The sequence below is a fragment of the Colletes latitarsis genome, chromosome 12 (genome assembly GCF_051014445.1).
Source record: "Colletes latitarsis isolate SP2378_abdomen chromosome 12, iyColLati1, whole genome shotgun sequence".
NCBI lineage: Eukaryota > Metazoa > Arthropoda > Insecta > Hymenoptera > Colletidae > Colletes > Colletes latitarsis.
This window is the reverse complement of record NC_135145.1, coordinates 20,658,546-20,764,170: the sequence shown is the minus strand read 5'-3', so window position 1 is coordinate 20,764,170 and position 105,625 is coordinate 20,658,546. Positions and strand designations below refer to the sequence as shown.

The window sequence follows — 105,625 nt, the reverse complement described above, 5'->3', positions numbered from 1 at the left end:
AACTTGGCAAAATAGTTACAAAACAATCGACGACACTAGAGGAAACCAAAGAGTATAATATTTCTACAGCCATTGCAGAACCGATGCACGAAGAATTGAAAGAAGACGATTACAAAGCTGATAATAAATACTGAATTAAAACTGTAATTGGAATCGATACGTATAATCCTCTTATACGTCTTTGTAAAGTTATTTCTAATATCGATTCTTCGTAATTGTTTGAGGAACCAGAATCAACGTTATGATCGTTATCAGTCTCTTCCTCCACGTTACGCGTACGCTCGAGTGTGATCGAAGGTCTTGGAAATAGATCGGACCCACATGGCTGGCTCGACGTAAACAACAAACAAAGGAGAAAAAAGAAACTCTGCGACGGAATAATCCTCCGGTTGTGGATGAAGAACGGCACTCCTCCTGGTCCTGGATCCCTAAAATAAAAATGTACCGTTGAAATATGCGCGAAAGCAATATTCTCGAGATGTAATTTATCGCTGGCAAGATCTATCTCTCGCGTACACAGAGAAACCAGGGAGAAAAGAATGAGTCAAACGGGAACGATAGCGATTCTGTTTGCTCGATTCCCGGGGTCAAAGTGCACGAACGCTAGCTGCACCGCTAATTCTTTGCAAACGGGGCGAAGACGGACTTTGCGTGGCCTTGGCTTCCCCGCGGGAGACGCGGAGGATTTTCGTGGCGTCACAAAAGGTCGATTGTCGCACGAAACGTCAAGCTCTTTGAGAAGAATCTCCTCCCACCCGTTGCACGGTAAACGTTTGCTCGAGGATAGACGTCTAATCTTGACACGATAACGTCGATTTTTCTACCACGATTTCGTCCGAGCATGAAACAGTAGTATGTCGTTAACCACCGCGACGACCGCCTCGGCACCGAGGTCCACGTACCAATATCTTGCCCCTGACTTTCGTCTTTCTCTATCCTCGTCCTCCTCTCGACCCCTCTTCGCCCATTAGCCGCAGAAATTCTCGCGTAATCACCTCCCCTATCAGATCCACCCCTAAGAACTCGTCCATCCAATCCGGTAATTAACTCAAATCCGCTTCCGTCTGTTTCTTCGACGACCGTACGAACTCCGCGCGACGGCGCCTTCGATTAGGAAAATTGTTATTTGTGTTGTACAGTGAAACGCTCGGGAAGAGAAGCCGAAGAAAAGCAACAATCATGTGCTCGGCGCTGTTACTATTGAGATCCACTAAGCTCGGACGCTTTTCAGCAAGATTGGCTTCGTCCACCTCGGGACTAAGGATTCCCGAGCAACCAGTACGTCCAATTTTCTCTTATTTTCGCTATTTCGTTTCGCGAATGACCTGGAGATCGATCGACCGCGTCGGGACGAGTTCAGGAGTCGATTTTTAACGCGTTCTTAATCGAACGTTCTCAATGGGGGAAGCTCCCGCATCGCGCGGCCGGCGTAATTAATTAAACCTTCGAGAAGAAGCTGTTTGAGCAAATTGATTCTTACTGCTCCACGATTCTACGACTCGACGATATACAGGGTGTTCGATGGCATAGGTAAAACATTTAGTAGGAGAATCTGGGGACCAAAATAAGACGAAAATCGAGAATAACAATTTGATGATCGAGGCTTCGTTTAAAAGTTATTAACAGTTGCGCCTGTACATAGGCAACTTGCGTACGGTGGTTCTCACTCACAACACTGTAATACATCACTGAGTGAGAACCACTGTCAGATGCACGTAGGTTGTCTATCTACAGGCGCAACTGCTAATAACTTTTCAACGAAGCCTCGATCAATAAATTACTACTCTTGATTTTCGTCCTGTTTTGGCCTCCAGAATCTCCCATTAAATTTTTGCCCCACGCTGTACAATTTTTCAAAATCGCAGGACAATGCAGGATGTTCAGCTAGCCTGGGAAAAATTTTAATGGGAGATTCTACAGGCAAAAATAAGACGAAAATCAAGAATACTAATTTGTCGATGGAGGCTTCGTTAAAAAATTATTAACGTTTAAAATTCCACCCATACTGAATTTTTTTTCTCGAAAGTGGATAGGATTTCGGGGGTATGTCTGTTCACCAAAAATGATTGTAATCGACCTGTTCAACCGAAAATAATTTTTTTAAAACGATTTGAAAAATTTTTTTTCGTCTAAAAATTTCAGTACCTACTCGAATTTTTTTCTCGAAACTGAGTAGGATTTCGAGGGTATGCGTATTAACCAAAAATGATTATAATTGATCCCTGAAACTAAAAATAATTTTTTTAGGACGATTTGAAATTTTTTTTTTTCTCCGAAAAATTTAGGCACCTTCTCGAATTTTTTTCTCGAAAATGGTTAGAATTTCGGGGGTATGTTTATTGACCAAAAATGCTTGTACTTGAACCCTCCAACTAAAAATAATTTTTTCAAAATGATTTGAAACTTTTTAATTTTGTCGAAAAATTTGGCCCCCACTCGAATTTTTTTCTCGGAACTGGGTAAGATTTTGGGGGTATGTCTATTAACCAAAAATGATTATAATTGATTCCCTTAACTAAAAATAATTTTTTTAGGACGATTTGAAACTTTTCAATTTCGCCGAAAAATTTAGGCACCTACCCCCTGTCGATTTTTCTTAAAAATTACTTTTTCATTTTTAGTAATTTTATTTGACGCCCTACAGAGAAGTTGTCTAATACTTTTTTGTATTTACCCATGAGCTCTACTTCAGAAAAAAGTTTCATTCAAATACATTCACTATTGTAAGAGTTATGGCTGTTTGAAAATTGGACCATTTTTATGGGGTTTTTCTTATTTTATGGGGTTAAGGAACAACTTTTCGAATATTTTTAGAATTTCTACTTATTCTACACTAAAATACGCGTCGTTTGCTTTTTTAAACATTAAAATTATCCAATCCGTTCAGAAGTTATGGCGTTTTAAAGATTCGCATGAAAATTCGGGCAGACATTTCTGGCCAGAAATTATATTTTCGGTAAACAATTTTTTTCTCGAAAGTGAGTAGGATTTCGAGTATATGTCTAATGACCAAAACTTATTGTAATTGACCCCCGCAACCAAAAATAATTTTTCCAAAACGATTTGAAATATTTTAATTTTGTCGAAAAATTTTTCGACCTACTGGAATTTTTTTCTCGAAAATGCGTAGGATTTCGGAGGTATGTCTATTGACCAAAAATGCTTATAATTGACCCCTGCAACTAAATATAATTTTTTCAGAATGATTTAAAATTTTTAAATTTAATTTTGTAATAACTTTTTAACGGAGCCTCAGTCAAGAAATTGATATTCTTATTTTAGTCTCTAAAATCCCCTATTAAAATTTTTCCCAGGGGTGGCCGAACACCCTGTATAGCTTCACACGCAAGAAGCTGTTCGGGCAAATTGATTCTTACTGCTCTACGATTCTCCAGCAATTCGATATACAGGATGTTCGTCATAACAGGGCAAAAATGTAATGAAAGATTCTGGAGGCCAAAATACAACGAAAATCAAGAATATCAATTTGTTGCGCCTGTAGATAGGCAACCTGCGTACAGCTGCTGGTGGCTCTCACTAGAGTTTCTCATGCTGAGTGAGAACCACTGTCGAATGCACAGAGAAGAACTTTAAACGTTAATAACTTAACAACAAAACCTCAAACAAATTACTTTTCTTGATTTTCGTCCTACTTTGACCTCCAGTGTCCCCCATGAAATCGTTGCCCCACGCTGTACGATTTTTCAAAATCGCAAGGCAACGTTAGTTTCACACGCAAAACGCGACATTTGTTTTCGCGGATCGCCGGTTTAATTAGCTGGCCAGCAATGAATGTAACGCGACGTTATCACGAATACATAACACAACTGATATCGCCGGAGCATGTATACGCAAACGAAATAAATATGGTTCGGTTGCACGCTATTTCCCGCCGCGTGTCGCGGTATTCCGCGCATACAATTACGCCGAAACATTTTCCAGGGTCCCGGTCGTGGAATATTTCGCTCCCCGGGACGAAATTTGCGGGGATCGCGAGGCCCAATCGCCGTACAGGCGTAATCGATGCGCCGAGAATGCTCCGTTTATCTCTGCGTTCGAACCGCGACGACGGAAAAATGACAAACAAGCCCCGAAAACGATTACGAAGACGAAGACGGAGAAGCAAGATCAAACATTACTAAATTCCATCTTTCACGGAAAGCGTACACGAACGGGACACGTGCTCGTCAACGCCTCCAACGCTAGATAAAGATTACGTTTTATCGATATCGTCGTCGCATTTGTTGAACGCAGACAATCGTTCTCGATTATTGCAGGACAGTCGCATCGAAAGGTACAATTAGATTGTTAAAACGATACGAACTAGAGCCGCTTCTTGGGAAACAGATAACGGCCGCGCGATACGATTTATAACGCGCAATTGGTAATTTCCGCCTTTATGAAACCGCTGGGATCCGCGTCGAAGCGGATTCGATACGGCGAACGTTACGAAAAAGATTTATCGATAGAAAAATTCGAGTAACCTCGCGTGTTCTTTCGGATCGCGATAATAGTACGCCTGGTATATCGCGTTCGAACGATCGCGCGACAAATCGTGTTACGAAATGAAACGAATGTCGTTCATTCATACGTGAAAACTCGAATGGAAACAGCCGCCGAGCGGAAAGCGAAAATTTTCTCCCGCTTTAATTCCCTTTGTCTTTGACGCTCGCATTAATTTCCCTCGTGTCTCTTTAACCGATATTTTTATGTAACCGTTAGATTACCGGAAAGAAATCGCACGTGTAACGCGTGAAACTGTGTCGAGTGGCAATCGAACGTAAATTCGCCCCCCGGAAATTTTTCATTCTTAATTGAAGTGTTGCACAAAGATAACGCTTCGAGACTCGAACGATCGTAGATACGCGTGGCTGTGATTATGGAAAGCTTACAGAGAAGGTCGCTGGACTGTTAAAACTGTCGAACACTCGTGAAACGAGAGTTTCTCTCGGTTTCGTTTCATTACACTTCGAGATACAAGCATTCTACGTGCTCGTCGACGCAAAGTGCAGTTCGAAACGATTGATACGATCGATTGCATTAAATACAGAAGGGCGCAGAGAAACAGTAACGGCGTTTTAGAAACTTAATTGCTCCGACGCGCTTGGAGCTTCGTCTACTTCAGGTTTTAACGACTGTCCTACCGTTCTCTGTTTGAGAAACGTCATTCGCCATTTCGATCACGAGTCACAGATATGCTAATACCAAAGTGTCACGCTAGGCGTGAATGAGAAAGCAAGAATTAATTCACTGGGTAACAAAGAAATATAATCAAAAAGAATTGTGACTATTCTCAAACAGAGTAGACGATAACAGATAATTACATGTGTCAAGATATTTATAATTGCGATATCAAATTGTAGATTAAGCTACTACAATTGTTCGAATGACCTCAGCCACTCGAGTCGTTATACAATGAAAAACGTTATTAAAAATAGGAGAATCTTCGTGAAACGATAATTGAATTTTAAGGGAAATCGAGTGGACTTACGAAGAGAGCTCCAATCGGCGGAGAACTCTTCGAGAGGCACGACCTTCAGCGATCGCAGCCAGCTGAAGTACGCGCGTCGTTTGGTGGTGAAATTAGGCAGTGCTGTTATCACCAGAGAAGATGAACACGGACTGGCGTTGGGTCGCCTGGCGTCCATCGTCGAGCAGGTAGCAGAATGCCAAAACGAAGGCCGCGAATGTATCATGGTGACCAGCGGGGCGGTCGCGTTCGGTAAACAGAAGCTCACGCAAGAACTGTTGATGTCTCTCTCGATGAGGGAGACCCTGAGCCCTGCTGACCACACCAGAGAACACGCAGGTACAAAAACAATTACGGTACAAAGACATTCACCTTGCTAAAACGCAAGTAATTATATCTGAACTCTTACATTACAATCATAATCATCGCGACGCAAGAGGAGTCCCTTTGCAGCGCGCATCAAAGAACGTTCTCCGCGTTTCCGTTTTATTGCTACTCGCGTGCATTGATAGGGAACTGTTCTCTTTTTCCCGCAAGTGAAAGAAATCGATACACAAATGGTCATAAATTTAAGTGCGACCACATTCTCTTTGAAGGCTCGAATGTACAGGAGGGAAGCATCGGAACGTCCCCGAGGTACTCTGCGAGCTCCTCGGCAACTTGACAATGTCCGGCCCTTCCATGTAGGTTAAACCAACAACCGCGAGCCGCCCAATTCTTTTACCAGCAATTCCCTCGAGATTCTATTTGCCCGGGAAAACATTCGCGGTAATTCTCCTTTCGGGAGGCAAGAATCGAACGACGATAGACAGAAATTGTTGTGAAAATACTGCAGTACTGTTTCTTATTACTCCCTGGGAAACGTTTGCAATCGTTATCGACGTTTCCACGCGTGTCCCCGTCGCCACGGAACGAACAAGAGAAAATTGAAATGAAATCTTAACGACGGGCCTCGATAAAGCTCTGCATATTTCATGAATCTGCTTGATCGCGGTTGCTTTAACCCTTTCGAACGTTCCATCGGAGCAATGGTAGACGAATTTCCACCGGTACCGTTGGAAAGGGTTAGATAACCGAGCAAAAATCGTTCGCTTAATAACGCAATACGCACCACATGATCTACTGACCACATATCCAGCCTCACGTTACAGTGGAGGAGGGTGGTACGGTAACTTTGGTCTCGTCTACACGCAGGCACTCTTTTGGAACCTAGAGCAGCAGCTGCGGTGGGTCAGTCGGGCCTGATGTCCTTGTACGACGCGATGTTCGCTCAGTACGGTGTCAAGTTGGCGCAAGTCCTGGTGACCAAGCCCGATTTCTACAACGAGGAGACTAAGAAAAATCTCTTTAGCACTCTGAGCGAGCTGATCAGCTTGAACATCGTGCCCATCATCAACACGAACGACGCCGTCTCTCCGCCGCCGCACGTGGACGAGGAGGTCGCCGGGGGCGGAGGAAGACGAGGCATTTCGCTCAAGGACAACGACTCGTTGGCGGCCATGTTGGCGGCGGAGGTCCAAGCCGATCTGTTGATTCTGATGAGCGACGTGGACGGGATCTACAACCTACCGCCTTGGCTAGACGGGGCGAAGATGCTGCACACTTTCAGCTCCGATCTGAGGGGCACCATACAGTTCGGGCAGAAGTCTAAAGTGGGCACCGGTGGCATGGACGCGAAGGTGAACGCCGCGCTCTGGGCCCTCGATCGGGGTGTCTCGGTCGTGATCTGCAACGGAACCCAAGAAAAAGCTATAAAGAGCATCCTATCCGGAAGGAAGATCGGCACATTATTCACCGAAACGACTGGGTTTACCACGCCCATCGAGGTCGTTGCAGAAAACGGTAATTCGAAAGTACCTTTTACTAGCTGACCCGTGTTCCCTTGGACTTCGTTTCTGCCGCCATTTAATTATGGAAATCCGTATCCTCCTCTATTCCCGACATCTGCAACGGAATATAAGTTTTTGTTAGTAAAGAATCGTCGGCACAAAGACTATTATCGGGTCAAACGCAATATTTTTTTCGTGGAGGGGTCACTCGCGTCATTTTGTTCTACCGACCATAGCAATATAGGTTATCGATTATCGAAGGTAGAAACGAAACGGCTTGCGGTTGCTGTATCGCGGTCATTGTACAATTATCCGCGACACGTACCGCTCCCCAAGATATAGAACGTGTCGCATTATTCGGGAACCGTATTTAATTCAAACAAGTTCGCTACAACGACTATTGAGAACCTGAGACTCCGTCGAAACTTACGTCAAAGCTTATTGAGAATTTCTCAAACGCGACTATAACTATAGGAGATCCCTTCGAGTAAAAAGATAATGCGACTTCCAGCTCGCGTCGGCAGCAGAGCTCTTCAGGCTCTCCGGCCGGAGGAGCGTGCAAGTTGCATAAACGCGTTGGCCGATCTTCTCGAGACCCGGCAAACGGGGATCCTGGAGGCGAACGCGAAAGATCTGGAAGCCGCGCAGAAACACGGCCTGGCGAAGCCGCTTTTGTCCCGTCTATCGCTGACGCCCGCGAAACTGAAATCCCTGAGCTCGGGGTTGAGGCAGATCGCGGACGATTCGCTGACGAACGTGGGTCGCGTGATCAGGAGGACCAAGCTGGCTGACGGTTTGGAATTGAAACAAATTACCGTCCCGATCGGAGTGTTGCTAGTAATTTTCGAATCGAGACCCGACAGTCTGCCTCAGGTGGCAGCCCTCGCGATGTCCAGCGCCAACGGGCTTCTGTTAAAGGGCGGCAAAGAAGCCGCCAATAGCAATCGGTATTTAATGGATCTCGTGAAGGAAGCGCTGAACACCGTGGGAGCCTCCAACGCGATATCCCTGGTCTCGACGAGGGAGGACGTCGGTGATCTATTGTCGATGGAGAAACACATAGATCTCATCATTCCGCGGGGCAGTTCCGATCTAGTTCGTTCTATACAGGAGCAATCGAAGCACATCCCAGTGCTAGGTCACGCGGAGGGCATCTGCCACGTCTACGTGGACAAAGAGGCGGACATAGCCAAGGCTTTGAAGATCATCAGGGACTCGAAATGCGATTATCCTGCCGCCTGCAACGCTATGGAGACTCTCCTAATCCACGAGTGCCACATGAAGAACAATTTCTTCACCGACGTGTGCAATATGCTGCAAAAGGAAGGAGTGAGTTCTTTGTATAGTAGTGGTACTAACAGTAACAGTACATTCGATGACGGAGCACAAAATGGGCACGAGTTTGTACTCCTTATGGGGCATTACATTTTAGGTGAAGATCCATTCCGGGCCAAAACTGAGGCAATTGTTGACGTTCGGTCCACCGGCGGCGAAGAGCATGAGGACGGAGTACGGTGCCCTGGAATGTACCATCGAGGTTGTGACGGACCTCGACGATGCCATAAATCATATTCATAAATACGGTAGCGGACACACCGACGTCATCGTTACAGAGAACGACAGCAGAGCCAGTCATTTTCAGAGGGAGGTCGACAGTGCGTGCGTGTTTCACAATGCTAGTACGCGATTCGCTGATGGATACAGATTTGGTCTTGGCGCGGAGGTAAGTCGTTATACATTCTCTACAAGATATACAGATATTTATGGAGTTGCATTGTTTCGTAAGGTCGGAATTTCCACGGCAAGGATACACGCGCGAGGACCAGTGGGAGTGGATGGTCTGCTTACCACAAAATGGGTATTGCATGGCGACGGGCACGCAGCTGCAGACTTCGCCGAGGGTGGCAGTAGAGTTTGGCTCCATCAATCCTTGCCGCTGAACGAGTCAGCATGAATCGATCTCGTCGAGTCGGGTAACAATGAGGATGTCGGTATCTTTGGCGCCGCGACACGGAGGATTTTGTACCGAGGAGCACCGACGGAGAGAAATCGCCGCGATCTTTTCCTCAGCCTTCGATCGTTCGTCGTTAAATGCTCGCGGATCGTTAAGAATCTTATCAAGTAGATACACGCTCGCGGAAACACTCGTACAAGACGAGAGAACCATTATTAACGCTTTGACGGCCGCTGTCACGTATACGTGACTCTGCGAGCCAGCAGACGTCGGCCACTGTCACGTGCGCGTGATCTACTGTATCAGCCACCATTTCATCATACATTCAACTTATTACATTTGTGGAAGTTACATTCATAATTCTTTATAATAATATTCCTAGTATCTTCGTGTATCTCACTTTGGTCTACAATATCAGTGATGGCGGATAACGGTCTTCGCGTAATACGTGCGGCCATTAAAGTGTTAACAAAATGGTACTCGTTGTCAGGCTCGTTTAACTTATTTTTATATAAAAATTCGACGAGGATATTGCACTTTCAACTCTCTCGTACTAATGTCTACTTTCTGTTATGATCGTGAACGAATCAAAAAATAATTCTACCTTCAGGTAAATGAAAATCACGTAAACTTGCGGAATCAATTTTCTTGCTCTATGTTTTTCTTCCTCCTTAAAGAGAAATTAAGGAATTTGGTTTATTATTGATTGTATTTTAAATACGAAACATGGAGAGACGCCTACCTGATTGCCGGGAGAACTTCCTGGGAAGTTTGTTAATAAAGTAGGAGCACAGGATAACCTATTCTGTTCGAAGTTAGTCGTTCAATCTTCTGTTTATTTCTTCGGGTTCTTTTAATCGCGAATAACTTGTCCATTGCAAAAATTTTAAATGCTTCGTTAACGATAATGCAAAGAATCGTTTAATGCAAGTGAACGTTTCGTTTGTCTCTTGGAATGAATTCTGTGTTGATTACTAACGCGTAATAATAGTTTTCGCATTTTTACGATCGTCCTAAAGCTTTACAACGCGATTAAGTAAACGCAAGTATTTATCTCAAACCGTATATCGTGCATGCAATTATTTGCAATTAGATTTCTCAGAAATGAAGCTACAGTCGGATGGTGTAGCTGTAAGTACAAAGTCCAATTTTAACCATTGTACGAACACGTGACACAATTCCCACAAATAATAACATTCGGCAAACTACGGATCTCCGTCTACGTTATCAGTACCGAATATTTCTCTAGAATACTATCGCACCTCTTATCGAAGGCACGATACAGTATTCTAGACATTCAGAAATTAAAACTAATAAATCAAACTTATAACAATCTCTATCAATTGATGTATTAAAACTTATAAAGGGACAGGTAATAAAGTATATATCTTCGTTCATTCTTTCTATATTACAAAGGGCGAAATTTCCTGCACGAACAATCACGAAAATAGCGTTGCGTAGATATACTCCTCGAACCGTACCTCCACGTTTTATTCGATAAAGTCTTTTTACATATTTTCGGGAGCCCACAGTTTAAAAGTTCTGTCGTAAGAACTAGTTCCGATGAATTTATGATCCGGGGAAATATCGACGGACATCACTTTACCATCGTGACCCGGTAACGTTTTTAAAGGTTGCCAGGTTTTGTTTGACCATATTTTGGCAGTGCTGTCGTACGACGCAGTGACCAAATACTGTCCCTCGACCCTTTGATACTTCACGTCCGACAGTAAATTCGTGTGTGCAGGTATCGTGTACACGCAAGATCTCTTTCGTAAGTCCCATATCTTACACGTGTTATCTTCGCTAGCTGTGGCTATGTGAAACCCGTTAGGGGAGAAATCGATACCGAAAATAGACTTTAAATGACCCTCCATAAACATAATGCACCTCCCTGTACGAAGATCCCACACTCTGCCAAAGGAGTCGTGGCCGCCTGTGGCGCTCACGCTACCGTCGCACTGAAAGCTGAAAATTCACGCCGGTTTACACATTTCTCTATTTGTAATTCTTTCGTTGAGCTAGGTATCGTACGTACCTAATGCAATGCACAGCTCTCGCGTGACCCTCTTGATGAAGAACCTCTGCTTGCTGTTCCAAGTCCCAAAGTCTCCAAGAAGCATCGTAACAACATGTCCCGAGAAATCGACCGGACGGATGAAAAGCTAACCTCGAAACTCTATGCGGCTCGTGACCCTCAACTTCCGCTAGCGGCTCTTCGCCCGATCCGCCGCTCCACAATTTCACCGTTCCTGTATATACAGCGAGGGGCAATAATTTATGTACTTTATTTATTATTTTATTCTAATTCCCTGTTATAAATATGGAAAAGGACATTCGTGTACCATCTGCAGCACAAGATGCCAATATACAAGTCTGTCCCGCTTTGTCCCCTATCACCTCTTCGGTAATAGTAGCTTTTGGATGAAAAACAATGCAGCCAACATTACAAGTATGTCCTTTAAGCGTTCGCAACAAAGTACAGTCAGGTACAGACCATATTTTGCACAAGCCTGACCATGAAGCTGTAGCAAACATCTTGGAGTTCGGACTAAACTGACAAAAGGAAATTGGTCGGGTATCGCCGATTTGAGAACAATAAATCGTAAGTGCTTGCAATTTCTTCAGGAGTTCTTGACGACGTGCCGTACGAGTGGCTGTTGGTAACTCCAAGTCCTGTCTCGCTTTTTCCAATCTAGCCTTTGCTCTAGGTAACGAGTACGCTGTAAAACAAATTAATTCAAAATATAATGTACAAAATGTACTAATAAAATTAGAATAAAGGAAGTTAATATGTTCATTGCTTACTTGCAATCCAAGAACGGGCTATTTGAAGGGATTCTGGTCCTTCGTGATACCATGTTGCTTCTGTATCTCTCTCGATAGCATGAGAAGGTTTCTCATCTTCATCGTGCTTCTTTTTTATCGCATCTTCCCCCAGACTAGCCAACAACTCTCTCAATCTTGTTCTTCTGTCCGCGGGTCCTTCGCCGAATAAACAAATAGGTTCTCCTAATTGTCTCAAATTCTTTTTTACTTCAGAATCATCGGTTGACACGTTAATTTGACGAGCTTTCTTTCTGCGTTCGAATTCTTCCAAGAGAGCTTGTCTGTCTTTGGACATCTCATCTTCGAGTTCCATGTACTCGTTTGATATGTGTACATTCCCCAGAGTAGCAGCAACATTGACATTATCTCCCAAATTTGTAGAGTCTTTCTCCTCCTCCGAAGACTCTGCAGCTGCTGCCAGCCTTGCACGTTCTGCTTCCTCCAGCGATCCATAATGCACAGTTTTCTGCTTTTTGACGTAAACCAAGTCCTCGTCGTCCGACATATCGAAGAATTACTTGTAACAGAAACAGTCTTTAATGTAATAAAATATACACGACTCGTTTTCGTCTTAAAAGAATACGGAAAAAATTTGTTCGTATTGTTTTAAAATCTACGAACTATAAGATTTATTATAAATGTATACGACAATAACATATCGAGCAACATAACCATAACCAGTAATGCTAAAGCAAACGTTTGCCACTGTGACTTTCGATTGGAATTTCTTACCTGATTTATGAAAACTGGTGGACGAAGTAAATGGGGCGTCTGTCTGAGTTTATTTAATTAACGTCATTCGTAAAAGTTTTCCATTAGAATTACGTTTCACGATCAATGCACCTCAAACACCGAAATTACCGGGGCAACCATCTTGCTGCTTGTTGGCCATCTTGGATTAGCAAACAATGGCGTACCTACCTACGTAGTCAAAATTACAGACATCGAGGTTCAATAAAATAATGCATATCTAATTGATTTCCTTCTTTTGAGCATGCTAATAATATTGTATTATTTATATATACATAAGATTTTCAACAGTTTCCCTTACTCACTTCTGTATTCATTTCCCAAACAATTTTAATCTCTCACTTGACTTTAGTAGTATTCGGAGACGACTTCCTCCAAATGCACATGGCTGAAAAGGCGGCAAAGTTGCTGATATTACACTCACATGCAACGATGAATAATGTTACGTACATTAGGCAATATTAACGTACTTCTTCTAGCTAGGGGAATTTCCAAAATATGTATATTCCACCAGAAAGCAGGAAATTCCAGACTTCCATTGCAAGAATTTCATGCTTTCAGCAACAAAGCGTCGGTTTCTTTGTCGTCACCCCAAAACTATAACCTAAACCTTGACATGTTTATGGTTCCGGCTCCTGGCCATAAAAACTACAATCTACGCCGCCAAATACGTTGGACTCGACAAATGCGTCTCTTTTTCGAAGGGCACTAACGCTACATGTATTACAGTTTTATTGATGTATTTGCAAATATTTAGTACGAAGTTTTTATTAAGCTCTTGAAAAATGTTCAGAATTACGTAAAGTTTTCATAAATCGTAGAAGTTAAACTAGAAATTTTGCACCACGCCCAATAACTTGGGCCCTGAAAAGGGCCGATTTTTGTGAAAAAGATTTAAGCTCTTTCTCCACGAATACGACGAGCCAGCTGAATGTCCTTAGGCATGATGGTCACACGTTTGGCGTGAATTGCGCAGAGGTTGGTATCTTCAAACAAACCAACGAGGTAAGCTTCGCTGGCTTCTTGCAAAGCCATGACAGCGGAGCTTTGGAATCGAAGATCAGTCTTGAAGTCTTGAGCAATTTCACGAACCAGACGTTGGAACGGCAATTTACGGATCAGAAGTTCCGTGCTCTTCTGGTATCTTCGAATTTCACGAAGAGCCACAGTTCCAGGCCTGTAACGATGAGGTTTCTTCACGCCACCAGTGGCTGGTGCACTTTTACGAGCAGCCTTGGTCGCCAACTGTTTTCGTGGAGCCTTTCCACCGGTAGATTTTCGAGCAGTTTGCTTGGTACGAGCCATTACGACAACGATCAGAACGAGTTACAGATCAAACACAAAATGCGTTCTACACTAGAAAACATCTGGCTTTTATGTTCTTAGGGTCAGCGTGCGAGCTTCTGATTGGCTGAAAGGGGAGAGAGTGGGGGACTGCATCGGAGGTGGTATAAAAGGAGACCGTTTCCCCCCCTAACTTACATTCGCTCCGTGCATTCTGAGCATTCATAACCTAACAGTTGTCTCGCATATTACAATATGACTGGTCGTGGAAAAGGTGGAAAAGGATTGGGAAAAGGAGGTGCAAAGCGTCATAGGAAGGTTCTTCGTGATAACATCCAGGGTATCACCAAGCCAGCTATTCGTCGTTTGGCTCGTCGTGGCGGTGTCAAGCGTATTTCTGGCTTGATTTACGAAGAAACCCGTGGTGTCTTGAAGGTATTCCTCGAGAACGTTATTCGTGATGCTGTAACGTACACCGAGCACGCTAAGAGGAAGACTGTGACTGCTATGGATGTCGTGTACGCTTTGAAACGACAAGGAAGAACCCTTTATGGTTTCGGCGGTTAAACGTTTTAAACGTTTGGCAACACAATCGGCCCTTTTCAGGGCCAACAAATTTTTTAACGAATGAACTCTCTGTTCTAATTGTGTTCTTATAATGAATTATAGTATTATAGTATCATTCACTCTTAAACTCTTAAACCATTGTACTACAATTCATAGACGTCTGTGATATTCTAACTTCATATCGATTAACTAATTTCGATTCAAGTCTCGTGTGCGAGACGAGACGAGGCAGCAGAACATGAAAGTTAGGTTATGTAATCTGTATTTCGACTGAATTTCATTTTAGTTTTAGGCATTTTTTCTGTAAAAAGGAAAGTTTTAAAGAGATCCCGTATACGCAAATTAAGAACTACCGACAATTATGGTGTGTTTGTACGAAAGAAATTAAAACGGTATTAAATTAAAAATGTATAATGTACTGGAAAGAAATGTTTATTCAACTCTTGTAAAAAACTACGGTAAATTTTCAAAAATCCAGTCAAGTTTTGTTGGAATTTGTATTGAAAATACAATATTTAACAAATGTTATGAATATAATTGGAAATATGAATGAGTCAATTTGACTACTTTGGTAGTTTAGCATCTTTTATACGATGTACAATATGAATCAAATATGTGTATATATTTGTCAATAGGAAAATAAAATTAAATTCAGAAAATCAGTATTGTTTTCCCTTAAACTCTACATCTTCAGTTCACTTACTTTAATAACCGAATTAGCTAAAATTGAGAATCATATTGGGTAAAATAAGTCTCTTATTTATAAGTTTGTTAACTGTAGAACTAGAGATTCCTTGTTGAAAAATTTGGTGGCCCTGAAAAGGGCCGTTTGATTCTTTGTGAGAAGTCTGGTGGCCCTGAAAAAGGCCTGTTTTTGTATGTATGCTATTGATACATTTAACCGCCAAAACCATAAAGGGTTCTTCCTTGACGTTTCAATGCGTACACGACATCCATAGCAGTCACAGTCTTCCTCTTGGCGTGCTCGGTGTACGTTACAGCATCACGAATAACGTTCTCGAGGAATACCTTCAAGACACCACGGGTTTCTTCGTAAATCAAGCCAGAAATACGCTTGACACCGCCACGACGAGCCAAACGACGAATAGCTGGCTTGGTGATACCCTGGATGTTATCACGAAGAACCTTCCTATGACGCTTTGCTCCTCCTTTTCCCAATCCCTTTCCTCCCTTTCCACGACCAGTCATGTTGCAATAGGTAAGTAAAACTTTTAGGTTATGAACGCTGAGAATGCACGAAGCGAATGATGGCTAGCACGGAAAACGGCCCGTTTTTATACCACCGCCGTGTAGTTCCCCCTCTCTTCTCCTTCAGCCAACCAGAAGCCTCGTAATGCTTCCTGCTGAGCGCTGTTGCAGCCTGCGCCTTGCCTCATTGTTCGGCGATATTTATGGTAGGGCAAAAAATTTTTCGACCGCGTGCACGGTCGAAAACTCCACAGCTGCGTGCCAGCACAAAGCCCTATTGTAAACCACCAAATTGAAAACTAGAAAAACTTGACCTGAACGCCGGTCAAAAACGGTAAAGGGTATCGTTCTAAGGGTTCTTGGAAGGAAGCAGACGGCATTGTAGTTTTTGTTAACAAAAGACAACCAAGAAACGAACACGTCGTAGAGTATATTAATAACACACACTCCAATACACAAAAGGAAATATAAAAATGGCTATTTTAAATAAATTGTACAGAAATTAAGAGAAATAAAACTGTATATAATAATTTTGCTTGAAAGATAGTTATGTTTTGGAGAAGAGAAAAATTGTAATGATTCTTAGAATAGTCTTAGTTTCGTATACAGAAAGCTTCATTTTAATAATGTTAACGAGACTTTGCAAAATGTTCTCGAACAACAATCTAACGTGTCGAGTGAAAACTGTAAATATTCGATACTTTCAATGGTATATTTATTATTTTACAGTATTTCTAATGTCACCAAGTATTAGAATTTTTGTTATTTATAATAAGCGTTTTAGGAAAGTGTAACGTATTAAATCATGCAATACAGTGGCGAAAACCGTCAACAACTATTTGTACAGTGACCAGCAGATCATCGATAATCGTTAAGACCTGTAGAATATGGTATGCGATGTTCAAAAATGGCAGTCAAACCATAAAAAAGAAAGTTGTCAGAACGCCTGCGTGTTAAAATTAAATATCATATATAACTCTATAGGATCTAACAGAAGCTGACGTGTAACTTTCATACTTTCCAAATAATAGTGGTTGAACTCAAAAGTTCAACGAAAATTTACTAGGAAAGGGATCGATACGAGCCGAATTTCCTTCCACTAGGGCAACGCCAGACCGCACACTGCGCAACAGACGTTGGCAAAAATCAATTAACCGTCTTCAATTGCTCTAACGATCACTTATTTCGGTCGATAGATCCTTTCTTCCAGAATAGACGTTATATTCATGCCTAAACTTATTTATATATCAAAGAAATTTATTTAATACAGGAAAAGTAGGAAGAGGTCACACAGGAAAATCGCAATAACTTTCATCTATTAGGTTTCGTAAAATTCGATTTCTAAACTAAAAAGGAACAGAACTGCTACCCAATAATTTCACATTTGTCTTTCAAAGCAGTCTTTTTGCTTTGCAATGTTGCAGTACCAGAATGTAAGCCACGTTTTTAGAAAATTGTTGGCCCTAAAAAGGGCCGATTATTGTGATAACGCTAAAGCGTTTACTTAGAGCTGGTGTACTTGGTGACTGCCTTGGTGCCTTCGGAAACAGCGTGCTTGGCCAACTCTCCGGGTAGTAAAAGTCGGACAGCGGTCTGGATCTCCCGAGATGTGATCGTAGATCTCTTGTTGTAATGTGCCAAGCGAGAAGCTTCCGCAGCAATGCGCTCAAAGACATCATTAACGAAACTGTTCATGATGCTCATAGCTTTGCTGGAGATTCCAGTGTCAGGATGTACTTGCTTCAACACTTTGTAAATGTAGATAGCGTAGCTCTCCTTCCTCTTCCTTCGCTTCTTCTTGTCGGTCTTGCTGATATTTTTCTGCGCCTTACCGGCCTTCTTCACAGCTTTTCCGCTTGCTTTGGGTGGCATGGCTTCGAAAACTTTTTCAAACACTCGTAAGAACTCTGAACTGCTCGACTGATGCAGGTAGAATGAATTTTGCACCGGACCGTGCCCACTTATATGGCAGGAGAGGGCGACAGTGGCGCACCAATCACGTTCGACCGTGCGTTTTCAGCCATCTGGCCGCATTCGGCCGTAAAGCTGGCGTCGTCCGTTGCAGTGCAAATTAAGCATTCAAAGCCACAAAACCTTGCACCTAGGAAATAGCTTTATTGCCACTAACTTGTAATATCGACATTTTAGACAGCCATACGACAGATACACATACTCTGATCAATAAAGCGTTTTTAGAAAGATATATGCAAGCAATAATTTTTTCCCTACTAAAAGTACATCTGTCCGATGGTAATGTTTGCATTATATATCAATACGTGTAACATTTATCTCTTAAATGTTAAGAAAAGCTAATAACGGGTAAAAGATATCATTTTATGGGCAAAATCATACTCCACAGGAGGATACAATTTTTTCATATCTATGTAGTTTAAGATTTGTACATTCCTTTATTTTAAATTGTTGAATTTCCAAACCGTTTCGTGATGATACAAAAATCATATCCAGTAGCGGTATATATATCTAGAGTTTCCGTTTTAGTCATGGGTTATACGAACTCATGGTGTTTATTGTACAAAAGATAAGATTACAGTTTAGAAACCGTTCTCATACTGAACGGATCTCTGATGTATTTTCAAGCTCATAATAAAGACTTATACATTGAAGTATTTTAATTATATAACCCATAACCTTAAAATTCCAGTATAAATACCAGCACTATATAGTTTTATCCTTAATCTAGTAAATTGCATTCAACAAATCGAATAAATCGGTTGCATTTTTACTTAAAATCGATCAAGTTACGAGGGGATCGTAGACGGTGAAATAAGTACAGTCCAGATCTACCCTCAAAGATATATTTTATTGTAGGTTAAGTTCCACGCGTACGAAAATGAAAGAGAACAGATGGAAAATTGAAAATGGAAACGTTTACACGAGAGAAAGTCGGTGCGAACGGAAGTAGGTAATAAAGTGAAGAGCCCCGCTGGGCCCAGCTAGAAATGGTTCGAGGCCTTAAAAGAAAACAAAGAAGCCCTGTACGGCTTCTGGTCGCCAAGTGTTTAACAGAACTACCAGCACGAGAGCCTGGGAAAACGGAAAAACAGATGCATAAAGTTACCCTTGCACGCATTCCATTTACACAAAGTTAAATTTTCATGAAACGTCTAAAAATTTGTCGTCGCATAACCTAAAAAATACATATTAAAATCTTTTCCATAGAAAGGAGCGTTTTTCTCGCGTGGAATAATTTTGTGGGAGGAAACAGTAGTTGTTCAACGTATTGAAAATGTGGTGGCCCTGAAAAGGGCCATTTTGTTTGAGTTTGATATTTTTTCATCGAAGAAAAGCAATTATTTCTTCGCTGGAGATTTGACGGACTTCGATGCAGCGGCCTTCTTCGGTTTGGGCGTTCTGGTCTTCGCAGCTGGAGCTTTGGCAGTCTTTCTAGATTTCGACATACTCTTTGCCTCGGTCGCGGCTTTAGCTTTCGTAGCTGCAGCCTTCGCTGCAGTCTTCTTCACAGCGGCAGCCTTCTTTTCAGCGGGTTTCTTGGCCGGGGCTTTCTTCACCGATGCAGCAGTTTTCTTCGCTACGGTTTTCTTCTCGACCGACTGCGCCTTTTTCGGTTCGACTTTTTTCGGCGAACGCATCTCCTTCTTCGTCTTGGCGGCCTCTGGTTTTCCGGTGGAGAGCTTGAACGAGCCCGAAGCTCCTTTGCCCTTCGTCTGCACAACAGTGCCGGCAGTTACAGCAGCTTTCAAGTATTTCTTGATGAACGGAGCGAATTTCTCTCCGTCGACTTTGTACGTCGAGGAGATGTACTTCTTGATGGCTTGAAGAGACGAACCCTTACGGTCCTTTAATTCCTTGATAGCGGCAGTTACCATCTCCGATGTTGGTGGATGAGATGACTTTACACGCTGCGATCTCGTCTTAGTTTTCGGTGGCTTCTTTACTAGCATCGGCGTGTTGCTCTCGCCACTCTCGACCGCAGCATTTCCGGAACCAGCTTTGTCTTCCATCTTTTATTCGAACAAATAGCAAACAATCTCAAAAAGTTGACAATGAAAAATAGCGTAAAAGCAGCTCGATCGACACGGACGAGGTTGCTGGAATGGATATATTTTTGTTTAACGGTTAGGTTCTTTCTCGAGCACGGACCATGGAGAGAGGCTCACCCAATATGTTGGACGTGGCGATTCTTCGACCCCAACCAAGCAGTAAACGAATCTTTACTTTCGAAGAACGTTTCTTCTTACTGGATAAGTATTAACGAATATGCAATGCATGAAAATAAAGCTACGTGTGTGCAGTTTTAATTATCTATCGATTTTATCTGGTATACTGCCTCGGAAATGATATATCGCGGCAGACAGTAGCGTCCGTATTTTCGAGACGATAGTACATCGCGTAGAAAAAGTTAAAAATCTATATATTTCATTCGAAATTTGTAGGTTAATTGTATAAAAAATTGCGTAAAAGGAACCGGTTCTGATTTACAATGCATCGTTCGCTCGATCTTTATGCCAGATGAGTGAGAAACACGGTTTACATTTCATCGACTAGTGATGTGCAATTTAAACTACCTAACGTTCTGTCGTTGGATTATAATCAATTATCGTCAATGCGTTACACTCTTAAAATGTAATTTTTATGAATTTCTCACAGTTACAGCAGATTTTTATGCATAGTGCAATATTTTCTTTCATAAAATCGTTGTTATTTCGCTGCAAAACTCTGCGATAGCAAGGGCGACGATGTATAAGACAAATCTACGATACGGAAAAAGAAAAATTAATAATAATTATTTCTCTCATATCAATTAAATTAGTTTATGCCTCATTGTACTTAAATTAAAACTGTTTTGAAATCTTTAATCGTAGTTTCGTACCAAAATGACCAATCAACTCGTACGAGAACAAATTTTTTCCTGGATTTGACTATAGTGTGACAACCATAGTATCGTCACTACGCCCTTGACATTGGAATGCGTGTAAGGGTAACTTTAAGCTTCTGTTCTTCCGTTCTCACAAGAGTTTCGTGCGAGCCAGGTTATCGTGGAAAAACCCTCGACGACCGGGAGTCGTAAAAGGCTTCTTTGTTTTCTTTCAAAGCCTCGCCCGGGCCTCAGATCATTTCTACCTAGGCCCAGGGGGCCTCTTCAATTTATTACTTACATACTTCTAGTGGCACTAGCTTCCTGTCGTGTAAATATATTCCATTTTCAATTTTGCCTCTTTCTTCTTTTTCTTAGATTATGTTAGTTAAAACGGTAGTCTACAAAACTATTCTATATAGAAAATTGGCCACTGAATTTTTAGTGAACATTAAGTTTCTAATTTTATAAATAGTTTACTCCCATATCTTTAATTTTTAATGTCTTTAAAACTTCCTATAAATTATCCTTGTGTTGGCCAATCGCATTTGGTATGTTAGATCTGGTTATTCTATTACATACTGTGGGGTTATAATCGCTTAGGTTGGCAATTAAGGAGTCAGTATGTTCGGGTTGGTAGGTGCTCTGATAATATTTAGTATTCCTGAGCGGAAGTCAGCCTGTTTGTTATGAATAATATTTCTATTAAGCAAAAAAACACGTGGTTTTTTCAAAAATCTTGCATAGAAGCCTGAGGAGACTAATATTTCTATAGTTCTTTAGATCCTAGAAGCTATGTAAGGAGTGGCGTAGGCTATAACTTGCCGGATGTGAGCCTTTGGAAATAGTGGGTGTATTCAAACTTTGTTAATAGTCTTTAGTGTTGTTTTCCTGCACATTTAACGCAAGGTTTTTAGTACAGTTTTATACTTTGAGCCACAGAAACGAAACAAGAAGAATTATTGAAACTAGAATAAGGAATTTGCCTCGACTCACGATTGACTCGCGATCAATCTCGATCTCGATCTCGAAAATTGTCTATTATAACTTTGTTTCAATTATATGACACCGATAAACTCCCTTCCGTGGCATGAAACATGTGTGCACCAGCGCACCAATCACGTTCATCCTGCAACGCCATTGGGCGCTTGTTGCAACGCTCCACGACTATATAAGCGAAGCATGTTCCTGCTAGCACAGTACTTTACTGAAACATTTGTGGTAGCTCGGTCAAAGTAGATTGCTTAATTTATTAAACATGTCTGGACGTGGAAAAGGTGGAAAAGCGAAGGGAAAGTCAAAGTCTCGCTCTAATAGAGCTGGTCTTCAGTTTCCCGTTGGTCGTATTCACAGACTTCTGAGAAAAGGAAATTACGCTGAACGTGTCGGTGCAGGAGCACCAGTCTATCTTGCCGCCGTTATGGAGTATTTGGCAGCTGAAGTATTAGAGTTGGCTGGAAATGCTGCCCGTGATAACAAGAAAACCAGGATCATTCCCCGACATCTTCAACTTGCCATCCGTAATGACGAGGAGTTGAACAAACTACTCTCTGGCGTAACCATTGCTCAAGGTGGTGTCTTACCGAACATTCAAGCAGTTTTATTGCCGAAGAAAACCGAGAAGAAAGCTTAATTATAAAGCAAATCATACAAATGGCCCTTTTCAGGGCCACAAAATATTTTAAACAAAGGAACTACCTATTTCAACCTCCTCAATTCTGAATTTTTATTTTCTTTAATAAAATCCTTTCCATACCTTAAACTATTTTCAATTCAAAATGATGAATTTTAATACAATGATTTTTATTGATAATGTAGCATTAGATCTTTGTAATCTTTGTATTTGTACGTATACTTTGTATATCAAGTAGTGAAATAACTGTTCTATTCAATTTTATGGTTATGTGTTCGATGATTTTTACTCCTGAAAAGTAATAATAGGAGTTGTGTTTCTTAATTCGTGTATTGGAGAGTTTTAATACGAGAAAGTAGTGTCGTGTGTCATTAAACTTTCCCTCGTCGTCCTCTTGTCGTTTTCTTCTCTCCTTTTGATGCGTGAGAGAGAATTCATAACCTCCAATTTATATTTTTCATCGTGAGCTATAAAATAAAATTTTTGCTTTGAAATGCGCAGATGGGGGGAACAAACTCGACCCATATAACAATACTGTTCTATCTACTTACTGAAATTTATGGGCCCAGCTGGTCTAGCAGATGTTGCGGGTCTATTGTTCGTGTGAACGCTTAGGGTCCCCCCAACAACTGCAGACAATTTCCCCTACTATATTTCTGTTACTAAAGTAAGGATACTGGCATTATTATGCACATTCCAGAAATATAAATTGGTATTCAGAGAGGTACAAAATCATATATGGTAATAAAAATTGCTTTGTATCTATTGCAATTGTCATGTAAGAAGCAAATTTTAACAGTGAGATACCAACCGATGTCAATTAGAAATAAATACATTTACATGCAATAACATTCGACTTTGGTTACGACATAAATCTAATGTTACGTGAACTACGAGATCGTTCCTTGTTTTAAAAAATTGGTTGGCCCTGAAAAGGGCCATTTTAAATCAGTTGTTTCAATTAAGAAATTACTTCTTCGCGACAATTTTCTTTGCCTTGATGGTTGTCACTTTCTTTGGTTTTGGTGTCTTAGTTTTTGCAGGGAGCACTTTAACAGTTTTTGTAGCTTTGGAGATTTGTTTAACTTTAGTCTTCATTTTAATAGCTGAAACGGGCTTAACATCTTTCTTCAACGCTGATGGTTTCTTTCTATTTGCAGGAATTTTCTTCAAATTGGTTACCTTTTTCGGTTTTCGAACGACAGACTTTGCAATCACGGCTTGATTTTTAGCTTTAACCTTAGATGCCTTGATGGGAAGTTTGAACGATCCAGATGCACCTTTGCCTTTCGACTGCAGAACAGCACCAGATATCAATGCAGATTTTAAATAACGTTTGATGAACGGAGATACCTTTTCACCATCGATTTTGTACGTAGCGGTCACATACTTCTTAATGGCTTGAAGGGACGATCCTTTGTGATCCTTCAATTCTTTAATAGCAGTTTTTACCATTTCCGCTGTTGATGGATGGGACGCTTTCACGCGTTGCATCTTTGCTTTGCTGTTTTCTGTACTTTTCGTTAAAACGGCACTTTTTTTAACTGCTTCCACTGCAGTGCTTCTGCTAGCTACCCTGCCTTCCATCTTACTGCAGAATGATTAACACAACACAGAAAAATCTGCGTAAAAATCCACAAACACGAGACAATGCAAAATAGCTGTTTCTCAATCGAATTACAATGATATGACTCGATGGCTCAACCGCCAAATTAAGATGGCTGCCGTCGAGCCACATTAAACGTCTTACTAAAGCACGGACCATGAAGAGGGACCAATGCATTTTGTCCATCTTGATCGTTTTATGCAAGCAAGAAAGTGGTAAACGAATATGTATCTTTATACACGTTTACGTTTAAATAATAACATTGAAAATGGTTATAAGTTTGTCAATAAGTAGCAATGTGTATGTAATTTTCAATATAAAACCTGTTTAGCCTGTACTTACTCCATGTTACAAACTATTAAAGTATTTGTGCTGGTCTTTCTTCTTACTAACAGAGGACATTCCATAGAAAAAGAAGAATATTTCTAACTTTTACATATAATTTTCAATTTCTATGACCAAAGTTGCAATCACGAATAATTGGCGCAAAGTAATAATCAATTATTTGCAGTGAATACGTAAGAATTACTGGAAAAATGATCTTTATCTGTCTCGGTTTAACGGTTACCGGTTGAATCGAGTTTTCTATCTGCAAAATTAATAACGGTGCTACAAAATTCTTGCTCATACTAAAACGAATATATACTGGACATTGTATTTACTTTTTATTTATTCTTAAAAATTTCGTCAGACTTACTGAGGCAGTCAAACTGATTGAAAAACAGAATTACTATTGCTGCTGTGTACGTATACCATTTTAGCAACAACAGAGTTTTAGACCTCAAAAGCAGATGCTGTTTTAAATGTGTGGATAACTATTAGAAAGTTTATTATATTGTAAAATGTAGAGAGCTTGTCAGGTACTTTGTGTAAAAGTTATTTCAGAAAAACATGATGCAGTTGAAGAGTATTCTAGTTAAACAAAATGGGGCCCTGAAAAGGGCCGATTGAATTATAACTAAAAAGCCATAAACAAGAGTTTTGTAGAGATGTTTCTTAAGCTCTTTCTCCACGAATACGACGAGCCAGCTGGATGTCTTTGGGCATGATGGTTACACGTTTGGCGTGAATTGCGCAGAGGTTGGTATCTTCAAACAAACCAACGAGGTAAGCTTCGCTGGCTTCTTGCAAAGCCATGACGGCGGAGCTTTGGAATCGAAGATCCGTCTTGAAGTCTTGAGCAATTTCACGAACCAGACGTTGGAACGGCAATTTACGGATCAGAAGTTCCGTGCTCTTCTGGTATCTTCGAATTTCACGAAGAGCCACAGTTCCAGGCCTGTAACGATGAGGTTTTTTCACGCCACCAGTGGCTGGTGCACTTTTGCGAGCAGCCTTGGTCGCCAACTGTTTTCGTGGAGCCTTTCCACCGGTAGATTTTCGAGCAGTTTGCTTGGTACGTGCCATGATGCTTCTTCGAACAACGTGAGCTCTCGTCTCTCAATGCTAACTTGAATTTCCGGCCAGCATGGCAGTCAGTATATATATACTGGCGTACCTACTTTCAACGCTCTCATTGGTTACTTTACTAGTGGTGGGGGAAGTGCTCTGCATTTTTTGACTGGGTGGAGCATCAGTAGTGGGGGTACCAACAGTATATAAGTACCCCATTTTTCAGATTTGAGAGTTCTTTAGGAAAGGTAGTCGAGATTGGCGTTGATTATAATTAGTTGGGTGTTGTTCTTTGTTAGTTGGGAATTTGGTGGTTTTTGGTAGCTTCAAAAATCTCGCTATCATGCATTACACGACGAGTACGGTGAAGAGGTAGGTTAGTTTGTCATTTTGGGTGTTTTCATGCGAGTTTTTAATTTTTTCTTATGAGAATGTTTGGGATTGTAATTCCCTAGGTTGGTTGCTAGGGAGTTTGGGTGGCGGGAATTGTAGTTCTGCGTAGTGGCTAATTTCAAGATATACTTACGTAAGTATTCTACATTGGCTTCTTCGTGAAGTGAGGCGGTGGAATGATGTGGCTTGTTTAGAATTGTTCGAATGTACTTCTCTTAAATTCTCTGGACAGTGGTGATGTACGTGCACCAGATTTGTGCCTCGTAGGTTATGATTGTTCTTATGCAGATTTTAAGTTTGATCGGGAGTGGATTGTTTTTTCGTCAGAAGAGTTTATGTTCTGAATAGTTGTAGCATCTGCCCAGGGTGATTCGGTTGGCGGCACATTTCACTCAAGCGTGGTTTTTTGTAGTTTGTCGAAGAGTGACCATAGGCTTGACACACGTGGCAGTAAATATAAGGACTGGAGCTATTGTACTTCTGAATTTGTTTCGTGGGATTTGAGTCCCTGGGTTTGGGAATTGTTTTCGATACCTAGGTTGTGCTAGGTGTGAGGGGGAGGGTATATTTTCGTGGTTATGAGTTCTTTTTCGCAGAAATGATAGCACATTTCACGCAGGATGGGTTTCTCGTATACTTGGAAGATTATTGTCCAAAGGCTTGGTAGTTTAGAGTTGTTAAATTTGTTGTAGGGTTCCCTTTGTAAAAATGATTTTATAGGCGGTCAGGTAGCTGGTTTATTGCGATGGCGTTGTTAATTTCCACGTCGAAGATATCATTCTTTTAATTGACTACCTGGACTTTTTCTGGAAGCTTCGGGTTTTTCCGAATTGTCTTTTCTACCTGCTATGGTCTAGACCGTTCGGTGTCTGAATGTCGAATGCTATCAACGTCAATTTTCAAGCACAAACGATATCATTAAATACGTGCTGGCTAGTAACTTTCAACGCTTTCATTAGCCACCTAACACAAGATTAAAATTTTAGTTTTACGCCATTGTAAGCTACATAACCTAAAATTTGTTGCAGTATTTATTTTCGTAGTCTTGTTAAAATTCATAAATTCCATCCAAATTTATTTTCCTCGACGTCGTAACTTTTGATAATTTATTTTTCTAGTCGTAGTAGTGACGTGGCAGTCAAAGTGTTAATATAAATAAATTTGTCGTTAGTAGTTTGCTGTATAGAGTATATCAAAAGCTGCACTTATACGAAATTAGAAATAATTGTGACAAGGTAGGTGTATTCTTTTTCCTTTCTGCATGTGATTTGTTTATCTGAGTTATTAACTAATCCAGTAAATATCTCTTATTTTGCAGCCACTCAAAGGGAAGTAACACGAAAGAAAAATGCACATTTTATGTTTAATATAAACAAGAATGACTGCAGTGGCTGTATCAAGCATATTTCTGGCTTGATTTATGAAGAAACACAAGGTGTCTTGAAGATTTTCCTGGAAAATGTCCATTTCTGTGCTGCAACATACACTGAACATGCTGAGAAAATGAATATGCAACAAAATGGCCCTTTTCAGGGCCACGAAAACTTTGAAATCAGGAACCAATAGTTTCAACTCAATTTTAGATAACTAAGTGCACATTAAATATGCATAGTGTAAATAGTATATGAGAATCAAGTTATTTTTTCGTATTTTATACAATGTTTTGAGTAATGAATTTTTCTATTCTTCTATTTTATTCTGAATTTATTCTACGTGCAGTATATTGTTTTTTGTTCTACATTTGATTTATATAAATCATATAAATATAGAATTTATTATATATCATTAATTTATAGAATTATATAGTTTAATAATATAGAATTTCGCGGATAACTTTGAAATACCCGTGATCATACCTTGTGCATATAAATAGAAGATTGAAATTATTGCTAGACGAATGTTCGTATAAAATAAATGTGTATGTATAGTTTGATGCTATTCTAAACTATTAGTAATTTACATTTACGTGATTTATGCATATCTGTTAGTAGAAACTTTCATTTAAAACAACATCCAACATTGGTACATGATAGTGTAATGGTGGCCAAATTGTCACTATGACCCCCCATACAACTTACACAACAGAAGTATCGTTTATAATTAATAAATTAATACTATAAAACTTACTATCGATACACGTTCCAAATATGAGTCGAATTTTAAACGATTCTAGCTGTGTAACCCAGTTGGAAATGTAGAATGGATACTGATTGTGAGTGAATCATAGAGAAACTAAGGCACGGAACGTTCGCGATATTTCTACGACATTTCAGCTCGACGTCTCGTAAAGGACTGATGCAGAGAAGCGAGTTCTTCCTTGGCACGGGCCATTGTCCCACGATTTTGTGTTTATACGGCGACAAACACTTGAGAAGCCTTCCTCTCCTACGCCTTTTCGCAACACAGGCTACATGTACTCCATCGCCCTAACGTGTATGTATGCGTTGTAGCAGTCTGACGCCTCCTCTCATTGTTTGGCGAGGTTTATGGTAGGGCAAAAACTTCTTCGACCCCGTGCATGGTCGAAAACTCTACATCTGCGTGCCAGCACACAGCCCTACCATTAACCTCCGAATTGCAAACTAGAGAAAGTTGACCTGAACGCCGGTTAAAGACGGTAAAGGTCACCAACGCTCTTTGGCGATGTTTTCATTCCTACGCGACGCACACCCCCTTCCAAGGGCATCGTTTTAAGGATGCTTGGAAGGGAAAAGACGTCGGAGATTTCCTACAGACAAGATAACCAAGAAACGGTCACTTGTTTGTAGTACACCATAGACCATACATCGTACGAACGTATCGTCGCGTTAGAACTTGGTCAAACACCATTGATCAAAATACAACGTAGTATATTTTTATTTGTTACGTGTGAAATAAACGTCCAAATCAAAATCGATATTTAATTATGAAAATTATTAAATTTGTTTAAATTAACTCGATCTGATAGAGTACTGTAGATAGGTCATGCACCACTGTAACAGAGATATAGGAAAGAAAACTATTTACCACAATTTTCTAATACTGATATGAAATTGCGTTACAAAAAAATAAGTATCGACAATAGATTTTCACTCAAGATTAGATTGGATAGCAGCACCTGGCCGTGCTCCGATATGGTGTCTATTTTCATATAAAATTATATGTATACTGATGTACACGATAAGAGCGTTGTATATTAATAATAAATACGTTTTTCACAATTGTACCCTTCCTTAAAACACCAATGCATTTACTGTGTTACATTTTATTTTTCATACCTATAAATATTATTTTCATTTCCCTTCATCAGGTCTTCTATTGTTATTTTTTGTTGATGTTGATTTTGGTTAAATCATGCATGATACAAGTGTATTATTTTTCTTCTGCAAACAAAGGTAACCAAATCATTCAGTTCATATTTCGTAAGTATCTTTCCTATCATTTTATTTATTTGATATGAGATTCATAATCCTTTAATTTGAATTTTTTAATACGCTAAAATATATAGTTCAAAAACATCTGTAGACTTACCAAGCAGAATAACTAATGTAGTTTAAATAACGTTATATAGTTACATTTCGTATTTTATTCCGTTATTCGGGCCACTAAATAATGACAATATTTTTTCGTATAATATTTAAATTGTGCAATATACAGTCGTGCATAAATTATTTTTTGTAGGGCGAAGCGTCGTTTCACCGAACAACGTACTTCACGAGTATTTCCTTCAAATACGCGACATTTTCAATTTCGAAATATAAAATTTATCGAGTGAAAGGTTTTGAAAAGTTTCATTTGCGTTTCGGTCGTCGAGATAATTTCATCGAATTCATTAAATATTTTGTACGACTGAATATCACATCGACCATTCCATGCTACGTCTTTGCAGCTTTGTATTTACCTTCGCGTAGAACGCTTCAAATTCGTGACAATATTCGAGTCGTATCGACGATCCGCAAATATATATTATTAATTCTAACATTGGGGGACCTAATTCGACTAAAAAAACAACGATCGATCGACTATTTCCTTATTTTTTACTTAATTAATCCCGTTAGTCTATCCCTGACTAAGGTCGATCATGAATCTATGTCAATTTGGACGAATATAATGACTAAAAATAAGATAAACTGTATTGTTCAACGATGATACCAGACGCTGCCAACAATAGGTGAATATTTACGAGTGCGTTATTCGCTTTGAATCCGTCGAATCATTGTTTAAATTGCAAACATTTACTCGAGGGTCTCTGATTCTCGGCAACGTGGATTGGAAACATAGGAGAGGCCACTCTCCATGGTCCGTGCTCTCACTACTAATATGCACTGTTTGTATGCATGCAGCTAATACTCAATGCACGCAGCGTCATCTGTGAACGAATAATTGAAAAAGCTCTGATTTTGTATTTTTACACTTTCAACGACTTCTGTTTACGATGGAGGACAAGAACAGTTCTGGAACCGTGGCAGTAGCAGAGAGTGCAGCGATGAACACTGCCTTGAAAAAGGTCACGAAGTCCAAGCCGAAGGCATCGCGTGTAAAGTCGTCTCATCCACCGACGTCGGAGATGGTAAATTCCGCCATAAAGGAGCTCAAGGACCGCAAAGGATCGTCGCTACAAGCTATTAAGAAGTATATCGCTAGCACTTACAAAGTCGACGGCGAGAAACTGGCACCGTTCATTAAGAGGTACTTGAAGACTGCCGTGACTTCTGGAGCTGTCGTCCAAACGAAAGGCAAAGGCGCCTCAGGCTCGTTCAAGCTCTCTTTGTCCCCGAAGGGTTCGGATTCCAAGGGTAAACCAAAACGCGAACTGAGGAAGACCGAGTCGTCTGTGCCGGACAAGAAGGTCGCCGAGAAGAAGCCGGCAAGTCAAAAGCGAGTGGCCGCTGCGAAAAAACCTGCTGCGATCAAGAAACCAGTGGCAGTTAAGAAACCAGCAGCAGCTGCGCCGAAGAAAATGAAGACCGCTGCCGCGAAGAAAGCGCAAGCATCAGCGAAACAGAAGGCAGTCCAGACGAAGAACTTGTCGAAAACTAAGAAGGCTACGAAAGCTCCAGCGGCAAAGACGAGAACGCCGAAGCCAAAAACTGCCAAATCGTCGAAGGCTGCAAAATCCCCGAAGGCTACCAAGGCAACGCCGAAGAAGTAAATTGTTCAACGCTAAACAATACCATTGGCCCTTTTCAGGGCCACAAAATCTTTTGCAAAAGAACAATTTCGATTCTGACTACTTTTCATCCTTTCCATTCCTTCTATTTCCAATAAAGTATAATTTTTATGATGTATGATAAATAACTTCCCTTTGTGGTATTCGTACTTTTTATTAGTCTGTTTTTTTTTTAAAGGTTCATTTTACGTTTTACTATATTTTAGCATGTTTTATAAGAGTTTTCAAAAATGTATATCGGATAAATTTCGCGTATGAAAATCGAATTGTTTTACTTATCTTAGAGAGGTTATGTTTACTCTGGTCTAGGAATCGATGCTTCTAGTAAAAACGATCGCGTGATAGTTTGTACTTTTCGATACGTAATCGTCATCTGTTCATTGTAATAAACTCGCATAACGTTTTGAATGCTTTTCAACATATTCTTGAATTTGTTTAGAGAATTTTTGTGCAATGCTTGTTACTCGATACATTGTTAGCAGGATTTTACGTATGCAGGTACAATATAACCGTCGACTTCGCCTTCCTTTTTATCAAACTTTTTTAGATTACTCATTTTTTAAATAGTTTTTTTATTGTCTACTAGTAACATTCTCACTGACAATGATTTCCATTGCATAATATTGTTTACACAGTTTGATTCTAAAAACTGGAACATGCTGTGCCTCTATACACGTAGAACCATATATTTCTTTTACATAGATTATTTCTTCTTGTTATTCTGCATATAAAAGTATCAAAGCATGATCATAAACGTAATGCTGTATTTCGTATATTACATTAGAAAATTACTTTATTTTAGTAGGTATTAAAACATTGCTGGCATTGCAGTTTAAGCATGTTTTTAAATGTCTCAGTTGAATTCTACTGACAATTCTTGCATTTTAAGCAACTTTTTGTAGATATAATGTAATAATTTATGTAATATATACATCAGTAATGCATAGATCGTCTAAGGTAGCACAAATCTATTTGATAGAAGATAGAACAGTTCTTTACTTTTTCTAAGTAGGTCCTAAACGAGACAATCTTATGTTTTCATTTATTCTCTACAGAACTACCATCTGGGAACCACGTGAAAAACAAAAGCACGTGGAATTCTATATAAAGCCATAAAAATATCGTCCCACGTTTAACATTACCATTCTATTCTATATCTTGATTGAAAACTTTTGTCGTGACTGCATTTTATCTTGCAAAGTGTTTAAATTTAGTGTTTAATCGTCTAGATCGATTTACATTAATTCGAGGTGTACAATATGTGTGAAATAGCTTCTCCTGGTTACTAAAATCAAGAGTAGATGGCAGTATTGCCTAGCGTGCTTTATGCCTTGTCTGCTGATCTGATAGCGTGTAAGATTACTCAAATATAAATAGTAAATAAAAAAGACCCATAATCGAATTTTAAAGTATATTTTGATTCTTACTATGGACATGTAATCACAGTATTATTACTTTCATAATTCGAATGTGAAGAAAGTTGTATATCATTGTTGCGAGACGTGTTGGAATATTGTAGATTTTTAAGTTTTAAACTAAGGACGTGATATTACATTGTATTAAATGTTTTTTGTAAGTTCAAAGTACTAATATACCTGGCCTTTTTTCGTTTAGGTTCAAACGAAATATCTTTCTGTACACAATAGACTTTACAAGGGTCGCACACGGTGCAGATGTCGAGCATATGGAGTAGCAGCGCACCAATCGCGTTTCGCCAACCGCTATTCGTGATCTGATTGGTGGAACCTTTTTCCCCTCAACTGCTATAAACGCGGGGCTCTGAGGCTCCAAGCATCACTTTTCGTACGCTCTCGTAGGTAACGGACGTGTAGTTTTTGTTTTGTATAACCATATCTTATTTGAAAAGATGTCTGGACGCGGCAAAGGTGGTAAAATAAAGGGAAAGGCAAAGTCCCGCTCCAACAGAGCTGGTCTTCAGTTCCCTGTTGGACGTATTCATAGACTGCTTCGCAAAGGAAATTATGCAGAACGTGTCGGTGCTGGAGCTCCCGTTTATTTGGCAGCTGTCATGGAATATCTAGCTGCTGAGGTGTTAGAATTGGCCGGTAACGCAGCTCGTGACAACAAAAAGACCAGAATTATTCCACGACACTTGCAGTTGGCTATCAGGAATGACGAGGAGCTGAACAAACTGTTGTCAGGAGTTACTATAGCTCAAGGAGGCGTTTTACCTAATATTCAAGCAGTTTTACTACCAAAAAAGACTGAAAAGAAGGCATAATTTGCTTTATTCAGTCACACCAAACGGCCCTTTTTAGGGCCAACAAATATTAACGAAGGAACATTTTTGATTTCAATTTACTGTTCTTTAGATCCTGCATATTCGTCACGTTATTCTTACTATTATAAAAAAACAAAATCTAGAAAACTATTCTTAAATTTAATATAGGTAAAGCTGTGTAAAAGCATTATGTATATATGTTCGTTACAAATATTATTTTATTTAAAATATTCATCTGTCGATGATTGTCCATATTTTCTACTATTGTTTCCAACAATTTATAATTTACATCAAATAATAATTATAATAATTCTTAATAATACGTAACACGTAAATGTTAGTTGCATTATTTTGTCTAATACATGTATCAATAGATCAAATAAATAACTGAATTACTTAACCTCCTTTTCGATCTTTTTCAATAAGTTATAAATATATCATCTGTAAAAAAGTTTCATTTCATAGTTTTATTTTATACAAACATAACCTAACGTACTATAAATGTGCATAAGTTCGTGTCTAACGTAATAAATACCATAGATAATATAGCGTCGATAATGTACATTATGAACTAGATAATTAATGGGAGTTTGTATTTGTTGGATTGAAAAAACCAGCCTTGTAAGAATTTATTAGTTTCGTAGCGTACTCTGTGTTTAAGGATTCTTTCGAAAATAATTTGAAACGCATAAAAATATGCTTGCAACGATTAAAATCTTAGACATGACATTTTCTATTCAAAGGGTTATTTCGTATTTACTACGTATGATATTTCATTGCGCGAAACAAATATTCACAGTCGTTGGGTACGTTTCTGTGTTGTGTTATTTATTGAAAATACAAGATAAGTGACGGTCGTAATTACGGGAAAAAATTTCATAGTGAATTAACCTAGACTTGACGAAACTCGTGGAATCTTGTCGAAGCTGGTCATCTCCCCCGCCGGCCACCTACTTCGCGGTGTCGCTGCTAATGGGTCAGTGTCGTCATTCGTAACGAAAAAATTGGCGCGATCGGACGTGTTAGCAGTTTCTCGAATAAAGTACGTTACACATACGATTTATCTATCGACACTTAATCGCTTCTCATCTAATTATTACTTCTCTCTTCCACTCTCTAACGGTGCCTTCGTTTAGTACTAATTCATTTTTCTCACGAATAGAATCGGAATCGAGAAGAAAGTCAATCAGCCTCGTGCATTTTTTCCGACATCTAACCGGCATTCATCGTCATTATATTTCGGTAAATATAATCGTACACCACCTCCTACGATATATTTCAAGTTCAATCATTGTTTAATTGTGATATGGGCACATTCGCGTTAACGCATCTAATCAAAATTTATGTTTTATTTCTGTTACAGTTTCCGATTCGAAGGACGCCATCGGCCATTGATGCCATGCCGCTGGACAATCCAATCGGAGAAATCATTTCAAACGGATTATTGGTGAGATCAGATGTATTATAGTAAGTAAGGTATTCATAGTTGGTCATATATTTTCGTTTTTTATTGAATTTTGTTTCGTAATTGCGTTCAGTGTTCAGATTGAACTAGAATAAATGTAATGCATATTTCTAACGGTCATTTTCGTAACGGTCACTTTCGTAACGGTCACGTGATTTTAATGGCGTCGTTAATACTGGTAGAAATTTGAAATTATCCATTACTGCATCTCGATCGTGATTGATATATTCGGATATGAATATTTGATCTGTCGTTATTAAATATCGCGATTGCATATTTTCAAATTAAATAATTAATTTGGATTAATAAAGAAACAGTATTTCCTATGATAAATGTAATAAAGAGAATAATAGGAAAGCACATGGTGCTTGTATAACATGTCATATTTCTTTTCCCATTTAACAGTTTTTCTTTCAGGAATTTTAGTGACCGAGCGCAATGCGGTCAATAGAGTCAGTGATTTCGCTTAGATAGTTTGTTATTTTTCGAAGCACAGTGGCTTCGTTTAGTGTATCGTCTATAGGTTAGGCACACGCGAAGATCGAGCCAGTGTCTCTTTCGTAGTAAATGTTTTCCAGAGCACCGTGGCTCTTTGCTTCATAATTCGCGACAGTAAATTCTCTTGCTCGTCGATTTTAATTTTCGGTCGCGTTAGTTTGCTATTCTTTTAAATATTTTTCTCAATTATTCTTTGGAAATTAGAATATCTCGATACCGCGATTAGAATCACAGCATCGTTGAAATGGACTTTTGAACGATGCTTTGCAAGCGTAAAATGTAAGTATATTTTATGTAAATTTTTAAAAAATTTTACAAATTATAAGAAATCTGTGATTAGTTTTGAACATTGTATTAAATTAAGAATTTTAACGACAGTTTCTAATTGTTTCTGCTTTTTTACAGCTTATTTAGATGCTATCATTGGATATCCAAATTCAGCAGGACTTCTCTGATGATTTCTACTGAGCAGCATCCTCATCATAGACTCATCCCAAAGGTACATCTCATTAAATTCATCATTGGTGAGTTGCATGTATTTTTGTCCCTCTGGTCCCCTAATCATGTCATAGGACGAAAGGTCCAAATTGACACGGGTGACCAGTTGTATACTTAATTTATTTGACGAGTTTAGTGACCACGGGTATTTTCAATACCCGTGAATAGTAATCTACATGTTTTTATTAGTTGAGGTTAGGGTCCTTTTGTACATCGCGTTTTTAATATCACAAATGCTCATATTAAATAAATATGAGCCTATAATTCAATAATGTTAAAATATAAATATTAATTATAATAAATTTACACAATAATATTTATAATATGTATGATTTTACATTTGATTACGTTCATCATATTGAATATTGATCTTTTCTGATTTTATGTTGAAATATAAACTGATGATTGTTGAAAATATTATAGATCTTCGTTACTCGTTCAAAAATATTGATTTCATGTACAAAAAGGCATTTCGCGACTGGTCGATTTTTGACTCAAAGCAACATGTATTGCATACTAGTTTCATCTTTTTAAAAGTTTACTTTGACGACAGAATCGACCATGGATCGTTGAATTTTTTAAATTTATTTCAATTTTCAAATAAATTAATTCAATTTAAAAGTAAATTATCATAAAACCTTAAATACAGTCTTTCCTTTCACATGATTAAATTTCAATTAATAGTTTTAATAGTTTAATAGTTTTCTTGAATAATATTTTTCAATATTAATGTATTTTGTTATTGATATATATCATTATAACAAGTCGAGTCTTTTTAACTAAAAATTAAATAAAAATACCGTTTAGCTATATTTAATTAACTTTTTCTAGTTAGGATTTTCAGATTAATCATTCCGTGTTCGTTGCCCAAGTTCATGCACACGCCCAGGTGCTATTTGCATGAGCGAAGGCAACGGGCACGATGACTTAGTTTATAACAATTTCTAATAATGTATTAGCGACTGACATTGGCTAGTGTATCGTGCACGGTGTACTTTCCACATATGTGTGTGTGGTTAGGATGTGGGAAGTGCGTCGTTTAAAAAATAATTGTAATTATAATATACAGAATTTGCTAATAGATTTTTATCAGTTGCAATGATAATTGTCAGTATTGCATTCACAAAAGTAATATCATCGAATGCTTAATAGATTTACAATCTTAATACTTTTAAACGTTAAATGAATTAAATAAATAAATTAAAACGTTCCATATAAATGTTTTTATATTTAATAAAAATACGCAATGGTCACTAGTCTTTGTCAGTCGATTTCAGGAAATGGTACGTACATTTAGAGTGTGAATGTTGCAATGTTCGGGTGTCGGGGGAACCCCGGGGAGTCCCCTCTAGTTTAGGTCGCGCCCGGACATCTAGAATGAGAACCGTGGAGTGTTTGTTTGAGAGAATGAGTTTTGCAATTTTTTAAATATAGGGTCAGGTAGGTAGGTAACTTCTCTAGTGTGTGAGCTAAATCTAAGTAGGTAGGGTCAGGGCAGGACTGTCCACATTAGCAATTCGGGTAGGCGCGTTTTCGCGTGGCAGTCCTGTGTCTGTAGTTACGATTTTTAGAGTCGAAAAGTTAGCCGATTCAAACGGTTGCTACCGTTTGTTTTGGTGTTACTTTCCATTCTCGAAATCGCTGCGACTTCAATGTCGCTCTTCGCGTTCGCGGTCGTGGTTAGCTACCCTCGAAACGCTCGTCCCAGCTCGGGTTACTTCAGTCGCATTCCGATAACAATTCCTAGAATTGTTGGAGGTCTGTGTATTGCACGGAGTGCCCGAGCCTAGTATTAAGTTTCAGGCTTTGGCAGAACCGCCGAAGAAAGAAAAGACTCGATGAGTCGAAGAGGCCCTGACTAACTGTCTCAAGAGTGGGCTGCAACAAATGGCTATTCATCTTCATCCTCGGATGAGGATGGAAAGTCATTCCTGTTACTATTATGTCACTTAACTCGTCAGTAGTTTTGTAGTTTGTTTTTTTGGCTGGCTCATGTATGCATGTACTTTGTACATGATTGCACCATACATGCCAGCCATCCACCCCCTCTATTTTCTTGGCTGGCTCACGTATGCATGTACATGATTGCACCAGCCAAGGAGCAACTCGCGATTTCAATATGAATATTAACACATTTACTGCCATCTCAAACTTGCATTTATTTTTTTATAATACTTTGAACAAACTCTGATATTTGTAATAGAATAATAAAATAACATATGCATCATTGAATATATTCAATTTATATTTTTCATGATATAATTTCTTTAAACATGGCAGTCAATGTGTTAATAGTTTTTCTTATTCAATATACATAGAGTTGCGTACATACAATAATCGCGTTTGTCTGTAGAGTTGCGAATTACTATTTTTCGCGTTTCCTTTTCAGGGTAGTGTTGCGAATTCTACACGCGATTGCTTTTATTGTTATTTAAAAATAGCGTTGCGATTGCCACTGATCGGTTTGGTCTTAGCGTTGCGAATTACTATTTTTCGCGTTTGCTTTTCAGGGTAGCGTTGCGAACAATCCCGATTCGCGTTGTTTTTTTACTCTTTTCTACATAGAATGGATATCAACCGCGTTTGCAATTTTTCTATTATAAATTAGCGTTGCGATTTCTATTTATCGTGCGATTTTTTTAGCGTTGCGATACTTTGAATGCCCAAATTCTTCCCCAAATGTAGTACTAGAAGTAGTTAGATTATTTTGTGGCCAGTACATGTATATTTACATGTACAATTAACCCATCATTCAAGTTAGAGTTGCGAATAATAAAATGTTCGCGTTTGCACGTAGAGTTGCGAATATTTATCGCGTTGATATGTTAGTGTTGTGAATAAACACGATTCGCGATTGTTTTTATGCAAACCTAGGACCCGGGAGTTTGCTTTAAAAATAGCGTTGCGAATTATTGATAAACGCGATTGCTACTAGAGTTGCGAATTACTATTTTTCGCGTTTGCTTTTCAGGGTAGTGTTGCGAATAATCAACATTCGCGATTGCTTTTATTCTTATAAATCGCGTTTGGAATTTTTCTATTATAAATTAGCGTTGCGATTGTTGATTTATCGCGTTGTTTGCCCCTTAGTGTTGCGTTATTTTAAATATCTAGCTTCATCCCAACAAGTGCCACTGTACTGTAGTTAGTAGTAGTTCGATGTAGTTAGTTTATTTCATACATGTATATACCACGGAAGACACCTGCGCCAGATCCAGCAATTTTGGGCAAAACGCGATTTTTATTAGCGTTGCGAAACATAAATATAATATTTCTATTAAAAATAGAGTTGCGAAAAATTTACAATAATCGCGTTTGTCTGTAGAGTTGCGAATTTCTATTTTTCGCGTTTCCTTTTCAGGGTAGTTTTGCGAATACGCGATTGTTTTTCATTGTTATTTAAAAATAGTGTCGCGAATGATCGGTTTGCACTTAGCGTTGCGAATTACTATTTTTCGCGTTTGCTTTTCAGGGTAGTGTTGCGAATAATCAGCGTTCGCGGTTGTTTTTATTCTTATAAATCGCGTTTGGAATTTTTCTATTATAAATTAGAGTTGCGATCATGATTTATCGCGTTTTTATTAATTAGCGTTGCGATTCAATGCCTAAACTTTGATGCTGGCCACTACTGCACCAGGATCAAGATGCAGCTGATTCAACAAAGCCTGAAAAGGCTCAACGAAATTATTAAAATTAGTGTTGCGTATGATTGAATATAGGTGCACGCGATATAATTAATAAAACAACCCTTTGTGGTTTATTTTGCGAATAATAAGCACCACTCGCGTATACTTTTGTATTTTATTAATTAGTGTTGCGAAAGAAAGCCACTCACGGGTTGTTTTTTGAATTTACGAGTGGATATTTTATTCTAATTATTTAATATATATATTTATCAATGGAAATACTGTTTGAAACTACTGTTTTTCAAATAAAATTGTTACTTCTTAATAAAAAAATGTTCTTTTTACAAAATATTTATATAGACTACATATAATTTTCATAAATTTTTATAAATCATATGTAGTCTATGTACGTATTTCATAAAAACAACATTTTTTAATTGTTGAATTCTGCCATCATGAATTTCATTTGAAAAACTGATAATGAATCAATAAAATTTTCAATCAAATCATCGTTTATCTTAACACTGAAACGAATGTAACTTCTTAATATCTAATATGTATGTTATTTTTTTCTGTGTGCACTAATAAATTTTCATTTCAGCTGCTAATCGTTTGAACAATTTCTTTTTACAGAATATAGAAGCATAGAAGTATGAAATTGGAAGTCGTATATACATGGATTCGAACTTCATCGTTTTTAGAAAAATATCCATTTCATACAATTTTATTTATTGTCTCAATTTATGTTTCAGGAAGTCATCGATCAATGAAGACTTCAAGAAAGAAGTATCTCCTTATTTCTTTGTTTTGTATGAATTATATTTATTGTATGCCAGTGTATCTTTCAGGAAAACATCATTAGATTAATAAGAACTTCATGAAGACAATATTTCCCGGTATTTCATTATTTTGAGCATCGTGGGAATGACAAATACATCATCAGGAAGATTATTATGTGCAGATTGTGTTAGACTATAAGTGTAGATTATAATTACGTGATTACAAATACTTAGATTGTAAGATCCGCGACCGTACGTTTATTGTAATTTATTGTAACACGCGGGGTTCTATTGCGATTAATATTAAGGTGCATATTAGTATCCTAATATGCAAGGTTCATACGTGCAGTTGCACATCTCTTCTTGGTTCTCCAGTGTCTTCATAGGCACGTATTCTATAAGTGCAGTTGCACTTTACTATTTTGTTTAACATATGGAGGATTGTCACACGTGTGCCAACATTTTGTTAGATTTTTTGTCTCTTTATCAGACAGAGTTTCTATGTGCAGTTGCACTTTCCTATTTCGTTTTTAGAAAACATGTGGTGGATTGCCACGCATGTCCATTTTGTTAGACTTTTTGTCTATTTATTTATCTTCAGTTGGGGAGTTTCTCTGAGAGCTCTCCCTTCGACGTTTGTTTCTAACAACGATCGAATTTTTATAGTTTTTCTCTTTTCCTTTTTCTCTAGACAAAGATAGTTAGGATTCTCGCCAAAGGAAGGGTGGTTGGGGCGAGGCTAGGGTGGGTCTCCATTCGCAGCAACCTCCACGTGGTGAGACCTGGGTCATTATTATCTAGTATGTAATTAATTTTATCGCTTGTTACTGTATAATATAATTATTAATTACATAGCAAATAATATGAGCTAATGGCTGCGATCTCCCTCGTACAGTTTAGTATAAATACAGTACTTGTAATTAGTAATTAGTAATGGCTGCTAATTTCAAATAATTTCTTTCATAAAAGTCACTGTTTTCAAGTCGGTACTTCAGTTCATGTACATCAACCATGTTTGCACAGAATAGTTCGTGCTGTACCCGCTGTGTGGCACCAGGATTAAAATATTAAGTTTTACCCAAAGATTTAAAACTTAATATTTAGGATATCGAGGATTTAAATATTAAGTCAACCCAGATATAATCCAGACCTGATTGAAAGTTTCTCAAAGATCGAATAAACGTTGAAAATTTACTATGCCTTTTGCTTTTCAATTATTAAGTCATTAATACGATTGGAATAATAAAGTCAACGATTTGTTTTTTTGGTGAAAAAATGGCTGCCACGAGATTTTAAGGGACGCGTTTATAAATCGATTTATCGCTTAAAATCGATCAAGTCTAAAGCCGGTTTCGCATATATATTCCTATTTTTTGCTACGGTTTCACTATTGGCATTCTTTATTTACTGACCCGACGCAATATTCTCGTTTAAACGAAAAACGAACAGAATGTTCACGGACTGTAGGAGGTCCAAGTCAGAAACCCGTCAATGTCATCGGGATTCGCACACAGACGTTTTCGCGTTCGTGAAACAGGAGAGGATTCCACGAGCGTCGTTTATCGGGTGACTCAACTGTTGTGACTGGTGTTCCAAAGTGCCGAAAGAAAGGGAAAGTACATCTGGGACATCGAAGCATGGGAGCCCAAGCGCTCAGTCCACGGAACGACTCGCGAGAAACGCGTTATCGACGCCGGTTTATCGAACGTTTAAACAAATAAACTAAAAAAGATTCGTACAATCGAAGTGTGTGGGGTCTCCTAACGCCGTGACACAGGATATTGCCGCGTCGAAAGTTTTCTGAGATATGTGCAAAGGTAGGGACTATCGAAACGAAGTTGGAATGCTTTGTTTCCAAAATGGATGTTTATCAACACAGTTAAATTCTGTGCTATTTACTTGGAAAATCCGATGGTTTGCGGATGTTTGAAAAGTCACGTAGAATGCTTTTTCTCTCCATTAAAAAGTACAATTTATCATCTTTTGTGGCGCAAGGACATTTGAAAGTTACTTCCACGGTGTTCAGTGTTCGAGGAAATTTTGCAAGAGTGAACGCTTTATCAGAATTAAAATCAAAATTTTTAAATTTTATCACAGAAAAGCAATTTGTAGTTTAATTCTCTGGTCAACAATTTTATTTCAACACCAAGCTGAATAATCATTTGTTTTTAGGAAAACTCAAAACAAAATTAAAAGATTCGATGACAGAAAATACATTTGTAGTTTGGTCCTTTGTTAAGCAATTTTATTTCAATATCGTGGGTCACCGGCGACCCACGTGGACGTGTTAACGTTCGTAACTGCGTAACCACGATCAACGTTGAATAATATAGTATTATGTTGTAGTTACGCAACCGTGAAAATTTCACTTTCTGCGGTGCGATCGCGGCCGCCGCGCGAGTGCGTGCTTCGTGACACAGTGGCCACGCGCGAACCACATTAAAATATCCACGACTTTTGTCCAAAAGCGTTTCAACTCTGTCGCGTGTTCGCCGGTCGCCAGTTTTTTTTCACCACGTTTTTTCGTTTGGGCCAGCCTGCTCGACCGGTCTGCCTCTGTCACGAGACGAACGTATTTTATCCCGTACAAGGACGACCATAAACGCGCGCAATGCTTTCCTTGAACGCTGAATTTTTAAACCTCGAGCACACGGTGCCCGCAGTGTTTTGCAACTAAGTAAAAGGAAAGCATTCCATCCTTCAATTCGCTATTAATCATAACAAATGCGTTTTCGAAGTTTCTAGGACCGCCAGTGACTCGGACAGAGACATCCATTATTTCGAAGATACGCTCGAGGCTCAAGATCTCGTCGAAAACGCGTTAAATTGTTAGTGTTGCTATAGACAATGGTGAATTGCACAATAGCTAGAAACAAACCGGAGGCTCCGTCGTTGTGCAACTAGCGTAAGTAGCTCAATCGCGTGCAGACCCGCGACATGTGCGCGTGCGTCTCCTATTATTTCATTTCTCTGTTTCTCGCACACCTAACATAAGCACATGTGTTCTTGGCGTGAGTGTACGCCAACGTCGAGGCTCTCAAAGGAAACAGTCCATTGTGAACATTCGACCACAGGAAAAATTAATAAAATTACTAGAATTAAATTCTTATTCCCCCCCACCACAATAGCTTTTATCAAAAGACATATACTATTTTTTATAGGATCTGTTTCTTTCATTCCTGTGTCAAGATTTGAACACGCGTGCCTTTGTTTGCTTTCGTTCTTAATAAAAGCGTGTCCGGGTGTTGAACATCAGATTTATCTACGCTGCGCAATACAACGATCGTTATTCCGTATATTGTATGGACGACTGGTTTGCCTTTCGATGTTGGCGCTATGTTGCAACGGATAGGTATCCTTGAAAACCGACAGCACGCGTGAAACGTTGCTACGGGAGGCGCCATCTTAAAAATCTCTGAATTTTTAAGTCCATTTAGTTTCAAACCCAACGTTAATAATTCCCCGTTTTTCAGGTTTTCTGCAACGAGGGAACATGATCGCGATTATGGATCTTTTTTACGAAACTATAAGCCTCCTGCGTGCCTGATTCACGATGCTGGATCCTATTCTAGGAATATCTTCGGTATGGTGGCTGGTGATCTACGCCAACATCCTGCTGCTCTTGTCGCCCCTCGTGCTGCTTTTCATCATTTTCCTGCCGAATTTTCCGATATTACTGTTTAGAAGAATGTGTTATATCCCTATCGAGTCTATATGACACTCGTTTGCCACATAATTAAATTATGTCAGATTGTGAAACGCTAGGCTTCTCGTAGATCGAGTAATTTCAATTATATTCTTGATTGTTATGCGACGATGTTGAAATGTACGGTTTTAAAGCATCGATTTACACTTTGCAAGGGTATAGGTAAGAAAAGTATAGGCATAGGTATTATTATTTCAGTAATTGTACGTCGCAAACTTATATTGTTATTGTTGAATGTGGGAACTACAGTTCTGAAGCATTTAATGTAACTTCAGAAAGTATTATTATAAGTATTTTCAGTATTTGCGCTGTTGGAATGCCCTGTGATATCTTATATCTTCTATCATACATACATTTTACGTTTAAAACTCTTTTTTAAATATTGCACGGCTATGTATATTGGCAAACGAAAGCAGCAGCAAATGTTGATGTTCCTCTTACGCGAATTGCGAATAACAAGAACGAAATTGTAAATATTTGGCAATAGTAATCTGTATAATATTGCGGTTAAATGGTTAGATCTAGCGTTTAGAGTACTCGTCGTATTTCGTTTGAAGGAAGCACAATCAAAAATACTTGTTAAGTCCATGCATATAGGGTATCCCACTCAAAGCAAACCATCTATTTGTCTCTTTAATTTTCTCTATCTATGCTTCTAACGACGGCATCGAGTTCCCCTGCCTTTCTCCTACAGGATAGCGTGCCGAAATTTTGTCCTACGACGATTTTTGCCGCCGGAGCGATCGTTCGCAACCGCTTTTCGTTGATAACTCGAAAACGAGCACATTGACGCTTATTTTCGCTTATATAATACTTGTGCAGTTTAACGTTCTCTACCTGATAGGCTAGTCGCTTTTAGTCTATCTCGAATTTTGACACATTTTTTCGTTAATAACTCGAAAACGAGCACTTTAACGCGAATTTTTGTAGTGTTAAAAAGCTTCGTATATAATTCAATTGCATAAGTATATTGTAGAACTTGAGAATTTTAAATTGCTCAATAATATTACATCTAAGACGCTCAATAATGGATCGTGATATTTCAATGAGTTTCAATATTAAAATACATTCGTTTACAATACTCTGATTAAAGAAGACTGAAAGATGGCTCCTTTCGAGCGGGATACCCTCAAGTACCAATCTTTGCTTTAGAAAATAAGTTTGTCCCGAGTAACTAGTATTTAAATCAAGTAATTAGTAATATCAATTTCAATAGAATACAATGTATTCTTCGATTATAGGACGCGATGTGGAATTGTCACGAATATAATTTAGTAAAAATCGGTCGCTCTCGGTATTTTCCTGCGCAGAAATCGTGGTTTCCGGTCGCGATTCGACCCTTTGACCGGTCGTTCGCGGTATCGTACGCGATTTCTTCGCTGTCGTTGCCAAGACTTCGCCACTCCTGTCGCACGTCTGTCGCAGCGGTCGCGAAAAGCCGAATAAACTGAATATAACGGGAACGATGTTTCGCAAAAGATGCCCGCGAACCGTTGACCGAAATCTCGACGAGCGAATCGCTCGTTCTCCACGAGCGTCGTCCTCAGAAATCGTTGGCGTCAATTCCTCGTCGCGTTCTCGTTCGTGTCGTGCGCACTGGCGATTTGTACATAAACATCTTGTCAAAATAAAATAGCACGGATCGCATTATTCTTCGTCCGTTCATTTCTCTTTCTTAACACCGTTATATAAATTGCCGTGCGTCATTGAACGTTCACCATTGATCTTGCTGACTCTGGTCTTTCGTGGAACCTAACTGGACCGTTCTATGAATAATTGTTTAATTGCAAGGTCGACGAACGACACTCAAACCTATCTGATGAGAAGATTAACGCGTGTCAACTCTCGGCGATGCAGCTGGCGTGCCACTGCCTGACAGATGTCCGTTTCAACTATCAATTTCCAGTCGAAACGTGGAAACAGTTTTTTCGTCTCGATCCATGCACGCAATTTATGACTGAAGCATTTAGCTTTTTTCTATTCGAGTTGTTCAATTTTACAAATAAATTTTACACTATCGTGGACATTGTAAACATTGTATTTTACTTTTGGAGACGTTGGAAAAGACTTAGAGGCACTTGAGTCGTAGCGATCTTATAACGAGATACTTAAAAAATTTGAAAATAGATGAAAATAACGAACATTGTATGAACTATAAACTACAAGAAATTGTATACTGTAAGTATTGTATAAATTTATTTTGCACTTGAGCATGTAACGTCTTGTAACGAGATATTTGGATAAGTAGAAAGCAAACGAATGTTGTGCAGGCGTTGAACTAATTTCATTTATCGTGTGCATGGATTCTTCTGTTTGTTTATCGCGATCCTGTGCACGGTAAACGTCTGTCCTTCTGCAGTTCACCGGTGTGATATGGGCGGACCTGAAGTCGAACATTATAGTACGGAGAGTACTTTCGCCAAGTGGCGATCGTGGTGGGGGGAGTTGGGACTTGAACCCCGAGACCCTATGGGCCATATATACTACGGTCCCATGCAGTTCTCTTGCTACTTGGTGTCAGCTTCTCGACGATTCTGCGCAAAGATCCATCGAGAGGGAGGCTAATCAAATACAAGGTAAGCGTTATATTTTTAAATCATCGGAGTTGCAAACCCGAAAATAGGGGAGGAACCACCATCACAGACAATTTAACAGTTGAAAATTAGAATCTGTAGGATGATCGTGAATAGGAGCACTTTCGAAAATCAACCTTGCGATCGTTCTATATTTATATCCGGTCTGCGTAGTCGTTGCGTGCGTTCAGACAATTTAACAATGATCGATCCACGTTTCTACGGTTAGATCGCCTTTGTTGGAACCAACTGTTGGTCTCGACCAGTTGAACTTGACGCACCGGAAAAATTTCGCTAGGCGCGACAGCTCGATCGCGTGTGTACACCCACGGGGCAAACGCGAAACACATTCTGTGCACGCTTCAGGCTCGCCTCTTTCGTATGCTATCCCTCGATTCTCATCCACGCGGTCGTCTTTTCAGAAACACACTTTTATCGACACGTGGCATGTTGCTTGATTGTTTCTGCATAGCTTTGCCTAACTGTGTTGCATGTTTCAGGTTTGCAACGCTGGAATAAACGACCTTGACCCTCTCCCAATTACAGTTAAATCAATTAATTGAAATTAAATTAAAAAATTGAATCTTTTCCGACTCCAAGTAACCACGAAGCTTCTTTTAGATGAAGCTGTACGTCTTTATGGGGCTGCTTGGGCTGGCGATGGGACACCCTGGACTCCTCAGGGTCCCCAAGGTGTACAACGCGGTGGTCACGAGCAACCAGAACCTGTCTCCGTCCAGGGCAGTCCCAGTGATACAGCCAGTGCTTCATCGAACGGCGATCGGTTACGTCCCGCCATTTTATTACACGCAAGTAGCGTCTCAGAGTGCTTTGAAAAGCAGCGAGGCGAGCGGCGAACCAGACTCCTCGAAATCAGCAGATAAAAAAGAAGACAACGCGGGCTCAGGATTAAAAAACAAGCAAGAAGAGGAGCCTCTGAGCTTCTATCCAAATTATCAATCGCTCTATTACGATCCTTATTTTTACTACAATGGAGTAAACCCTCTAATCCCGGGAACCTATTACGCTGATTATCACCCCTATGGAATTCTCGAGCCCATTCCTGCGTCCACGCCAAAGGATGGAGCCTCTGGGCATCTGCTTCCGGGTTACCACGAAGAAAAAAAGGACACCACCGAGCTAGAGAAGGATAAAGTGCCTGATGTGCCACCCCCGCCTCTTCCAACCGCGGTACCCAAGAGCTCTTGAAGCGAAAATTGTGAATAAGACTAGCATTATTTAAGAAGAAATCGAGCGTTGGTTTTAACCAGGGCTGCGGGAAAAATAGAAAATAGAATGTAAATATGGAAACAGTATTGTGAAACGAGTATTTCATTAAAATATAAGGAGATAATGTTCCATCGAATAGCAATATTTCACAGTATTCAGACTAATTAATAGCATTGCAAATAAAAGGTTTTTGCTCAAATTTTCCCCAAGCCCCGGTTTTAATCTCAAAACACTGTAAAGACTATCGCGCAAGAACATTTAGTACATAAGGGTTTTTTTTAATATTGTAAGTCGATACAATTTTTTTATTATGTAAATTGTCGTATCGTGTGCTGGTTTTCATTATAAAATTTATCAAGACTGTTCAACAACCGCTCTTGCAATGATTGCTATTCTTTCTAGCGACCCAAACTTTTATGGAGAACGTCAGCTCCTCGTCTTGGGGCCCGTTTACTATGATTTTAACATTTTCAATTACGTCGTTTTTCCCGCGAGCGACCTCGAACGTCGCCATTACTTTGCTTTCGCCGGGAGGAATTACTTTTACACAGGTGACGTTATAGAAATCGTCTACCGATATTCCAACGTTTGTTTCGGTTGTTGCGCCCCTCTTTATGGATAGGACCACATTGTGCTGGTACAATAATCTACCTATATCACGGTCACACTTACCCCATTGGGTAACGTCCAGTTTCGTGAGGATCTGGAAGTAATCGTAATTTCTCAATTTTTTATTTGTACGATAAAACCTCCATGCTTTACTAATCGTACTCAATTGTTACACTGCTCTGAATCTCCATAAAGCCAGCAATTTTTAAAAAGTAACACATCATTTACCAAAAATACATCAGAAGTGGCTTCATGGAAATTTTAAACAGTGCAATTTTATTTATAGAGCCTCTGTTGTGTTACTATTTATACAATCCCTTGTTTGCATGCTTCACTAATCCGTACTCAATTGTTACACTGCTCTAAATCCCCATAAAGCTAGCAATTTTTAAAAAGTAACACATCATTTATAAAAAATACATCAATAGTGGCTTCATGGAAATTTTGAGCAGTGCACTTTTATTTATAGAGCCTCTGTTGTATTACTATTTATACAATCCCTTGTTTGCATGCTTTATTAGTTATACTCCATTGTTACATTGCTCTAAATCTCCATAAAGCCAGCAATTTTTAAAAAGTAACGCATCATTTACCAAAAATACATCAGAAGTGGCTTCATGGAAATTTTGAACAGTGCAATTTTATTTATAGAGTCTCTATTGTATTATTATTTATACAATTCCTTGTTTGCATGCTTCACTAATCCGTACTCAATTGTTACACTGCTCTAAATCTCCATAAAGCCAACAATTTTTAAAAAGTAACACATCATTTATCAAAAATACATCAATAGTGGCTTTACGAAATTATTTATAGAATTCTATTTATAAAATTGAAAGTTTACTTACTGGTGTCGACGCGACAATGGCTTCCGTAGTCTGAACAGTGTCTTCTTCAACGCTCTCGTAATCTTCGTAATATTCATCATTTTCCCCATTCTTCTCTGTCGACGTCTGATTATTAGTAGCAATTGTTATCGTTCCGTAAACAATTTTGTTTTCGCGTTTGACGTTCGAAGATTTGTTATGTTTTATTCGATTGTTCAGAGCGTGGTCACTGTACTTAGGCGTCGTAGATTTCTCTTTTTCATACTGCTCAAATATCATACGTTGTCGAGCGCGAAGCTGGTCTATTAGTATTTGTCTCCGCGCTAGATCGTTCGCGTATTGTTTACGATTTGTCATAAATTCTTTATGGTAAACTGACGTCTCTCTATCGTCGGAGTAATTCGCGTTACGTCGTTCGATTACTCTTTTAGGCAACTCCATAACTTCCACGAGGTTCCGGTCGCTCGAACGTCCTTTGTTCGTTGGATTGTTATAACCGGTTTGAATCTGGGCCAATTTCAACTTCTTGTAGTTTTTCTTCGTGACTTTGAATCCGTTTCTCGAAATATCTCGAGACACATTTACCTTCTCCATTGTATTATCCACGAAACGTTCTTCGATTCGCAATGTTCCCTTTTTGTCCACTGAATCATCTGGTACACGTTTCGTAGGTTTGTATCTCTTCACAGTTTCTTCGACAGGATCGATTGCGTTCGACTTTTTGAAATTTTCATTATCCAATTCCACATCACTCGAGGTCGTTTCTATTATTAGAAATAACGTTAACGTCGCGAAAACACCGAACCAAAGATTTCCTCCCATTACAATTACGTCTCTTCCCATCGATCGACGCGAACGATTTGCGATCGAGTGAACGACCGAGTTAATTCATCTTTGACCTCCGGTTTATCTATTGTTTCTGCAGTGACCTCTTCATTACTATTCTTTTCGAAAAGATAATAGCGTTTTCTAATCACTATGACAACGAAAAGTTGAAATTCAACGAAATCTAATCACGCGGGGGGAATAATAAGTACGCGATTATATTTCGTATTTTATTAAATAAAAAATCTCTCCATCGTACAAGTAAATATCCTCGAGTTTAATTTTATTTCACACTTTTTGGAAGGTGGGGGTAAGCAACAGGGAAACAGTCGTTATTTAATTCAAATTAATTCACTTAAAATGTAGTTTTTACTGTTTTTTTATATCGACTCGACGGTGATGCTGTCATCGTCGTTGCTGTCCTTGGTGTCGCTCGGTTTCTTCATTTTCTTTTCAGATTCGATTTTCGTGTCCAACTTTTCCACACCGTCGTCCTTTACTTCGGTTGTTTCCGTGGTGGTTGTGGTTAATTTGGGATCTGGACACGGTTGGGACGGTTTCACCGCCGGATAAAGCTGCAGGAATAACAGTTATTAAAAATTAAATTACAATTACTAAAAGTGCCAGTAGGTGGTTGTTTAGACTGAGATTGGGGCCAGGGAACATTTTTAATTAGAAGATTTATATGCTCGTTTGATGGATCAATATTGTATACAATGGGAGATCAAAGTTCAATCTGACTGCAATACTAACTTATCTATTATAGATATGGACTACTTGCAGTTTTGTGCAACAATGTAACAATGATTGTAAAATAACGTTCTCAATTTTGAATTGATTAATTTCGATTCGGCTGTAGTTCATTTTTTTTTTTTAAATTAGCTTAGAAAAGAGGAACAAATATTTAGGAAGGGGGAAGTACTAGAATTCTGTCGCAGAAGGTTTATTTGTGAATGAGTTGGACGATATTACCGGGCCCAATGGAACTCGAAAATCGTAAACGGGAGTGCCATAATAGAAACTGTAGGTAGGCAGATGTGGGACTGTTGGCTTATTATTGGCGACGACAGTCGATGGAATCGCGTTTACGTCCTGAGTCTGCACCTGTAACGAGTGTAAAAAGGTGATGTAGATCAGGAAATAAAAAGTGAAACGTTTCATTAATTGTTTTATTACATTGTAGACGTAATATGGAGAGTAGGTGTCCTGGTAGTGGAGAAGCTGAGGATGCACGTTTATGGCTGTCGAGGGGTATTGGTAATTGCTGAGGTACAAATCGTGCCACGCTGGCTTCGACTCCGTCGACGCGACCAGGATCACAGCGATTGCAAGCAGCGTACAAACCTTCAATAGTATAATCAATAAGAAAAAGAAACAGGTACTGGTTAGGATAAATCAAAGTTTAATTCTGATTTATTAGGATTATGTATGATCAATTATACATATACAGTAGAATTCCTATTATCTGGAAGTGTAGTAAGTTTATTTTTTATTAATAAATAAAACTACAGTACCCATGGTTGGATTTATTAAAAATCGAAAATGAAATTTTCTAAATTTTTCGAGGAAAATAAAAAATTTTAAAGCGTTCTAAAAAAATTATTTTTAGCTAAGGGGGTTAATTACAATCATTTTTGGTGAATAGACATACCCCCGAAATCCTACCCACTTTCGAGAAAAAAATTCGTGAAGGTGGATAAATTTTTCGACAAAATTGTAAAATTCCAAATCGTTCTAAAAAAATTATTTTTGGTTGCAGGGGTCAATTATAATCATTTTTGGTGAGTAGACATACCCGTGGAATCCTACGCACTTTCGAGAAAAAAATATAAAATAACAAACAGGTACTGGTTATGAGCAATAAATCAAAGTTTAATTCTGACTTATCAATATTATATATGATGAGTGGTATCATACATCTACGTATCAGTTATTATACTATATTTTTCCAACTTCCATTTTAAAATATCTTTCATTAACCTCGTTCGAAATTTTACAGCGATCCATGCAGGATGCCAGCTCCCACCCACGCAAAGAATTTGATCGAACAATCGAATTGCAGCTCCGAAGATTTCAAGAGCCACAATATAGCGTCCTAATAACAGGATCGACGATACATGATTCTGATATTCGTGATCGCAATACAAACGAGCGTGGTCCGTTAGTTATTTTAATAAAAAGGAATCTTCCCTGAGAATCTAAAACGCTTTCTTCGAATCCGAGTACACTGTTTTACTCGAGATGACACGAGAAACAATGCGGTTGTTAGAAATTTACCGTTCCCTGCGTGGAATAGGGAATCACAGTTTTGATACGTTCGCGGCGTCTCTGTGATCCGCATACGAACGATCGTGAATCGCAAGCAACACGGAAACAGTTGTTCGTGTCCCGAGAATTATTTATAAAAACCACAGTGCGTATTTCTGAAGGAACTGCGACGTATTTGGACCGATATTTTTCTTCACGAACGTATATTAATTTTCGAAACTCGTTTGAAATAATAGTTTCATTCGAAATTGCTTGCGTTGTGCTTACCTGCATGGTGTGCGATCGCAGCTTCGCGGTAGGCTCAGAAAACTATCTGCACTAACCTGAATTTCAGCCCTACTCGCGATTTATATATTCCTCTTGGACAGTAAATCCCCCACCTCGCCAAATATCATACGCGATCGTTATTTTTTTTTTTCCTTTTCTCCCACGCTTAGCTTCTCTGTCGCTTACATCCGATCATCCTGCACGATCAACGGGATACCTGCTCCGTGATTCTTTTTTCTTACACGATACATGGCGAGACGTTTACCTCTACCAGCTTCGGCGATTCGAATTCGGAACGATCAACATCGAATATCGCGTTATAGATTCTCAGGAACCAGATCTCGAGATGATTCGACACAAATCCCGGTCCAATTTAGCATCGTGAAAATTCTGACGCGCCATTCAGCAGGAAATTATTACCATAAATCGTGCTCTCGTCGAGTTTCGTGAATTTATAGATCGAGCGTGAGGCGTTATTTAAATAAACAATCATTCCGAGGATTATACGAGTTTCTTTTTCAAAGCATTGCTTTTTAAAATTTGTCTGGATTTTCTAAATATATTAATGTAATTAAATGTATTGTATTCTGTTTATTGAGATCTAAGATACACGAACCGGTTTGTGATAGATCATTTGGAATATCAATGAAGGGTGTGGTCAGCCATTTGACATCCGAATCTTTATTCCTCGAGGCTTGGCGCCTCTTTTGATGGATCTAGGTGCGCTCTAAATCTCGCGCCATTATGGTCTCGTCGATGTCTTTCAGTGATTAACGCTAGAACTAAGAAATTAAAACGATATAATCGGAAATAAATATATCCATTCTCTTATAATAAACTGAATTTTCAAAAATCCGGGTCGAGTAAATTTTTTGATCACTTTGATTCTAGCGTTGAAAACACTGTGCTCGAAAGAACCCTTTAAAATCTATTTGGTTATCTGTCAAAGGGAACATTGGACTCGAGGTTGACTTCAAGAGGATTTCTGACGTTTCCTAGAAAGTTTGTAACCTTCGTTTCGTGGATAAAAAAAATCCTTGGGAAAATTGTGGAGTTGGTAAGGGTCTATCTATTTAATTAGTATTTTACACAATTGGTAAAATGAGCCTTTGCAGTGACTTCGCCATGGCCTCCGAAATATGGTTTACAAGGTTGCACGGATGAAAATGCAAAAGGCAACTTCCGACGGTACAACCAGAAGGCACGAAGCGGCGTTGACAGTCAAAGAAAGATGAATGATTGGAACGGATGTCCTCTTGACGTTTCAGGGTACGTATCATCCCCATAAAAATCCTTTCACGATCGAATTAAATTACTTAAAAACTCTACTAGCGGTATCCGATGCTCTAAATTGTCTCCATTTATTTTCTCATCGAGACGTTATTGTTCCAGCCTCGAGGCAGACGTTTAGTAAACGGAACTGGTAACTTTCTTTTAGAAAAGAACTCATTCCACTCGTTCTACTATATCTGGACCACGGCTAAGCAGAGTTCTTTATTTTTTTCTCTGAGACTTTCAGTGGCGTTTCAAATCATTGCTAGAGAAATAAAAAGAATGTGTGTAGAAGGATAATAAATACTTTCAAAATTTGACTCTTTATTTATTTTTATTTTTTTAGAGATTTTCAGTAGTTTCAAATCTATTGCAATTGGTGGTTGCTGGAGGAATAAAAAGAGTTAGTATGGAAGCATTTTCGACTGGTTAAAGTATGGATGAGAGTGTTGCAGATAAATAATCCTTCCAAAGTTTAACTCTTTATTTATTTATTTTTATTTTCAGAGATTTTCAATGGTGTTTCAAATCTTTGCAATTGGTGGTTGCTACAGGAATAAAAAGAGTTAGTATGGAAGGATTTTCGACTGGTTAAAGTATGGATGAAAGTGTTGCAGATAAATAATCCTTCCAAAGTTTGACTCTTTATTTATTTATTTTTATTTTCAGAGATTTTCAATGGTGTTTCAAATCTTTGCAATTGGTGGTTGCTAGAGGAATAAACAAAGTTTGTATGGAAGGATTTTCAGACTCATTAAAGCATAAATACGCATAAGAGCCTTGCAGATAAATAATTCTTGCAAAGTTTGACTCTTTATTTATTTATTTTTTTTATGCAGCTTTTAGAATGCGTTTCAAATCTGTAATCTAATAAACAAAGTTTGTATGGAAGGATTTTCAGACTCATTAAAGCATAAATACGAATAAGAGCTTTGCAGATAAATAATACTTGCAAAGTTTGACACTTTATTTATTTTTATTTTCAGAGATTTTCAATGGTGTTTCAAATATTTGCAATTGGTGGTTGCTAGAGGAATAAAAAGAGTTAGTATGGAAGCATTTTCGGCTGCTTAAAGTATGGATGAAAGTGTTGCAGATAAATAATCCTTCCAAAGTTTGACTCTTTATTTATTTATTTTTATTTTCAGAGATTTTCAATACTGTTTCAAATGTTTGCAATTGGTGGTTGCTACAGGAATAAACAAAGTTTGTATGGAAGGATTTTCAGACTCATTAAAGCATAAATACGAATAGAAACCTTGCAGATAAATAATTCTTGCAAAGTTTGACTCTTTATTTATTTATTTTTTTTATACAGCTTTTAGAATGCGTTTCAAATCTGTTGCAATTGGAGGTTGTTAGAGAAATAAAAAGAGTTAGTATGGAAGAATTTTCGACTGGTCAAAGTATGGATGAGAGTGTTGCAGATAAATAATCCTTCCAAAGTTTGACTCTTTATTTATTTATTTTTATTTTCAGAGATTTTCAATGGTGTTTCAAATCTGTTGCAATTGGTGGTTGCTAGAGGAATAAACAAAGTTTGTATGGAAGGATTTTCAGACTCATTAAAGCATAAATACGAATAGAAACCTTGCAGATAAATAATTCTTGCAAAGTTTGACTCTTTATTTATTTATTTTTTTTATACAGCTTTTAGAATGCGTTTCAAATCTGTTGCAATTGGAGGTTGTTAGAGAAATAAAAAGAGTTAGTATGGAAGGATTTTCGACTGGTTAAAGTATGGATGAGAGTGTTGCAGATAAATAATCCTTCCAAAGTTTGACTCTTTATTTATTTATTTTTATTTTCAGAGATTTTCAATGCTGTTTCAAATGTTTGCAATTGGTGGTTGCTAGAGGAATAAAGAGTTGGCATGGAAGGATTTTTGGGCACGCTAGAGTTTGAAATGGAGCGCCATTTGAAGAATCGATAGTCTTTGGAGCTCGTGAGGCGTCGACTGTTCTCGTGTAAATTCGCACGGCTACTAATCAATCCGCGGGAGGTTTCGTGTTTATCAACAAGTGCCGCATACACCTGATACGCGACACCCTTCCGTGACGGTTGTTGTTTCGTCGGAAGTGCTGGTGCATCTGTGCATCGCGGTTGCAACGAGGTTGAGACTCGTCCTTGCTCGATCATCGTGTCGCGTTAAACGAGTGTGTTTTCATCGACTTTCTCACCCTTCATCCGTTTCTCCTCTTCCTCGTTTCGATTACGCCTCGCTGTCGTTGCACGTCGATTTCAATCACGATTCGGTGGTTTTAAGAGCCTCCTAAAAGTCTGGAGAAAATCGAAGAATCGAGGCTGCGAGTTTCATCCCTTTTAAACGAACTCCACGTTTTCAAAAACGATTATTTTGGTTTTATACTTTGGATGGAACGTTGGATGTATTTTTAGTCGGTCGTGGTTTTTGGAATTCCCTGGTTGCAGATATTTTACACGTCGAGTCCGAGTCGCGTGTTGTTGACAAGATTTTGGGAAACTAACGAGCGTTTTGGTGGTGATCTTTTGGCAACCAGTCGTCGATTCCATCATCTCCCGTCTTATTTAGCGAACTTTCAGCACGAATCGAGACCCCGTCCGTTTTTAAATAGATCCACGGATCCCACGATCCACGATCGTTCCAATCAGAAACCAAGTCCCTCCCTTTTACTTTTTTTCAACGGGTCCGGTACAGAACATAAATCGAATATGAGAGTACGGGACAATTGACGCGATCCGTGCGTTCGTCGATGTTCGAATTAATTTTCGGGGGTTACGATCGAGGGTGGGGGTGTTCCGGTATAAAAAAATATGAGAAAAGGGGCGCGGTTTTCGGAAAGCGGCCGTCACTATAAATAGAGGCGCCTCGTGCGTGCGTGCTATGCTTTTAAACATAGTTTTGGCAGCGCGAAACGTCAAACCGCCTCGGAGTGGCAAAGTGCGTGGATCGTTCTGCGAATTTCACGGAAAAGTTTCCACGAGTATCCTCGCTTTTCTCATCGGTGATCCCGTGTCTCGAATCGCGCCAGATAATCCCAGAAAATGGGACGTACGCGATCTATCGCGTGATCGATCGTGGATCGTTTCGACGTAATAATCGCAGAGAAGGTCAGCGAGAAAATAATCGAATCCTTTTTTTCTTCCTTCCTCTGATCGCGATGGAAACTCGTGCTCCTTTCGGATCCTACCGATCTCCGTGAGTTCGTCATTTGTTTTTGCCGTGGAAAGAACAGAGTTAAATGGATATGATTAGTGTGTCGGAGAAGCACGACAAAGAGAACCAACGACCGATGGAGGGTCAGTTTACGGACGACGAAAACGCGCTGGACACCCAGGACGAAGAGTAAAAAATCGCGCCAATTGCATAAAGAATCGTCCCCGCGTTTCATGCGTGTACTCGTCGCTCTGCATCAGGTTTCCAGTCCCCGTTCAGAACGCACATTTTGGAGCCGTTTGCACGCTTCTTTTATTCGCACATTTTCCAACATACACGATTTTCATTCGTCAGAAAAATTATCGAAAGCCTATCGAAAGTACCAAAGCATTTGGGTGAGTTTCTCACAGCATTTACAAGCATATTCTACACTGTGAAATTAATTAAAATCCCCTAATCATTGTTATCGTTCAGTTTTGCTGAAAATTGAACCACTCGATAATATTTAATCCACGATAAAATAACTGAGGATTAAATTTAAATATTTACATCATATTTCAATTTAATTTTGTTTGATTCGTAGAAATATATTAATTAAAATCTCCTAGTTATCGTTCAGTTTTGCTGAAAATTAAACCACTTGATATAATATTTAATCTACGATAAAATAACTAAGGATTAAATTAAAATTTAATTTTGTTTGATTCGTAGAAATATCTTAATTAAAATCTCTTAGTTATCGTTCAGTTTTGCTGAAAATTAAATCACTTGATACAATATTTAATCTACGATAAAATAACTAAGGATTAAATTTAAATATTGACATCATATATAAATTAATTTTTTTTGAAACAATTACTAATTAAATTTAAACACTTACCATCATATTAAAATTTTTTTTATTCATAGAAACAGAGAATTAAATTCTGGTAGTTGCAAAGTGTAGAATACGTTTGAATAAATCCTGTGATTTTGAACTATAATAATTAAGGTACTCGAAAAACAATGTTTTAAAGATAATGTTTCGTTTGGCCTGGTCGTAAAGATAATTGCAAAATCCACGTTGGCACAAACGCGACACGACACCAGCCAAAATGTGCAGTTATTAGAAACCGTAATTTTATTATCGCTTATAGTAATTCATAGCCAATAAATCTCGCGTGTTTTGCTCTACAATGTGGTTCCTCGAACGTGGACGCGAATCGCAATTTTTTTAAATGCGGGTAATCGTTTGTAAAATTTGATTCAACGTGAGTAGTGTACTATTGTTACCTGCATTTTTAAAAAATAAGATTCGCAGGTTCCACGATGTCTTTAATAATATTCGATTAAAAAGGAGATATCGTGGAGCCTCGTCGAAGATAATCGTACGCTGATTAATAATAATATCGAACGCTGTCGGCTGCTTGCTCGCTGCATTTTTCGCGATCATTCTCTTTCGTTTATTTCTGAGCTTGTTCGACGTTAATTAACCTTGATGGGTGACGCGTTCTCCAACGTTTGGTATTCATTTCCCTGACATTGGCAAACCGTGTCCAAATCGACCGCGAAAAGTGATTAACGCGTATTAACGTTCGAATTGGCGCGCCGCCAAAGGATAGTCGATTAAATTTCTTTGGTCAGTGCACGAGAATTCGTAATGATTGTCTTCTCTATCGCAGATAGGAAGGATTTCGTAGGCGAGAAAGTATCAGCGAGCTGCGCTTTGGTTAAGTACAAACACGACGATGGATTTCTGTTTATTTAATCGTATTTTTCTGGTCCTCTTAATATCTCAAAATCTCTGTGTATCAACTATTGTAAACAGTCTCGATAGCATTTACGTGGTTTAGAACGATCGAAAGGGATTTTTCAGTTGTAAAAATTAAGTATCGTTTTGAGCCTTTTGCCTAGCTTTTTGGTAGTCGAATCTTGCATGGCTTCAACCACTGTGTGCTGTTTGTCGTGCAATGCTTAACAGTCATGTTCTTGACCAGTTTACCGTGACCGATAATTGAGCTTTCATTGTTCGGTTTGCGGTTTAGTGCGATGCCACCAAGCAATAAAACCGCGGACGAGGCTATAAACGATGCGTTGTTGGAGAAGCTCAGAAGTTGCGCGTCCAAGCCGCAGGAGGCCGGAGATACGTTTAGAAACATTGCTGCCAAGATTCATGCGCGTGTCACATCCTCAGGTAATCGCTTTTACACCTCTTTCTTTTCTACTCCCAATCCACAAAAAGTATTACATCGCATGCTGAAGCAAATCTTTCTGTTCGTAGCCATAAGCCAGTCGGATCTCGAACGTGGAAGTTTCACGTCGAAACAGATTAGACACTTTGAGACGAGCTCGTGCCGTTAAATTGCTATTTTTATCGCGAACGTTGGCTTCCATTTCATCGGTCTAATCACCAGCAACTTGCACAATTTAATACTCGACGTATTTCCGTTCCGCGAATACCGACTGCAATTCTTTTTCGCGTCGCAGTGGCGACCAATTTGCGTCTGCACGAACTCTCCGCGAAGCAGGTTCGCGAATCATGGGAAAGACTGAGTCTCGGTATTTTCGACTGCACGGAAAGTAGAGAAATTTAAATTCGGATCACTTTCCAACATAACTCGTTCTGGATGGCCTTGCGAAATTCATTTCACTCGCTTTTGTTCAGGAAAAAAAGAAAACGATACGTGTCTAGATTCCTCGGGAGGCGTTTATGGTAAACGAACCGTTATTTTGCAAGCAACGAGAGTATCGAGATGCAATATACAATCAAAACTGCATTTTAGTAGGACCGTAAATTTAGGCGAGGATTTATTTATGCCAGTCTCGATCGACGACCGTTTATCATAGGAGTGCTTAAGAGTGACGAACAGGTGTGCGAATTGTGGAGTCCGCTAGGCGTCATTCGTTATTTTCGAAAAGCCGGCTATCCCGGTTACATAAGGACTTTTGGTAATGCTGATAGATCGTTTGGGCATCGTCCAAGCCATTGCAAACGCGAACAATACCGGCGTTCGATCGTCTCGTTGAATTGCGGTCGTGCCAAATTGATAAGGACTTTCTATCCTCTTGGTCGATCCTTCTGCATACCCGAAAGTCCCTGTGGACAGAGTGTCTTTGCTCTGAGTCATCGTTTCTAACCAAATCCATAGGCCACTCGAGCTCTCCTGCACGCCGCCACCTTGGTTCATCCTAGAAAAGGTCTCATTTCTCACTAATAGATCCTCAAAATAATAGATTTTCTTCTAAATAATGTGTGTTCTTTGTCCTATCATGATGGAGGATATCGAATCTTGAGAAATTAACGCCATTTTTATAACATGGAGTATTTTGAGAAGCGTCAAAAGTGGCAGTTGATTTGTTTGGCTACTCGAGCTCTGCACGTCGCCATCTTGGTTCTTCCTTTCTATCATTTCTCATTAATAAGTCCTTAAAATAGTAGATTTTCTTCTAAATAATCTATGATCTCTGTTGTATCATGATCGAGGATATTGAATCTTGAAAAAGCAACGCGATTTTTACAAAATGGAGTGTTTTAAGAAGCGTCAAAAGTGGCAATTGATTTGTTTGCACGCCGCCATCTTGGTTCATCTTAGAAAACATTTCATTTCTCATTACTAGGCCCTTTGTGAACCTTCTTTGAAATAATCTATGTTGTTTCTCGTATCATGATCGAGTATACCGAATCTTGAAAAAGTAACACAACTTTTAAAAGTATTTTGAGGCGATAGCTTTGCTTTGGCGACTCTTTTGGCATGACATATCAATGTCCAGTGTTTTCGCGGATAGTGTTCATGGCATTGAGCACGATTGGCCTTGTGACAAATCTGAAACGGGAGCCGTGCATTTCGCCAATCCACGGTACGCTTGGTATCGCATGGAAGGCATTGTTACTCGCACCTGTTCGTCCCATTATTTATCGCGACAGAGACGGCGAAGACGGATTTGGCAACGCTTTGCTTCGTCGAACATTTACATCTTGTTTCACCGCATTGAATAAATAGCAATCTCTGCATTTCGTCCCTACAAATTCTCTCCTCTGCTTAGATCTCTCTTTTACAGTTATAGAATATATTTACAATGATTGCTTTTCAGATAGACGAATACGCGAGCGCACGTTGGAGAAACTATGGCGCAAGAATTCCGGGGCCATGGAAATCTTCATCGCTACGCTGGAGGTATCAGAGGATTTTCGAGTAGCTTTTTAAATTCTAGACTTGATCGACACTCCTGCGAACCTAATTAGGCGCGGTTAACCGCGTCACGAAATTGTTTGCACGAAATGGCGTGGTTAGGTCGCATCAATGAGGACCTCCGGGTTTGTCTATCTCGTCCACAGAGCTGGAAATCCGTTCGTTCCATTTTCTGATATGTGTTGGACGCACGCAGCCCCCGGAATAATTACCCTCGCGGCATTTCCATCGAATCGTCACAGTTTTTTTTCTTTTAATCAAATTTCTTTTCTCGTTACAGAACTGCAAGGATCACGTGATCAACTATAGCATCGCCTGCATAATCCATAAGTGTATATCGCCCACCTACACCAGAGCGAAGTCCAAAGGGAACAAGAACAAAAGTGCCACAAGTAATAAAGTAGTCTCTAGTATTTTCCAGTCGATATTATTCACAGATTTCTTATCGATTGCAGAGTCCAGTAGCCGGATGGCGGTGATGCAGCTGATCAATTTAGGCATCACGCAAGTTTTGCTCAAGCTTTTGATTAACCTGCAACACGCGGACACTATTTCCAGCGAAGTCCTCACGCAGGAAGTGCTTTGGATATTGGGCCAGGTAAGACGTGCTTTATTGTACATGAGATTAGAGATTTTGCGTTGTAATGAAAATTACAGGTGGCCCAGAGGGACCAGAGGTTCGCCATAAAAATGAAACTGCTTAACACCATTAAAGTGTTCCACATGCTTCTGAAGCAGCATTATAACAACAGCAAGACGTTGTTGTCCTTGTTGATCATCATGAAGTGTCTTGCTAGAAACTGTGAGTGTAAACTCGAACGTCCTTTTATAATGCTTTCTTAATTTCTTACATTACATTGGTTAGCATACTCTCTGCAAGCATTGGTGAAGGACGGGATCGCCAGCACGTTGGAGAAAACATTCGTCTCCGTTGGTTACTCGCCCCACCTGAAACTCAGATTCCTCTTAGAGTGCTTCAAATATTTAACAACAAGCAGTACGTACATTGCTACTTAAGAGTTAGTTAACAAGTTAATTGATCCGTAAAATGTTCTTGGTCATAGAATTCTGCTGCACGAAATTTGTAAAAGTGGGGATGGTGCATCTTCTCATGAAAATATTTGAGAGATGGGAACGATTCGACGGACAGATGAGGCTGAAGATCTGCAACAGCGCTCTGATCACGCTACAGCACCTCTGCATTATAAGTGAGTTTGATGTCGTTTGTTCATTAAAAATTGAAGTAAAGTTTTTTAAACGCAGTTTGTAATTTAGTCACTATCCGTGTCTTCTGTATTTCACTGTCTACACGAGTCGACATTACAAATAGCCTTTTGTCCGTTTCAGAAGCTGGAAGAAAGGCTATAAAAGCGAACAATGGACTGCAAGTACTGTACCGGTTCTGTAGTAACTGTCCCGAGGATAAGGCGTACGATGGTCTCTTGTCGCGTATATGCGGGATAATCAATCAGTGTCTGGAGAAGAAGGAGCTGCCGGTTCCTGAAATGTCCCCGGCAAGGTGAACGAAACCTTCAAGGTCGTTTCGAATCGATTTAACTTCAACTTCGTTCGACATTTGAATACGCTGGATATTTCAAATGCTACGTCCACTAATTAAAATCACCTGTCGTATCACTTAGGATGGAATTGTTGAGTTAGAGAATGACGAATGCTTATTGAATTGTAGATTTGTGTTACCGGAGGTGAACATCAGACCTAACAGCGCCGAAAGCGGTAGCGACATCGACAGCCAGGTGCGTATTTTCGTCGGAATGATGTAACGCGCGAGACGTAACGCTTCAATACGCGTTGCGTGGCCATAAAACATACTCTTTTACCATCACGAGCGAACGTGTTAAATTAGAGAGCCCCCGACAGGCATTTGCATATCGATATTTGCTCAGGCGAACAGCGTGGCGTCGCTCGGGAGGCTGTACAGCGACCTTGATTCCGGAGACGACGAAGAAAGCCAAAATTCAAGGTCGAACGACACCATCGTGCACGCGGTAGACGAAGTGGACGAGAGCAAATTCTTCGCTGGCGTTTTCACGTCCCAGAGATCCGAGGAGGATCTCAACGAGTACGCAAACTACATTCTCGTACCTTGTCTCTTGGTGGATCTTCTGACTCTTCTCCATTTTCTAGGTACAATATCTTCTTCAAGGAACTGGGCAATCTGCAGTCACAAGTTTATTTGTCGAAATTTTCAATGGAGAAGCTGATAGATCCTGTTGATCCTGCGGAGGAGGACAAGTTGAACTCGCGTTGTATAAAAAATGGCAAACCGTTCGCGAAGGAAGTAAACGGGAAGAACCAAACGGAAAGCGGACCGATCAAAGTGTTCGAGGACATGTCCTCGAGTCTAACGGACCAGCAAGCGTATTGCGTGGTGGCTAGTAGAGTTAAAAGCGTCATCAGTTTCGTGAAGGTCGCTTACCCGGATCTGGTGGGCGGCGACGGTCTTTGCACCGAGGAACCGTTGAACAACAAAGACAGGTGGGTCTGTAGATCCAAGCTGCTCACCTGCGTGGAACGAGGTCTTCATGGTGGCACGCTGATGCAAGAGGTGGTCTACGATCTCGACGCTATGGCCTTCAACGACGCCGTGAATGGTCGAATCTCGAACGACAATGGTCTCTGCAACAGGGACGAGAACAGAGTAGGCAAACGCTGTGGTGACTCGAAGTGCTTGCAGTTTGAGTCCAGGTTCGAGAGCGGTAACTTGAGGAAAGCCATTCAGGTACAATTCTGAGATTGAAATTTAGTAATCAAATAAAAGAGCATACTTCCTCGCAGATAGGCTTGAGAGAGTACGACCTGATCCTGACGCCAGACGTGAACAGCGGCTCCAGGCACCAGTGGTTCTACTTCGAGGTCTCGAATATGGAGAAGAGCTTGACGTACACGTTCAATATCATCAACTGCGAGAAAGCGAACTCGCAGTTCAATTTCGGGATGAAACCGATGCTGTTCAGCGTGACGGAGGCTCAGCTGGGCAGACCAGGCTGGGTCAGAACCGGCGCTGACATTTGTTATTACAGAAATTGTTATCAACGACCCACCAAGGGGAAGAACTACTTCACCACCTCGTTCACGGTGATATTCCCGCACTCGTACGACGTCTGCTACCTGGCGTACCACTTCCCGTACACGTACAGCCAGCTGATGAGCAACATTTGGAAGTGGACCAAGAGGGTCCCGGCGAACACCTACTTCCGCGCTGAGACTCTTTGCGAGACTCTAAACGGAAACGAGAATCCCCTTTTAACTATCACGTCTTTGGACTCGAAGAGCAATCCTATCGAGGTGAGTCTGGAGGTCAAAGGACAGCTAAGGGTCCTCCAGAAGTTACGAAAGGATGTAGGAAATTGTATAATACTTATTATAGAGATCTAATTGTTAGTTGCTCAAGAATTTAACGCGTTCACTGTTCGTGACTCGGATGTGGGTCATATCATCGTGCTATTGGATACGCCGCTGAGAAATCGGACAGTGAACGCGTCGATATTTGGAACTCAGTGAATCTTTGAATGAGAGGATTTGGAACTTACGAAAGGATGTATGAAATAGTCGTAGAGAAATGTAATATGTACAACTCAGGGAACGTTTGAATGATAATCTTTTAGATACACAAGTGATGAGGACTTGGTAATGTCTCATGTTTATTTTTTAGAATCGCAAGGTGATATTTCTGACGTCGAGAGTCCATCCAGGTGAGAGTAACGCCTCCTGGGTAATGCATGGAACTTTGGAAGCGTTGTTGAGCAACAATCCTTGCGCGTCGAGCTTACGAGACGATTACGTGTTCAAGATCGTGCCCATGTTGAACATCGAGGGAGTGGTGAACGGTTGGTGAGTGAAAATTGAATCGCATACAACGAGAAAAAATAGAATTCGGTACTTTAAGAATGTATTCGTACCTTTATTAATATTTAATTACACAAGTTACACATTCGCGCCGTGTTTTAATGATATTGAAATATCATGGTGACTTATCGTAGCAGTTAGAGAACCATTTCGCGATGACGAACTACGCGTCGTATATCTGGATGACCGAAACGTTTCGATCTTGACCGACCGTCCGTTCTGGAAGCCATTTTCATTTCGAAAGAGCCGATCCATTACGAAACGTTTCGTCTTGCGGATGTACGAATAATATTAACTAAGATGAATTGTTCCAATAGGTGATGAAGTGGCGCTGACGGACCCCCAACCCTACACCAAAATGATTCCAGTTATTTAACGATAATAGTTCTCCTTTGATTCATCTTTCTACCTTAATGCCTGAGATCCCACGCATTTCTCACGTTCGTGTTATCATCTACGAGCCTAGAGCGAATAGCTAACGATACGTATTTCGATGGAAGGCGATCGAAGAATAGAAAAATTGCGATGACGAGCGCGCGATATGTCCGCCAGTGCCACGAGTAAAATGCCCTTGCGAGAACGATCGTCGATAGTTTGGAGACCCGTTTACAATTTCTCGATAAAAAGAAAAATACTTGGAATTTAATTTTAAACAATCGGGGCTTCCAATGACTCTGGAGCCTCCAAAAATCTCGATATCGATAGATTCCTTAGATCAGAATGAACGATGAGCGATGATTGTCGCGATTGTCCCTCGCGCGATGACCACGATACACACACGATACATATCTAGTTCCTCGAAAATTCTCGTTTGCTTCACTTATTGATAATGCCTAAAGGATTTTTAAAGCGTTTACTTGGACGGAGGGTCTAATACTTTGCCGTTGGTGCGCACTTTTATGTTGTACCTATAGGCCGGTTCCGCCTCTGGCAGGTTCGTGCTGCTGTCGTCGTCCTGGTCCTTCATCATCGACGTCTCCGCCGCTTCCGGTTGGTCGTTGGCGTAGTAATCCTGCACGCTGTCGTAAGGCCCGACCGTGTGAGCGTCCTCGAGCCCGTTATTAGGCGATTCGGTCTCAGATTGGGCCTCGAAGTAATCACCAGACTCTCTGTGCTCGACTTTCATGTCGGAGGACGATCGAAGGGACGAACGATGGACTTCCCGGGTCTGCAGACCCTCGAACACGTTGTCCTTTCTCGCCTGGGGGGTTGGACCGTCGGTGAAGAGGCTCGCGATGTCCGGTAGATGGTCGGGCCTGGCGTTGTTGTTGTCCAACTCTGCGTTCGCTGGCTCCTCCTCGGTGACGACTGGCGAGGACGTAGACGACGTGAAAGCTTGTTGTCGCTTGTCAGATGCGGGAACGGCTGTGGTAATTAGCCTGCTGACGACCGGGTCTTCAGGTAATTTTTCGTCCACGGTGCTATCCTCTTCCGGTGTTGCGTTCTCGTCGATGGTCCCCTGCGTCTCGTCGTTCTTGCCCTTTGTTTCCTCGTGGTCGACCTGGTCGTCGCTGGCTGGCGCCAGGGTGGTTGTTACGTAGGGTCTGCGGTTTCTGGAAATTTGCGGGACCTTTCAGGCGAGTTAGCGGGCGGGGGGAGGGGGATCTGGAAGCCATGGATCTGTGGGGTCCTGTGGAAGTAAAATGGGAAAAGGAGAGGGGAACGCGTTCACTGTCTATGACCCGTACATGGGCCATATCGCCACGCTATTGAATGCGCCGTTGAGAGACTGGACAGTGAACGTGTTTATCCTAGCAGGGATATCTGGTAAAGGTTACTCGATCGCTTGTGAGAAAGTCATATCACGATTTCCTGGCTGGTTGTGCAGAAGTTTTTATTAGAAATAGATTTTTGATAGAACAGTGTGATAATTAATTGTGTCCAAGGGGGGTGTATTAGCTATGTTAGTCGTGTGTCGGAAGATCTAGAGACTAGTGTTTTATATTTTCTCAAAGTTGTGGCGGTGTGTTGTTCTGACGTTTGCGAGAAGCGAGAGAAGGCGTTATTAATTACAAGCTGCGTTGTATTATTGTAATTCATTTTCGTGAATAGTAAGCAATTACGTTCCCCAAGTACCAATCTATTTTACTTTCTTATCCAAGGGTTATAATCGTCCGTTTCGTTAATTATAATTGCACGGAGAAAAAAAAACTTTACGTTATCGTAATGATTTACGGAAACGAAGAAGCTTCGTTCGTACGCAGAGGCTTCTGGGTTTCGTGAAAACTGTTGTAAATTCCCGTAGATAGATTATCTGTGTTTGTCGAGCGTATCTTATCAGTTTCTACCGTTAAAAATTTTTTTGTCCGTGCGCCATCGAGATTCACCTTGGAGGAACACGTTGAGAATCCTTCGATAGTCCTATCTGTCTTTCTCTCTTTCTTTCTCTCTCTCTCTCTCTCTGCAGTTTCGTGTATTTTTGTGACAAGTATTATCTCACCTCTTACCCCTGAGTCGCAGAGACTGGAATGCTGCCGTAATTGTAGTAGTAGCATCTTGTTTGCTCGCAGATGAAGTCCTTAACCAAGGTGCAGTCCTGTGCTTCCCAGGCTAACGTGGGCGCCACCATTGCCACGCATCCGTCCGCGCTGCCGCTGTCGCCGCTGGAAACCAGAAAACTTCTCAATCAGAATTTAAATCACATCTTCCACGATCGTTTTACGAGTCCATGCACGCGCTTCCGGGGGAGGGACATTGACAATTATCGGTCTCGATAATGAATCGATGTCCGGGTTATTGTCTTAGCGTGCACGACACGGGGTTTGAACACAACTTGCATGAGAAATCAGTCATTTGTAAAACGAAAGTATCTTATATGGAGGCTAAAGTATTGTTTTACATAGCAAACATTGAGTAGACTGCGGATCTTTATGCAAATTTATGTTTATATTGACACTATAGTCAAATGCAGCTTGAGAAATCATTAGTTTGTATGATAGTATCTTATGTGGAGGGTTGAAAATTGTCTTATATAGCGAACATATTGAGTAGACTGCGGATCATTGTGCAAATTTATGTTTATATTGACACTATAGTCAAATGCAGCTTGAGAAATCATTAATTTGTATGATAGTATCTTATATGGAGCGTTGAAAATTGCCTTATATAGCGAACATTGAGTAGACTGCGGATCTTTATGCAAATTTATGTTTATATTGACACTATAGTCAAATGCAGCTTGAGAAATCATTAGTTTGTATGATAGTATCTTATATGGAGGGTTGAAAATTGTCTTATATAGCGAACATTGAGTAGACTGCGGATCTTTAAGCAAATTCATAGTTTTATCGACACTATAGTCCAAGAGAACTTGAGAAACCACTAATTTATATGATAGTATCTTATATGAATGGTTGAAAATTATCTTATATAGTGAACATTGAGTTTTCATTAACACTAGGTTTATAAAACACATCAATTTGATGAATTAAACCTCATAGAAGTCCTAAATATTATTTATTAGCAATTTATATCGAATTGAAATATCAGTGTATACTCTGACTAAAAGAAAAATTGCATTTTAATGTAACTGTGAGTTTACAATAAAAGTAAGCCTAGTGTTAGTAAAATTAATGAAATGGGAGCTTTGTAGGGGGTTGTCTCAACTCCTAAATGTAGTATTTCTTATATTTTTAGTCGTGGAAGGTTATTTAGAGATTCGTGGGAGCACATTAGATGATTTTATAGCTTGAATTCGTTACCTTTCACGCGCCACTCGTTGGGGTTCCGTGCCAGGTGGAACGTCCGCGGGTCTGTTGCCAGGTCGCCTCAACATGTAGTCGAAGGTAGCGTTGAAAGGCAGACCTGTACTCATCCACAGAAACATGTCCGTGCCCAGCTTGTTGCCCGATGTCCAGAAATCGTATTTAACGTAACCGGCGTTCTTCAAGTACTGCGTCATCGTGTCAGCTTTTTCTTTTGTCTCGAAAGAGGCCAGCTGGAGGCCCAGGGAACGACAGTATTGATAGGCCAGGAAGTAGTTCAGTTCAGGGCTGTAAGGGTTCATCCTCGACACGAAGTATTGCACTCCGTCCAGCTGGATCGTTGTGATCCTCTGGGCTGAAAATTTGTCTCCATTTATTTCTAAATAGACTCATAAACAGTATTCTTGATACTTTGGTATTTTTAAACACGATTTTCAGATGTTTGTACATCTTCAATTTATTGATTAACACGTTCACTGTCCAGTTTCTCAGCGGCGTATCTAATAGCACGGATATACGACCCATATATGGGTCATGGACAGTGACATTCAGGTTTTACAGATAGACTCTGTGGATCTTTATGCAAATTTTTTACTAATAGAATTGATTAAATGGAAGATTTATAAAGGATATAATAATATTTATTTAGGCAGTGTTTTTATTTACATATCTGTACTATATTTTTAATATAAGTTTGTAAAAAGGGCATTGCTCGTTTATTATTTCAATAATAATTCGTATTTTTTATATTTTTGTAATAAGTGTATAAACATCCACAGTCTATTGAGAATTATTAACGTAGAATTTGGCAAGGTTAGTCCTCGTATAATTCCTTTTCCACTCGTATGAGTTACAGCATCATCACGTTGCGTCGTTTAATGAATTCGAATTCGACTAATTGCAAAATTACAGAGTGTCTGGTCGGCGCCAATTATGCGACGCGTGAGATGCATTCTGTCTGATGTAGCACGATCGAGTTTAACACTGGTACCACCAAAGCAGTCGAAATGACCCATTTCTAATCAAATTTCTGGATATTTCCATTTAACATTTATTCGCGTATTTATTTAATGTTTCTGGTAGGAATAAATACGCTGTAAACGTCGATGGTGTTCCGGGTGTTGGAAAATATTTATTCCAGTCGTTATTGTTGTTTGAATTTATTTAAATAGCCTATGCATAGGGTCGAAAACAGGTGCTTCTTCTGTTACAATGCGATTGAAACGTCACGAGTCCCCCCTCGTTCGACAAAGCCGGACGAATAAAGAAGGAAATTCTTTTCTCGTTGCTGTGTATTATCTCACCGAGGCACGTCTCCGCCGTTGACTTCCGACCAGGCCACAAATGGCGACCCCAGACGCGGGAAAAATCGTCCCATGAATTCCAATCCGCTCAGTATCCTGTTTCAGTATCGCGAACCCGTTACGTTCCAAACGCGAGTGCGAATAATTACGCTTGTTAATTCTTTCCCAGACTATTCTCGACCTGTTTCAGAAACATTAGTCTCTTTCATGTTAAATTTCTGTCTTTCCTTCATCCTTAGCGAATGGTAAAAAGTTGTTTACAGAGTCTCGGCGGTTCAAATCGTTCTTTAACGCGATTTTAATTTGCCTCTGCTGGTTTTAGCCCAGCTTCGCTAGTGGCTGCGTGTTGCAAGAAGAGGTTCGCACGATTCCGAGTTAGCACACACAGTGTGTGCGCGAGTTCGTTCAACTTCGTCTATTTGGTTAACTGTACTTATGAATTATGACACGTTTAGGCGTTCGCGTAGCCCCCGGGGACACCGAGTCTATCAATTTCAGGCTTCGTAAGAACGATCTCGTGCCTTGAATGAAATTTACGACCGAGATTGTTACGCGATTCTAGATCGCGAGGGGAAATAAATTCGAGAACTGGGTAAAAATGTTGATCATCGCGAAGCTGCTAGAACGCAGGTGGTGGTAAACGACCTGGAGGCCTTGAGACGTCTGCCGCCCAGTGATCATGCGAAAGAAGACGCCTCCCAGACGCCTCGAAACGCGATTTTTATTCACGAATTCTGACACTTTTGCACTTGCTGTTAACCCATTTGTTAAGTTAAAAGACAAATTATCGAAACGATACTTCAAAAACTATAGAAAGGCTTCCTAGTTTCGTGAATTAAAATTGAGACTTTGTCTACGAGATACACTGGTCGCCATTTTCATATATGAATTTTTCCAAAGGAAGCTGAAGGAAAAAGGACATCTAAACACAATGCACTCTATGTAAATTTTAGAAGAAACTGTTTTCGAATGTGACATTTGTGTGATGCTTCATTTAAAAAAGAAATGAATATTTATTTTATAATATTATACAAAATTCCATTTCGAAAAGTGTATAATTTTTTGAGAAAACTGTTTTCAATGTTATACAGGATGTTCGACCAACCCTGGGAAAAATTTAATGGGAGATTCTAGAGGTCAAAATAAGACGAAAATCAAGAATAACAATTTGTCGATTGAGGCTTCGTTAAAAAGTTATTAAAAAATTAAATTGAAAAATTTTAAATCATTTTGAAAAAATTATTTTCGTTTGTGGGGATCAATTACAAACATTTTTGGTCAATAGATATATCCTTGAATTTCTACTCACTTTTGAGAAAAAAATTCGTGTAGGTGGACAAATTTTCGACAAAATTAAAAAATTTCAAATGATTCTAAAAAAATTATTCTTGGGTGCAGGGGTCAATTACAATCATTTTTGGTCATTAGACATATCCCCGAAATCCTATGCACTTTCGAGAAAAAAATTCCTGATTGAAAATGTAATGTATGACCAGAAATGTTTGCTCGAAGTTTCATGCAAATCTTTAAATTATCATAGCTCCCGAACGGATTAGATGATTTTAATGTTTAAAAAAGCAAACGACGCATATTTTGCTAGGGAATGTGCAGAAATTACAAAAATATTCGAAAAGATGATTCTTGACCCCGAAAAATTAAAAAAACCTCATAAAAATGGTTCAATTTTCAAACAGCCATAACTCCTACAATAGTGAATATATTTCAATGAAACTTTTTTCTAAGGTAGAGTTTATGGGTACCTACAAAAAAGTATTGGACAACTTTTCTGTAGGGCGTCAAACAAAATTATTAAAAATTGAAAACGAATTTTTAAGAAAAATCGACAGGGGGTAGGTGCCTAAACTTTTCGGTGAAAAAAAAAAATTTCAAATCGTTCTGGAAAAATTATTTTTAACTAAGGGAGCCAATTAGAATCATTGTTGGTGAATAGACATACCCCAGAAATCTTACCCAGTTTCGAGAAAAAAATTCGTGAAGCTGGACAAATTTTTCGACAAAATTGAAAAATTCCAAATCGTTCTGGAAAAATTATTTTCAGTTGTGGGAGTCAATTACAACCATTTTTGGTCAATAGACATACCCCCGAATTTCTACCCACTTTCGAGAAAAAAATTTGTGAAGGTGGACAAATTTTTCGACAAAATTGAAAAATTCCAAATCGTTCTGAAAAAATTATTTTCGAGTGCAGGGGTCAATTACAAGCATTTTTGGTCAATAGACATACCCCCGAATTTCTACCCACTTTCGAGAAAAAAATTTGTGAAGATGGACAAATTTTTCGACAAAATTGAAAAATTCCAAATCGTTCTGGAAAAATTATTTTCGGGTGCAGGGGTCAATTATAAGCATTTTTGGTCATTAGACATATCCCCGAATTCCTATGTACTTTCGAGAAAAAAATTCTTTACCGAAAATATACTGTGTGGCCTGAAATGTTTCTATAACTTTTTAACGAAGCCTCAATCAACAAATTAGTATCCTTGATTTTCGTCTCATTTTGGCCTCTAGAATCTCCCATAAATATTTTTCCCATTTTTAATGATTATCGTAACGAGTAAAAAATGAATATTTGTGTCATGAGATTGTGCATGATTTTTGAAGAGAAACTGCTTTCAAATGTTGATCAATTTCAAAGACTATAATTCCAATTAAAAAATTCTAGTACCTATTTCAATTCAATTTACTCTATAAAAAAACATGAATATTTACGTTATAATATTATATAAAATTCAATTTTAAAAGACTTTCAAGCATCTCTGATTTCCAAAGCAAGATGCAAATGTGTTAACTTATGATACTTTGACGACGATAAACCGGCGGAACGTAAGATCGACTATTATTTTTTGGCGTTTCACTGAAAGCAAAATGATCTTGAAGTCGCGCGCGTGATCGGTAATGGCACGTTTCCTCTTGGGAGCGGACCGGACGTCGATGTCGGAGAAATAAGAGTACGAGGAGAGCGAACGTCGTCGAACAAAGAGATCTCGGGCCACTCGGAGTGGAAAAAATCCTGGCGCGGTTCCAACGGACACACGAACCAGAAAACGAGAAACGTAAAAACTCGAAAAATCCAAAATTACTGTACCAAACTTATAATCGATCGAGCGTGGCTTTCTTTTTTTTAAATTGATCAGAGGTACTAACCTGAGGCAAAGGCTGGGACGGCCAGCAGCAGTAGCAGAGCGATCTTCATGTTGTGTCGGTTAATCGATCAAGCAGCCGTTTCCGTTTCCGACTCTCGGAATACACCGGATGTTAGTGTTAGGGTCGCGTTCTCGAACTGGCCTCGCGCTGCGCCGTGGGCCCCCTTAAGAGTCTTCTGCCCGGATCCCGGGGGAGGGGGTCGTTGAAGATGATTCACTGGCCAACCTAGTGCAGGACGAGCAAGCCCGCCAAGGGACGCGGGAGAAACAGGGACGGCGAAACGTATCGACCGGGGGAGATACAAACCGATCCGAAATGTAATTGACTTCTTCGTCGACGGTGCAAAAAACTCGCAAGGTGACGAGGTCGGGGGGGAAAAAACGGAGACGACCGTCTCCGGGGGCCCCCGGGGTTTCAGAGGATGGCGTTCGTTGACACGAGACGAGCGTTCGAACTTTGATCTCCGGGAGGAACTGTCTCGAGGATCTCGTGAATCTGGTCGTCCGAATCGTCTGTTAGAAGTTTTCTGTATTCAAAGGTGGACAAAAGAATCGAGAAATCGTTTTTCGCGTTCGTTTTTTGGCTCGAACGGTGCAGAGGAGTTGTGGAATTAAGTGGACGCTTAATTAACTCCAACTGAATTATTTTATTTAATTTTGTAAATGGAAATCAACTTAAGTGGACTCTCAATTATTTTACTTAATGTTGATTTTTAACAAATTGGTAAATGGAAATTTAAAGCATTTTAAAAGTAGCGAGCTGATGGAGGATTATAGAAAACTGTTATTAGTTTGATAATAATTAATCCACTTAAGGATTGAGGCAAATGGGGCCTTCCAAAGGGGATGAAAATGACCACTAACCCCTATAGTTACAAGCTGACTAAGCTCAAGAATTCTCCTGAATTTTCGAAAGGACTTTATGTACAACTATCGAGGTACAGAAGAATCGAAAAAAGCAAATGGGGGGTTTCAAAGGGGATGACCACTGCTCCCACAGTTACAAACTAAGCTCAAGAATTTTCCTGAATTTTCAAAAGGACTTTATGTACAACTATCGAGGTGCAAAAGAATCGAAAAAAGCAAATGGGGGGTTTCAAAGGGGATGACCACTGCCCCCACAGTTACAAACTGACTAAGCTCAAGTTCCTCCTGACCTCTCGAAAGAGCAAAGTTAGTTTGCAACTATCGGTATTGTAATTACTCAGGAAGAAAGCACCCAACAAAGGAGAATGAAATGTAAACGTAGGATAGTTTACGGGTACGAAGAGATTGTTTGTTGCTGGAACTCCGGTGTGTGCCGTGCTATTTAGAGTGCCACGCTATTAATAACGAGGCTCGTTCGGTTTGTTTTACGTCGAACATCGTCGGATGGAATTTCGCATCGGCGTCTCTTCACGGTCCTCATCGTCCTGAATGGAATTGTATCGACGACGCGTTGCAAAAAGACCCCGGTTTCAAGGCAGACATCATTTCTGTGCCCGCGAGCTTCGCATACCATCCTTCAAAATCTCTGTTCTCCATCTTAAACGATGTCATCGGATCGGCGATTAACGATGTTATCTTCGAGCCTGTCAACGATCTACTTAAAATCGATACATCCATACATTTTACGTGATTCCATTTCCTAAAAACAAAAACCACCTACGCTATAGTGTAACTTTCAGATCACGTGCTAATAATTTTAACAAATAATTTTACTTTTTTTACAAGATGTCTTAATAATAGAATGTCTCCGAGGTAATCAATAATAATATTGATGCCAGATAAACCTGAAATATCAAAGCAAATGCCTAGCAAGTTCATATTTGAGAAACAATTGGGCCCACAGAGGGTTAATTTCGTAAATTCTAGCGAGCCATCCTCGCGTTCAATATATTGCACGGTGATCGAAGTGACGGAGGAATCTCCCTGAAAGTCGGTACACTGGTCGTGTGCAGGGGGTTTGAACCGGTTTCCTTGTTAAGCCTTTGGCGCCGTCTATTCTTATTCCCTCCGCTTTCCGTGCTTAGTTTTTTCCACCATCTCCATTAAGGCGTCTTCTGAAAAATACATAATCGTCTCACAATCGTTTAAACTAACACGACATACACTTTTGCTTATTCTCCTGACTTTTCTCCACAAGATAGCGTGTCAGAATTTTATTGTACGTCAAATTTCTCCACCGGACCGATCAGTCGCAATTTCATTCGCTAGCAACTCGAAAATTAACGCAATGGTAGACCTTTTTGCGTATTGCATTGCATTCTCCAGATTGTTCTCCTTAAGATAGCGTGTCAGAATTTTATTGCACGTCAAATTTCTCCACCGGACCGATCAGTCGCAATTTCATTCGCTAGCAACTCGAAAATTAACGCAATAGTAGACCTTTTTGCGTATTGCATTGCATTCTCCAGATTGTTCTCCTTAAGATAGCGTGTCAGAATTTTATTGCACGTCAAATTTCTCCACCGGACCGATCAGTCGCAGTTTTATTCGCTAACAACTCGAAAATTAACGCAATGACAGATCTTTTTGCGTATTGCATTGCATTCTCCTGACTTTTCTCCATAAGATAGCGTCTCAGAATTTTATTGCACGTCGATTTTGTCCACCGGACCGATCAGTCGCAGTTTTATTCGCTAACAACTCGAAAATTAACGCAATGACAGATCTTTTTGCGTATTGCATTGCATTCTCCTGACTTTTCTCCATAAGATAGCGTGTCAGAATTTTATTGTACGCCAATTTTGTCCACCGGACCGATCAGTCGCAACTTTGTTCGCTATACATGCAACTAATTTTTACAGTACGGCCCCTAAAGAATGATTTTCACGTGGACGTTAGCACCTTAATACACCGCATCGAGACCACGCTGGATAAGATTCCATCTCGCGGAGCATCTTCGCTCTTGGGGACCGTATCGACGGTGCAAAAACGCTCGTGTCTCAAGGTAGGCTTCATTTCTGACCGCGTCTTCTCGCTCGAGGGATCACCTGCTCCTGGAATACGGTCCCGCGGTCTCGACTTTTCTCCTCGGAACGATCCTTACCCCCGGGTTACTTTGGTTACACCGCGTATCGTTGAAAAGAGATCCTCGTCGTTCGTCGATTCGACATCCGAGACCGCAGCGATCCGTGATCTCAAAGGACTCGATTAAAAATTGCTCTCTTTTTAAAATAATTTCCCCGTGTTTATGGGGCGAGTGAATTAATTATATTTCCATTTTATCGTCCTCTTTACGACTAGTTCCGGTTGGTAGCGGAATAGGAATTTAATATAACGACGCCGTTCGTTAGGCAACAAGGTCCCCGCTTATCTGTAACGAGGGTAAAAGGAAAAAGGCGAGCCAGGGGCGCGTTCGAATCCACGTTATATCGTGGTTGCGTGGGTCACGTTTCGCTGTTGCATTGGCGCAGGTCAGTTTAGAGGGAGATTCTCAGCGACGCGTATTCCCATGGGAACGCGTCGTATTCTCGAGCGCACTTAGGGCCCCGACGATGCCTACGGGGGTCTGTTCGTGGCCATATATCGAAACGAAAGCAGAAGCTCGATCCTGGATAAACAAGCGATCTTCCACCACCTTCTTCTTCTCTCCCTCGTCTTCGTTCTACCTTTTTCCACGGTCTTCTTCGCGCAAACGGGACGCTAGGAACAACTTCTCACAGGCCGAGTCAAGGGACTTTGGTCCTTTTTTGCCCGAAACAAAAGCAAAGAAACCGTCAGAGGCTCTCGAGAGAAGCTGCAACGACGGGCTGGACGAAGAAGAAGAAGAAGAAGCCGAGGATAAGAAGGAGGCGATGCAAGAGCGGGAGAGGATGCTGCACGAGGATTCTCGAGGTCTATTTCAGGCCCTGCCAGCAATCGCTATGTAAGGCCCCCCTGTTCGTTCTATCTTTCTCCCTACAAACCCGGGGGAAGAGAGTCCTCTGTTCTTTCCTTCCCCAGGTTCTCCTTCTCGTCCGTTCCACGACCAGGGAACAAACTTCTCGGTTTTAGCTCGCGAATAGCCTCGACTCGAGGAGCCATACTGCCTTCGAAGCCTTCGACTCCTTCCATTTTGATACTTCTAGGACAGTGATCCTCATCGTCCTTAGATCTACGAGATCCCAACCCTCTCGCAGGTGCACGACTAACCGGGACACTCAGAAACTCACTTTTCGAACCTATCGTTCGGAATCTATTCCAAAAAACTGAAAATGCAGTTTACCTTTAAGAAGTACTCGAACTATATCGAATTTTCCTTTCTTTTCGGGGCCTTAGAATTGTGCTACTGTTTGAAAAAATGTTTTTCTTCGAAAAATACATTTCTGTTGAAGTTACATTTGCTTCGTCAAATAATACAAATAGAATAATAATATGATTTAAAAAAAAAGTTATTTTGTACACAGAATTTAGATTTCTTCCGAGTCGTGAGCAAGAGCTTGTTTAAACAACCATATATTTTTTCCCCGTATTCTTATAGAACGTAAAAAGACGAATTCAACGATATGCAACAAACCTGTATAGAAACTGTGAATTAAATTACAGCGATAGAGAATGTTCAAATTCGATATGGGGCCCAATTTCTTGTTTTGCATCAAATCTCACACAAACACTATTTCCCCCACATTGGGGCGATTCTAGGGCCTCCAGAAGAGAAAAAAATCGCAAAAAAGATGTGTATTAGGCATGAATAAGGCCCACCCTAAAATGGGCCTTACAACGATCGAAAATAAACCGATCACGATAGGGTTGAGAACACCAGAATCGTGTTATCGAAGGTTTCCTCGACGATGTACATCGATTACGTACCCACGCCTTGTTATGCGGCGTGCTGTGTCTCGTCCATATATTTAGACAGTCCCCGTCTCTGGGAATTTAATGCGATTATACGGTCCCCCGGCGGATCGCCGCGGGAAAGAGCGAAACTCGAGGCGAGAGACACGTAATTCCAGCGAGTTCTCTGTTAAAGAGGAGGTCGCGAACGCCTCCGTTCCTCGACGAAAGCGTGGAACGCAGGCTACGGGGCCTGTTGCACACGCGATCGTCGATAGAATGCAGAAATGGATGATAATAATAGCCGTGGCCCGCGTACGGTCATTAAATGCACCTCGTGCTACCCACCGTTTTGCTCGGGGGGCCCCTGTTCTTGCCTCTGTTACGCGCCCTGGGCCCCACGAGTGACCTAGAACCTGAAACCGTGAACCTCTGAGCCGCTTGCGGTTACAGAATCCAAACGAGGATGCTATTATAATTAAAGGAGGAGCTTTGCTTGATTTATGGGCTTGCCCAGGGGACTCACGTGGCCATTTTTTTTTATTTACACCTCCCAAAGCATCCTTTGTCTCAGCGCGACGATTAGGAATCTTTCATCCTCGGTGGCAGCCTGTCAAACATTCTTTAACGATTCTTTTTAATCGTATCTCGGGGGCCCAATTTCTTGGTATTTTCTAGAATTCCAGGGAACCCGAACGTAGGGGCCTCTAAATTAAATCTCGATCCGGATAGGTGCTGGGACAATCTAAAATCTGAAATTAAATCTCGAGATTTATTCTGGGTTGGTGTCCACGGAGGGGGGGCAGGGATATACGGTGTGTGAAAATATTGCACAGGCGGTCACGGTCGAGGCGAAGTTCCCGATGACGGAACACGGAACTCGTCCTTGGACTTTAGAGCCTCGAAACCGAAAGAGTACCGTTGTACTTTTCTTTCGTAAAAACTTACGAGCATCCTGCAAAAGATCCAAGGAACGCGTACGTATTTATTACCAGGGTACATCGAACTCGAAATCGATGATTTATAGGAAACGCGAGAGGTAAAACGTGTGTCTAACGAATGCAAAAAAATCCAATTCCTTTGCATCGAAGAGTACCCATTTATTTCACGGCCGTACCATAGGGCTCGAACACAATGAGTCACATAAATCACTCGTATTTTTTACGGGTATTTCCACTCTTCGTTAAACGAATCTCAGCGAATAACCTATCCGGAATTGATTTGCGATCCTTTTTGTCGCGATTTAACGAAACGTTATTACAGTAAAAAGCCATTCTCGTTTCGTTGCCGTGGATAAAGGACTTCGAAAGGGCTTCGGGGCGCTAAAGAAGCCGGGCAAATGAATTCCATTCGCCCTGTTCCACCGGGGCCCTAAAAAACGGGCCCCTCTCGAGGCCTTGGTTTCGCGAAGGAATGCAAATCGAGACTGGTCACGAGTATTCTAATGCGCGGTTAGCCCTTCAGCGGTCCAGAACGAATGTCACTCGGGTCCTTTCCTATCGCTGACGCTATAAAGATACCTCTCATGCTCCCGTCGGGTTGCTCCTGTTGCCGCCCGCGCCCGTGCAAACTCGACGAACGACCGGGGATCTTAAAACCGGCCCACTGATACGCGCGAAGGGGACATTCGAGATAACCGCGGGAGCTACACGAAGGTGCATCGGGGTAATTTGCACGTTTAAAAGCCGATACACCGCGACAAATTTAACGCTCGCCGCTGATTCGCGTGTCCCTCATGCTACGCGGATTCCTCCGTTACCGTATAACACTTTATTAGCCTCCAGAGGCTCTGCAATTAGTCGAGAATCGAGGGGGAGACCTTTTTTTCTCGGATTTACGACCCCTGACGCGATGAAAAACTTTGGGACCACCGTGTAGGATCAATTGTAGACGATTTCGGGTCACTGGATTTCGGGGGATGTTTATTAAATGGGTTAACTAACATTCAGATTGTAATTTGACTCGTCGCAAGTATTAAAATCGACGCGTTTTTGTATTCACGAGGCATTTACGAAAGGAATCTGTTCTTTTTAGGACGACAATAGGACCGATACCCTTTTCGAACGAGATAGAATACAGAGGGGCCCTGAAAAGAGGCATTGAAAATTGCCCAGCGTCGTCTAACACACTAAAATGAGCCAAATTAGTGCCTAAAATAGTTGCAAACTTAACAAATTATAATATAATTGAGAAATGTCACCCAGTTCGCAAAAATCTGTCATCCTAGGGACATTCGACGTCGAGTGTACAATATAGGCACTTGCGAGAAAGGAACGAGTCGAGCGTGGCCCTCTGGCGGCGAGCGTGGGAAGCGACCAGAGTTATAATTGCTCTCAGAAAAAGAGAAGAGATGAAATAAAAGATAGAACCGAGTCGCTGGGTAAAGTTCACGGAAGAAATGCGTGATACGTGGAAAACGACGAAGAAATGAGCGTTCCCAAGGTGCCCAAGGATTTCGCTTTACGATTGTAAGAACGACTCGCGAATTTTTCTGCTTCCTCCGTCTTTCCACCGTTCTCAGAAGCACCGCGATCCAGAGTACCCATGCTCTCTTCAAGATTGCACGAACCACGGGGACAGGAGGACAAACGAGATAGGCGAGCCACGAAAATTATGCGTAACGGCATTAACAATCTTTCGACCATTTAAACGGAATTCACAAGACGTCGATTATGAAATTGTAGGGATTCGGAGAACCGTTAGTTCATGAACAAGCCTTACGTCATTCTGGAAATCAAAACTTATTCAAAACATAGAAAATATTCCAACTTCTTCCTGAGAGTGAAACCAAGAAAGTGTCTAATATGATCCGTGCAATACAACGGGGGACACTTTTCATTTAATCCATGCAATACATCGGGGCCCGTAGCATCACCCTAGAATTCTTGGACGTTTAGTATCGTTCAAAAAGAAAACCAACGATGAGATCGAAATGACAATGAACGTTTCCTCCGTGATTTACTGGCCGATTAAATAATAAATTGACGAGATCGACGCTCGTTAATCGCGATCCAACGGGCGGCCGAATAATTCACCGGTGGGGGGGGGTTTTTTTTACCGTTCCCCCGTTGCACGAAGGCGGTACCTTTGAAAATCTCACGCAGCAAGTACGAGTTGAGCGGTCGGTTAAGTGTAATTTGTACAGGATCTCTCAAGAGGTGAGAGAAGTTCGCGGTCAAGGCTCCTCCGTTCAAGTCATTGACATCGCGCTGCTGGCACGAACAGACTGATGTTGCCCATTACATCGGGTGGCCAATAAAACGGCAAAGAAGCAGCTCGTACAATCGCTTCATTGTCGTTCTCAAATATAAAACGCGACGTTCTTCGTTTTGTCTCGAACGTCGCAGATTATTCAATCGATTCTCATTTACACATCGATCGCTTGACGTTTTCTTGCATCTAATAGAATTTTTGCAGATGCATTGGGTTAGTGGATAATCCCAATGATAGGATCTGTTTTATAACTTCACAATTTTTGCGCAATTTTATTATCATTCCGGTACGCATTTACCCTGTGGAGCCGCGATTCGATTTAGTTTTAACGCGCTGTTTGCCGGTTTTTTTGCCCGTCGCGCTTATTCCCGGCCGGACGAAATCTATTATGCCCGATGACTCGTCCTTTACGACGATTTCTACGAGTAAACGTCCGCGACGTACCATTATTTGCAGGTGCACCGTCACCGGGCCGCCATTATTCTTATTATTCCCCGCCATCTGTCCCCGAACGCGAGATACCGATCGTTACGACGCTATCTTGGACGTGTCACGCGTCGTCTCGAACCGTCTTAAAGACCGGAAGCGATTACGAGGCGTCAAATTGCTAATGTTTGTATTACGTGGACGATGTCTCGATCGGATGAACGATCGACGACTCCTGTCCGCGGTTACGCGTGTAACGATTGTTAATCTCACATCGAGCGACTTCTCTCGAGCTTCCGTAACCGGTCACAATTATTTTTCACTCTCTATTGCCTTTCGTAAAATTTTTGAGAAGCTTGGGAAAAAGAAATCGTCGATCGGTAAAAAAATTCAGCATAAATTTGAAAAGCAGTTTCCATACTGTAGATTCTTGCTTATAGCGAGGAAATCGTTAGAATGTTAGAGTTTGAAGCAATGGCCACTTTGGAAGGGGAAAGAAATCGGTCGAGATCGGTAGAAAAATTCACCATAGATTTAAAGTGCAGTTTCCATATTGTAGATTCTTGTTTATAGTGAGGAAATCGTTAGAATGTTAGAGTTTGAAGCAATGGCCACTTTGGAAGGGGAAAGAAATTGGTCGAGATCGGTAGAAAAATTCACCATAGATTTAAAGTGCAGTTTCCATATTGTAGATTCTTGTTTATAGTGAGGAAATCGTTAGAACGTAGTTTGAAGCGATAGCTACTTTGAAAGGGGAAAGAAATCGGTAGATCGGTAGAAAAGTTCGCCAAAGACATAAACTAGAATTTGCATACTGTTTTCTACAGGTACCATTTTGTGATTTGGGACTCAAATTCTTGTTTATAGTGACGAAATCGTGGAAAGTTGCTTTGAAAAGGAAAAGAAATCGGTAGATAGGTAGAAAAGTTCACACCAAGGCCACAAACTCCAATTTCCATACTGTTTCCTTCCAGGTAAATTCTTGTTTATAGTGACGAAATTGAAATTTGAAAGGTGAAAGAAATCGGTAGATCGGTTGAAAAGTTCACGCCAAGGTGATAAATTCCAATTTCTCTATACTGTTTCCTCCAGGTGCCATTTTTCGAGAGTGAAATTGTTGTTTACAGCAAAATAAAATCGTAATTAACAACGTAAGAGTTTGAAGGAATGAAAAATCGTTAGCCATACTTGGTATTCCAAGTATGGGGCACCGTGTACATCTTGAAACAATGTCGGACGACAGGTAGAAACGAGGCGGCGGTGTCTCCGGGTATTGCCAAGGGGTCCACAAGTGCCCCACCATTAGCTATGCGCGACGCGGAGGCGTCACTTCCTCCGGACTGACTTCCGGCCGCCGGAAACGTCCTTCTAACCGTGGCTGAATCCTTAAATGAAGACGATCTCTGACAAGGCCTTTCTCCTTCTCGAGTGCAACCTGACGAGCCTCAACGTGCAGCAGCATCGACGTGCAAACCGCAGGGGAATTCTAAAACTGTGCTTCCGAGAAATTGATTTAGCGCTATACGGCCGCCATAGAAAGAAACCTCGGGCCGTAATTCTGCTATTCGATAACGAATAATATAAATAAATAATCTACCCTATCTCAGTCGAGTCACGAACATATACTGAACTGTGTATTTTATTGATTACAGTAATCGATATGGGCTAACGAACGAGGACCTCAACAGACGATGGAGCAACCCGAATCAGGTGCTTCATCCAGTGATCTACCACACAAAGGGCCTGATGGAGTACTGCACCAGGGTCCTACAAAGACCTCCCCATGTTTTCGTCGACTATCACGGCCATTCAAGGAGGAAAAACGTGTTTCTCTTTGGTTGCTCAAGGTCGGGTTCTTGGAGCGCCGCGGACAGGGCGAAACCGGACCAGCCGGTGCAGTATTTGGTAAGGGACGAAAGAGGATCGGCTAGGTATTATTTTTAGATCGTCCGCGTTACACGTACTGCCAATGGGTACGTTGCTACGAACGGTAATCTAACGCGATCTATCGATGTCAATTTACGATCCTCCACTTCTCACATGGCACGATCTATGACTGTTAACTAGCTACGCTCGCTGATTTACACTAAACCGGGTCCAGTACATTCAAAACTCATTAATATTATCGATGTGTTGCAAACTGTGTATCAAAAAAATTACTTCTACAACCTCTGAGAGCGTCTAATTACTGCATTTTAATTTTTTATTTGTGAGGATCTTGCTTCGTGGTGAAACGCGTCCATGTTTCAGATGTTGCCGCACCTGATGCAGAGGATATCCCCGGCGTTCGCGTTGCCGCTGTGCTCGTTCAAGGTCGAGAGGAACAAGGAGTCCACCGCCAGGGTAGCCATATGGCGTCAGCTAGGTGTTCCCAGGTACCAGAAGAACGATCTCGAAGATCTCTACGTTCTGCCTTCGCGTGACAGTGATTTCAATTCCCTTACAATCTCTAATGTCGGTTTTTGTGCAGGAGCTACACGATGGAGAGCAGCTTCTGCGGATGCGACCAAGGATCGTTGGCCGGTTTGCATCTGGACACGCAACACTTGAAGACGATCGGGCAAGACTTCTGCCAGGCTCTGTCGATGATGAACCAGTGTGGCGACGACTGGAGCATCGATAAGTACGTTACTGGATCATCGAACGATAGCTCAATCTTCTTTAAAAATCTTTGTAAACCAGTGGTGCACAACGAAACATTCAAAATTGTTGAGATCGTTTCATCAAAGTGTTGTTGAACTCAGGTCCCTGCTAGTGGAGGCCTGCTGTCCGCGGAAATGCGTTTTCCGGAAATCCTCCAACAGGATTCCGAAATGTATTCAAGACAAACCCGCGGTGTGCCATATCGTCGGGATTTAGCAAACGATTAAGTAGATTTAAGGCAAGGTTGACCCTTGCGATCATTTTATTTGCATGGTATTGAAAATTAATTCCAATCTAAACAGACTAGAAGAAATTTGGAAACCAAACACTAACAGCATGTTACTTGGGAAAGCTCTTCAGACGTTAACTTTGTTTTCAACGAAGCCTCGAAGGGAACACTAATTATGCTAATAGTTTTGCAGCAGCTAACCATCTCGCGTTCTGTTTTAGGATTCCCATGGGTGAAGGCATCCTTGAGGAATCGGTATGCATGAAAGATGACATTTCGTCCAGCTGCGAGTCCGACGAGTCTGATTTCGAAACTTAAAAAGACTGCATCTCGGGAACGACGACTTCCATGCTGCAATTCGTTCTCCAAAGTTCACACAAAGGTCCCTTGTAACGCCGATCGGTCGACCGTGTTCCGGTCCCGATGAAATAAAAGTACAACGAACGTTCTGTACACTTTGAAGAATTTTTATTTAAAACTCGTAACAAATTTTAAGTAATACCTACGAAGATACACGCTACTTAGAACAGAAGCTCCTATTTGTATACGTCTCGAAAATGAAATCGCGTCGCCTGTCGTTATTTTAAATCTCAAATTTCAGAAATTCATACGGCTGTAAAAGGTACTCCGAGGCCAGTATTTTAGAACCTTGTTCGCAGGATCTGGGTGTTTTGTAATCTCATTCGTCGCCTTAAGAGTCGAAATAATTATTCTATAACAAAACCAGAAGCTTCGTTAAGCGACACAACAAAGTATGTACAAGTCTTAAAATTGCTTAACTATGAGCTTGATTCGTTTCTGTACTTTCTGGGAAATAAAAATTTTTCAATCGCTATGCGTCGTTCAAAAACAAGCTCTTACAATTCAGATTAAAATTTGGTGCATAAAATCGAAGCTCGTGCCAAGACATCTAACTAAAAATAATAATTGAGAATAATATTAACAGGCGGAATGTTGTGGACATTCTCTAAGGTTAAAAACGTTTGAAATTTAAGTAAGTGGTAGAAATGCTCGGTCGACGTTGTGTATTTTCTCAAGAACTTGATAAAAGGTAGTTCGACGTGCGACCTACCGTCGAACACGCTGAAACATATCGCTTTACATTAAGCGGGTATCCCGGTGTTCAATTCTAGAATACTCGATTAATCTTATTCCGTATGTTTCGAAAGTGTATTCGGTGAAACGGAGATCTATAGATCAAGCCACGTTCCCACGGAAAAAATTCACACGAGTAACACGGCCTACTATTTTATTTATTTAAAACTTTATATCTTAAGTTTGAATTAAAGTACAGGTGGGAGCGTGGCTTCGAGTATTTAGAAAGTAATACTATCGTTCTAAAATTAAGTTGAGAAGTCGGCAAGAAGACGTTTCTTGTTAGAAACATCGTAGTCAACGAATGTCGATCAACGACAGATACAACAATGTCAACTAATACTGTTCGGTAGACTGTGTGGATTCAATGATGATCGAAATGGCGGCTGAACGAGAAAGCAACAGACTAAATCGTTAACGAACAACGTGTAAATGAACAAAAGACAACACAGTCGGAATAATAAGATAAGAATTGCTCTTTAATGTGAAACGTACATCAGTAGATGGTAAACATAGCTTTAAAAAACAGACTACAAGTTATTTGATCGAGATTTGATAAAAATTGTGCCCTGTACAATATTAATTGACCCGAAACGAGAGACTGGTAATTTATCCGCCCGCGTTGATCTATAACGAATGTAGCAATCAAATAATTATGTATCCGACGTTTCCGCGTAACGCAAAGAGACAATTGCGATCATAAGCAGCGAAGGATCCTCGTTGATTCTATATGCAACGTCAAAGAGTCATGATCGGAGTCTAGAGAAATATAAATCATTGTAACATACGATACGCGTGTGCCTCTTGTCGACGGAACTTCGCGAAGACGTCGAAATAAATTCTTGGAATCTTATTGTCTGTCTGTGCTTCATAATGCGCGCGAATTTTTGTGTATATATATATGTATATGTATATATAATTTGGGAAACTCTTTCTGTTTCTATTATCCTACCAATGTTGCGTCTAAAGCCGACTTACATAGTCGAAATGTTTCGTTATGGATTATCGAGAGATTCCTAAGACTTCCTCGATCGTACGTGCACTCTCTGGATCGACGATCCTCGTGTCCTTTAGTCGATTACAATTATATCCAATGTCTTAAAGAAATTTTTGACGGACAATATTTACTCCGTTCTCGTTACCGAATGACAAGCAGTTAATTTTAATTAATAGTTTCGTGTGTCGAGTGCACGCGCGTTCGCAAACTACGGAAAACAAAATGGAGGTACAACGACGGATGGGAGAATCGGTCTGCCGTTGTTTGCTATTAAACTACCCGGTACGATCAACGAAATTTCAATTCTCTTGCGCTAATATCAATATCGGGAATAGTAGAAAGGTCTAAGTCTAGTCTCAAAAGCACTTCTATGGAAAAGTTTACACACGCTTTTGCAATCATTGCAATGTGGATGCGTTTTCAAGGTAGAAAAGCACGATTTTAGGCTGCGTATAAGAAAGTAATAATAAATCGACGTAATCTCTGCTTAAATATTAGATATTGTAAAGATCGGGCGAACAACGGCAGGCTCTATTCGAAAATTCTAAACATTACACGGACATCCTCCCATCCCTAAGTATCGCGATTTAAATATAAACCCGCGAGAGAAGCTGCGGTTGTTGTCGATTCACTTGTCGGCGTTCTTCCTCGCGTATTTATTGAACTGCTCGTAGGTGATCCAGAGGACGATGTTCCAGGACACCAGCCGCGTGAAGCTGGGCACGAAGCCCTTGTAAAACGCGGATGGGCCTTCCTTCATCAGCATACGAACAGTGCAGTCTTTGACACCCTTGTACTCGCCGGGCGCGCTGTTCATGTAGCGGGTCTTCACCACGTCCACAGGACTCGCAGCCAGGGTGGTGCACAGCCCTGCCGCCATGGCGGCCGTCACGTAGCAAGGAATCCCGTCGCGGAGGAAGCCGGACTCCAGGATGAAGTCTTTGATGATGTCGTAGCAAACCACCTCCGCCACGTTGACGATCGCGTTTCTTGAGATGTTTGGAACGGTTCCTAAACAATATTAGTATAAGTAGTCTGTCACCTCTTGTACTCGCCGCTAGAGGGCCACGCTCTCGACGCTCTTGACTCTCTCGCAAGCGCTCGAGTGACCCCTCTGTTCCTCTATTCGATATAAGCACGGTACAAGTGCATTTATATTAATTGATTCGTATGGATTGCAGGGTTGAGAAGAGGAGGATTACCTTTCCAGAGGCCCCGGGCCCCTTCTACAGCAGCGATATTCTTGTACGCTTGTAAGGTCGAGCTGTACCTCACCGACGATCGTCCATTATTTCCGGCCTGCAGTCGAACCTTGACAACGTCGGTCGGTTGAGCAAGAAGCACCGCCATGGCGCCCGTCGTAATTCCAGCGGCGACGCGCACGGTTATATTCTTCGACACGCCGCTTCTGTTATTACCTGGCAATACAAAAGTAAACGGTGAAAATCCGTCGTCGTAGCGGGGTTTAATCTTTGTTCGAAAAATGCGTATTTTTGTTCTTGTAACTCTTAAATCGTAAACAGGGGATGCAGGGTGGGGGAACAGATCGCGCTCTGCGCGGGTTAATCACCGTTTATTAAGCTTACTGATTACAATCATAAGTACGCGTACATGTCGATGCTTTTAAACGAACTTTACGCGCCGCTACTGCGAGAGATCATACAATATGGCTGCACAAACCGATTTAAGTAGACGTACCCTAGATCAACGAATCAGGGAAAAATTAAAATGCAAATGATCGTATCGTTGATTAAGGTAGTGGCGAATTGAGACGCTTCCGTTGATCGAGGGTACCTCAATTTTTAGCGAGTATGCGAGAGAAATTGTTATCGGTCGAGGAAGTTAACATGCGGCGTCGGAGATCAGAAACTCGAAACATTCGCGATCGTTGCATCTGGACAGTTCCACGCGAGCTCATTAAAAAGTATAGTAGCTTTCAATTAAAATCATATTAACGAGGAAAAGAAATCCTAGGATTCTTTTGACAACAGTATTCAATCCCCCCACTATGAAATTAAAAAAAAAAAATGAAAAAAATATAGATATTCTCTCTCTGTAGAGATCACACGACTCGTCCAATTCGCAGGACGATTCCGAGGACTTCCTCGTTCGCTTCCTCGAAACATATTCGACACTCGGGTCGCAGATACGACCAGGAAAAACGAGATTAAGTAAAAAGAAAAAGAAAACGCTGCGTTACGATTCGCGCGGAGACAGCTCGACGCGGTAGCTTGCGAGAGAAGCTTCCTCCTCGTCGAAATACGCCACGTGGTGGCCGGCGGGGGTCGGTGGATTATTGTACCACCAGCTGTTACTTACGCGTGTGTATACTCATTCGTGTAACACAGAGAGACGGGCGTGTGTGGGCGCATTGCACCGCGTATCTCTACTCGATTGTTATCGTAAGAATTACGTAATCAAAAAGTTAGGAGTTTGTTGGATGTACCGTCGATGATTCCAGCGTAGTGTGACTTCACCGTGTCGTAGAGGCCCAACCGTATGCTGGCGAAACACATCTGTCTCTGGAGTCCCGCGGACAGACCTCCGTACAGGCTCCTGTAACCACCCTCGCTCAAGCTCACCGCCCTCACAATTTACCCTCAAACGTATCCCAGGATATATATTTTTTTTTTTTTTTTTTTAAACATTCTTTTCGATTTTTTTTTTTTTTCTCTCTCTGTTTCTCTCTCTGTTTCCCTCTCTAATTTCCTCCCCTTCGTTTAAATTGACTTTACCGATGCTCGATCAATGATCTGTCTCTCTCCCTTTTTCCTCCAGTATTCAAAGATTTATTTTCTTTAACGAGAAGCTAGGCGTCTCTTCCAAAGGCAAAAGAGAGAATGGCTCGGAGGGCCAATTTGAGTTAACTGGGAGAGAGCTTGGGCCGAGAGAGCTGGACACGGTTATGATACACATCGAATTCGCGGCGAAAGCGCAACCAGTAATCGTGAACGGAAAAGTAAAGAAACTGTAACTGAGCAAAGGCAAAATAAAACAGAAGTAAATGAGAATCGAACGGAAATAAAAATAGAGTTTCTCGGAGGGGGAGACAGTTCTTCAGGTGTCGCGGGGCGTCTTCCCTTGCGTTCAAATTCAAACCAGCGAACGATTTAGAAATAGTTAACAGTTATCCGGGTATCGCGGTTGAGGTTGCACGCAAGGTGGGAAAGACACCTCGCGCGTGCAAGAGAGAGAAAAGAAACAATAAGGTAGACGACGAGGAGCGCCATAGACTCGTGTTCGTTCATCTCACAGGAAGAAAGCGTATTCAAAGAAGCAGAAGTAGCGTTTTATAGTTTTAAATCCAATTCCGTGATAGCTAGACTGCGGATATATTTATGAAAATTAATATTTTTGTAGAATTAATTAAATGGGGGATTTGTAGAGGGTTGTATCAACCCCTAAGTATAATATGCCAAGTGCATTCTGTTATTCTTTGAGAATTAAAATTAATATCAGCAGTCTAGTGACTTAAAATACGTGATCCTAACGCTAGTAAGAATTAGTCGAACGAATAGTCGATGGCACTCGCTGCATAGATCGTACCGAAGCTAAGAAAGGAAAAGGTAAATCCAGTGTAAGCGTAGGTTAAAGGAACAATACTAATCCGAAAAGTAATTAGTTTGTCGGTGCGTCAGCGGATTTATCAGGCTTCTATATCGCGAAAATCCATTACCGTGATTATGCCAGTCGATCTCCCTCTGCCGTTGTCAATGCTCGAGCGAGACGAGTGATCCTAATTAATCGAGCTCGTCGGAACATGGATTTTATTAGTAATTACAATTGTTTAATCGTTTCGATCAGGTACGAGCAAAAATGTACGTTAGCGTGACGCGCGGCCAGGCTCCCCGCAAGTATAATTAGATCGTTTTTTTAGAGCACGACAATGACGGAGGCGTCGATCAGCCAGAGTAGTTAGCGAGCAACCGTTCACGGCGCCAACGACAGAAATTGCATACTACCAAAAATCTTTTGCCAGAGAGAGTAAATTGCGATCAAATTGCAATTTGTTAAAATGGCCCTGCGTGATCGGCGAGCACGGAATTTAAATTTAATCCTCGCGATTCGAATCGTCGTCGATTCGAGTTTCGGTTGTACCGTACGCAATTATCTATATACAATCGTATCAGCATGGTTTTACGTACCCTTTTGTTTCACTTAAATTACGTTAGGATTTTAAATAACGTACCTTGTTCCCTCGAGTCTGACGATGTTCTCTACGGTCCTCCATAATCCTGGTTGCGAGTTTCTCATTGCTAGCATGGAACCGTCCACCGATGCCACCAGCAGTGGACGTGTTTCTCCAGCAATCTGAAAATTGCGAATTCTTTTATATTCCACAGAGATGAACAATGTCACTATTAAATGTTTACAAATGCGGTAGATTCCATAGACAGTAAGAATGAGAAAGTCACATGGAAAAATGTGTGATCGCTCTATGCACAAAGTAGCTGCTTATAATAGATAACTGTCATTATTAAATGTTTACAAATGCGGTAGATTCCATAGACAGTAAGATGAAGAAAGTCACATAGAAAGATGTATTTGCATCGAGCAGTCACTATGCACAATAACAATTTACAATAAGTAAATCACTGTTAAATGTTTATAAATAAGCTACATTTCACATGTCACATGGATTATTGCATTTGCATAGAGCAATCACTATGTATGATAACAGCTTCTGGTTACAATAGGTACCTAACTGTTACTATTAAATGTATTAAATTCATATTTGCAGTAGAATAATACTTTTATATAGTTTTACTGCTCACCTGCATTCTGACTTTTGCTGTGTCCAATGGAAACGTAGCTAAATCAGCGATGCAGGCAGCGGTGCCTGCAGTGAGAAACTTGACCCAGGAGTCGGTTGGCGCCTTCGTGCTCATTTTCTGTTCTTTGTTGTTTAACGGTTGCGCGGTACGCCGGGTGCTTGTAGGGTGTTGCGTGCGGGGGAGTATAATGCAAACGTTTCGTGTATTCTCGACTCCTTCGGATCCCCGCGTGACTTGTGTACGATCCTTCGAGCTTGCTCGGATTATCTGAGCGAGATCCTTTGTTAGAAAAGCGATATGTACACTATATACAGTGTCCTACCGGAGGACAGGAACCTTTAGATGATCATTTAGCGAACGGCTGATTTAGAGGTGGAGCTTTTTAGGTTCCCTGAAGTGATCAGGATACGCATGCAGTCCCCCAGACCGCGAACACTCGTGTTTGATGTCTTGATTGTGAAGTACTTTATACATACTATTCTTCTGTAAAAAAAAGGGGGAAAAAATTATATTCAAAATCGTCGTTCGCTAATTCTCGTCAAAGTCCAATGATCTAGTTAATGTCATCGATCGCGCACACACACGTTCGTCGATTATTTACCAACAAACGAAGTTAATTGTTATAGGAGTATCGAAGATTATCGCGTGGCGGTCAAATTGTGTTTAGTCTCGGAGGATTATCGCGCGCAAGGCGATCCGTTTCCCACGTTGAACATTTATGCAATCGATGCACACTGCTGCGTCTGACGTTTCGCGTCGGTTACGCGTGGGCAGCCGAACTTAGGCGACCGTGGTCGCGAAAATAGAACTCGTAGAGAAAATATTGGAGAACGGCCAGCGAGAGCTCCGTATTATCTTATCGAATAATCCAGGGACACCGAACTGGCGGCTTTTCCCCCCACTCATGCCCTCCCCCCACCACTCCGTAGCTCCGCTGTAACGTGGTGGGGGGCAAAACCGCAGTTTTGTTTCCGTCCATTCTAGGAAACTCAATTTTAAATTGCACGTTTTTTTGTTAGCTCAAAGGTCACTATCTTGCATTTATATTTATTTAACGCTAGAACTACCGACAATTATAATTAAATTAATTTTTCATTTTTAAACGATTAATCATAGAAATGTTCATTCTCTTGTAGAAAATTATGGTTTTTTAAAAATTTACTTTGGTAGTTTTGGTGTTTGCTAGTGTGAACGAATAATGAAAATTCAGACGTGCATAAATAGTTAGCGTTTATTTCTAGATCGTGAACGATTGTATGTTAAGTGACACATCGAAAGTTAGAATTGTGGACATTGAGAACCGCTTGCTGTAACCGTCGGTTGTCAATTCCATTATATACAAAGTTTAATTCCACCTACGCTCGTGCCATCGATTGGAGAATGTGGAAATTTCGTGCACAAAGTCTTATTATTTATAACGTTTCAATTTTCAACTGATTTGACTTCGATTTACATTCTCGAGGAGTGACATTTTCCGAGGATCTCTTCGCTTCGAAATTTCTTGTTTAAAAAATATTTTTCGCGCTTGTTGCTCGCAAATGACTATCTTAAGATTGCATACGATCCTCGAGGATTTTGTCTTGCTTTCTAACGAACCCAGGAATGCCTTGAAAAGGCGCAGTTCCTGCCATATCCTTGCGCACGAGAATACAGTGAAAAGGTGCGAGTACAATATTGATTATCCTTGACGCGGACACGATAGCTATAGTGTGGATGAAACGAGTTCGTATATCGTTTCGAACACTTTCAAACTCGAAATAATAATCATTTGGGTCATATTCTTGCGATTTGTAACACCGATTCCTTTGTTTCTTTCTCAATGTTCCATCGTGAACCTCGACCTGATTGCTCCTCGATGCGTGTCCTCGAACGACAAATATTTCTTATAGAATTAACAACTGCGGTAACCAGTGCGGGTTTAACGAATCGATGTGGCCAATTTGACTATTCGCGCATATGCATTGCACCAAACTCTGCGGTCGCTCGAAATTGTTAACTTAGAAATAGAAATACGTAAATACGACCGAGCTACGAATTATAACATATCTGTCACGCGATTTCGACGCAAACGACTCGCGATTTAACCGGAAGTGAGCAACCCGAGCCGCTCGCCAGTTCGATTTCTTCGTAGACTGCATGGAATATTTAAGAACTTTCGTCGAAATGAATAAATCAAAGTAATCTTGCACGATAACACTGGATTACGAAATCGACGGCGAAGATTTTTAAAATAGGCCAAACGCTAGCCGATAAAGAAAAATATTTTTTAACGAACTCGTCGAAGAGAAAATTCTTGAATTAATGGGAAACAGAATGGGCGGGCAATCGAAGCAACAAAGGGAAACAATACTGAGAGAAACGTACTTACCAAGTGTACTGTGAGTGGATAACAACACAACTGGAACAGGTTACCGCGAAAGCACCGTTTATACCGGCTCGACAACCAATGGCGGCCGTTCACGGACGAATCCCGCCTATCAACGGCCACCCGTGACGTCAGCTTTGACCAAAGAAAGCTCAGCTTGCGGGCAGATCGATAGGTTCCGAGAACGTGGTGGTGTAATACCCCTTTAACTGCATAGGGACACACACACCACGCGCGTAGCGAAGGGCAAGCGCAAAACACTCGCTACCCTTTCCCCCATCCAAGGGGGGGTTACGCTCCACGGAATGTACGCCCCTGAACCGTAGGAAATTCCCGTGGAATCGTGGCGAATTTATTTTGCCGCATTTTTACCACATACACACGTACACGACGAAAACGTTATCGCTGAAAATCTATGCTACTATTAGCAATTGGAAGAAATTGTTATAAATAAGATTATATACAGAGTGTTCGGCCACCCCTGGGAAAAATTTTAATAGGGGATTCTAGAGGCCAAAATAAGACGAAAATCAAGAATATCAATTTGTCGATGGAAGCTTCGCTAAAAAGTTATTAACGTTAAAAGTTCCGCCAGTACTGAATTTTTTTCTCGAAAATGCGCAAGATTTCGGGGGTATGTCTATTCACCAAAAATGATTGTAATTGACCCCCGCAACTGAAAATAATTTTTTTAGAACGATTTGAAATTTTTTTTTCGTCGAAAAGGGCACCAAATTAGATTTTTGGTAAGGAATTTTTTTCTCGAAACTGAGTAGGATTTCGGGGGTATGTCTGTTGACCAAAAATGCTTGCAATTGACTCCTGCAACTAAAAATAATTTTTCCAAAACGATTTGAAATTTTTTTTCCCGTCGAAAAATTTCACACATTCTCGAATTTTTTTCTAGAGAGTGGGTAGGATTTCGGTGGTATGTCTATTCACCAAAAATGATTGTAATTGACCCCCGCAACCGAAAATAATTTTTCCAGAACGTATTGAAATGTTTGAATTTAATTGTTAATAACTTTTTAACGAGGCCTCCATCAAGATTTTCGTCTTATTTTGGCCTTTAGAATCCCTCATTGAAATTTTTCCCAGGGGTGACCGAACACCCTGTATAAGATAAAAGATTATAAATAAGATTAATAGCAATTGGTATAAATCTCCGTGGGTGTTTCGTTTTAAAATTGATCTATATGTTTTCGTGCTTGGCATCGAATAATCTCGAGTGAGAAATATCTCGTTGAAACGTTGCTGTCTGTAGATTGTTTGAGGATTATTTTGAAAGTTGCAAAGAAATAATTAGGAAGCATTTCATAAAAAGTGAAAAGCTCTTATTTTATTGTTAAACTTGGGGGTGGTTTGTTTAAGCCCTCGAAATGTTTTCGATTGATATATTTACGAATTCGACACGCACGTGGATATCTCATAGAATTATTATCTTATCGTTGTAACAAGGGAGATATAGTATGTATCATGTTCACGTGTACATTTTTGTGGGATTGATGATCATTAAGTGGTAAATTAAAGAGGAAGTAGTGTCGACGCGTGAAATTTGATATGGTTTAATAAAGTCGTAGTTGACGTATTTCGTATCTTGTTTCGATGCTTGAACGCGCGACGAGGAAAATAAAATAAACGATAAATATATAATTATTCGTGTAAATATGTTAATTGAACATTTAAAAAAATTTGGCCCATGAGGGGATCGAACCCGCGACCTTCGCGTTATTAGCACGACGCTCTAACCAACTGAGCTAATGGGCCAACTGGTGAACAACTCCATTTTGTGTTATTACAATTAAATATGTTCATAATGAAAGAATGGATCATCGTGATTCTTAAATTTACACTAAATAGAACAGCTCGAAGCGTTCTAATAAAATGACTGCCATCTTTGTTACGAAATAGTTTGTAATTTTTTATCAGATGATAATTTCGATGAATAGTTGCGACAATTTGCATCCCATTATATCGAAAAGAAATATCGACGATTAATAATCGGTACGCGACGTTTTATTCGCGAAACTATATTGTTTGAACTTTGTCTGCAACTTGGACTTTGAATATGTATAAAGAGAGTCAAGTGGAGTTAATGTTATGGCCTGTATCGGCGAATACGTTATCAAGGACAGTTTAACGAATGATAAATAAAGAAATTAGTCTAATCGAGGTTTGTTTATGTATTTTTTAATTTACAAATATCAATCAGCAAAAATGTCACGAAATTTTGCAAGTTGTCCTTCTTCTGTTTCAATTCGTACAGAAAATAAGACGCATTCGCAGATGTAAAGTATACATATGTGTCCGAAAGTCATTCTCAAAACGAAACGAGATATATTTAAAGTAATACATGCACAGAAAATAGACAAACTACGTCATGCTGTTACTGAAATATATTTCGCGCATAATAGGGTGTATTTCATACATATTTCTTATATAATAACACAAAGGAGTTGTAGAATAGACTTATGCATCTTACAGAAATTGGTATCGTACGAACTGAAATACCGACATGGTAAAACCAATGGGTTTCGCGCGACCTCTTATGGTAAAATGGTATTATAACCATCCAATGGTAAATTCTATGAATCATTGCTGCACAGACAAGGAAGTTTTCTACAGTACCCAGACTCTTTGAACAAAAGGTTCCATTGTCAAAAGACTCAATTCCATCGAACACGTGCACCTGCATTTTTATTAAAAATAAGATGCAACTATTTGTACCCAGAGTTTCAACATTACATCTTACGTGTAACTGTGTATCAAAAATAGAACACGTCCATACCAATGCAAGAAAGTATAACTTAAAAATATTTTGATACTTTCTTGTTAGCGCACTAGTTAAATAAATTTACCGAATATGCTCAGAGTAAATCGTATTCGTTTTCCTTTCAGCAAAAATAGTTTGTAATTAGTGAATGCATACCATTTGATACGCGAGATTGTACATACATAACTTGCAAATGATTCACTCTGACAATAACTATTAAGGCAAAGAACGAGTTCATGTTACTGACATACCGAAGTGTCAGTCGCTTTTCACTAAATCGACGTTCGGCACTTGGATATGTTCCCTTGGAAGAGTAATTCATGCATACACTCTTAGATTTTGCAAAACTTTAGGCAGTATAATTTTCTCTTATATATCAAGAAACAATTCTAAATTCGCAGCCATTAGCTCGGTGTTACCTACGATAGAAAAGCTTTTTTATCGTGGGTAACACCGATTACCAGGTCTCACCACGAGGAGGTTGCTGCGAGTGGAGACCCGAAGGGAGATAGATGGAATCAAAGTTCCATCGATCTCCCTTTTACATTCTTACAAGCTAGGTTACTAAACTAGAGAGATAGAAGGAAGCAATGCTCCTTCGATCTTCTAGTTTAGTTGTACCAAGTAATTATTTTATTAAGAAAAGGAGTGAAGCTAAATTGTGGGATACGCGACGCGACGCGATGCTGAACCGTGCAGCAGATCTTCGGATCGAATCGACACTACCCTTGGTAGATTGATTTCTATTTCTAGAAATCGATCTGTCATTGGCAGGCGACCAGATCTTTCGGACAAACTGGACGGCCGATCACATGTTTCGTTCGACGAAACAGCGGTGATCGAAGCAAGAAACGAGTGAACGAGTCGAGAGAAGCTACTTGTTAAATAATTACTTGGCAATATCGGGAGACGCATACAATAGGGACTTAAAATTAACGTCGAAGCTCAAGTCTGGTCAAGTTGAAGCTAAAATTCGGACGATAGAAGGAAACAAAGTTCCTTGACTTAGTTGTACCAAGCAATTATGTGGTTAAAAAGAGGGATGAAGCTAAATCGTGGGATACGCGACGCGACGCGATGCTGAACCGTGTAGCTGATCCGAGGATCGAACCTACTGCCCTTGCTAACTCGATCTCAACAAGAAAACAGAGAACTGCAACTCCGAATCGAGGTCTCCATTTCTCCAACGCACCCCGCCGGGAGCCCGAAGGACCCGACTTAGGCTGTCTGACAAAGAGAGAGTACCTGAGACAGAGTCGACTTCCGCTGGAAGGTATGCGTTTCCGCAGAATACGGAAACTCCACACCTTCCAGCGAAGTGCCGTTTTCCCTCAATCAAGCTTACCAAGGGAAGGCGATTAGATCTTTCGGACCAGATACACGGCCGATCACATGTTTCAATCGATGAAACAGCGGTGACCGAAGCTAGGAACGAGGGAACGAGAGAGGAAGCTACTTGTTTAATAATTGCTTGGTAGAACGCGGACATATGTACAATAAAGAAATCTTCGACGTTAATTTTAAGATTCGCGACGAAGCTTAAATCTAATCGACTTAGAATTAAATGCCCCTCGGCGGTTGTGGCGTACTCCCTCGATGTCCCTGCGAATAATCTGAAACTAAAATTGATACACATATTAGTGATATACGAAAGGAAATTTAATAACCACCATGCAAACTAGACGAAGTTGATGTACCTAAAAGTGAGAATCTCTAAGATTCTCGATGCTAGACCTACCTAAGGAAATGTACAAAATTCACACATATTAGAAACAAAGTATTCTACCTATACTCGTGTAACGAGAGTGTGAAGTCGAAGTAAGATAGCAAATGATGACAAAAATTATTCGAAGAACCATACAAACTTCAAAGACGAACAGAAACAAAGATTGAAAATCCAACGCAGAATTGAAAATCCAACGATGAGATCAAAGAATGAAAATACCCAGGAATTAAACAAAATATCTTAGCGAAATAGAATAAGAATAAAAATCTTATTCCAATTAGTGACATCGAAATTCATGAAATAATATAGAAACAAAACACATAAAATAATATGGAAACAAAAATGGTACATGATTCAACACAATTATGCCAATTTAGAAAATAAGTCAGAAGTAGAAATAGAGGAGGAAAACAAAATAACCAAATAAAACCAGACAGTAAAACAACATTAAATTATGACCAAACAAATAAAATAAACTAGTCAGTTTTGTGATAATAATAGACATAAGTAAAGTGGGCTTACTACTTGTTGAGCACTAGTTACCATTACCAAGGAAGCAGCACCAACGGTCCAGCTGTAACATAAGAAACGATTCGTAATTTAGCAAAAGCGTTAGAGAGTTCCATAACGTTGAATTGGTGTCAAACGACAAAATAGAAGTGGGGAGAGCAATTTTAAATAGTTCTTACCAGTGGTCATCACGGTCCGGCACTGGTCAGTAGTGGTCAGTAGTGGTCAGTAGTGGTCAGTAGTCGGATCTCCACTGGTCAGCACTGGTCAGTAGTGGTCAGCTCTGGTCAGTCCTGGTCAGTCCTGGTCAGTCCTGATCCCCCCAGTGGTCAGCGCTCCACGAATAGCCTGACTTAGGCTCGCGAGACCCGATCCCCCTGGATGCTCCAGGGGTACTGAAGAATTTATCCAGCGGTAGTCTTCCAGTGGGGAAGTCAAAGAGTGGGGAGACAATGTCAACGTGAAGAGTTAAGAACCGCTTGATCTAGAAAACAACCCTATTTCGATTGGTCCCACCTCTTGACCATTTCTAGATCTTCACTGGACCCTTGACCATTTCTAGATCTTCACTGGACCCTTGACCTTGAGGTCAACCTCACCGTTGACCACCAGTGACCATAAGTCATAAGTCAGTCATTGTTGATCATCGACCCATTAAAACCATTACGAAGATTAAAGCCTTCTTACGAGGATCCCATTACAATTTGATGCATGATCTTTTTAACATTTTGTTCCACTTTGGAAGAGTGTATCTCATGTTATAAGACACTCGTGGTACAGCGATAGCATTCATCCCACTAACGATAGGTCTATTCTTTACCTCGTTTATGTGTAATAGGTATACATGGGTTGGAAAATAAAAATGCTTGGGCAGTTGAGACTCAAAATCGTATGCAGATTGATACAATTTGGATTTCAGCTGTTTCGAAAGCAAGAAAGAAAGACTCACATTCGCCTTCTTTCAAAAAAACCCCATAAAAATGATCCAATTTTCAAAAAGCCATAACTCCTACAATAGTGAATATATTTCAATGAAACTTTTTTCTGGAGTAGAGCTCATGGGTACCTACAAAAAAGTACTAGACAACTTTTCTGTAGGACGTCAAACAGAATTACTATAACTCAAAAACGAATTTTGAAGAAAAATCGACAGGGGGTAGGTGCCTAAACTTTTCAGTGAAAAAAAAAAATTTCAAATCGTTCTAAAAAAATTATTTTCAGTTGTGGGGGTCAATTATAATCATTTTTGGTCAATAGACATACCCCCGAAATCTTAACCAGTTTCGAGCAAAAAATTCGAGATGTGAAATTTTTCGATAAAATTAAAGAATTCCAAATCGCCCTAAAAATTTATTTTTAGTTGCAGGGGTCAATTGCAATCATTTTTGGTCAGACAGACTAGACATACCTTTGAATTCTACGCACTTTCGAGAATAAAATTCGTACAATTTTTACTACCGATGGTAAACGATGGTGTTCTGTTTTAGTAAAGTTACCATTGGGCGGAAACATGGTTTAAATTGACTGTCATACCGACATAAAAGTAGGAGGTGATTTTAGCGTCCTCTTTCCATATGGTGGTCAGTTGAGAAACTATGCACGGAGTTAGTTTCATGGGGCAAACTGACCGTAGCGTGCGTGACTTTCAATCGTGTTCTATCAAGTTCGTATTTTAGTTTGTCTGTGATGTGTGTCTAACGTAATAAATATCTTAGCATCGCCAGTGTACATAGGCTAGTCGGTGAAAGTTTCGTACTCGATAAATTGAAATATTTACAGTCGTTGAGAACATTTATGTTTCCTGGCATTGACCTTGTACTTGCGTGAGCGAGAGTCGAGCGTTGACCGTAGTTCCGCGAAGGACGGATTTCCAGGAAAATACGTCACAGATAACAAGCTTGTCGAAACGTGACGAAACCAGTTACGCTACGTCGTAATTTTTACCTGAGGTATAATATTATTCGAAACTCGGGGTTTAAAATTTCCTTCGGAATAAACAACTATCGGGAACACTGAACCTTCCCCTTCCCTCTGCCCAATCCGTGATGTCGCTACCAGTGGAACAGGTTCGTGCACGCACAAGGTCAGCGTCATTCGTGCTGTAGATATTGGCGTGATCGGACGTGTCGACAGTCTCTCGATTAATAAGGTATATACGTGTTACATATCAATATCTAAACGCTTCTAATCACCATTCTTACTCTTCATTACTCTCTAACGTTGCCTTCGTTCAGAATTTATACATTTTTACTACAAATTGAGTCGGAATCGTGACAAAAAGTGAATCGTCTTTGACATGTTTTTTCTGACCGGTGTCGATTCATTACATTTTATTCGTACGATGTACATATTGTTTCAAGTTTAATTATTGTTTAATTACGATCAGGTATGTTCAGTGTAATGCATTTGAGTTTAATTTGTATTTTATTTCGGTTGCAGTCTTCGACTGGAATTCAAACACGAGGGAAGCTATTACAACCGACGCCATTACACTTGGAAACATCGAAATGGCGCCAACTTCTAAATAGTCTAATAAGGATTAGTAAGATTTAATATACATATATTATTGTAAAAAGTGTCATTTTTTCATGTATTTTTATGTTCTTAACGAGTTATTCTATGTCAGAAGCTCGATGTATCAGTGTCAAGGTTAGATAGCAAATAATTTTTCAATTTACTTTAGAATCGATTTTGAATAGGTTGCAAACTAAACGGGAATTAATTGGCGTATTTTATTGCATTTTGATCGTGATTATACATTTCGGGGTGTCAAATACTTAATGATTTTTTACAAATCTCTCTATGAGTCGTTGCAATTGCACTTGCATACAATTTCCTATGCGAGTTGAATAAAACTTAGAAATTACGTAATTATTATATGCCATGCAGATACAATTAGATAACAAACTTCAATCGCTGCATGTTTCAGAACATTTATAGAAGTCGAAACATATTAAAATATAATTCAGTTAATACCATCATGCTTACGACTCTAGCAATAAAAGGCTGATATATAATATTTTTAAATCGAGCAATTATTTCATAGTTTCATTCATTAATAATATTTTATCATTCAAATTTACAATTGTTGAGAAAATGTAACTTTTATCTTTACGATCTACTACAATCAGAAGGTACTACATGTATTATTTTAAATAAATAGCAGTATTTCCATTAATAGTTACTAAATTAAGGAAGAAACAGATATAGGAAAGCACAGGTGTGCTTCTTGCATATTTCTTGTGTCCTCTCCCACTTTTATTTTCAGCAAATTTGTTGGCCGCGTGCAATGCGGCTGGTAGCTTCGGTGATTGTTCGTAGCAACAGTTTGTTTTTCAGGGCAAAATGACCCTCAGTAAATAGTCCTTTATATGTTAGGCAAACGCGACAATAGAGTCAGTGTTTCTTACGCAATTTTAAATTATTTCTAGAGCATCGTGGCTCTCTTTGTTTTATGGTCGCGAAAATAGAGTCATTTGATCGCCGATTTCAATCTTCGGTCGCGGTAATGTAGCTGTATTCCTCCCAATAAACTTAACCAATATTTCCCTTTGAAATTAAAACTTTTCGTTACCGGTACTAGAGTCAGTGCATCACCGAAGAGGACTATTGGGCAATGTTCCACAAACAAACAATGTAGGTATAGATTTATACTTTTAAATTTGCAATTAAAAATCTCTATAGTTTTAACAATAGATTTTAATTGTTTTCTTGTAGTCTCTTTTCAGTTCCCAAACCTGATCCTGGAATGCAGTAGCAGTACCCAGGGGGTATTGGGCGCTGGACCATGAGCAAACAACGTAAGTATAAATTTATAATTTGAAATTTTTAATTAAAAAACTCTATAATTTGAACGATAGATTCTAATTGTTTTCTTGCATTCTTCTTACAGTGTCTGGACCTGAACCTAACCAGCAGGACCATGCTGACTGATGGATGACTTCCACTGTGCAGTAACGCTCTCATGCAGTCATTGCAGAGGTACAAGTTCATCACTTGTGAGTTGCATGTGATTTTTATTCCTCTGGTCCCCAACCATGTTGTAGGATGAAAGATCCGAATCAACACGGGTGACCAGTTGTATACTTGCTTTCTATGACGAGTTAAGTGACCATGGGTATTGAAAATACCCATGAGTAGTAACACCAATTGCTATATTTTTTTAGTGCAGGCTCTAGGGTCTTCTTGCACTCGCGTTTTTTAAAGTTACAAATATTAGACAATATGATTATTATAAAATTTGTACAAAAATATATAAAACATATAAATATGATATGATGGAGCATAATATAAATATCAATTTCTATAACATTATACAATAATTTTAATAACGTTAATATAATTCTTAAATATTGATCGTTTCCTTAATTAATACATCATACGATGTATTTTACGTGCAAGAAGACATTTCGCGACTGGTCGATTTTTGAGTCAAAGTAACATGTATTTTATATTAGTTTCATCTTTTTAAAAATTTACTTTGACGATAGAATCGACCATTGTTGAATTTTTTATATAATGATTTATTAAACTTATTTCAATAATATATTTCAAACTTTCAAATAAATTAATTCAATTTTAATGAAAATTATCATAAAACCTTAAATAAAGTCTTCTGCTCCAGATAATTAAATTTCAATTCTAATAGTTTGTTTTGAATAATAACATTTTTCAATATTAATGTATTGTGTTGTTGATATATTTGATATAAAAGTCGAGTCTTTTTGATTAAAAATTGAATAAAAACTACCGTTTATCTATATTTAATTAACAACTTTTTCTAGTCAGGATTTTCAGATTATTCTTTCCGTGTTCGTTGCCCAAGTTCATGCACATGCCCAGGTGCTATTTGCATGAGCGAAGGCAACGGGCACGATGACTTAGTTTATAACAATTTATAATAATATATTGACGACTGACATTGACTAGTGTATCGTGCACGGTGTACTTTCCATATATGTATGTGTGTGTGGCTAGGTCGTGGGAAGTGCGTCGTTTAAAAAATAATTGTAATTATAATATACAGAATTTGCTAATAGATTTTTATCAGTTGCAATGATAATTGTCAGTATTGCATTCACAAAAGTAATATCATCGAATGCTTAATAGATTTACAATCTTAATACTTTTAAACGTTAAACGAATTAAATAAATAAATTAAAACGTTCCATATAAATGTTTTTATATTTAATAAAAATACGCAATGGTCTCTAGCCTTTGTCAGTCGATTTCAGGAAATGGTACGTACATTTAGAGTGTGAATGTTTGCAATGTCCGGGTGTCGGGGGAACCCCGGGGAGTCCCCTCTAGTTTAGGTCGCGTCCGGACATTAAGAATGAGAACCGTGGAGTGTTTGTTTGAGAGAATGAGTTTTGCAATTTTTTAAATATAGGGTCAGGTAGGTAGGTAACTTCTCTGGTGTGTGAGCTAAATCTAAGTAGGTAGGGTCAGGGCAGGACTGTTCACATTAGCAATTCGGGTAGGCGCGTTTTCGCGTGGCAGTTCTGTTCCTGTAGTTACGATTTCGAGAGTAGAAATCTTGCTGATTCAAACAGTTTATGCTGTTTGTTTTAGCTTTATTTTCGACTTTTCGAATCGCGCGACTTTCAAAGTCGCTCTCTCGCGTTCGCGATCGTGATTAGGTCCCTCACGAAACGCTCGTCCCCCTCGAGATGACCACGTTGTTCTTTCGACAATTCGTATATTGTTGGAAGACTGCGTATTGCACGAAATCTCGAGCCCAGTTTTAAGTAAGTTTCAGGCATCGGCAGGACCGCCGAAGAAAGAAAAGGCTCGATGAGTCGAAGAGGCCCTGACAAACTGTCTCAAGAGTGGGCTGCAACAAATGGCTATTCATCTTCATCTTCGGATGAGGATGGAGCGTCATTCTTATTACTACTTTGTCACTTTATCTCGTCAGTAGTTTTGTAGTTAGTTTGTTTTTTTTGGCTGGCTCACGTATGCATGTACTTTGTACATGATTGCACCATACATGCCAGCCATCCACCCCCTCTATTTTCTTGGCTGGCTCACGTATGCATGTACATGATTGCACCATACATGCCAGCCAAGGAGCAACTCGCGATTTCGATATGAATATTAACACATTTACTGCCATCTCAAACTTGCATTTATTTTTTTATAATACTTTGAACAAACTCTAATATTTGTAATAGAATAATAAAATAACATATGCATCATTGAATATATTCAATTTATATTTTTCATGATATAATTTCTTCAAACATGGCAGTCAATATGTTAATAATTTTTCTTATTCAATATACATAGAGTTGCGTACATGCAATAATCGCGTTTGTCTGTAGAGTTGCGAATTACTATTTTTCGCGTTTCCTTTTCAGGGTAGTGTTGCGAATTCTACACGCGATTGCTTTTATTGTTATTTAAAAATAGCGTTGCGATTGTCACTGATCGGTTTGGTCTTAGCGTTGCGAGTTACTATTTTTCGCGTTTGCTTTTCAGGGTAGCGTTGCGAACAATCCCGATTCGCGTTGCTTTTTTACTCTTTTTATACATAGAATGGATATCAACCGCGTTTGCAATTTTCCTATTATAAATTAGCGTTGCGATTTCTATTTATCGTGCGATTTTTTTAGCGTTGCGATACTTTGAATGCCCAAATTCTTCCCCAAATGTAGTACTAGAAGTAGTTAGATTATTTTGTGGCCAGTGCATGTATAGTTACATGTACAATTAACCCATCATTCAAGTTAGAGTTGCGAATAATGAAATGTTCGCGTTTGCACGTAGAGTTGCGAATATTTATCGCGTTGATATGTAATGTTGCGAATAAACACGATTCGCGATTGTTTTTATGCAAACCTAGGACCCGGGAGTTTGCTTTAAAAATAGCGTTGCAAATTATTGATAAACGCGATTGCTATTAGAGTTGCGAATTACTATTTTTCGCGTTTGCTTTTCAGGGTAGCGTTGCGAATAATCAACATTCGCGATTGCTTTTATTCTTATAAATCGCGTTTGGAATTTTTCTATTATAAATTAGCGTTGCGATTGTTGATTTGTCGCGTTGTTTGCCCCTTAGTGTTGCGTTATTTAAAATATCTAGCTTCATCCCAACAAGTGCCACTGTACTGTAGTTAGTAGTAGTTTGATGTAGTTAGTTTATTTCATACATGTATCTACCACGGAAGACACCTGCGCCAGATCCAGCAGTTTTGGGCAAA

At 40.0% G+C, this 105,625-nt stretch overlaps 18 protein-coding genes, 2 long non-coding RNA genes and 1 other non-coding gene across 30 annotated transcripts; 10 read left to right on the top strand and 11 right to left on the bottom strand.

The window, feature by feature from the left end:
- Positions 1-850: 850 nt before the first annotated feature.
- On the top strand, positions 851-9,832 carry P5cs (Delta[1]-pyrroline-5-carboxylate synthase). The gene is made up of 6 exons (XM_076780056.1): positions 851-1,278; positions 5,473-5,809; positions 6,665-7,312; positions 7,811-8,628; positions 8,732-9,022; positions 9,086-9,832. The coding sequence occupies exons 1-6, from the start codon at positions 1,180-1,182 to the stop codon at positions 9,251-9,253; spliced, it is 2,361 nt and encodes a 786-aa protein (XP_076636171.1). The 5' UTR covers positions 851-1,179; the 3' UTR covers positions 9,254-9,832.
- Positions 9,833-9,918: 86 nt separating this feature from the next.
- U4-u6-60k (U4-U6 small nuclear riboprotein factor 60K) lies at positions 9,919-12,992 on the bottom strand. Its single transcript, XM_076780057.1, has 5 exons — positions 12,815-12,992; positions 12,062-12,599; positions 11,599-11,976; positions 11,292-11,505; positions 9,919-11,221 (listed from the first exon to the last, which is right to left on the bottom strand). The coding sequence occupies exons 2-5, from the start codon at positions 12,585-12,587 to the stop codon at positions 10,762-10,764; spliced, it is 1,578 nt and encodes a 525-aa protein (XP_076636172.1). The 5' UTR covers positions 12,588-12,599; positions 12,815-12,992; the 3' UTR covers positions 9,919-10,761.
- Positions 12,993-13,005: 13 nt separating this feature from the next.
- Positions 13,006-14,165, bottom strand: LOC143349107 (histone H3). Its single transcript, XM_076780063.1, has one exon. It carries the CDS (start codon positions 14,135-14,137, stop codon positions 13,727-13,729), a length of 411 nt encoding a protein of 136 aa, XP_076636178.1. The 5' UTR covers positions 14,138-14,165; the 3' UTR covers positions 13,006-13,726.
- Positions 14,166-14,297: 132 nt separating this feature from the next.
- On the top strand, positions 14,298-14,785 carry LOC143349112 (histone H4). Its single transcript, XM_076780067.1, has one exon. It carries the CDS (start codon positions 14,372-14,374, stop codon positions 14,681-14,683), a length of 312 nt encoding a protein of 103 aa, XP_076636182.1. The 5' UTR covers positions 14,298-14,371; the 3' UTR covers positions 14,684-14,785.
- A 742-nt stretch (positions 14,786-15,527) lies between these two features.
- Positions 15,528-15,949, bottom strand: LOC143349113 (histone H4). The gene has a single exon (XM_076780068.1). The coding sequence runs from the start codon at positions 15,890-15,892 to the stop codon at positions 15,581-15,583; it is 312 nt and encodes a 103-aa protein (XP_076636183.1). The 5' UTR covers positions 15,893-15,949; the 3' UTR covers positions 15,528-15,580.
- Positions 15,950-16,685: 736 nt separating this feature from the next.
- On the bottom strand, positions 16,686-17,814 carry LOC143349110 (histone H2B). Its single transcript, XM_076780066.1, has one exon. It carries the CDS (start codon positions 17,762-17,764, stop codon positions 17,393-17,395), a length of 372 nt encoding a protein of 123 aa, XP_076636181.1. The 5' UTR covers positions 17,765-17,814; the 3' UTR covers positions 16,686-17,392.
- Positions 17,815-19,165: 1,351 nt separating this feature from the next.
- LOC143349105 (uncharacterized) lies at positions 19,166-19,940 on the bottom strand. The gene has a single exon (XM_076780060.1). The coding sequence runs from the start codon at positions 19,873-19,875 to the stop codon at positions 19,204-19,206; it is 672 nt and encodes a 223-aa protein (XP_076636175.1). The 5' UTR covers positions 19,876-19,940; the 3' UTR covers positions 19,166-19,203.
- Positions 19,941-21,950: 2,010 nt separating this feature from the next.
- On the top strand, positions 21,951-22,979 carry LOC143349109 (histone H2A). The gene has a single exon (XM_076780065.1). It carries the CDS (start codon positions 21,988-21,990, stop codon positions 22,360-22,362), a length of 375 nt encoding a protein of 124 aa, XP_076636180.1. The 5' UTR covers positions 21,951-21,987; the 3' UTR covers positions 22,363-22,979.
- A 120-nt stretch (positions 22,980-23,099) lies between these two features.
- LOC143349106 (histone H1-like) lies at positions 23,100-24,064 on the bottom strand. 2 transcript variants are annotated; one of them, XM_076780062.1, is made up of 2 exons: positions 23,716-24,064; positions 23,100-23,655 (listed from the first exon to the last, which is right to left on the bottom strand). In XM_076780062.1, exons 1-2 carry the CDS (start codon positions 23,947-23,949, stop codon positions 23,332-23,334), a joined length of 558 nt encoding a protein of 185 aa, XP_076636177.1. In that variant the 5' UTR covers positions 23,950-24,064; the 3' UTR covers positions 23,100-23,331. The 2 variants fall into 2 exon arrangements, with proteins under 2 accessions (XP_076636177.1, XP_076636176.1); XM_076780061.1 differs by having other exon boundaries at positions 23,100-24,064.
- Positions 24,065-24,894: 830 nt separating this feature from the next.
- Positions 24,895-25,400, bottom strand: LOC143349108 (histone H3). Its single transcript, XM_076780064.1, has one exon. The coding sequence runs from the start codon at positions 25,373-25,375 to the stop codon at positions 24,965-24,967; it is 411 nt and encodes a 136-aa protein (XP_076636179.1). The 5' UTR covers positions 25,376-25,400; the 3' UTR covers positions 24,895-24,964.
- Positions 25,401-25,612: 212 nt separating this feature from the next.
- On the top strand, positions 25,613-28,772 carry LOC143349114 (uncharacterized). Its single transcript, XR_013080866.1, has 3 exons — positions 25,613-25,732; positions 25,816-26,988; positions 27,072-28,772. It is a non-coding gene; the product is annotated as an uncharacterized LOC143349114 (long non-coding RNA).
- Positions 28,773-30,069: 1,297 nt separating this feature from the next.
- Positions 30,070-31,623, top strand: LOC143349104 (uncharacterized). The gene has a single exon (XM_076780058.1). The coding sequence runs from the start codon at positions 30,168-30,170 to the stop codon at positions 30,882-30,884; it is 717 nt and encodes a 238-aa protein (XP_076636173.1). The 5' UTR covers positions 30,070-30,167; the 3' UTR covers positions 30,885-31,623.
- A 1,094-nt stretch (positions 31,624-32,717) lies between these two features.
- LOC143348796 (histone H2A-like) lies at positions 32,718-33,324 on the top strand. The gene has a single exon (XM_076779407.1). The coding sequence runs from the start codon at positions 32,770-32,772 to the stop codon at positions 33,142-33,144; it is 375 nt and encodes a 124-aa protein (XP_076635522.1). The 5' UTR covers positions 32,718-32,769; the 3' UTR covers positions 33,145-33,324.
- An 8,073-nt stretch (positions 33,325-41,397) lies between these two features.
- Positions 41,398-45,574, top strand: LOC143348788 (uncharacterized). Its single transcript, XR_013080819.1, has 3 exons — positions 41,398-41,827; positions 42,749-42,915; positions 43,484-45,574. It is a non-coding gene; the product is annotated as an uncharacterized LOC143348788 (long non-coding RNA).
- A 484-nt stretch (positions 45,575-46,058) lies between these two features.
- LOC143348915 (uncharacterized) lies at positions 46,059-47,752 on the top strand. Its single transcript, XM_076779648.1, has 2 exons — positions 46,059-46,292; positions 46,911-47,752. The coding sequence occupies exon 2, from the start codon at positions 46,911-46,913 to the stop codon at positions 47,496-47,498; it is 588 nt and encodes a 195-aa protein (XP_076635763.1). The 5' UTR covers positions 46,059-46,292; the 3' UTR covers positions 47,499-47,752.
- A 2,281-nt stretch (positions 47,753-50,033) lies between these two features.
- LOC143348975 (uncharacterized) lies at positions 50,034-52,364 on the bottom strand. The gene is made up of 4 exons (XM_076779778.1): positions 52,316-52,364; positions 50,957-51,124; positions 50,753-50,884; positions 50,034-50,355 (listed from the first exon to the last, which is right to left on the bottom strand). Exons 1-4 carry the CDS (start codon positions 52,319-52,321, stop codon positions 50,161-50,163), a joined length of 501 nt encoding a protein of 166 aa, XP_076635893.1. The 5' UTR covers positions 52,322-52,364; the 3' UTR covers positions 50,034-50,160.
- A 3,974-nt stretch (positions 52,365-56,338) lies between these two features.
- On the top strand, positions 56,339-85,014 carry LOC143349083 (cytosolic carboxypeptidase 1). 8 transcript variants are annotated; one of them, XM_076780016.1, is made up of 19 exons: positions 56,347-56,677; positions 58,748-58,896; positions 60,795-60,877; positions 61,173-61,284; positions 61,330-61,490; positions 61,550-61,694; positions 61,758-61,889; positions 61,957-62,100; positions 62,240-62,411; positions 62,580-62,646; positions 62,797-62,972; positions 63,038-63,632; positions 63,689-64,198; positions 64,566-64,744; positions 82,960-83,212; positions 83,558-83,682; positions 83,778-83,930; positions 84,052-84,188; positions 84,401-85,014. In XM_076780016.1, exons 2-18 carry the CDS (start codon positions 58,752-58,754, stop codon positions 84,164-84,166), a joined length of 3,267 nt encoding a protein of 1,088 aa, XP_076636131.1. In that variant the 5' UTR covers positions 56,347-56,677; positions 58,748-58,751; the 3' UTR covers positions 84,167-84,188; positions 84,401-85,014. The 8 variants fall into 8 exon arrangements, with proteins under 8 accessions (XP_076636134.1, XP_076636135.1, XP_076636128.1 ...); XM_076780012.1 differs by having other exon boundaries at positions 56,349-56,912; positions 61,348-61,490; XM_076780015.1 differs by lacking the exon at positions 56,347-56,677 and adding an exon at positions 56,849-56,983.
- LOC143349086 (uncharacterized) lies at positions 65,884-68,201 on the top strand. Its single transcript, XM_076780025.1, has 2 exons — positions 65,884-66,160; positions 67,270-68,201. The coding sequence occupies exons 1-2, from the start codon at positions 65,884-65,886 to the stop codon at positions 67,311-67,313; spliced, it is 321 nt and encodes a 106-aa protein (XP_076636140.1). The 3' UTR covers positions 67,314-68,201.
- Positions 66,178-73,060, bottom strand: Nw (narrow). Its single transcript, XM_076780023.1, has 4 exons — positions 72,933-73,060; positions 68,461-68,818; positions 67,200-67,362; positions 66,178-66,312 (listed from the first exon to the last, which is right to left on the bottom strand). The coding sequence occupies exons 1-3, from the start codon at positions 72,979-72,981 to the stop codon at positions 67,203-67,205; spliced, it is 567 nt and encodes a 188-aa protein (XP_076636138.1). The 5' UTR covers positions 72,982-73,060; the 3' UTR covers positions 66,178-66,312; positions 67,200-67,202.
- A 717-nt stretch (positions 85,015-85,731) lies between the features above and the next one.
- Positions 85,732-93,545, bottom strand: LOC143349084 (dicarboxylate carrier UCP2). Of its 2 annotated transcripts, XM_076780022.1 has the most exons (7): positions 93,415-93,545; positions 91,369-91,529; positions 91,047-91,313; positions 90,461-90,582; positions 88,718-88,827; positions 87,474-87,689; positions 85,732-87,282 (listed from the first exon to the last, which is right to left on the bottom strand). In XM_076780022.1, exons 3-7 carry the CDS (start codon positions 91,158-91,160, stop codon positions 86,900-86,902), a joined length of 945 nt encoding a protein of 314 aa, XP_076636137.1. In that variant the 5' UTR covers positions 91,161-91,313; positions 91,369-91,529; positions 93,415-93,545; the 3' UTR covers positions 85,732-86,899. The 2 variants fall into 2 exon arrangements, with proteins under 2 accessions (XP_076636137.1, XP_076636136.1); XM_076780021.1 differs by lacking the exon at positions 93,415-93,545 and adding an exon at positions 91,648-91,773 and having other exon boundaries at positions 91,047-91,529.
- Positions 93,546-95,104: 1,559 nt separating this feature from the next.
- On the bottom strand, positions 95,105-95,178 carry Trnai-aau (transfer RNA isoleucine (anticodon AAU)). Its single transcript has one exon. It is a non-coding gene; the product is annotated as a tRNA-Ile (tRNA).
- Between the last annotated feature and the right edge of the window lie 10,447 nt (positions 95,179-105,625).

Coding starts and splice junctions, on each gene's coding strand:
- LOC143349106 (XM_076780061.1), bottom strand. CDS start 23,949: ATGGAAGGCAGGGTAGCTAGCAGAAGCACTGCAGTGGAAGCAGTTAAA.
- LOC143348915 (XM_076779648.1), top strand. CDS start 46,911: ATGAAGCTGTACGTCTTTATGGGGCTGCTTGGGCTGGCGATGGGACAC.
- LOC143349112 (XM_076780067.1), top strand. CDS start 14,372: ATGACTGGTCGTGGAAAAGGTGGAAAAGGATTGGGAAAAGGAGGTGCA.
- LOC143349108 (XM_076780064.1), bottom strand. CDS start 25,375: ATGGCACGTACCAAGCAAACTGCTCGAAAATCTACCGGTGGAAAGGCT.
- LOC143349113 (XM_076780068.1), bottom strand. CDS start 15,892: ATGACTGGTCGTGGAAAGGGAGGAAAGGGATTGGGAAAAGGAGGAGCA.
- P5cs (XM_076780056.1), top strand. CDS start 1,180: ATGTGCTCGGCGCTGTTACTATTGAGATCCACTAAGCTCGGACGCTTT. Junction 7,313..7,810: donor CGAGGTCGTTGCAGAAAACG/GTAATTCGAAAG, acceptor TGCGACTTCCAG/CTCGCGTCGGCAGCAGAGCT. Junction 9,023..9,085: donor GATTTGGTCTTGGCGCGGAG/GTAAGTCGTTAT, acceptor TTGTTTCGTAAG/GTCGGAATTTCCACGGCAAG.
- Nw (XM_076780023.1), bottom strand. CDS start 72,981: ATGAAGATCGCTCTGCTACTGCTGCTGGCCGTCCCAGCCTTTGCCTCA. Junction 68,819..72,932: donor CGTCCCAGCCTTTGCCTCAG/GTTAGTACCTCT, acceptor ACAAATTTTCAG/CCCAGAGGATCACAACGATC. Junction 67,363..68,460: donor CAACGAGTGGCGCGTGAAAG/GTAACGAATTCA, acceptor TCTGGTTTCCAG/CGGCGACAGCGGCAGCGCGG.
- LOC143349083 (XM_076780013.1), top strand. CDS start 56,809: ATGGATATGATTAGTGTGTCGGAGAAGCACGACAAAGAGAACCAACGA. Junction 56,913..58,747: donor CTGGACACCCAGGACGAAGA/GTAAAAAATCGC, acceptor TTTGCGGTTTAG/TGCGATGCCACCAAGCAATA. Junction 61,491..61,549: donor TGCTTTGGATATTGGGCCAG/GTAAGACGTGCT, acceptor TGAAAATTACAG/GTGGCCCAGAGGGACCAGAG.
- LOC143349084 (XM_076780022.1), bottom strand. CDS start 91,160: ATGAGCACGAAGGCGCCAACCGACTCCTGGGTCAAGTTTCTCACTGCA. Junction 88,828..90,460: donor GTCAGACTCGAGGGAACAAG/GTACGTTATTTA, acceptor GGGTGGTTACAG/GAGCCTGTACGGAGGTCTGT. Junction 87,283..87,473: donor GGCCCGGGGCCTCTGGAAAG/GTAATCCTCCTC, acceptor AATATTGTTTAG/GAACCGTTCCAAACATCTCA.
- LOC143349104 (XM_076780058.1), top strand. CDS start 30,168: ATGGAGGACAAGAACAGTTCTGGAACCGTGGCAGTAGCAGAGAGTGCA.
- LOC143349109 (XM_076780065.1), top strand. CDS start 21,988: ATGTCTGGACGTGGAAAAGGTGGAAAAGCGAAGGGAAAGTCAAAGTCT.
- LOC143349110 (XM_076780066.1), bottom strand. CDS start 17,764: ATGCCACCCAAAGCAAGCGGAAAAGCTGTGAAGAAGGCCGGTAAGGCG.
- U4-u6-60k (XM_076780057.1), bottom strand. CDS start 12,587: ATGTCGGACGACGAGGACTTGGTTTACGTCAAAAAGCAGAAAACTGTG. Junction 11,977..12,061: donor AGCCCGTTCTTGGATTGCAA/GTAAGCAATGAA, acceptor TTTGTTTTACAG/CGTACTCGTTACCTAGAGCA. Junction 11,506..11,598: donor GGCATCTTGTGCTGCAGATG/GTACACGAATGT, acceptor CTGTATATACAG/GAACGGTGAAATTGTGGAGC.
- LOC143349107 (XM_076780063.1), bottom strand. CDS start 14,137: ATGGCTCGTACCAAGCAAACTGCTCGAAAATCTACCGGTGGAAAGGCT.
- LOC143348975 (XM_076779778.1), bottom strand. Junction 50,885..50,956: donor CTCCATATTACGTCTACAAT/GTAATAAAACAA, acceptor CACTCGTTACAG/GTGCAGACTCAGGACGTAAA. Junction 50,356..50,752: donor TTCGAGTTCCATTGGGCCCG/GTAATATCGTCC, acceptor TTATTCCTGCAG/CTTTATCCGGCGGTGAAACC.
- LOC143349105 (XM_076780060.1), bottom strand. CDS start 19,875: ATGGAAGACAAAGCTGGTTCCGGAAATGCTGCGGTCGAGAGTGGCGAG.
- LOC143348796 (XM_076779407.1), top strand. CDS start 32,770: ATGTCTGGACGCGGCAAAGGTGGTAAAATAAAGGGAAAGGCAAAGTCC.
- LOC143349086 (XM_076780025.1), top strand. CDS start 65,884: ATGTCGGAGGACGATCGAAGGGACGAACGATGGACTTCCCGGGTCTGC. Junction 66,161..67,269: donor GCTGACGACCGGGTCTTCAG/GTAATTTTTCGT, acceptor GTTTGCTCGCAG/ATGAAGTCCTTAACCAAGGT.